This window comes from Engystomops pustulosus, chromosome 3, assembly GCF_040894005.1.
Source record: "Engystomops pustulosus chromosome 3, aEngPut4.maternal, whole genome shotgun sequence".
NCBI classification, from domain to species: Eukaryota; Metazoa; Chordata; class Amphibia; order Anura; family Leptodactylidae; genus Engystomops; species Engystomops pustulosus.
Genome location: NC_092413.1, coordinates 13,689,727 through 13,833,905, shown reverse-complemented (window position 1 = coordinate 13,833,905; position 144,179 = coordinate 13,689,727). Strand labels below are relative to the sequence as shown.

Sequence of the window (144,179 nt, the reverse complement as noted above, 5' to 3'; positions counted from 1 at the left end):
TTGTATTAAATTAAAGGGGCTTTCCAAACCTATAGATATTGATGACCTACCAAAGGAAAGGCCACCAATATGAGACTGAGGGGATCACATGAGTCAGGTTATGCTACTGCCTCCACTGATCCCATAATGTTAATCTATTCTATACATGGAAAACCCCTTTAAATTTCTGATTGATGTCAACGTGTTTTTTGGCAACTACGAGATCAGTAGACCCTTCACACTGACTTGTGCTCTGATGGAAACGAGAAAAATAATTGTGTCTACTCAAGCAACCCATTACAACTCCATACCTCCTAGCCAAGTTCTTAAAGGTAACATGGCACTAAGGGTCATTTTACCGACTTAATATTTATATAAGGAATAATATATTCCCTCTGTAAGATCTCTTACACTTTGACCCGTCTATTACATTGTAGCTTCCTGTTGACAGGATTTGCACCTACCTAAATAAATATCGAATTGTTTGCATTTAAAGGGGAAGTTCCCTTGTTAGCCTGAGATCCTGCATTGCAACTGGAGTTTCAAAAACAAAGTTCCCCCTTTAAATTCAAAAACGTAATGTTTACAAGACGACTATTGTGCAATATTTGCCCTTTAACCTCTTATGTATTCAGCAAGTCAAGTGACAGATTGCTTCAAGTCACCGTGTCTCCATGAAGTTAAGTTTTTTTGCTGTGGAATGCAAGTTTTTGGCAGATAGTGCAAAAAACAGCCAAAAAGTTTAGCCACAAAGAGAAGGGACATGCAAAGATATCAGAAACTTCCAGTCCTCCATTGCTTGCCTTGTATCTTTGAGTGCAAAGGTATAGGAATTTATGAAGTCATTAACCCTTGGTGACCCAAGATATGTATCGTGAAAAAAGTACCTAGTGAAGGTTATGTGTAAGATGTTACCGATTGTGCAACTGACGAAAGGTAGGTTCACTCTCCCTAGCTGTTAAGTCGGATACAACCTCTAAAGCATGGATCATCCATTTAAAGCTAACCATGAATTCTTCAACATTTTAAGATTCTGAGAAGACCCCCCCCCCCTCTCATAATAGAACCAACATAATGCAAATGAACCCAAATTCCCCACCAAAATAACCCTACAGGCACCTGCTAAGTCCTGGCTCTCCGATCCTTGAGTTCCTCCAGCTTGGTAAGGAGTGACATTCAGGCGATCATTGGAAGAGGCTTTGGGTTCTTCTGGTTTTTGTTGGCCTTTGCTCCCACATAAGAAGCGTATACAGCAACTATAGTCCTGGAAGACCAATAGGCCGATGATGTTCACTCCCAAACCGAGCGCACCAACTATCAACACCAATTCTGGATCATCAATCTTTTCGGGTTTGGCCAGTCTTAGGATAGAGTCCACCAAGATGGTGAAGCATAGAGCGGTGAGGAAGACAGCATTGCTCAGGGCACCCACCACTTCTGCCCGGGTGTACCCATAGGTTGCGTTGGGTCCTCTGCTGGTTCTTCTAGATACTCGAGAAGCTGTTATCCCAACGCACAAAGAGATCAGATCAGACAGCATATTGAAGGAGTCAGAGATCAAGGCGATGGAGTTGCCTAGGTAGCCACAAACCAGCTCTGCTACGAAGAAGATGACAGTGATGACCAACATGAAGATAAGCCGGCAGGTCTTCCCGGTATAGCGACCCATTCTTGCTCACCGGTGGTCCTTCCTATAAGCTCGATGATCTATGGTCTTCTTGTAGGGTCAGGTGTAGGGCCACTGTCAGCTCTTTTTATGGCTCAGCAATGGACTTGTTTTGTAGTACTTGGGGGCAGAGTGCATAAGGTGGCAAGTAACTGGTGGTGTATTAGCCAGCGTGAGAAGTCTTGTGCACACTAGAGCACCACCAACAAGGAGAACTCCACAAGTAGTAGAGAAAGATGCTGAGGTCCAAGACACCTGGTGTTGGATGGTGGAGTACCTGAAAGGTTGTTACAGTACTGGGGGTGCAATTAAGTTGTCGTAGCAGATGGCAGATGTCGTCTTCAGGGTTGGTGGTATCCTAGTTGGCGTAGAGCTAGTTCTGGTCAGTCCAGCTGATGAGGAAGATCTAGAGATGTTCTTTTGGTGCAGTGGTGCTGTTCTGCTCAGTGCAGCTGGACTGTCCTCCTGGTGCTATCGTTCCTTGGTAGAGGGACAAGGCTCCTGTGGCTGCACTTTATATTTGAGGCAGTGATAAGAGTAGTTGCTGTGTCAGGATTATCTCACCGCCCCAGCCTCGGCCGCTCCCATTTTCCAGCACGTACACAGAGTAATGTGACAGGCAGGACCTCCTCTGGTTACATCTCATTGTGTCATCTGCATAATGAGCCCTTAGCACGGATGGCAGTGATTCCTTGTGGGGCTACATGAATTGGCATCCTCAGAGCCTCCTGTGGCTGTATATTTTTAGATACTACAGTATATCTGGTGCTTTCCTGTTTTCTCAGAATCCTGCATGGCAAATCTGTTACAATCGGTCACCATAAGCCGCTACTACCCCTTATGCGAATATATAAGTGCAGCCTTATTCATTGTTTAATTCTTGTAGCTGTGACATGTATATTCCACATGTAACTACATATGAGTGATAGGTCTCCACAATATAAGATGTCCCCAAGCGGGAATAGATGACCATCTTATATTTATATGGACTTCCCAACTTCCCCTTTAAGGATTAGGCAGATGGGTTTGATGCCCAATCATTTGTTCAAGAGAAAATAAGCTTTTCCCTTCTGACTTTGACCAAGGGAGGAATTTACAACTATTTGTACTCTACTGTTAAAAAGTTACAAAAGTTTGCAACTTTCTGACATTTAAAGCCACACTTTGCAAAAAGTGAGTGGGCCATGGGCGGGGCCTAGGAAGAGTAGGTGTGGCACTTTCTGGTGTATCAGTTTTACTAAAAATTTAGCAACTTTCGGGGTCAAGTATAGTAGAAGTTTTTGTTGCATGTTAAAAAAAAAAAAGCGATGCAGCTATGTCTCCAGCAAAAAATCCAAATCAGCTTAGGAAATGCCTGGATATTTCATCCCTCTTTTCATTTACCAACATAGATTTCTTAAAAGAAGAGACACATTAGCTCCCATGTTAAATTTAGGGGGTTCCAAAAGGTTCAAGAAAAATCTAATTTTTGTTCTGAAAAACAGCGCCACTCATATCCATGGCTGCATGTGGTATTGCAGAGGAGACATTTGAATGTAGCAGAACTCAACGGCAATACCTAGTACAGCCATAAATAGGAGTGGGCTGTTTCAGAAAGGAGAAAAAAAGCAACATTGTTATTTACAACCTCTTTATGATGCCCATTTAGTGGCCCGAATTTTATAGAATTAACCCAAAAAGGTCAAACATTGTGTAATTTGTCACATTAGATGATTACATAGTGGAACGTTTATATAATATGCCACTAGGTAGTTATTAGGGTGTAGAGGACGCACCCTGTAATCAATGAGGAAGTATTAGGCAATCAGCTGGATTATGGATTATACTATAAATCTGTCTTCCTGGAAATTATCTGAAAAAATTGAAACTAAGATAATTAGGGGGGAATAAGGTCATCAGATTCAGGCAGCAGTAGTCAGTGACTAGTCACATCACCTCTTACCAGAGTCTAAGCTGCATCTGTGCACTATGCCATCTCATGTATGCAGTAGTATGCAGGAAGCTCCCCCTAGTGGTGGCTGCAGGTGGAAATTTCTCTACATTGCAAAGGTAAGTAGTGTTGGATTCATTTGGAATAGCTTAACCCCTTGTGACCAGTTTTCCATTGATGACTTTTCTCTGATAAGACGTTTAAAGTGGCAATACGGTTTCTACTTCTGTCGATCGGTCACATGGGATGTCTGCCTCTCAATCCCATTAAAGTGAATAGGACTTAGCTGCAATACCAAGCCCAACCACTATACTGTTCATGGTGCTGTACTTGGTTAGTAGTGAGGAGGCCATGCTGCTCATTTGAATGCTGTGTTCTCTGTAAACATCTGATATGTGGCGGGCCTCTGCCCACCCAATCTTAAAGGCCCTAAATATCTTTGTCCTGGAAAGCCCCTTGTATAGCAAGCCTCGGTAAGGAATTTGGGGCTTCTTAGAAAATTGTTTGGGTCATTACAGAAAAATTAACCTGCTCAGAATATTTGATCTAAAGATGACACCGTGATAAAATGATGGGGGGGAGGAGCAAAGTAAAAAAATAAGGACAGGAGAGCCCCTCCAGATGTGACAGGTGGGCACAGATAAGGAGAAAGTTTTCTTTATTAATGTAACTTTTAGCGAACATTGAAGAATCAGTCAATCATTTACATAAAAAAAAAATTTAGAGTTTTTTTAGATCCTCTACTGCCCCCCAGAGGTAGGAGGGTGGTACTGCAATCTGTTAAATCGTACATGCAAGGTGAAAGCATCATCTTCTATATCAACCAGTTTTCTCGAATCTGAATTCCCCTAACTGGTTGCCAAACTACAACTCCCAGCATGTACTAAGATCTGTACTTTCTTGGGTTGGTACAAAGTTCTCTATACCCCCCCTTCCCCGCAGAATGAGGGGTCCAGGATTCCATCCGCATTGTACAAACCTATTCAGGATGCATCGAATCCATCTTTCCGACAACGTACCTACCACAGAGGGACAGAGGGGGCCTGACACTGAACAACATAGAAATGTCTCCAAATGACCACCCCTTTAAGAAAACCATCCCCTTTCTGAGAATTTTACATTTTGTATAGAACCCTTCTTTGATAAGACCGGGCTCCCTTTAATGAAATTGATTGAAGGGGGGTTGTCTCAAAATGGCGTAAACTCCAGTCCTACCATTTACCTTCCTCACCAGAAGGAGCTTATCACATAAAGATTCCCGAAGCATTTGTATAAAGAGCTCCCCCTAGTGGTGGATTAATTAGCCAATTTTTTTATAACAACAATACTGTTAATAAAATGTTATGTAAAACTACAATTCCCATAAACCCTCAGTTTGCTAGGTATAATAGTTTACAATAAGTGGTGGGTTCCGTTATGTCATCTTACATCAGGGGTCTAGCTTTTTCTGCTGTGTCATCTCCATTAGTGACCAGTCACGTATGTCGCCTCTCATGACACAGCAGACCTCACACCTCAGCCCTTAATCACTGGTTCGGGCCCTGCCTCGGGCGGATTAGTTCCCGTGTTCTGATTAATATTATATGACATCTCATGTATATCAGTACAGCAAGATCTGAAGACAAGGATGATTACTACCCTATCAGATGGCCACATCTATAATACATGTGAAATAGAAGCCTCCATGTACACAGAGATGATGACTGTGCAGTTATCTGACCCTATCACACGCTTCTTTTTGAAATGTTTTGAAAACCTCTATAAAAACGGTGATATAGAAGTTACCCTCCTATGAGAAGTTACCCTCCTTTTATTCAATTGTAATTTGCCCGGTAACAGACTACGAACAAATGCTATGTAGTCTGATCCTCCCTTCACACTCCCATCCACTGACCCCCATAATTGTTACTAATAAGTAGGAGCTGGAGACATAGGAATAACACGTGAAGCATGGTTCAGACTACGTAGAGGTTGTTTGTAGTCTGTATCCATGGTGACACATAATAAATACATTGTTTACAAGAGTTCCATTTGATTTCTTGTGAATGCATTTCAGAGAAAAAATTAAAACAGTATTGATTGCAAAGACGGACATTGCCTTTGAGTTTTTTCAAAGCCCAATAACAGGGTAGGAGGCTAACCCAGGGGCGGGACTGAAAGGTTCTGATTTATACCAATGAAGAGCTAGTACATATTAACGTCTAAAACATACTTACGGTATGTCTATCTATGTGTATACTTGCCACAGCTAATTTTTCCACCAAATTTGGGTATGTCCCGAAAATAAAAGAGGGGGGGACTGATAAAATCCCATTGCAAAGTGGGCAGGCCGTCTTAGTTTAGGAGTAGGACTGAGAGGTCTATAAAGTGGGCAGGATGGGAATTATTTTGGGATTTGGGGACTTGGTTGCCCCTTGGACTTCTACTGCCTTTAAGCCATGGGTCCCTTGCACCTCTTAGAAGCAGGGTCCTATTATGTACAGAGCTCCCTGGGCGCGCGCCCCGGGGCCCCCACCGGTAGCAATGTTTGAGTTCTCTCTCTCTCTCTCTCTCTCTCTCTCTCTATATATATATATATATATATATATATATATATATATACACCCGGCTACATGTATGAACATTAATGCCCCTCATCGATGGCCCCCTTTGGGTAACGTTTGGGTGACACGCATAAATCCCACCTCTATTGTGCATCAATTTATACTTTTGCCAACATACTGTATATCCTACATTACAGTTCATATAAAATACAAGAGCTGCTCATAGAGTAAAAAGTTAAAACCCATGTTTCAATTCAAGGGGGGTGGGGGGGGGGAGGTTGCACAGATTAAGGTTCTGTGAAGAAGGACGATTGGGTCTGATATCAGCTCAGGCTAGAGACAAGTAAATAGGTTTATTGTTATTGCTCCTGGCCATGGGAGCTTGCACTCTATCTGAACATGTGACAAAAAATAACTGCAAACACCATAAAAGTGTCACCTAAGGATAATAATCTCCTCTACCTGCGCAAACACAAAACAGAAGAGACTGTGACTGGGGGCTGCAGAGGCGAACCTGAACGTCCGGGTGTTAACCTGGGACTGTTTCTTTAACCCCTTAATGACGGCGGTTTTTCTTGTTTTGAGACTTTTCTGTCACTAGTAGTTAGTTTAAAGGTGTTTTTGTTTTTTGGGGGGTTTTTTGCACAACCCAATACTAGCTGTGCACTACAACTCGAGGAGGGCAGCCGTATACTTATCCTTTATGTGATTTTTTTTTTTTTTTTGGTGCCATTCTTTAGTAGATGCGAACATATGGATACTGGCGAGGGACTTACATAAATAAGCCTAAAACCAAGCATACTGGTGCACAGCTGAGCTGGGGGTACGCAAAAGAACTTTTAAAAAAAATTGTGCCAAAGAGAGGGACAAAAAATTCAAAAAAAGGTATAAAGGACTCCATATATCTATTATCTATTTACTAGTAGGGCGCCACAGGGGTCAGTACTGGAAGATATCACATTACCAGTACCACAGGGGTCAGTACTGGAGCATATCACATTACCAGTACCACAGGGGTCAGTACTGGAGCATATCACATTACCAGTACCACAGGGGTCAGTACTGGAACATATCACATTACCAGTACCACAGGGGTCAGTACTGGAACATATCACATTACCAGTACCACAGGGGTCAGTACTGGAGCATATCACATTACCAGTACCACAGGGGTCAGTACTGGAACATATCACATTACCAGTACCACAGGGGTCAGTACTGGAGCATATCACATTACTAGTACCACAGGGGTCAGTACTGGAGCATATCACATTACTAGTACCACAGGGGTAAGTACTGGTGCATATCACATTACCAGTACCACAGGGGTCAGTACTGGAACATATCACATTACCAGTACCACAGGGGTCAGTACTGGAGCATATCACATTACCAGTACCACAGGGGTCAGTACTGGAGCATATCACATTACCAGTACCACGGGGGTAAGTACTGGAACATATCACATTACCCGAACCACAGGGGTCAGTACTGGAGCATATCACATTACCAGTACCACGGAGGCCAGTACTGGAACATATCACATTACCCGTACCACAGGGGTCAGTACTGGAGCATATGACATTACTAGTACCACAGGGGTCAGTACAGGAGCATATCACATTACCAGTACCACAGGGGTCAGTACTGGAGCATATCACATTACCAGTACCAAAGGGGTCAGTACTGCAGCATATCACATGACCAGTACCACAGGGGACAGTACTGGAGCATATCACATTACCAGTACCAAAGGGGTCAGTACTGGAACATATCACATTACCAGTACCACAGGGGTCAGTACTGGTGCATATCACATTACCAGTACCACAGGGGTCAGTACTGGAGCATATCGCATTACCAGTACCACAGGGGTCAGTACTGGAACATATCACATTACCAGTACCACAGGGGTCAGTACTGGAGCATATCACATTACCAGTACCACAGGGGTCAGTACTGGAACATATCACATTACTAGTACCACAGGGCTCAGTACTGGAGCATATCACATTACTAGTACCACAGGGGTCAGTACTGGAACATATCACATTACCAGTACCACAGGGGTCAGTACTGGAGCATATCACATTACCAGTACCACAGGGGTCAGTACTGGAACATATCACATTACCAGTACCACAGGGGTCAGTACTGGAACATATCACATTACCAGTACCACAGGGGTCAGTACTGGAACATATCACATTACCAGTACCACAGGGGTCAGTACTGGAGCATATCACATTACCAGTACCACAGGGGTCAGTACTGGAACATATCACATTACCCGTACCACAGGGGTCAGTACTGGAGCATATCACATTACCAGTACCACAGGGGTCAGTACTGGAGCATATCACATTACCAGTACCACAGGGGTCAGTACTGGAACATATCACATTACCAGTACCACAGGGGTCAGTACTGGAACATATCACATTACCAGTACCACAGGGGTCAGTACTGGAACATATCACATTACCAGTACCACAGGGGTCTGTACTGGAGCATATCACATTACTAGTACCACAGGGGTCAGTACTGGAACATATCACATTACCAGTACCACAGGGGTCAGTACTGGAACATATCACATTACCAGTACCACAGGGGTCAGTACTGGTGCATATCACATTACCAGTACCACAGGGGTCAGTACTGGTGCATATCACATTACCAGTACCACAGGGGTCAGTACTGGAACATATCACATTACCAGTACCACAGGGGTCAGTACTGGAACATATCACATTACCAGTACCACAGGGATCAGTACTGGAGCATATCACATTACCAGTACCACAGGGGTCAGTACTGGAACATATCACATTACCAGTACCACAGGGATCAGTACTGGAGCATATCACATTACCAGTACCACAGGGGTCAGTACTGGAGCATATCACATTACCAGTACCACAGGGGTCAGTACTGGAACATATCACATTACCAGTACCACAGGGGTCAGTACTGGAACATATCACATTACCAGTACCACAGGGGTCAGTACTGGAGCATATCACATTACTAGTACCACAGGGGTCAGTACTGGAGCATATCACATTACTAGTACCACAGGGGTCAGTACTGGAACATATCACATTACTACTACGACAGGGGTCAGTACTGGAACATATCACATTACTAGTACCACAGGGGTCAGTACAGGAGCATATCACATTACCAGTACCACAGGGGTCAGTACTGGAGCATACCACATTACCAGTACCACTGGGGTCAGTACTGGAACATATCACATTACTAGTACCACTGGGGTCAGTACTGGAACATATCACATTACCAGTACCACAGGGGTCAGTACTGGAGCATATCACATTACCAGTACCACAGGGGTCATTACTGGAGCATATCACATTACCAGTACCACAGGGGTCAGTACTGGAACATATCACATTACCAGTACCACAGGGGTCAGTACTGGAACATATCACATTACTAGTACCACAGGGCTCAGTACTGGAACATATCACATTACCTGTACCACAGGGGTCAGTACTGGAGCATATCACATTACCAGTACAACAGGGGTCAGTACTGGAGCATATCACATTACCAGTACCACAGGGGTCAGTACTGGAGCATAGCACATTACTAGTACCACAGGGGTCAGTACTGGAACATATCACATTACTAGTACCACAGGGGTCAGTACTGGAGCATATCACATTACTAGTACCACAGGGGTCAGTACTGGAGCATATCACATTACCAGTACCAAAGGTGTCAGTAATGGAGCATATCATATTACCAGTACCACAGGGGTCAGTACTGGAGCATACCACATTACCAGTACCACTGGGGTCAGTACTGGAACATATCACATTACCAGTACCACAGGGGTCAGTACTGGAGCATAGCACATTACTAGTACCACAGGGGTCAGTACTGGAGCATATCACATTACCAGTACCACAGGGGTCAGTACTGGAGCATATCACATTACCAGTACCACAGGGGTCAGTACTGGAGCATATCACATTACCAGTACCACAGGGGTCAGTACTGGAGCATATCACATTACTAGTAATAGTAGTTTAAGGAAAAAAATTAAGGTTCTGCACTTTGGGTGAGGAAACAAGTTTTACAATGACATGTTTCATTATAAAACATCACAATCAGTAAAACGGATAAGGACCTGGGAATATTGCCGGGCACTAAACCCTCTGTGCCAGGAAGCTGCTGCCAAGGAAAATAGTATCAAGGGACGTATCAGGAAATGGAGAGATGCTGAAGATAAGGACGGAGCATTATCACAGGTCAGATCACACATGGGGGTCATTTATCTTATTTTTCCCTTCCATGCGCTCTTTCTGCACCTCATTTATCTTTGTCATTTTGGCTTTTTGACATTAGGCCGAAATTTTAAAAAAGGCGCAATTTATCATCCATTATCTATCTCCTATCTATCTCCTATCTATCTATCTATCTATCTAATATCTATCTATCTATCTATCTAATATCTATCTATCTATCTCCTATCTATCTCATATCTATCTATCTCCTATCTATCTATCTATCTATCTCATATCTATCTCATATCTATCTATCTCATATCTATCTATCTATCTATCTCATATCTATCTATCTCATATCTATCTATCTATCTCATATCTATCTATCTATCTATCTATCTATCTCATATCTATCTATCTATCTATCTATCTATCTATCTATCTATCTATCTATCTCATATCTATCTATCTATCTATCTATCTATCTCTCTCTCATATCTATCTCTCTCATATCTATCTATCTATCTCATATCTATCTATCTCATATCTATCTATCTATCTCATATCTATCTATCTATCTCATATCTATCTATCTATCTATCTATCTATCTATCTATCTCATATCTATCTATCTATCTATCTATCTCCTATCTATCTATCTATCTATCTATCTATCTCATATCTATCTATCTATCTATCTATCTATCTATCTATCTATCTATCTATCTCATATCTATCTATCTATTTCAAATGCATCAATCTACTGTTCTCATATCTATCTATCTGAAAATTAGAAACTAGGCAGCACTCGAAAATAAAGTGAAAAATTCTTGACATTTTCGCCATAGCTGCATGGGTTAATAAATCAAGAAGTTTTCACTTTACTTTGCGGTGCTGATTTTTAATACTGGTCGACTTTAGACTTTATCCATAGACGGCGCTCACCTTGTCACTTTATGTGCAGTGCTGCTTATTTCCAATAAACCCAAGTAAGTGAGGGTGTTAAAGGGCATCTACCACCAGGACTGTATGCAAATGAGCCTGAGGGGCTCCAGGCTCCTTAGGTGTTAATGGAGCCTAGAGCCCCTCGAGCTCATTTGCATACAGTATTTTGTCCCGGTGGTATTTGTCCTTTAAGCCGTATGGTTCCTGGTCCGAACCATTAGTATCTAAGTCCACAGAAGAGGCAGTGCTCCAAAACTAAAAGCAAAAAAGTGTTGGTTTATTCCATGGCCGGATATGTTTTAGGAATAAACTTTGGAGTGTCACGTCTTCTCTATCCATCTATCTATTATATATTTCTATATTTATCTATCGCTACCCTTTTTTTTTTATAACTGGGGACTGGATTATTTTTTGTCATTTTCTAGACTTTAAATTATTCCGTCTCTGGAATATTCCAAAAACCTCAGAAGAACAACTAAATGTCAGACTGTGTTCACACCATGAACCGACATATGCATTTATAATCTCACCTAAACTTTTTGAGAATTTTAATAAAATATTAATCTTTCACAAAACAAATATCTCTTGATAGATAGGAGATCCTAATATTCTTTCTTACAAAGATATAAGATAGATGGGAGGTGGATTGTGGTGCTGGAAGTTTTTTATTTTTTTATTTGTTGGCCTGGAACCTTTTGGTCTTTGTCATAGCCCCCACCACCCCATGTATTCCTGCTGTGCTATGTTATTGTTATGTTATGTGATGGAAATGTATAGGAGATCGATGGATGGATAAATAGATATACAGGCAGTCCCCGGGTCACATACAAGATAGGTTCTGCAGGTTTGTTCTTAAGTTGAGTTTGTATGTAAGTCAAAACCGTATACTTTATTATTGTAACCCCAGTCAAAAATTTTTTGGTCTCTGTGACAATTGGATTTTAGAAATGTTGGATTGTCATAAGAACCAGGATTAACAATTAATCTTAATTACAGGCACCATTGATAACTGTTATAGCTGATTATGATAGCCTAGGGCAAAAGTACAGTAAATTACCAACATCCAGAGGTCCGTTTGTAACTAGGGGTTGTATGTAAGTCAGGTGTCCTTAAGTAGGAGACCGCCTGTATACGTGAAAGAAAGTCCAAGCAGCACAAACAAACAAAATCCACCCAAGAAAATAAGTTACAGGTGGTCTCCTACTTAAGTACACCTGACTTACAGACGACCCCTAGTTACAAACGGACCTCTGGATGTTGGTAATTACTGTACTTTAGTCTTAGGCTACAATAATCAGCTGTAACAGTTATCACAGGTGTCTGTAATGAAGCTTTATTACTAATCCTGGTTCTTATGACAATCCAACATTTTTAAAATCCAATTGTCACAGAGACCAAAAAATTTTTGTCTGGGATTACAATTATAAAATATACAGTTCCGACTTACATACAAATTCAACTTAAGACCAAACCTCCTCTTGTACGTAACCCGGGGACTGCCTGTATCTATCTGTCCACACTAATCAGTGGAAGTTTGTGAACCCTTTATGGCAGTTCCAGGTTGCAGATATTTTCCTCCAGGGATTCCCCATCCCCTCGGAATGTGCGGCCGGACGTGTGATAATCGGAGATTCCATCAGTCCTGCTCCGGGTCTTGGGGATTAGTTCGTGTACTTTAGAGCCATTTTATAGTTTAGAAGTTACCTTACAAATATGTGAACGATCCATGGCGGAGATAAGGGACGTACCAGTGACACCCTGTGCAGTAACATGTGGGGGAACATACTAGTGTATATTTAGCTTATAGGTATAAAACAATTCCATTATTCCATTGTGTGACAGTCCAGAAAAATATCTGGACTCTCAAAGCATCTGGATATAGAGATTTCCCCTTTATCCGTTTTTAGATTGGGATTTCAGAAGCTTCGCGTGTTTCCCTCATATTCCAAACCCTTTGAAGCAGAAGTCAGGTGTTTCGGAAAATTCTGTATATTCACAGTATATAAGTATTCCTTATAGGGAGGGGGGGGGGTCAAGTCATTTCAAGTTAAATTGGGAATTTAATAGGGACCCATGTTCTAACAATTGATAGGGGTCCCATCAGCTATATCAGACACATCCCCTATCCCAGGGGTGAACCATAACTCTGCTGCGGAGGCGAGCTATAGAATGGCGCCCCCTCTCCCCAATCCACTAATAATATATCAGGTTATTTTTTTTTAGTAAGTGGGTTCTACAAGCTGCGTCTGACACCCATGTGTCTTCAATTGTGAAGAGACATTATTTTTAAGTGGCAGGTCTTGCTATGTAGCAGATACCGGCACACATGATGCTGCCCCCCATCATGCTGCTAATGGTGCTGCCTGAGGTAAGAGGTTCAACTTGCATCATGGCTGCTACACCCCTGCGCTGAAATACACATTCTTCAGCACATGGATCACCGACTGGACTTAAACTTGTAGACTCCAGACCCCAGCACATGTAACCAAAGGTAGACCTAAACTTCTAAATCCCAGACCTCAACCTTCTTCACATAGAGTAGACTCAAAACTCTAGACCCCAAACCTTAGTATACAGATTATATTACATAGAAACCAGTGTAAACCCAAACTACTGGAGCCTAAAGTTTAATATCCAGCACATTGAACTCAATGTGGACCTAAATTCTAAGTACTCAGACCTTAGCACCAAGATTTTAGCACAGTGACCACAGACCTCAGCACCAAGACTTTAGCATACCAAAACCTAGAGCTAACCCAACCTTCAGGACCCCAGACCTCAGCACAACAAAACCTAGAGCTGAACCACCCTTCAGGACCCCAGACCTCAGCACCAAGACTTTAGCACACCAAAACCTAGAGCTGACCCAACCTTCAGGACTCCGGACCTCAGCACCAAGACTTGAGCACACCAAAACCTTAGAGTTCACCCACCCTCCAAGACCCCAGACCTCAGCACCAAGACCTTAGCACACCAAAACCTAGAGCTAACCCAACCTTCAGGACCCCAGGACTCAGCACCAAGACTTTACCACACCAAAACCTAGAGTTCACCCACCCCCCAAGACCCCAGACCTCAGCACCAAGACTTTAGGACACCAAAACCTAGAGTTGACCCACCCTTCAGGACCCCAGACCTCAGCACCAAGACTTTAGGACACCAAAACCTAGAGTTGACCCACCCTTCAGGACCCCATGCCTCAGCACCTCCTGGGGTCTAGTGAGTTACATTACATTTATATCATAGATAGCTATGATATAGAAGGATAGATAGTTACGACACTTGGCAGATCCACCATGCAGAAGCCACACAAACCCCACCACTGATTCATGACAATAATTAATTTCCAGTCTTACCTTTCTCCTCATCCTTCCCTTGACCGGACTTCGTAAAGAAGCAGCACTCCAGGAAGATGACATAGTTCAACAAATTAATGGCGAGGCCAACGACCCCGGCAATTAACACCAGCAGCGCGTTCTCCGTCTTCTCCGGCGAGACGAACCTCTTGAGGGCTTCAATGAGGATGCTGAACATGAGGGCAGTGGCAAAGACAGCGTTACCGAAAGCACCTACCGCGTCCGCTCTTAGGAAGCCGTAGGTGTTCCTCTGGTGCCATTGGACGCGGCTATACCGGATGCCCAATAGACCGATTATCATGGAAATGAGGTGGGAAAGGACGGCAAAGCCATCGGAGGAGAGGGACAGGGAGTTCCCTATGTAGCCGATCACTAGTTCTGCTATAAATAAGAAGAAGCTGACCACACACATGAAGATCAGGCGGCTGGTTCTTCCCGTGTACCGACCCATTGTGGGATAGTTACTGGGGCACTGGCTGAACTAGGAATGAGTAGCTCCGCTCTATGGCTAACAGCTACTTTATACGCTACGCCAATCACCATTTACAATCACCATTTATGGCGCTGTAAAAAAGTAACTTGTTTTTTAAAGGCCATTAAAGTGAAGGTGTATCATTACCTGAAGTAACTAGAGACGTGAGGGCTACTAGGCTCATCAACCGGGGCTCATGTATAACCTGGAGGTAAATGTATAGATATCACAATACTGGGTCCATAAAATAGGAAAAGTTTATAAGGCAACATAAACATAAAAAAATTATGGAATAGGACAAAACATTTTATATGTTAATGATCGGATGTCGGAAGGGAGGATGAAGATACAAGGATCCTCAGATTCTTCTATATTACACGCAATGAGGGGAAATCACGCAATAGTTAGTTCATGTTAAAAGTTTAAAGGTTGGGGTTGAAAAAATATATAATTACAGATTAAAAAGGTATTTATAATATAGAAATTCCATTATAGTATATAACTAAAAAAATCTTTACAATGCCTCTCTACCTGTGTGCTGTAGTATATATAGGATGTATAGGATAATTACAACTGCCAAGAACTAATGTTAAATTAACTACTATAATACTGCCCCCTGTGTACAAGAATATAACTACTATAATACTGCCCCCTATGTACAAGAATATAACTACTATAATACTGCCCCCTATGTACAGGAATATAACTACTATAATACTGCCCCCTATGTACAGGAATATAACTACTATAATACTGCCCCCTATGTACAAGAATATAACTACTATAATACTGCCCCCTATGTACAAGAATATAACTACTATAATACTGCCTCCTATGTACAGGAATATAACTACTATAATACTGCCCCCTATGTACAAGAATATAACTACTATAATACTGCCCCCTATGTACAAGAATATAACTACTATAATACTGCCCCCTATGTACAATAATATAACTACTATAATACTGCTCCCTATGTACAGGAATATAACTACTATAATACTGCCCCCTATGTACAGGAATATAACTACTATAATACTGCCCCCTATGTACAAGAATATAACTACTATAATACTGCCCCCTATGTACAAGAATATAACTACTATAATACTGCCCCTGTGTACAAGAATATAACTACTATATTACTGCCCCCTATGTACAGGAATATAACTACTATAATACTGCCCCCTATGTACAAGAATATAACTACTATAATACTGCCCCCTATGTACAGGAATATAACTACTATAATACTGCCCCCTATGTACAAGAATATAACTACTATAATACTGCCTCCTATGTACAAGAATATAACTACTATAATACTGCCCCCTATGTACAAGAATATAACTACTATAATACTGCCCCTATGTACAAGAATATAACTACTATAATACTGCCCCCTATGTACAAGAATATAACTGCTATACTACTGCCTCCTATGTACAAGAATATAACTACTATAATACTGCCCCCTATGTACAAGAATATAACTACTATAATACTGCCCCCTATGTACAGGAATATAACTACTATAATACTGCCCCCTATGTACAAGAATATAACTACTATAATACTGCCCCCTATGTACAAGAAAATAACTACTATAATACTGTCCCCTATGTACAGGAATATAACTACTATAATACTGCCCCTATGTACAAGAATATAACTACTATAATACTGCCTCCTATGTACAAGAATATAACTACTATAATACTGCCCCCTATGTACAAGAATATAACTACTATAATACTGCCCCCTATGTACAAGAATATAACTACTATAATACTGCCCCCTATGTACAGGAATATAACTACTATAATACTGCCCCCTATGTACAGGAATATAACTACTATAATACTGCCCCCTATGTACAGGAATATAACTACTATAATACTGCCCCCTATGTACAGGAATATAACTACTATAATACTGCCCCCTATGTACAAGAATATAACTACTATAATACTGCCCCCTATGTACAGGAATATAACTACTATAATACTGCCCCCTATGTACAAGAATATAACTACTATAATACTGCCCCCTATGTACATGAATATAACTACTATAATACTGCCCCTATGTACAAGAATATAACTACTATAATACTGCCCCCTATGTACAAGAATATAACTACTATAATACTGCCCCCTATGTACAAGAATATAACTACTATAATACTGCCCCCTATGTACAAGAATATAACTACTATAATACTGCCCCCTATGTACAAGAATATAACTACTATAATACTGCCCCCTATGTACAAGAATATAACTACTATAATACTGCCCCCTATGTACAGGAATATAACTACTATAATACTGCCCCCTATGTGCAAGTATATAACTACTATAATACTGCTCCCTATGTACAAGACCATAACTACTATAATACTGCCCCCTATGTACAGGAATATAACTACTATAATACTGCCCCCTATGTACAAGAATATAACTACTATAATACTGCTCCCTATGTACAAGACCATAACTACTATAATACTGCCCCCTATGTACAGGAATATAACTACTATAATACTGCCCCCTATGTACAAGTATATAACTACTATAATACTGCTCCCTATGTACAGGAATATAACTACTATAATACTGCCCCCTATGTACAAGAATATAACTACTATAATACTGCCTCCTATGTACAAGAATATAACTACTATAATACTGCTCCCCTATGTACAAGAATATAACTACTATAATACTGCCCTCTATGTACAGGAATATAACTACTATAATACTGCCCCCTATGTACAGGAATATAACTACTATAATACTGCCCCCTATGTACAGGAATATAACTACTATAACATTGCCCGTTATGTACAGAATATAACGACGAAAATACTGTACTTTATGTATGAGAATGCAATAATTTTTGCTGTTTTTAGAAAGACGAAGAGGAAAAAACACATGTAACAGTTCTGTTACAGTGAATTTGTGAGATGGGAGATAAGATAAGGATGAGATTGCTGAGTGAATGATCCTGGGATAATGTTGCAGTCAGTGTAATAACATAATTATACTTATTTATGGTAAATAGACATTTATAACATCCAGGATGATAGAGGTGAGAGCAGATCGGAACACACGCAACTATGGTTAAAGGGAACCTGTCACCAGGTTTTAACCCAATTAACTCCCATCCCAGCCTCCTCAGGTAGGGAAATCTCACCCGTTTACCTATAAAAAAAAAAAATCTCCTTCAATGTCAAATGCAAATTTGCAGAAAAAGGTCATTATTAGAGGCTTTATGGAGAGCGTCACTTCTGACTCCTCTATCTTTGGACATACAGGCAATTAAAAACATATTTGGGAATGCAAGCTGGAGGTAAAGATCCAATTCCTGACAGATGTCTTCAATGGCTATGGACACATATGTGCCCGAAAAGAAAAAACAATGACTGTAAGTGGTGCTAGTTTCCTGTAGTAAAAAAAGATGTACTTAAAGAGGACCTGTCCGTGCAAAAAAAATTGCTATCTATTTATAAATCAGAATTTCCAAATTGCAGCTTTTCTTTGGATGTTGGACATTCCCATGCACCAATCACATGCTGTCTTCCTATATCTCACATACACCAGCACAGTTCCTACTCTGTTGGGCTAATCCTAGGAGAACAGTGCTTTAGGAGACCGAGCTGTCTGCTGTGATAGCAGGGGGAGGGCATGGCTGATTGAGGGAAGCAACAGGACTAGCAGTCTGCTGTGAGACAGGAGGAGATAAGCAGCAGGACTTGCTGAGCTGTCTCCTGCAAGATGAGAGGAGGTATGGCTGGGGAAGGTAAGTAGCAAGACTTGCGGGGTCAGACTGAGCCTTCTGCTGTGAGACACAAGGGGCATACCTTAGCAGCTGTACATGCTTTATCAGAGTGAGCTGTGAGACGAGAAGGGGCAATTCTAGGAGAGGGAAGCCAGATGGCTTGCTGGATAACACTGAGCTGTCTGCTGTGAGATGGGAGGTGTGGCTTGGGGAGGGTAGTCAGATGACTTGCTGGATAACACTGAGCTGTCCGCTGTGAGATGGGAGGAGGTGTGGCTTGGGTAGGTAGCAGGGTGGCTTGCTGGATAAGACTGAGCTGTCTGCTGTGAGATGGGAGGAGGTGTGGCTTGGGGAGGGTAGCCAGATGACTTGCTGGATAAGACTGAGCTGTCTGCTGTGAGATGGGAGGAGGTGTGGCTTGGGGACAGTAGCAGGGAGGCTTGCTGGATAAGACTGAGCTGTCTGCTGTGAGATGGGAGGAGGTGTGGCTTGGGGACAGTAGCAGGGAGGCTTGCTGGATAAGACTGAGCTGTCTGCTGTGAGATGGGAGGAGGTGTGGCTTGGGGAGAGTAGCAGGGAGGCTTGCTGGATAAGACTGAGCTGTCTGCTGTGAGATGGGAGGAGGTGTGGCTTGGGGAGGGTAGCCAGATGACTTGTTGGATAAGACTGAGCTGTCTGCTGTGAGATGGGAGGAGGTGTGGCTTGGGGAGAGTAGCAGGGAGGCTTGCCGGATAAGACTGAGCTGTCTGCTGTGAGATGGGAGGTGTGGCTTGGGGAGGGTAGCCAGGTGACTTGCTGGATAAGACTGAGCTGTCTGCTGTGAGATGGGAGGATGTGTGGCTTGGGGAGGGTAGCAGGGAGGCTTGTTGGTTAAGACTGAGCTGTCTGCTGTGAGCTCAGCTGGAGATGAGCAGCAGGACTCGCTTTAGCTTGTTCAGTGGCTGGTTTTTGAGGCGATAGAGAGAAATAACTCTCGGTACCTTACTCAGATGTCTTTTAGTGACAGATGAGCGAGGGAGCTGTGCAGTGTATAGCAACCATGAAAACAGTTTTACACAAAGGATAGGAATATAATACATTGCTAAAGGTAAGATGGTTTATACTTAAATATAATAGAAAAGAAAGCAAAAATGTACCTAGCCAATTGCGTAACAATGGTTTAAACAAAAACGTTATATGCAATTCCCCGTTTTAGAACAAACAGAACAATTCCCATATTGTGCTGCTTGGCTTCTGCTTCCCAGAGTTATGGCATTTTCTGTTTTGCAGCTACTTATCAGAAATCTTCCTCTGCAGCAGTGAAGTGGGCGGAAACTAATCTCTTACTGTTTTTGCCCTGACACTAAGCCAAATTGAGGCTGCCCACAGTTCCCATGAAGCCTTGTGTTCTCTCAAGTAGTTCAGCAGTAAATCCAGTGAGCTGTGCATAGTGTACTTTGAGTGATACAGCAATTCCATCACACAGAGAAGCATGGAATAAGTAGAAGAAACCAGCATTCAGTTACATTAAGTGCACAGTCTGTGCCATGTGAGCACGAAGAGTTTACAGCTTCCCAGCTGTGTAGATAGTGTCCAGAAAGTGGGGAGGGGGCTGCAGAGAAGTGTATAACACAGCTTGAGGTGCAAAAATCAATAAAGTTCTGCTTTGGGTTGAATGGATAGGGAACAGGGTAGATCTTCTACCTCACTATTCTGTCAAGGTAGAACCCCTCAAGTCTGGAATGGTGGGAGAAGTAATGGGATACCCAAGTTGATTGAAGGCAATTGTACAATCATAACATTTCCTGTCAGAATTTATAAGGATTCAGAACACTTGCGAAAATCAGGGAGAGATCAGCCTCAGACTGCAAACAGACCCCTCTCCTTGACATCACCCGGTGGTAAGAGCAAAAACCCACTGGGCTTAAAATTGGTGCCCCCTCATTTTCACATGAGATGAGTCAAGTTTAGTGGTTGCAAGGGGAGTTTCAGTTCAATCCCCCCTATCTTCTGGTTCTATAGCACTTAGAAACATGCTGCTGATGTCATATTTAAGATAACAACCTCATCTTTCAAATTCCACCAATTTATGGTACTGGGATCTACAGAACTGATCAGGCAGGACAGTTGGGAAAAATCTTTATCTGCAGCTCACATTTCCAACTATGTTTTTAGCTGCCTCCATTTTTGGTTTTGCGTACAGCAGAGTGCGCTCCAAACATGGCAAGTGTCTGCTGTAGTATATACAAAGCAATTTTCAACATCCTTTGCATAAACTAGCAGTACACGAATACTGCATCTTTTACAAGGAAATTGTGCATTCTGTTTTTCCAACCAGAGGATCATGAGGTGTCAGTAGTCTGCAGAGAGGAGTCACAGCAGCTAGGTCTCCAAGTATAGGATAACTGAGGTGTCAGTTTACATAGTAGTCTGCAGAAAGGGGAGGGGGTGTGTGTCACAGCAGCTAGGTCTCCAACCATAGGATAAGTTAGGTGTCAGTTTACATAGTAGTCTGCAGAAAGGGGAGGGGGTGTGTGTCACAGCAGCTTGGTCTCCAACCAAAGGATAACTGGGGGTGCCAGTTTACATAGAAGCCAGCAGAAAGGGGAGGGGGTGTGTGTCACAGCAGCTAGGTCTCCACCCAAAGGATAACTGAGGTGTCAGTTTACGTAGTCTGCAGAAAGGGGAGGGGGTGTGTGTCACAGCAGCTAGGTCCCCACCCAAAGGATAACTGAGGTGTCAGTTTACGTAGCAGTCTGCAGAGAGGGGAGGGGGAAAGAGAAGCATTTCGGTTTCCACACAGAGGATTGCAAATTTTCAGTGATGAAGGCTGCTAGAAAATGAAGATGACCAGGATAAGAAGACAATTACCACCTCACAGTGCAGCCCTCTCTTCAAAGTCCTCCTTCTTTTCACTGAGGCACAGGATAGCGAGTAGATTGAGGACTTGGCTGTACATGTCCAGTAAGTTACGTTGTTTACTTCTGCCGATTGAGTCCCTTTAATAGCACCTCTGTGCCCCCCCTCCCCCCACACTGATAGATCCTGCGGATCGATAAATGATAAGGAATTGATGACACAACAACAGAGTCCATTGTAGCTTTTATTATCAGGGGTGTATTCAGAAAATCTGTGTGCAGAGATCTCACTCACCCCCCGTCCCCCACACAGGATGGATCCTAAAATCTGTACTGAGGTTTACATTGGGTAATAAAAATAAAGAGCTTAATAAAAGGGGTCCGGGTCCTAGTAGCTGCGGCCAAACAGGGTGTAATACTTGGCGGGGTTCTTCTCACATACACACTTGGCTCCGGCCTGCAGCTCCTTCAGGGGTTTGAATGGGATACACAGACTCTTGGCTCCCATGGATGGGGCCCCGGGCTCCAGGTCCTGGTCCCTGTACACACAGAACAGCATGAGTGACTACGTCATGTGGGATCAACATTCTGTATACTAAGGAGGGTTCTAGTAGGGAGACCCCCTACACCAATATATACCCTATATACAGTGTAAATAACTCAGCTGCTACAGCTCCTATTAATCAGTGCTCAGGCATGTAAACAAAGAATCACGTAGAGTCTGCAGACCTCACAAAACTAAGTAGCAGGACTGCTGAATCATGTGATGAACGTTCAGGAATCATTATTAAGGTAGTAGGAACATGGGCAACTATTGTAAAAGAGTGGACAACCCCTTTAAAAGGGATAGATGTCTGATCACTGTGGATCCAACTGAACGGGGGAGGGACTACAAATCTGATCAAGCCCCCACTGGTTTAGTAAATAGGGTGTCATGTGTGAATGGAGCGGATCATCACACATACTTTATTTAATCTCAGTGAGATCTCCGACAATGCGCCACTACTCAGCTTTCTATGGCAGGGATAAATAAAGCATGTGCAACCAGCCTGTCCATACCCGCAGGATTACATGGGTCCCGGTACAAAGACCCTCCCCGATCAGTGATCAGGTTGCAGGAACATGTAGGTGCACCCACCTGGCTGTGGTCTTCTTAATCCAGTCTTCACAGTCAATCTCTCCGCAGAACGGGATCTGTACAATCTGGAAGGGTCGAGACAATGATTGTGAATAAATTGGTGCACGAGATGGCGGTCTACCATGTATGACGGCTAATCAAGAAGATCACGGGTACATGTGTAAAAGGGGTTAAAGAATCTACAGCGCCCCCTGTAGTAGAGGCATCAGGTAGAAAGTTACAGGGGTAACATATAGATCACACCGGGATATTGCGGATCCTGACTTGGAAATTTCCACCAAGCCCCCGGGTCTGTCCCCATGCCGTGAGAGGTGCACGTCGCTGTACTACACAGGACGCAATGTAATCTAATTATACGCCATAAAGATTGGGCGCAGTGCACACTATGGCTTCCTGTTGATGTCTCTTTATCTCTTCATCCGATCAGCCTTGAAGCTCTCCCCCAGTTATCAGTGAGGATCTAGAAGGAACATGTTATCACGTCTTATCTCTGGGCAAATCTATTCTTCAGCCATTTTCGGAAGGATGGACAGAATGTGGAGAAGAGGGGAGCGGAGCAACTAAGGGGGGCAACCGCAGGGTGACCCCCTGGATACACACTGAGGTCTCTGCTATCATGTACCAGTATCTGTCAGCAGGTGTGACCCTGGAGACTGCAGCCAGGTCTTGATATTGCCCCCCCGAGAGACGGGTAATCAGACCTTTCTGTATGTTATTAGCAGCAGGACTGTGAAATATGGATTTATATTCTGGGATTGTACTGGCGGGGGGAGGGGTGTCCTCACACTGCTGTGCTCTGTGCCCTCTGCAGCTTGATGTTCCAGGCTTGTAGCTTCTCCAAAGGCACTTGTGGCGTGTCCTCACACTACTATGCTCTGTGCAGACGGTTATTGTCCCTGGAGAGACGAGTAACTGGACCTTTCTGTATGTTGTTAGTAGCAGCAAGACTGTGATATATAGATTTGTATTCCATGATCACAGCTTCTCGAAGTACATGGCAGGTGTATCCTCAGCAGCTCTAAGGAAATCTATCATCAAAATCCATCCTGATAAACCAGGGACAATACTCATAGATCCAGGCACTGAGACTGTGGTATCTTCTTATATTTGTAATCCATGGCGTCCGTCCTTCCAAAGTCAACTTTTAAAATTATGATAAGGAGACAGAAGGGCTCTTGGAGCGTTACCAGAGCCCCTGCATATTGACAGGCTGTTACACCGTCTCCCCATCCCTCTGCGGCAGAGGAAGTTTCAGGACATAGTGGGACGGGGAAGTGCTTCTGCACAGTGTAACAGTCTGTGAAGCTGAAGCACAGAGGGGAGCTGAAGACACCCTCAGAAGCCATTCAGGCACATTTGCATAATATCAAAAGCTTATTTTAGAAGGAAGAAGATTACCACAGTCACAGTGCTTGCATCTATGAGCAAGTGTCCCTGGTTTATCATGATGGGTTTTGATGGAAAAGGTCCTTTAAGTTTCCGCACACAGTTTGGCGCATTTACCCAGGTCAGAGGTCACCCCCGAATTGCATCCACTCTTATCAAGTCTTCAGTAAGATAAAGGTTGATGGTAAGTGATGACGGAGGAGATAGTGATAATCCCAAAGGCATCGCCCACTGATAAGACTATGGGGTTGGCAGATTGGAAGGGGGGGTGTGTGTGTTGCTGATCACTTGATTGACACTTCCGGGTGCCTGTATTGATGAGGAAAGGGGGGGTGGGGTCACATACACCGATGCCCCCTCTATTGCACCCATATGACATATACACAGGGGTTTTCTCTATTATAAGATCAAAAGGATCACAACTTATCCGTAACTTCAAAATCTACTACAGTCACATACAAAGCTGCACCGACTGCAGTGCACTGCAGGAGAGAAGACATCACCGGCAGCTTTGGAGGTGACTAGAGGATGTATTTACTTACTCTCCCTGTATCAAGCTGTCTCTGAAAGTCTTCCATTGTGTCGGCCACCACCATGTGAGTCGTGAGATCGCCGAGGGCCCTGCAGGAGAAGGAGAGGATGAGCGTTCCCATCAGCATAGCGCCACCACAGGCCATGGCGGTGTTATGACATGCGGCTGCCGTCTCACCTGTTGTAGAGATTCCTATGGATTTCCTCCAGGAGATCCTTCAGCCTAGTCTCGGCCTGACTCTCGGGGATGGTCAGCTTCTCTCCGGTGTCGCGTCTGACAGCTACAAACTGCTGACTCTTCATGTCTCTGGGCCCCACTTCTAGCCGGATGGGGACCCCCTGTAAGGCAAAGCAGGAGATGCTTATAGACAAGTGGGTGTGGTGTTGCAACAGTACCAGAAAGGGCTCATACAGGGCGATTCGGGACTCGTTTGGTGTGTGTATCACCGCGACAGTCCCCATTATCTAACACCGGAGAGAGCCATGACACAGGTCAGAGGTCACCACAGTCAATGACACCTATTCCCGAATAAATGGGAACTCATCCAAAAAATAATAATAAAAACGTTAAAGATATATAATAAAATCATGTAACGATAATGTCGTGCGAAGCCGACTGATAACCAACACTTGGCAGGGTGACACGTGCGATGAACCCGCTGACACCACCCGCAAGATATCCCTCTCCTCATCCCCTGCTCCGAGACACGGAATTTTTAACGTTATTTTTCCATTGACGTCACATTCCAGAAGTTCGTGTGGGACGTGACACCACACACAAAGAGCATTTTTGGGTTTTGAAAGATAAAAATAATAATTCTGCAACTTTTCGGGGTAGTTTTACTTTTGGCAGAATTCGCAAAAACAAAATCTTATACTATTGGTTGACGGGATTAGGGAAAGATTGTTTATTTTTTAGGTTGTGCTATGATTTTAGGTTTTGAATGATAAAGTTTTTAATAAAATTGTGTGGCAACGGCAGCATACAAGAGGTTAAACCTCCTGGATCGGCAGCAGTGACCGGCTATGTGTAACACACAGCATTTCCCCGATGATTGCGAGGATAGAGCGGCAGTATCCTCGCAAATTGAGAGAGATTTATTAGAAGTTTTTGAGTGCAGAACCGTTCTAGTTAACCATTGCAGCCAATCAGAGCTCGGCTTTCATTTGGCCACAGCTGTTTATAAAATTAAAGCTGAGCTCTGATTGGTTTTCATGGGCAACTAGAACAGTTTTACTTCAGAAACTTGATGTCTGAGGTAAAATTGTTCCAGTTACCCCTCAGACATGAAGTTTCTGAGGTAAAACTGTATGTCCTGAGGGGGAACTGGAATAATTTTACCTCAGACATTAAGTTCCTGAGGTAAAACGGTTAAAGTTGCCCATGGAAACCAATCAGAGCTCAGCTTTAATTTTATAAACCGCTATGGGCAAATGAAATATGAGCTCTGATTGGTTTTCACGGGCAAGTAGAACAGTTGTGCTCTAAGAGACTTGTGATAAATCTCCCCCATTGTCTATCCCTTCATGGGGGTTGGACAGCTTCATACATCACTGAGCACAAAATGGTTATAGAACATGGAAACGGATTTACTGAGACACACAAATATTCCCCAATTAGTACAGTATAGACAGGACAGGAAGGTCCATAAACCCCCGGCTGAATCATTAACCCGCCAGCATTTACCATGTAATCAGTCACACATAAAGTGCAAGCTATTGCTGTTTTCTAAAAAAAATATGATGTTTTAAAATTTACTATTATGACACCCGATTACAATCCGGATGAGGAAATGACAATAAAAGTGCAATAATAATCCTGTGTCTAATGAGCCCTCATAGTCTATAGACCTCAGGGATTGGGAGGTCAGCGTCAGGTAACTCACCTTCAGCTCCCAGTGGTTAAATTTCCATCCAGGGGAGTAGTTGTCACGTAGATCAGTCCGTGCCCGGATGTTCACCCCCAGGAGGCGCTTGAAATACTGATTACATTTCTGGAGGAGAGCGTCGCGGTCTTCTTCTGAGAGCGAATTTGTGATGCCGCATGGAATTACAATGATCTAAAAAAATAAATAAAATTGTAATCCTTACGAAATGTATTTTTTTAAAAAAACCACCAATACAGATCTCCTCTGCATAGGAATCGAGATCAAACAAGTAATACAATTGTGTCTTCCTGCAGTCGCCACTTTTGTGATTTTGTAGGGTACTCACTTGTGGCAACGCTGCCAAGTATTTCACCACTTAATCATCGCTGTAAAAAGCCTAAACGATGGTCATTCAGGGTACTACTTCTGATGAGACAGACGCCTTTCTACTGCACATCAGAAGATTTCAGATACCGGGTCCTGCTGGTGCCAGAGCTGGGCTGTGTTATCACATTCCAAACCCCAACAAGCCGGATCGGAAAAGCTCCAATCCTGGGTGTTTAACCCCTTTGACAACTGCAGTCAAACATGTACCGTGGTGCCTAAGTGGGTGCAGCCAGAGCTACCTCTGCCACCCATCGGCACCCCGCAGCCAGATACCTGGACTATTACTGGAAGGAAAATCTGAGTAGTGCAGTACATTACAAAGTATAGCAAACGCTCTCATGCGAGTGTCCTAACATATTAAATGTAAAAAAAAAAAAAAAAAAAAAAAAAAAAAAAAAAAAAAACACACACATGCCAAAAACAAAATTTCCTGCCCCTTTACTAAAAGAAAAAAAAAAAAAATTTAATAAACATACACATGTAGCACCACACCTGTACCAACCCAGGCCACAAAACTATAATAGTATTTATACCAAACTACAAACAAAAAAAATGTATACACAAAAAATATTATTACCGTAATTGCAATAAAAAAACCTTCATGAACTCTTAGGGTTTACAGATAAAATCTACAGGTCTTTCAGCAAAAAATAAGCACTCACACAGACAAATTGACAAAAACTTTTTAAAAAATTACCACACTTGGAAGGTGCCAATGCAAAAAGACATCCCCCACCCCCCAAAAAAAATATCCTATTATACAAAAGAGGGTCATTTAAAAACCCTATAAATTTGATATCACTGTAAGCATATTAACCTCCAGAAAAAAAAAAGTTTTTATGTTATTTAGGTTCGATGAAGTCAGAAATTTTTTATGAGGAAACGTCATATTCACATTTATTTATTTTATTTTTTTTAACTGCGCAAAAAGGGTTATTAAGAAGTTCACCCGTAGGAGAAATAAAACCCAAAATTGTGCCATTGTGCCATCCCGGAAAAAAACAAGACCCCGTAAAGCTATGACCGGAAAAAAAAAAAAGGTTATATCCTGTAGAGCAGAGGTCCCCAACCGCCGGTCCGCGGACCAGGACCGGGCCGTTGGAGTTCACCAGCCGGTCCGCGCAGGGGCGGCACCGGCCAGCACTGAGCTCCCGCACCGGACGGAACCACGTTGCAGCCCTGTGTCCGGCACCTTGCTCCGCGACGCTGCCAACACCTTGCGCCCACCCCCCGACGCCGCCGGCACCTTACAACGGCCTCCAGGCTCTCGGCTCCCCTTTCCCCCTGCCCCCGCTCAAGCTCCAGGCTCCTTTCCCGCTCCCTCCGCTAACATCCTCCCTGCTCCCGGCTCTCCGCTCCCCCCGGCTCCCGGCTCTCCGCTCCCCCCGGCTCCCGGCTCTCCGCTCCCCCCGGCTCCCGGCTCTCCGCTCCCCCCGGCTCCCGGCTCTCCGCTCCCCCCGGTTCCCGGCTCTCCGCTCCCCCCGGTTCCCGGCTCTCCGCTCCCCCCGGTTCCCGGCTCTCCGCTCCCCCCGGTTCCCGGCTCTCCGCTCCCCCCGGTTCCCGGCTCTCCGCTCCCCCCGGTTCCCGGCTCTCCGCTCCCCCCGGTTCCCGGCTCTCCGCTCCCCCCGGTTCCCGGCTCTCCGCTCCCCCCGGTTCCCGGCTCTCCGCTCCCCCCGGTTCCCGGCTCTCCGCTCCCCCCGGTTCCCGGCTCTCCGCTCCCTCCGGTTCCCGGCTCTCCGCTCCCTCCGGTTCCCGGCTCTCCGCTCCCTCCGGTTCCCGGCTCTCCGCTCCCTCCGGTTCCCGGCTCTCCGCTCCCTCCGGTTCCCGGCTCTCCGCTCCCTCCGGTTCCCGGCTCTCCGCTCCCTCCGGTTCCCGGCTCTCCGCTCCCTCCGGTTCCCGGCTCTCCGCTCCCTCCGGTTCCCGGCTCTCCGCTCCCTCCGGTTCCCGGCTCTCCGCTCCCTCCGGTTCCCGGCTCTCCGCTCCCTCCGGTTCCCGGCTCTCCGCTCCCTCCGGTTCCCGGCTCTCCGCTCCCTCCGGTTCCCGGCTCTCCGCTCCCTCCGGTTCCCGGCTCTCCGCTCCCTCCGGTTCCCGGCTCTCCGCTCCCTCCGGTTCCCGGCTCTCCGCTCCCTCCGGTTCCCGGCTCTCCGCTCCCTCCGGTTCCCGGCTCTCCGCTCCCTCCGGTTCCCGGCTCTCCGCTCCCCCCGGTTCCCGGCTCTCCGCTCCCCCCGGTTCCCGGCTCTCCGCTCCCCCCGGTTCCCGGCTCTCCGCTCCCCCCGGTTCCCGGCTCTCCGCTCCCTCCGGTTCCCGGCTCTCCGCTCCCTCCGGTTCCCGGCTCTCCGCTCCCTCCGGTTCCCGGCTCTCCGCTCCCTCCGGTTCCCGGCTCTCCGCTCCCTCCGGTTCCCGGCTCTCCGCTCCCTCCGGTTCCCGGCTCTCCGCTCCCTCCGGTTCCCGGCTCTCCGCTCCCTCCGGTTCCCGGCTCTCCGCTCCCTCCGGTTCCCGGCTCTCCGCTCCCTCCGGTTCCCGGCTCTCCGCTCCCTCCGGTTCCCGGCTCTCCGCTCCCTCCGGTTCCCGGCTCTCAGCTCCCTCCGCCAACCCGCTCGCGGTTCTCGGCTCTTTACCTACCCGCTTACGGCTCTCTGCTCCTGGCTCCCCTTCCACTCCCGTCTCAACCCCCCCTCCAGGCTCTCGGCTCCCCCTGCCAACGCTTAAGCTCCAGGCTCCCTAGCCTCCCGGCTCTCAAGACCTACCCGCTCCCGGCTACCTCACCGCGCCACCACCGCTGCAGAGAGGGAAGGTTACTTTATCTTTGCATATATATGTGTAATATGTGTATATATGTGTAATATGTGTATATATGTGTAAATATATGTAATCTGTGTATGTATGTGTATATGCTGTATCTACTGTTTGTTTATGTGTATATATGCTGTATGTATATGCAGCATTTGTGATATTTATCAGGGCTGTACTCGGTATGCATTTTATACTACTTGGCGGTACGTTGTATCTATTTTATACTACATGGCGGTATTCTGTATGCATTTTATACTACATGGCGGTATTCTGTATGCATTTTATACTACATGGCGGTATTCTGTATGCATTTTATACTACATGGCGGTATTCTGTATGCATTTTATACTACATGGCGGTATTCTGCATGCATTTTATACTACATGGTGATACGCTGTATGCATTTTATACTACATGGCGATACGCTGTATGCATTTTATACTACATGGCGATACGCTGCATGCATTTTATACTACATGGCGATACGCTGTATGCATTTTGCATTGCTTTATTTTTACACCAAACCAATATGATGGATCTGGTCCGGACACTCCCTGATATCTTATATTATAAGCTCCACCCCTCCATAACCCCACCCCATATGACCAAAGCCCCGCCCCCACCGGGCCATGGAAAACTGGTCTAGCTTAGAGCCGGTCCCTGGTGCAAAAAAGGTTGGGGACCTCTGCTGTAGAGGACATGGCACTAAAATTAAATACATTAAAAAAAAAAAAATTAGAAATGGCCTGGGCAGTAACGTGGAAAACAGGTGTGGAAATAAATGGTTAAGAAAACCCGTCCTCATAAAACAAGGTCCTCTAGACAAGTGGTTGCCCCCAATCTTTGCCAAAAGTCCTAAATTTCCTTGTATGGTCGTGGTTTACAGTAACCCCCATTATGTTTTGAATGTGTTCTGCATAGGCAGCCAGTAAGGGAATGTTTACGTGGCTGATTTTGGCCCCGCCCATCGATTTGCACATGTGACCACTGCTTCCGTGGGTAAAACGGAGCAAAATGTATGGATTCCTCTGAAGTAGGGGGCATGCAGGGGTCCATCCCGTCTAGGACTAGAACTTTATATTACTAATGTTGGTCTATGTAGTATGGTGACCCGTGACTCACCTGGACACACGCGACCCGTGGGGGCAGCACCAGCCCCATGTTGTCTCCGTGAACCATGGTCATGACCCCGATCGTCCTGGTGGTCAGACCCCACGAGTTCTGGAAGGCGTACTGCTTTTCACCAGGTTTTTTAGGATCTTCAAATGTGATCTCAAACATTTTTGAGAAATTCTGCCCGAGATGATGTGACGTTGCACCCTGGAGGAAAAACACCAGAGAGGAAGTGAGGACTGGGACTCTGCATATCCCTGAGGAGCGGATCGGTCCTACAGAACCTCAGGACCGGAGCAGCGCATGTTGGAGCTATATAAAAACGAACACAGACCTGAATAGCGCGGCCGCTGGCGGATATAAAGGCCTCAACCGTGGTCGTGTAGTCGCCTCCGGCAAACTTCTCCTTCTCAGTCTTCCTTCCTTTTACTACAGGAATCGCCAAGAGCTCCTCATAGACCCGGGCGTAGAAATCCAGAATCTGCAGGACCTGGAGGAAACATCCGTGCAAAATCACTACAACAGACAATGTGTCTATATATCTTTATAGTACCAAAAAAAAAAAGAAAAGAAAACATGGCTCTGCTACAACCACAACCCCCACCCACAGCTCACATACAGCTCTTCTGCAACCAATCATTCATACATACACACATACAGCTCTGCTGCAACAAACCATTCATACACACACACAGCTCTGCTACAACCACAACCCCCACCCACAGCTCACATACAGCTCTTCTGCAACCAATCATTCATACATACATACATACAGCTCTGCTGCAACAAACCATTCATACACACACACAGCTCTGCTACAACCACAACCCCCACCCACAGCTCACATACAGCTCTGCTGCAACCAACCATTCATACAAACATACATACATACATACACACAGCTCTGCTGCAACAAACCATTCATACACACACACAGCTCTGCTACAACCACAACCCCCACCCACAGCTCACATACAGCTCTGCTGCAACCAACCAACCAACCAACCATTCATACATACATACATACACACAGCTCTGCAGCAACCAACCATTCATACACACACAGCTCTACTATAACCAACCATTCATACACACACAGCTCTACTATAACCAACCATTCATACACACACAGCTCTACTATAACCAACAATTCATACACACACAGCTCTACTATAACCAACCATTCATACACACACAGCTCTACTATAACCAACCATTCATACACACACAGCTCTACTATAACCAACCATTCATACACACACAGCTCTACTATAACCAACCATTCATACACACACAGCTCTACTATAACCAACCATTCATACACACACAGCTCTACTACAACCAACCATTCATACACACACAGCTCTACTACAACCAACCATTCATACACACACAGCTCTACTACAACCATTCATACACCTCTTGCCACATTCACTTTCAGCACTGCCTCATCCACTCACTCACACAGGTGTTCATACTAAGTCCCAGTAGAACTTCTTCTCTGGCCCCATCCCCCGATTCTGTCCAGACCGACTATTGGCAGCATGAAAGGTTTTAAGGACCTTGCAGTAATGCAGGAAACATGTGATCAGTCACATGCTTGAGACATCACTCTAGGTTCAGCAGGATATACACCGGAATGGCCGGGAGAGGGAGAGCGGTGCAGAGGCTGTATCCTCTTAGAGATCAGATGAAATGCTTTGTCAGCGCTTCACCCAATCTCCATTACAGCAGTGCTGTCTCCTCCTGATCTTTACACCACAAGACGCGGATACCTTTTAGCAAGATTGTGGTCATATAGTCGAAAAATCAGTTTTTCTAAAGAACAAAATATTATATTTTCTATCTTCTGAGAGACAGAACAAATTTAAAAATCAAGTAGCAGTGTGGGGGGCTTCTTTCTTGCAGGACAGGTAGAGGGTTTTTTTTTTTTTTTTTTATAAAAATGGGGGGTGGGGGGGGATACAGTAAAAATCACTTTTTTTTCCAGTAAAATTGTGACAAATGCAAATATAATTTTAGAAATGTACTTTAATTTATTTTTATTATTCCTTTCAATTTTTGAAGAATTTTTTTTTGGTAATGAAACTTTCTCACTAGGGGACTTGATATTGCTTCAGAATATTTGATTTAATATTTAGATGAACAATTAAAGGAACATTACAGTGACAGCTAATCCATTGAATAATACATGGTGCAGGGCCTGAGGGGAGGAGCAGGACTCAAGTTTTAATTCGATGAAACCTCTGTGACTGGAGCGTTCCTTTAAGCACCCAACCCTCATGGTCCTCTATGATCCTTCGAGTCCCTGCATCCTCATGAGACTACATCTCTGTATCACATACATCGTCGTTCTAATACGGAGCGTTAAGGAGGGACTTGTAGCCAAAATTTAGCAAGGGGCGCCAAATCTTTCACACATTTAGGGGGAGATTTATCAGAAGTGTCAGAGAAAGACAGTTCTGGTTGCTCATGGAAACCAATCAGAGCTCAGCTTTCATTTTCCTGCAGCCGTTTATAAAATTAAAGCTGAGCTCTGACAGTTTTACCTCAGAAACTTGATGCCTGAGGGGGAACTGGAACAATTTTACCTCAGACATCAAGTTTCTGGTTGACTAGAACATTCTCGCCCTCAGACACTTCTGAGAAATCTCCCCATTAGGCTACATTCACACTGCTGCATGGGGGACGTATATAAGGCCGATATACGTCCCCCATAGACGGAAATGGGCGCACAATGTCCTATCTTTTCAGGGCATACAGTGCCCTGTGCCATATATTCCTATGAAGAGGGGCAGGGGTGAGCAGCGCTCACCTCCTCTCCCCGCGCGCTGTCGTGTGCCCGCCGTACTACGGTACGTCGGGCAACGGCAGTGTGCATGTAGCCTTAGTGGGTGTTCAGACTAGATATTATACAGTAATGCGATGTGATACGAAAACCCCAAACCTAAGGTTTAGTTTCTTACATCTATGAAGTAAGAAACTAAAAAAAGTGACTTTATAGAAACTTCCCACAAAGGAAAAAAGTTGTATTTATTTATAGCCCTGATGCGACCGAAAAAAAATAACGTAATGTGACATCTGCAGCAAATAATAAAGAGACCCCTTGTGTTTCAGAACTTGGACAAAACTCCATTGACATGACCCCATAGGAATGAGCGAGGCCGGGGTGAAGTCAGGACACTTGGCACAAAGAGCAAGGATCAAGACGACAGGTAAGTGGCGGGGGCCATGGAGAAATACTGCTATCTGCTGGACAACGGGAGACACTACACTCACCGGTACCAAGTGTAGAGGGAGCCCTAGTCATCATATAGCAACTTATATGCAAGTTTTCACTCAGATTCTCACATTTTCCCTGCGGAAAGTAAATTCCTAAAAAAAAAAAAAAATCCCTTTAAAAAGGGAACCTGTCACCAGGAATTCCCTCACTAAACTAGCAGACAGTTTACCTATAACAAATCTCCCCCAAAGTCAGATAAATATGACTCTTCTACCCTCATTTTCACATGAGATGAGTCAAGTTTAGTGGTTGCTGGAGTATTGTCACTTCAGAAGCCCCAATCTTCTGTTATATAGCACCTAGAAACAGGCTGCTGGTGTCATATTCAAGCTAAGAATCTCATCTTAGCTTGTGGTTCTGTGAGCTCCCACACAGGCAGTTACAAAAATATTTCCAACTATAAAAATAATAATAATGTTACAGTACAAACATAGTTATATGGAACTATAGGAGTAAGGCCCCTGCTCCCAGGAGCTTACAGTCTATGAGATGCCTTTAGTTGCATCTCCTGTTCTATAGATCCCAAAGTCATGAGCCTGAGGCGATCTGAGAGATGTGAACCTTATCCTTAATATGACACCAGCAGGACATTTCATGGTGCTATAGAACAGAAGCTAGGAGCTTCTGTAGTGACACTAGCCTTGCAACCACTAAACTTGACTCATCTCACGTGAAAATGAGATAAGAGTAATTTTTGCTTGACTTTGGAGGAGATTTCCCATAAAATGGGGAATTCTAGAAAGGACATTTTATCCACTAGATTAGGGGACTAGTAGTTTAAAGGGGTGAAACCTGGTGACAGGTTCCCTTTAAAGGTCTCACTCGCCCTGGTCCCTTATACCGCACGGGAAATCCTCAAAATCCAAAACCAATGACTTATTCCAGGGTTGCATTTTCCCAGCTGGGCTAGAAGTGTTAAATTGGTCCCAGCTGGGCCGGAACAGGCATCAGCCGAAGCACTGGAACAGGAGGGCCGCAGCAATGCCAATGTTTCAGCACCCCCCCTCCCCCTTTAATCTACCCCAAGCAGATGACCCCCACAATGCATCAGCCTGGGGTGTATCCCAGAGGTTCCCGCGATCAGCATTGCTTATGGCACCGATGCGGTGCAGCAGCAGTGATCAGAGGTTCCTCTGGTCTCCACCATCAGGGTGAGGCCGCAGCAATGTATATTAGCATTGGTTTGCTTCTGATGACGACATGTGGGCACGGACTTACCTCCTCTGCAGCCTCCTCATACGTAGCAAAAGCCGTGTGTCCCTCCTGCCAAAGGAACTCGCGGGTGCGGAGGAAGGGCTGCGGATGCTTGAACTCCCACCTCTGCAATATAACAAGATGGTTATATGTACCCCCCCTAGAGTAATAGGACCCCCCCCCCAACCACAAGTAGATGAGGTCACAGGTCATCTGTACCTACCACAACATTGCACCACTGGTTCAGCTTTATCGGGAGGTCACGATGCGACTGCACCCACTTGGCGTAAGCCGGATACATCACTGGACGATAAAGAGAAGGTTATCGATGTAATATTTCTAATAACAGGAGCCGAATATTTAAGGCTGGGGGCAGACGAGGCGGGGATCACGGCATCAAAAATCTGCAGTATGGAATCGAGATGCTGCAGCTTTGTGTATGCAGCACGTGCATGGGAATTGTATAAATCACAGCGGGTTAGACTGCAGCAATTACATAATATCCAATGACCTCCGCCTAAGAGATGGACTACTGGGATGTAGCCGAAATTTAACGTACAACCAGCAGCTAGAGGTAATTTACGTGTCATTGTAATAATTGGGCACGTGCTGTATAAGGTTTACAAAAGGGTCGTAGAAGGTTTTTACAGTCGGAAATGCAATCTCAAATCAGCTGCTGTCACTAGTCAACGCCTGAAGAACTGAGAACGAAGCAGACAGCGCCGCTCTTAGTGTAGTGGGCAGACCAGGTTACGGCAGATCAGTTCCCATCCACCTGAATAAAAGCTGTAGTGATGCGGTTCAACCACTACACAGCGAATGGCGCTGTCGGCTTCCCGCTCAATTCTCTGTGTATTGACTGCTGAGGACAGCTGATCTCTGCGAGACCCCCCCCCCCCCAACCATCTGATATTGATTAAGTATAGCTCATCAATATCTTTCACCAATTCAGATGACCCCAAGAGTTCATCCTTAAAGGAGCACAGTACAATTATTTTCTTTGGTGCTTTACCAGTTTCACTTGTGGGCCTCACAGCGATTGGTTCTGCCAGCTCCGTCTTCCCTGATCTGGTGACCCACGCTACCTAATGAAGATCATAAATACAGAACATTGATTAATAATAATTAACCTAGAGGGTAGCAAGGAGCCTCATGGATGGCCCGGGCCCTTTGTATTAGGGGGATTATTACCCTAATAAGGGGATAAGAACCTCCAAGAAATGTCCATATCAAGAAACCCAGTTATAGGATCTTCCCATTTCTATATACACCGGCCCAGGGAGTGTAACCATGGGCCCCGGGGAGTGTAACCATGGGCCCCGGGGAGTGCAACCATGGGCCCCGGGGAGTGCAACCATGGGCCCCGGGGAGTGCAACCATGGGCCCCGGGGAGTGCAACCATGGGCCCCGGGGAGTGCAACCATGGGCCCCGGGGAGTGCAACCATGGGCCCCGGGGAGTGCAACCATGGGCCCCGGGGAGTGCAACCATGGGCCCCGGGGAGTGCAACCATGGGCCCCGGGGAGTGCAACCATGGGCCCCGGGGAGTGCAACCATGGGCCCCGGGGAGTGCAACCATGGGCCCCGGGGAGTGCAACCATGGGCCCCGGGGAGTGCAACCATGGGCCCCGGGGAGTGCAACCATGGGCCCCGGGGAGTGCAACCATGGGCCCCGGGGAGTGCAACCATGGGCCCCGGGGAGTGCAACCATGGGCCCCGGGGAGTGCAACCATGGGCCCCGGGGAGTGCAACCATGGGCCCCGGGGAGTGCAACCATGGGCCCCGGGGAGTGCAACCATGGGCCCCGGGGAGTGCAACCATGGGCCCCGGGGAGTGCAACCATGGGCCCCGGGGAGTGCAACCATGGGCCCCGGGGAGTGCAACCATGGGCCCCGGGGAGTGCAACCATGGGCCCCGGGGAGTGCAACCATGGGCCCCGGGGAGTGCAACCATGGGCCCCGGGGAGTGCAACCATGGGCCCCGGGGAGTGCAACCATGGGCCCCGGGGAGTGCAACCATGGGCCCCGGGGAGTGCAACCATGGGCCCCGGGGAGTGCAACCATGGGCCCCGGGGAGTGCAACCATGGGCCCCGGGGAGTGCAACCATGGGCCCCGGGGAGTGCAACCATGGGCCCCGGGGAGTGCAACCATGGGCCCCGGGGAGTGCAACCATGGGCCCCGGGGAGTGCAACCATGGGCCCCGGGGAGTGCAACCATGGGCCCCGGGGAGTGTAACCATGGGCCCCGGGGAGTGTAACTATTGGCCCCGGGGAGTGTAACTATTGGCCCTCGCCCTTCGATATAACAAACCTCTGGGGCGAAGTCAGCGATGTGAGTCTTCTCCTTCTCCAGCGCAGCCTGAGACACGAACATTGGGAAGTAGCAGTTCTCCACCCCCAGCTTCTTGATCTCGCCATCGAAGAAATCTTTAATGGATTCCCAGATGGCGAAGGCCCACGGCCGCAGCACGTAGCACCCGCTGACATCGTAATACTCAATCATCTCCGACTTTGTGATCACCTGCAAGACACCGAGGGCAATGTGAACAGAGGCGTATACACATCTATACCCTCACCAGCTCTATTACTGGAGCACCAGTCTGACACGGCGCCGGTCCGATTACCTGTGAGTACCAGTCAGCGAGGTTCTCCTCTTTCTTTGCTTCCAGTCCCAACCTAAACATTACACAAGCCAAAAATTAAACAAAAAATAGAATGTGGACATTAAAACCCTCATCCTACACTAAAGTTAGGGGTCACCTGCCAACCTTCCAGGGGTAGAGGGGGGGCAGGCTGGGTAATCCGCATTCTGGAAAGGTGAGGGGATGGAGATCAGGCCGGGTACCCCCCCGGTCGATAGGTGGTGGGGTGTCAGGTTGGGAACCTCCCACCTTGCCAATAGGTGAGAAGGCCGAGGTCAGACTGGGTATCCCCTGCCTTCCAGATAATTGAGGAGGCCGAGGTCAGGCTGGGTATTCCCTGCCTTCCGGATAGGTGAGGGGGGTGAGGTCAGACTGGGTATCCCCAATTCCCGGAGGGGGGGGGTGAGGTAGGTTGGGATTCCCCTGCCTTCCGGATAGGGGGTGAGGTAGGTTGGGTATCCCCCGCCTTCCGGATAGGTGAGGGGGGTGAGGTAGGTTGGGTATCCCCCGCCTTCCGGATAGGTGAGGGGGGTGAGTTCAGGTTGGGTATCCCCCGCCTTCCGGATAGGTGAGGGGGGTGAGGTAGGTTGGGTATCCCCCGCCTTCCGGATAGGGGGGGGGGGGTGAGGTAGGTTGGGTATCCCCCGCCTTCCGGATAGGGGCGGGGGGGTGAGGTAGGTTGGGTATCCCCCGCCTTCCGGATAGGTGAGGGGGGTGAGGTAGGTTGGGTATCCCCCGCCTTCCGGATAGGTGAGGGGGGTGAGTTCAGGTTGGGTAAGCCCCGCCTTGCGGATAGGTGAGGGGGGTGAGGTCAGGTTGGGTATCCCCCGCCTTCCGGATAGGTGAGGGGGCCGAGGTCAGGCTGGGTATTCCCCGTCTGCCGGATAGGTTAGGGGTTGAGGTCAGGCTGGGTATCCCCTGTCTGCCGGATAGGTGAGGGAGGTGAGGGGGGTGAGGTCAGGCCGGGTATCCACACTTTCCGCATAGGTGAGGGGTGAACAGGCTGGGGAGGGGGTGAGGGAGGGGGAGGGGGGCAGGCCGGGTACCCCCACCTTTTAATATCTACAACACGGAGAACCTCCAGTAACTGTCACATATCTACATCTGTAGGAAGTGTAGGGAGCAGGGAAGTCCTGCCGTACCTGGTCTGTTTCTTAGGTCCCTCGCCAGTTCCTGCAGCGTTCCCTCCATCTTTCTTCTTCTGGCCGTCTCCCTGTTTCGGCTGCTTGTTCTGTTTTTCAGATTTATTTTCCTTCTCCTTTTGCTTCTTGTCCTCTTTAGGTTTCTGATCCTGAGACGCGGCTGCGGTCACCGCTTTAGTCTCAGTCTGCCCCTGGCTTACAGCGAGCGCATGTACCGAGTCAAGAAGTTCCTTCACCGCAGCATCAACCTTATCCTAGAGATAAACAATGTAATCAAATCTCCAAGAGCACAAGGAACGTGAAGCGTCGAAGAATAAAAACACACCGTCTGCTACAGACACTGAATTGTTTAAATTCTTCTAAAATTCTGGCTCATATCCGCTGTCACTAGGGGGAGCTCACTAGGTGCAACGCATACATGTATGCAGGAAGCTCCCGAGCTCCCTCTAGTGGTGGCCATAACTCAATTATTTCACTGTAATCCATATCCAGCCACTGAAAAGAAGGGCATAGTAACCAAAGGATCATATAGATCTCATATAGGTTAATGGATAACAATTGAATTTGTTTACCTTGGGAGCGTTCTCGCTCTTCAGTTTTCGGACTTCTTCTCCTTGCTTGGCGACCTTATTAAACAGATCTTCAGAAGACAGGGAGACATTTTCCGGAGCTTTTGCAGGTTGGGTCGACGCTGGGGTCGCAGGTGGCTGTCCCGGCTTGTACTCCTGTCCGGTCTTCTCTTTGTATGCGGCTTTGAGTGACAGCAGGGATTTTACAGCCTCGTCCACCTTATCCTTCAAGATGGAAAAGATTGTGTGTTATCAGACTCTCAAAAAAAATCATTTTCTGCTTAAAAAAAACAACTATAATTTTGTTTCTACAGTTCCTAAACAGAATGAGTTTCCACGGTAACAGACTACAACCAAGTCCTGTGTAGTCTGATACTGCGATTATACTCTTTTGCCTGAACAATCGCTTCTGCTGGTACAGGGTCTGCCCAAAAGTCAACCAAACGAAGCATAAAAATACTTTACCTTAGGGGCCTTTTCAGATTTGAGTTTGCGGACCAGCTCCCCTTGCTCGGCCACCCTGTGGTATAGGCTGGTGGTGTCGCTGGCTGCGGGGGCTGCTGGACTAGGGGCCGGGGCCGGTGTAGTAGAAGCCGGAGGGGGGCACCCGGGCTTGTATTCCTGCCCTGTTTGCTTCTTATATTCAGCTTTTAAATTCAAGAGGCTTTTCACTGCGGCATCTACCTCCTCCTACATACAGATAAGAAGCATTAAATATCATCCATATCATAGGATAAAGCTTTATTATTGAGGCCTAATCACACATCACATCAGTCATTACTAGAAATATCCAAGACCTATCCATATAGAGGGGCTTCTAATCACCCCTGAAAACTATATTCCCCCATTTCCACCCCAAAAAAATCACCAATTTCTTAGTTACTCTAAATCTCTATTTGTTTTTCCCCCTGGAAAGTGTTGATCTATGTCATTATGAATGGCTGCTGAGCAGTGTCACATGACCCATCTGTGTCTCTGCTTCGCTTACACAGCCCCCTGGATCACATTACAACCAATCAGTCCCCTTTCCCCTCTAGCAACTTTAAGAATAGTCCCTAAAAGTACTAAAGTCAATCTCCTTCACCTTCTAGTAGATATATAGTCCCTAAAGCACTAAAGTCAGTCTTTTTCCCCCTCTAGGGAGTATATCTACAGCTACTAGAGTACTAAAGTCAGTCTCCTTCCGCTTCTAGTAGATATGCAGTTCATAAAGCACTAAAGTCAGTCTCCTTCCCCCTCTAGTAGCTGTAGATATAGTGCCTAGAGTACTAAAGTCAGTCTACTTCCCCTTCTAGAGACTATATCTACAGCTTCTAGAGTACTAAAGTCAGTCTCCTTCTCCTTCTAGGGACTATATCTACAGCTTCTAGAGTACTAAAGTCAGTCTCTTTCCCCTTGTAGAAGATATGTAGTTCATAAAGCACCAAAGTCAGTCTCCTTCCCCTTCTAGTAGATAAATAGTCCCTAGAACACTAAAGTCAGTCTCCTTCCCCCTCTAGTAGATATATAGTCCCTAATGCACTGACGTCAGTCTCCTTTCCCCTCTGGTAGATATATAGTCCTTAGAAGTGATGATGGATGCTGCCCCCACAATGCACACGTGTAACAGAAGCATGGCGGGCTATAGCAGTGTCCTACCTTGGCAGCCTTCTTGCTCTTCAGCTGTCGGACCACCTCTCCTTGCTCGGCTACCTTGTTGTATAATGCTGTGGTATCAGAGCTCTGGGGACTGGAGGCAGGAGGTGGGGGGCTGATGACCTGAGCTACAGGGGTGCTGGCGGCTGGAGATACAGGGGGGCTGGCGACCTGAGCTACAGGGGGGGTACCGGCCTTGTACTCCTGTCCCGTCACTTCTTTATATTGTGTTTTCAGCTCTAGGAGAGTTTTCACGGCGGCTTCTACCTGAGGCTACAGAGCAGAGAACGGAAGGAGCGGCAGAGGAAACAGAGAGGACGTACAAGAAAGTTAAAGGCATAGAAAATAAAACATAGCAATAATTAAGAAACCCAGAGAATTCTGCTGCACATGTGGAGTCACCCTTAAAGGGTAGGTGTACATAAAGCTGCACATGTAGAGTCACCCTTAAAGGGTAGGTGTACATAAAGCTGCACATGTAAGTAGAATCTGCAAGACAAGCAGGAAGTTTCTAAGCAGTTTTTCTGGTAAAGGGATAAAAGCAGAGTGGAAAAAAGGGCTGCACACGCAGGAGAGGCGGCAAGCGTCTGACTGCTGGGACCCCCAATCAATTTCGGGACTGGAAATCCCTTAAAATTCCCTTATAATAAATTGAACAGGGCATTTTAGGGGACAGCTAGTTATCCACAATCCTATGGATAGGTGAGAAGTGTCTACTATGGCACAACCCCTTTAACACATATGTAACCACACCTTCCTCTCAGGACTGTAGGAAAGCTGAGTGATAAGATCTCTGCTATCTGTAAACTAAGAACATGCAAGCATTTTTCTCTTACCTTTGGGGCTTTCCCGGCCTTTAGTTTTCGGACCACTTCCCCTTGTTCGGACACTCGGTCATGCGCAGCTTTGGCATCACCACCAGCAGTGGCTGCTGCCGGGCAGACGGGGGCGCTCTGTGCAGTGGCGGCAGCTGTGCAGACGGGGGCGCTGTGTGCTGGAGGATTGCCCGGTTTATAGTCCTGACCCGTTGCCTGTTTATATTCTACTTTTAGAGACAGAAGTACTTTGACCGCCGCGTCGACTTCAGTTTTTTCGGCTTTCTTGGTTTTGAGATCCCGGACGAGGTCTCCCTGAGCGGTGACTTTGTTGTAGAGAGTGATGGGGTCTGTTGAGGAGGTGGCGGCGGGAGAGGCTGGGGCAGGGGCATCTTTTACTGGAGCTGCTGTGGGTTTTGCCTTAGTCTATTAAGCAAAAAAAAAAAAAAAAAGGGACAATTCTGACACTGCCCGCATTCTCCACCATATTCTGCATCCGGGCGCTCAATACACAGGAAATACTGCTCAGCCAATCACTGACAGGCAGCCGTCCACTGTGATTGGCTGAGCAGACGTATGTGTAAGGAGGGACGTAAAAAAACAAAGGATTTAAAAATGATGCAAATAAGCCAGAGGGGCTCCAGGCTCCAATAAATCCTTTGGAGCCTTGAGCCCTTCATGTTAATTTGCATAATTTTATAAGCCTTTAAAAAATAAATAAAATAACAGAGAATAAGCAGCTAAAAGGAGAGCAGGTCCTTCCAGGAGGGGGGGGGGCACACACCAGTATCTCAGTGCTTGGTTTATAACCCTTCATCCTGGTGATAGATGTCCTTTAATGGAGTGTTGTAAATTTCAGAGCACGGATATCACATATCGTCAGCACTCTCATAGATGGTGAATAGAAGTGCAGGACATACCAGAACAATGTGCTCTGAAATATACAACACTCCCTTAATATTCAACGGAGCAGCAGTATGAACGCTCAACCTGCAACTCCATCACTTACAGAAAGTGAAACCGTTGTTTTTTGTGGGGCGTCCCAATAGTCTGATCCCCCTCAAACCTGATTGTTATCCCATCAAACACAAAGCACAGTCTGTTTGAAGAGAGGATGATCACTGCTTACCATGTACAGAGCCACACATTACATAGTGGCTGTAACTGGTACTGCAGCTCAGCAAACCACAAGCCAAAACTGGGGGTAGGGTTGCAAAGTGTCAAATCCCCCACACAGATTTGACGGATCATAAGAGAAAAAAAAAATTATACTCCTTTAAAAGAAAATCTACCATGAAAATCCATCCTGATAAACCAGGGACATTACTCATAGATCCAGGCACCGGAACTGTGATATCTTCTTATATTTGTTATCTATGGTCTCCTTCTTTCTAACATCAACTTTTATTATTATGCTAATGAGCCTGAAGGGCTACGCAACACCTCTGTGATCTGGCTTTAAATGCTGTTACACTGTCTCACCTTCCCCCCTGATGCAGGAAGTACTCACAGCAAAAGTGCTGGGGGAGCAGGGGGAGGGTAAGAAAGTGTAACAGCCTGTGAAGACAGATCACAAAGGTGTTGGGTATCCGCTCAGGCTCATAATTTCAAAAGTTGATTTTAGAAGGGGCGGAGGCCATGGATAACAAATATAAGAAGATACCGCAGTCCCGGTCCCTGGATCTATGAGTAAGTGCCCCCGATTCATCAGGATGGATTTTAAATGGTAGATTTCCTTATAGGTTATATTTCCAATTTTTTCGTTACCTCTTTCTTGACATTGGAAGTTTTTGTCTTCTCCTTGGAGCCAGAGGTCGGCATCTCCTTGGTGTGACCATCTGGGATGTAGATCAGGACACACGGCGCCTCCTTACAGCTGTTGGGGCTGGGAAAAGCCAAAAAAAAGACGAGTCAAGAGACTGAAGGAGAAGATTTCAAGACCCAATAGTGGAAATCCTGCTCCATCATTACTCCAGATCCGTCTCCTACCTGATTGGCTCGTACGTCTCGTCGCAGATATAAAAGCCCCTCCGCTGCAGCTGGATGATGTCGCCCTTCTTCAGGGTCTTCAGACAGGGGTCTCCCAGCATCACCTCTTCTTGCTGGAGGAAAACCAAATATTGTCAGCAAAACACAAAAATCACAGCGAATTTCTAGCGCCATTATTGCGTCTCTCCCGGCGGCGCACCTTGCTGCTCCGGTTGACGTACTGCTTGAAGTCTTCCTCTTTCCCCAGGACGGGTTTTGTGATCAGATGATCGTAGTTGACACAAACTGTTGGGGTTAATGTAGCTTGCGGGGTGTCGGCCAGCCACGTTATCTTGGTGGTTTTCTTGTAGTCCTTGTTCTCCAGGTTGAGCTGGGCGTCTAGTGATGTTATCTTCCCGCTGGAGTCTCTGCCGATGAGAAAACATAGGGACATCGTTTAGATTACAGTAACCAAAATAATAATAATATACTAAGTATCCAATGTGTGTCTCCATGGCAACAGACTACAAACAACCCCAGCGTAGTCTGTAGTCAAGATCCTGATCATCTGTACCCTAATAATTTGGTAGGTTAGTAATATATTGCCATCCATCTGCCACACAGGGCCCACACACGCTACACAGGGCCCACACACGCTACACAGGGCCCACACACGCTACACAGGGCCCACACACGCTACACAGGGCCCACACACGCTACACAGGGCCCACACACGCTACACAGGGCCCACACACGCTACACAGGGCCCACACACGCTACACAGGGCCCACACACGCTACACAGGGCCCACACACGCTACACAGGGCCCACACACGCTACACAGGGCCCACACACGCTACACAGGGCCCACACACGCTACACAGGGCCCACACACGCTACACAGGGCCCACACACGCTACACAGGGCCCACACACGCTACACAGGGCCCACACACGCTACACAGGGCCCACACACGCTACACAGGGCCCACACACGCTACACAGGGCCCACACACGCTACACAGGGCCCACAGTGTGTTCCACTCAATTAACATAAGTTTCCAGAAACAATTCAAAGTAGTGAAGTTGGAGCTGTGTCTTTAAAGGGGGATGTTCACTTTCAGCAAATAATTGATATTGTTGGTGTATTAAAAAGTTCTACGATATGCTGTTTGTATCAATCTCTCACTGTTTTCTAGATCTCCGCTTGCTGTCATTCAACAGGAAGCTTCATTGTATACTTGTGGATAAAGAACTAGCTATATTCCCGGTCATGTAATGTCACACAGGTGCATGGCTTGTTATATCCCTGGTCATGTGATGTCACACAGGTGCACAGCTCGTTATATCCCTGGTCATGTGATGTCACACAGGTGCTCGGCTCGTTATATCCCTGGTCATGTGATGTCACACAGGTGCTCGGCTCGTTATATCCCTGGTCATGTGATGTCACACAGGTGCACGGCTCGTTATATCCCTGGTCATGTCATGTCACACAGGTGCACGGCTCGTTATATCCCTGGTCATGTGATGTCACACAGGTGCAGGGCTTGTTATATATCCCTGGGCATGTGATGTCACACAGGTGCACGGCTCGTTATGTCAGAGTAACCAGAGCTGTGTGATAGGAGTCATTCACCTGTGTGACATCACATGGCCAGGGACCAATGTTTATCCACAGGAAGCAAACAATGAAGCTGCCTGAATAACCGCATGTAGAAATGTAGAAAACGGTGACAAATTGATATAGAAAGTATGTCAGAAAATTGTAATCCTTTGTATTACACAAACAATATCAATTACTTGCTGAAAGTGGACAACCCCTTTAAGCTCCTTCAAATAGTGTAACAGGATTAAAAAAAAAACCATGGCCGCTCCATAGCTGTACATTAGTGCCTGTTATTGCAGCTCTGTGCCATCACTTTTACAAAGTTGAGCTGCAATACCAGACACATCCTGAGGACGCATGTGGCGCCATTTCTAGAAAAATAAATGCCCCCCCCCCCTTAATTTCTTACCGGTGGATTTTGGTGATGTTGAGATTACCCCAGTTGATGAAGGTGACCATCTCTCCCTCAGACAGCGTTTCAGCATCTGCTCCTTCTATAAGGACGCGTGGACCGTACCATACGGATTTCATACCAACCTCTGCATTCTGCGGAAAAGCAGTAACATTTTTTTACATTTTTAGCGCCACACCCGTTTACAGGCCGTATGCGGTACTGCAGCTCACACCTGGCCAAACACAATATTCTGCAAGCAAACAGATCCAGAATGGAATAATATGTACCGACGCTGACACACTGTAACAAACCATCAGCGTGGGATAGATTTTTTTTCTTTTGTCTGATGCATGTAGCTCACATAGCATTACCTAGACGCCACGGTAACAAACCCTCAGCAGTAAGTAAGAAGTATTGGGTACTGCAGAGTTTCAGCTTCTAGAAGTAGCATCCATTTTATCATCCGCTGCCAGCAAGCAGAGATCTTAGGAATTGAAACGTTCTATTAAAATGGAAACTTTCCAATCAGGAATCTAAAAATTCCAAATAGTAGAATGAGTCTGAAGACATGACCCATCCCTAACCCCAAATTATTATCTGCAGAAGCTGCCCCCCCATTGGTTTAACAGAAATTTACCATCCATCCTGATAAACCAGGGGCATTACCCATAGATCCAGGCACCGGGACTGTGATAATCTTCCTACACGTGTTACCTGTGGCCTCCTTCCTTCTAAAATCAAGTATTAATTATTCTGATGAGCCAGAAGGAGAGATTTTACCAAAGCCCCCTCTGTTCTGCAGTTTCACAGGCTGTTACACTGTGCAGAAGCACTCCCCTCCCCCCTCCCACTGTGTGTTGAAATTTCCTCTGCTGCAGTGAGATCACATCACAAAGAGAAGGGGGGGGGGGGGGGGGGTTGGTTGAGGGGGAGACAGTGTAACAGCCCGTGAAGCTTCAGCACTGAGGGGTTCTGGTAATTCGCATTCTGGCTCATTAGCATAATCTTAAAAGTTGATGAGTGAAGGAAGAACAATAAATATCAGAAGATTACTACAGTCCCGGTGCCTGGTTCTATAAGTAAGTGTCTCTGGTTTATCAGGATGGATTTTGATGGTAGATTTCCTTTAAATTGTGGGTATCATGTAATACATCACTTGCCCTGCGGAGGCGCTGCAGGGAAACAAAACACTTCCTGGTAAGGTATAACCATATATTAAAGGGGTTTGTTTTCCCACAAACTAAAGTTAGGTCCTATCCACGGGATCGGTGATCAGTGGGGATGTCAGTGCTGAGACCCCCACAGATCCTTCGGACCCTTCGCCGCTCCTCAGACTAATGGAGTAGGTGGCAGCGCATGACCATTCTGCTCCATTAATCTCTATGGAGCTGACAAAAATTGCTGAGCGCGGCGCTCACCGATCTCCGCCAGCTCCATAGAGATTAATGGAGCAGAACGGTCATGCGCTGCCACCTACTGCATTAGTCTGAGGAGCGACGAAGGGTCCTCGTTTTCCCGATCTGTGGGGGTCTCAGCACCGACACCCCCACTGATCACCGATCTCGTGGATAGGGCCCAACTTTCATTAGTGGGAATCCCCTATAAAGCGGATAACTGAGGTTCCTAGAGGACGACACTTTCTGATCCGGCTATGGACTAGCCCCCCCCCCTTCTTACTAGCAGCGGAGAACCCCTTTAAATATAATGAGAATGCATAGAGACCTTAGGGTGCTTGGCGACTTCGGTGACTCCTTCTTGGGCTCCTGGGATGTTCACGGGAACGACTTGGCTCTTCAGCAAAGCGTTGTACCGGGGGGCCACGGGGTCAATGACCTGGCGGAGGGAAGCACAGGAGCCGGTGAGGGGGGCGACAGCTACCAGACGTCTCATGTATGAAGATGGACACTCACTGGTCTGGAGGACTCAGGACTGAAGTGTGAGCAGAGGAAGGTCACCGACCCCCCTATCACTACCACTAAGATGTGGTATGATACACACCTGGGGGACACTAGAGATCAGGACGTTACTTGTCCCCCCCCCCCCCCGTGTGACCGCAGAGAGTGCATGCGGTAAGCTACGGAAATATTGGGGGTCCTGCAATAAGGTCCAAGGGGTCTACACGATAGGGGATAAGAGTCTGATCACTCGCGACCACTGGGACCCCCAACAATCACGAAAATGGGGGTCCGTAAGTGCCTCTGGGTGCAGCATGTGAATGGTGGGCACAACCTTCACAGTTCTCATCGCTGGGACCCCCCAGGTGTTGCACCTCCAGTCATCAGACGCTTATAATTGGAAAACCCCTTTAAAGTTATAATATCATCATCAAAATGTATAAAATTTAGCAATAAATCACTCGTCTAGTGTGAGTACACGAGGGGTAGCGCTATACCTGGACATTACAGGACTTGGATTCTGCATTGTTTAACATTTTTTTCTGGGGGCTGTAGACTAGCCGCTATGATGTCCCCCTATACACTGCACACAGAAAGACTCTCTGCTCCATGGCTCTCTTACACTCCATGGAATGACATATGGAATTTGGAAAAGTACTGACTCATACGGATACAAATAAAGCACTTGGGGCGAGATAGAAACTTACTCTTATCTGCAGCAGCTTCTCTCTGTGCCTGTGTCTCTTACTCACTCCTCCCCCCCCCTCCCCTCTCTGGAGACTTCTCACAGGTCCTTAGCGTTCCCCCCCCCCCCCCGCTTGCTGCTCACCCTTCCGTCCAGACTCGAGACCAGATCGTGGAATCGGTAAATGTAGTGACTAAGGACGAGCACGAGCTACGAGGGCACATGCTGAACAAGCAGAGGCCAGGCCAGATCATATCAGTATGAGGTCAGGCACAAAGAAAGAAGAGGCGGAGCAGGGCCTGGCTGGATACAAGTCTATAACGATGGACTCATCAAGTGTTACATACTACAGAACTAGGAGATGTATTAAAGGGAACCTGTCAGCAGGCGTGACCATTCAGACTGCAGCCAATGTTATGTACAGTCCCTGGAGAGATTTGTAACTAGACCTTTCTGTACGTTGTTAGTAGCAGCAGGACTGTGATATATGGATTTATGTTCCAGGATATACTGAGGCGTGTCCTCACACTGCTGTGCTCTGTCCTCTCTGCAGTCAGTGTTAGGTATTGTCCCTGGAAAGATGCGTTATCATACCTTTGATTATGCTGTTAGTAGCTGCAGTACTTTGAAATATAGATTTATATTCCAGAATTGGAGCCTCACCAGGTGCACTGGGGCTTGTCCTCACACTGCTGTGCGCTCTCTGCAGACGGTGTTAACTATTGACCTTGGAGGGATTTGTAATCGGACCTTTGTGTATGTTAGTAGCAGGACTGCGAAATATGGATTTAGCCTCTCCAGGTCCACTGGGGGTGTGCCCTCACACTGCTGTGCTCTGTGCAGCCAGTGTTCGGTATTGTCCCTGAAGAGCGGGGTGATCATACATTTTTGTGTGTGTTGTTAGGAGCAAAAAGACTGTGAAATAGGCATTTATAATACAGGTTTGTACTGGGTGCCGCGTCCTCACACTGCTGTGCTCAACCACCCCTTTCCTCTGCTCAGAGTCCTGGTTAATACACAAGCGGTAGAAGCGGTGTTGGCGATTCTCAATGCAGAGCGATAAGAGCACAGCAGTGCGAGGACCTGCCCACTGCACAATCCTATATATCCATATATCACAGTTCTGCTGCTACTAACCATATACACAAAGGTCTGATTACACATCTCTCCAGGGACAATACCCAGACTGGCTGCAGTCTGTATGGTCACACTTGCTGACAGGTTCCCTCCAGGTATAATCTATAGTGACAGATCCAGCCAGCCCCTGAGCAGAACACAATCACAAACCCCTGGACTGAGCAGAATTCACAATATCGGGGGTCCGATACGGGGGCACTGGAGCGAGTAATAGGCTAGAAAATTAGGGGTTGAAAAAAAAAAAAAAACTCTGTACGGGACCAACCAAATTCTTGTAGCTTGGAAATTGTGGGAGAAGCGATTACGGACTGAGGAATTCACTGGAGACAAGGTGCATTCACTGCGGCTATGCTGTGAGGAGCCTACGGGTGCACCCAGGCCAAGAGCACCCGCAGCCACATCCAGGTACGAGCACTGGGGACCTGCACGGATTATCAACATTAAAAGGGGAAGTGGGTGATCTCAGGGATACTCAGGATCCATCAACAGCAGCTGGTTATACTCAGTGAATGTATAACCGGCTGCTGCTGATGGATCCTATAATGGACTAAGCAGCTTTAGGCACTGGACTAGAGCCATATAGCCATAAGCAAAAACCCATTATATAGTGGCCAGCAGTCAGGGGTGGAATTGACATTTTTTGGGACAAACATATTGCATAGTTGTGCTTGGTCATAGGATAAGGAGCAGAGAAGGGTCATAGGATAAGGAGAAGAGTCATTTGTTACCCAAGATGGTACAAGATTTCAGATTGCAGGAAATTGTCACTTCAGACGGCCCCATCTTCAGTTCTATAGTTCCTGGAATTATGCTGCTGGTGCCATATTAAAGAGAAGAATCTGATCTTTCAGATAACATCAGGCTTATGATTCTGTGATCTACATGCAGTTAAAAAAAAATTAAACTCCTGCCATTATATAACTGCCTGTATCTTTGGTTGTGTAGCTTGCAGAACCAAAAGCCAGATGTGATCTGAAAGATGAGATTTGTATCTTTAATACAACACCAGCAGCATGTTTCCAGAAGCTATGGAACTGGAGATAGAACGTCTGAAGTGCCACTGTCTTTAACTTGACTTTTAGGCAAAATATGACTCTTCTCTGCTCATTTTCACATATCTTTGGAGGAATTTATTTTTGTAGATAAAATGGTGAAATGTCACATTCAAAGAAAAAATTCTAAAAAGGACATTTCATGCCTGACCCGAGGGGGCTGTTAGTTTAGTGGGGTAAGTGCTGGTGACAGGTTCCCTTTACTCCATGGACTTCCCTTGTACCTCAGTGAATGCACCTTTTCTATCCTACATGTATCAGGAGCCAGAGCTGCGGCAATGCGGTGATGTGATTGTGTTAATTTTTTTGTTACATTTTTATATATTTTTGGTTAAACCTGCAGAATGATGGAGTAAGCAATGTGCGCTTACACAACTGTCAGCTATGCGCCAAAGGCCGAAAGAAAACCAAAATCACAGAGTAAATGAGAAATAGATAAGCGTCGGGTAATACCTTCTTACAGATAGCTCGCAGCTTGGAAGCAGAAAAATGAAATGCAGAGTTTACTGACAGATCCGTTCCCACAAGTCAACGTTTGGTTGGGAGGGGGCGAGTCAATGGGGGTCATAAAGACATTCGGGATATCGAGAGGTCTGTGTATTATTGAGCCTGCAGGACAGGGGACCACCATGTACTGCAGACTACAGGTCAGTAGGGGGCGCTCTGATGGACATTACACACCGCAAGGAGACACCGTTTACCTTCTTGTTAAAGGCCCAGATCTTGTCCCACTCCATGTTCACCACCGATCGGGAAGATCCCTGCGAGCGAGAGCACAGAAATGTAAGAGAGAGGACAGGACCCCAAAAATACACCCCCCTAAACTATAAGTAACTGCAGCTGTTTAACGCTTCAAATGCCACATTTAAACTTTGGCAACCCTCCCGGGGACCGCTCCCCGCCAGGCAACCCTCCCGGGGACCGCTCCCCGCCAGGCAACCCTCCCGGGGACCGCTCCCCGCCAGGCAACCCTCCCGGGGACCGCTCCCCGCCAGGCAACCCTCCCGGGGACCGCTCCCCGCCAGGCAACCCTCCCGGGGACCGCTCCCCGCCAGGCAACCTCCTGTGACATCACATACTACAGCCCACAGCGGCGGCGCCCAAGCGCAGTGACGTTCCCTTCTTGCACAGACCTGGGCAGCTATGAATTGTTTCAGCCCCTCCACGGTCATCCCTCTTCTAAGAACGCCTCGCACTGTAGGGAACCGGGGGTCGTCCCTGTAACGAAAATATTAAGAGAAATATTACTGTGTATATGGTACAGACACAGCAGGTGCAGTGTTAGGAAATACTGTGGATCAGTAAAAAGTAATCCATCTTAGAGGACAGCGTTTTTTCTCCACCTACTCTCATCATCCTCCCACCTTATCCGTTACCTCTGCTCAATTCCATCTTGCTAGCAAGACAGATAGTATGTCACAGAGGTGTCAGATTACATAGAAGTCTATAGAGAGGGGAGGGAGAAGCTGTGAGTCACAGCAGCTAGGTCTCCAACCAACAGCACTGACAACTGTGTCACTGCTTCAACAGGTAACAAATGTGGTAAAAAAAAAAAAAAAAAAAAAAAAATCAACATAAATGGGAGCAATAAAAATTTAAAATCTGCTTTGTGTAACTATAGAAATCACCAGCCTGAAGTCACAATGCCAGGGAGCAGCCAGAGAGGTGTAAAGCACGTTGTTGTGACTATACCCATAGTTTTAGGATAGCAGACAAGGCGTTTCGGTCAGGGGGTTCACTTAGTTTATATTTTGGACTTACCAGCCGTCCACAAGCCCCTCGTTGACGAACCAGGTGAGCTTCCTCTTGGACAGGACGGTGTTGTTGAGGTTCAGCCGGCTGTACTCCCAGATGTACGGTTTCCTGATCCCCAAGGCTTCGATGATCCAGTAGAACTGCTCGTCGCGGTCGTGATATTCTGTGGTTCTCAGCGCATGCGTGACTCCTTCTATACTGTCCACTATCGGGCAGGCAAAGTCGTAAGTGGGGTAAATGCTGAAAAAGGGAAACCACAACAAAACATTTGCAATTAGGGAACATCCCAAGTAATGTCGGCGCCGATGGTGGGGTCAGAACTTGGATCCACTCACTTGTATTTGCTTCCGGTCCGTGGATGTGGCTGGGTCTTGCAGCGGAATAATGTGGGGTCTCGCATGCACCCGTTGTTGGAGTTCATGTCTATTTTAGCCCGGAGGCAGCAGGTCTGGCCGTACGCTGAGCCCTTCTTCATCTCTTCCCACATCTGCTGGTTCTTCTCCACCGCTGTAAGAGGAAAGAAGCTCCAGCTTACACCAAACACTCACAATATAACATGAGAATATAATGAACGTGGGACCACCAAGTGACAGTGCTGAGCATGCATGTCCATAGCTCATCCCCATAGAGGTGAATGTGACAGTGCTGAGCATGCATGTCCATAGCTCATCCCCATAGAGGTGAATGTGACGGTGCTGAGCATGCATGTCCATAGCTCATCCCCATAGAGGTGAATGTGACGAGCATGCATGTCCATAGCTCATCCCCATAGAGGTGAATATGATGGTGCTGAGCATGCATGTCCCCTGCTCATCCCCATAGAGGTGAATGTGATGAGCATGCATGTCCATAGCTCATCCCCATAGAGGTGAATGTGATGGTGCTGAGCATGCATGTCCATTGCTCATCCCCATAGAGGTGGGTGTGATGGTGCTGAGCATGCAGGTCCATTGCTCATCCCCATAGAGGTGGGTGTGATGGTGCTGAGCATGCAGGTACATAGCTCATCCCCATAGAGGTGGGTGTGATGAGCATGCATGTCCATAGCTCATCCCCATAGAGGTGAATGTGATGGTGGAGAGCATGCATGTCCTCTGCTCATCCCCATAGAGGTGAAAATGATGGTGGAGAGCATGCATGTCCTCTGCTCATCCCCATAGAGGTGGGTGTGATGAGCATGCATGTCCTCTGCTTGTCCCCATAGAGGTGGGTGTGATGAGCATGCATGTCCTCTGCTTGTCCCCATAGAGGTGGGTGTGATGAGCATGCATGTCCTCTGCTTGTCCCCATAGAGGTGGGTGTGATGAGCATGCATGTCCTCTGCTTGTCCCCATAGAGGTGGGTGTGATGAGCATGCATGTCCTCTGCTTGTCCCCATAGAGGTGGGTGTGATGAGCATGCATGTCCTCTGCTTGTCCCCATAGAGGTGGGTGTGATGAGCATGCATGTCCTCTGCTTGTCCCCATAGAGGTGGGTGTGATGAGCATGCATGTCCTCTGCTTGTCCCCATAGAGGTGGGTGTGATGAGCATGCATGTCCTCTGCTTGTCCCCATAGAGGTGGGTGTGATGAACATGCATGTCCTCTGCTTGTCCCCATAGAGGTGGGTGTGATGAGCATGCATGTCCTCTGCTTGTCCCCATAGAGGTGGGTGTGATGAGCATGCATGTCCTCTGCTTGTCCCCATAGAGGTGGGTGTGATGAGCATGCATGTCCTCTGCTTGTCCCCATAGAGGTGGGTGTGATGAGCATGCATGTCCTCTGCTTGTCCCCATAGAGGTGGGTGTGATGAGCATGCATGTCCATAGCTCATCCCCAGAGGTGAATGTGATGGTGCTGAGCATGCATGTCCATAGTTCATCCCCATTGAGGTGAATGTGACGGAGGTGAGCATGCATGTCCACAGCTCATCCCCAATAAATCCCAGAGGGGACACGCACACACGCATGCTTTTAGGTCTATAATCTGCTCACTGAGTACAAAGTAGTCTATGGAGAGGGGGGGGGGTCACAGCAGCTCGGTCTGACACTGACATATAACATGTATTGAATATGGTGAAAATTAAGATAAATTGATGAAGAATCAGTGTGCTTCTTACGGTTGCTGCGGTGCTTGGATGCGACCCTCTGCTCGCGCTCAGCCTTCATCTGCTCGGCCGGGGTATCATCCACGTAAGCCTTTCCCTCCCGGATAAGTTTCTCAGCGTATTGGATAATTTTCTCAAAGTGATCGGACGTGTAGGTGAACTGGTCGGGTTTGATCTGAAGCAACGTGACGTCTTCCAAAATAACCTGAGGACGAGAGCAAGAAACACAGGAGTTAACCCCTTCCAACCAATGCCCCCTTTCCGTTTTTTTCGCTCCCCTCTTCTAAAAATCCATAACTTTTTTTTTTTTGCATTTGTAGCGAAATTGACAAAATAAACGCATTTGCGCCATTTTCTAGTGCGCTTTGATTTTATTCTCTGGGTAGATAGATCTTTTTTTGGGGGGTTTCATTTGGTTTCATCTATTTTTGAAACCCTAAAACCTTTTATACAAGTAAAAATTTTCGCCGTATCATGATGCTAATAACTTTTTCACACTTTCATGTGCGGAGATACGTACGGTGTCATTTTTGCGGGACGTGAAGTTGTTTTTATTTCGACCGTCGTTTGGACTGCACAGACTTTTGATCAACTTTTATTTCAAATGTTTAGGAGTTGAAAAATGCCCAAAAAAACGTACCGGTTTGGAAATTTGGGGGCTATTTTACATTACGGGGGATGACAGATGGGAATAACAGTTAAAATATTTTGCTAGATCAGGATTTTGGGGACGCAGCGATACCCAACATGTTTATGGGGTTGTTTATTTATGTATCAGGGAGTGATTTGCACTGTCCTAATTATTTTTTTTTTTTTTTTAACTGTAGTTATAGACCCCCTAGGGTACTTTAACCCGAGGGAGTCTGATCACTCTTGCCATCTATTGCAATATTAATTGTGCTGCAGTAGATGGCAGTATTGGATGGGGATTGTCATGGGATGTAATACACAGGCCATGACAGATCCCTTTTATTGACAGGCCCTGGAGTCTCAAGGGGTTAATGGAGAGACACTGACCGCACAGGTTACAACATCGAATACATGACTGTGAGCATGGATCCTAGGCCCCGGGCAATGCCTGTAATGCAATCCCCAGTCTCAGTGATCTCAGGTGAATGAGGCTGAGATACAATACCAAGCGTTGCCACTGTACAACATACGGCGCTGTGCTCAGTAATGAGTGAAGAAGCCCAAGTTCCTATTGATCATGAATACAGGTCCTTTAAATAGTAGTAGATCCATTAGACACTACAGACAAGAGACTCTCATTTACCTTTTCAAAGTCTTCCTTCTCCTTCTCAGGGTTGGTGTCATCAAACCTCATGATGAGCTTCCCCTTGAAGGTCACCTGGTAATGCTGATTGAGAAGGGCGGCCTTGGCGTGCCCGATGTGCAGGTACCTGCGGACATAATCCTATGATATTATACTGCACTTCCCCAGAGGGTTAAAGGGGTCATCTTATGAGGACATTCCCTTTAACATCCTTGACAATGCTACTAACTGAATCCTCCCCCCACCAGGGACAATAGTCACGTCTACAAGGACTTACCCACTGGCCTCAGGAGGGAACCGGACCACAACTTTTCCCACTTCTGCCCCCGGGAGCTCAACAAACTTTCCTACATCTTGTTTCTTCTCCGGAGGCTAAAAGAGAAATATAGAAAGTTCAAAAAATGCAGATTTGTCCACAACCCCTGCAGCCAATCCGGGGCTTAATCCACATTAAAGATTATTAATAACTATTAACCCTTTCAATCCGTCACCCTTCCCTGGGTTCACTTACAGACGCAGAGGGTGCATGTACTTCAGCAGACTGTCAGCTGGTGGGAGGAACATTTCATACAATTATATCTCCAGACTCAGGTCTGGCGTTAGGAAAATCTTCCCAGGATTGTGTTTCCAATCTTCTCAAACATGGCACTTAGAAACACAGTTCTGGTGCCCTTTTTTTTTTTGCTTAAAGCACTGTTCTAGTTTGTAGTTGCCCAGAAATATCCACTATTAAACAGTAACCATCAGATCTGCATATTTCTGACTGCAAATTGAACAGATCTCAGGTTCTTTGCTATCAAGAAACACAATCGGTGCCGTTATAAAATGACACCAGAACTGTGTTCCTAGGTGCCACGGTTCATAAGTTGTAGCTGTTTGAATTGGGCCCTTGCCATGATGCCTATACACATGCCATCTACAAATAGAGCGTATATAAGCCGTGAGTGGGTTAATAGGGTGAAACTAAGAGGAGGTGTAATCCTGCATATCCACTTACCGCTGCTACACTGAGCTTTCCCCGGAACGGGACTGCGGGCTCCAGGAACGTGAACCAGCGCCGGACATTGACAGAATCTTTGTTCTGCTTCAATTGTTCCTGCCATGAAGCGCTGACTGTAGGGGGAAAGGAAAATACATCACATCGGGGTCTATAATAATACAGAACGCAGGGGGAGGAGCACATGACAACCCCTTTAAGAGAAATTCAACCAATCAGGACTCTCAGAAGTGTCACAACCCATGTTGGTCATCACACAACTTTCCTATCCATGTGCAGGATATGAAACTTTTCGAGGGGGGGGGGTAGACCTGACTGAGCCCGACCCTAGACTCGGGGGTCACACCTGCACTCTCAGCACTAGGCCAAGGACTGGATCAGTGGTCACTGGCCCAATGCACCGGATATCCTCACATCCAGGAACCACTAGTACTGTACTGGAAACAAGGAGCCATTGCTAGAGACCCCGACTGGTTTCTCCAAGAATCAGGAAACCCCTTTAACCCAGGGATTGGCTCTACAACTTGTAGTCAGCCCCTAGGGTCCATCAGAACCAAAAGCAACAGAGAGACTGAGAAGTGAAACCTCACTACATAAGAGAATATGGGGTGAATTTGTCATAGTTGTCACTATTGATTGCTAGGGTGTAATGCCCACTTCACCCATAGGTGGCGCTGCAGGGAAATCCAACACTGCTGTTCCTTCTGATGACCTCTGATCGCTGAGGGGGTCACACAATCGGTAATCATCTCATCATCAGACCCTCGTATGGAGCATTATACCTGCCAAGGCGGAGAAGACGCTGATGTCAGCCAGGGTCAGAGCGTCTCCTACCAGGTAGGTCCGGAGGGACAGCGAGTGGTTCAGCTCCTGGAGGGCGGCGGCGAACGACGACTTATCCAGCAGCCGCGTCTGACCGAACTCCACCCAGTGATTGATCTACAGAAAGACAAAAAAAAGTTATCAAAATGTGTCCCCTCTCCCTCCAGAACCATCTACCCGGGGGCTTTCCTCTGTTATCCCTCCTAAAAACTCTACTAATAAACTGACAACTGGGCGTTACTCCGAGAGGGCGTGTCTGACACTGTCCAATCACTGTATAAGGACACACCCACAGGGGAACAATAACATCCGGGCATTATGAATAATCAGGGGTAATAACAGGGGAGCAAGAATATAATAAGACAAATATAAGGAATAAAGGGAAGGGGGGGGGGTCTGGATATACAATCAAGAGATTTATGGGGTAAGTCTCAAATTTTACAGTCCCCCTGACAAAAGTTGAGTGTTTTTTTTTATTTTTAACTTTTTTTTTTTACTGTAGATTTGCCATGTGAAAATTCCTCTTCTAAAGTTACCCCTATAGGTACATAGGAGGGCACAGTGATGGGTCATATCCGCAGTCCCAGGTCATAGGTCAGCTGTCAAGGGCAGGCTCCGTAGTTTTGCTATACTATATATACGTAGTAGTAGGAGGAGGCTGTGCACACTGGGGGCTCGGAGGGGATCTGGATGGAACAGCTGAGGAGACGTGGCAGCTGCTCCACTATAAATATCCTCCAGGAAGATCCAGCCAAAAACATGGAAAGCCTCGCTATACACACACCGCGCCACGTGGAATCATCTCCCCCAAAGAGCAGTGTTTGAAAGAACCTTAAAAGGGGACCATACACCCTTAACCCCTTCCCGCCGCAGCCCTTTTTCGATTTTGAGTTTTCATTTTTCACTCCCCACATTCAAAAATCTTTTTTATTTTTCCATGTACAGAGCTGTGTGACGGCTTATTTTCTGCGCAACAAATTACACTTCAAAATGGTGGTATTTAATATTCCAGGCCGTGTACTGGGAAAAAATTCCAAATGCAGTGAAATTGGTAAAAAAAATGCATTTGTGGCGTTTTCTTGTGGGCTCGTATCTTACGGATTTCCCTGTGCGCCCCAAATGACATGTCTACTTTATTCTTTGGGTCGGTACGATTACGGGGATAATATATTTGTATAGGTTTTATAATGTTTTCATTTTAAAAAATGAAAACCTCCTGTACAAAATTTTTTGGGGGGGATTTTGCCATCTTCTGGCGCTTAGAACTTTTTCATACTTTGGTGTACAGAGCTGTGGGTGGTGTCATTTTTTGCGGATTTTGTGACGTTTACAATGTTATCATTTTAAGGACTTCACTTTTTATAGAATTTTTTTTTTTTTTAAATGGCAAAAAAGTGCCATTTTCGACTTTGGGCGCGATTTTCCGTTACGGGGTTAAACGCAGTGAAAAACCGTTATCATATTTTGATAGATCGGACATTTTCGGACGCGGCGATACCTAATGTGTTTATGATTTTTACTGTTTATTTATATTTAGATCAGTTCTAGGGAAAGGGGGGTGATTTGAATTTTTAGGGTTTTTTTATTATAATTTTTTTATTTTAACTTTTATTTTTACTATTTTTCAGACTCCCTAGGGTACTTTAACCCTAGGGTGTCTGTACGATTCTGTCATATACTGCCATACTACAGTATGGCAGTATATGGGGATTTTACTACTCATACATTACCATGTGCTGACAGCACATTGTAATGAACGCGTTAACCCGAAGTGAGACCCGAAGCTACCATGGGCGACGGATCGCCGCTCCCCGATGACGTCACGGGGAGCGACGATCCACAGAAAGATGGCAGCGCCCGCGGCACCGATCGCGGGTGTTACTGGTAAGCCTTTGCTGCAATATACGTAAACCGAAACACTGGCGAGAAAGATTATCAGGATTTCACACTGCATCTTGATCTCCGCTTATTGCTCTTTACGTTGCTCTCAATCCCATGATGCCTCAGCACAGCATCACATAGCTGGGGGAGCACTGTGATTGTCATCTATATTCTCTACGGAGATACCCATCACGGGCTGAGCCCTCTCTACACGAGTCAGGTGTTTGCTACATATTGCAGCAAAAACCCACCAGTAACACCTGCAATCGGTGCTGGCATCCATCGTAGGTGTTAAATCCTTAACTGCCGCCCGAGAAAAACCCTAGGCCACCACCATATTGGCTTTGATCGTCTCACCCTGCGGCATCATTGGGGAGCGACGATCAGTTGCCATGACGGCCCGGAGTATTTATAAGCTTCCAGGACCCAACATTGCTGCAGATCTGTAACAGTGTGACACTGTCACACCATTACAGATCTATAACATATTCTCCCGATACTGCAATACAGTAGAATTGCAGTATATGGTGGGAGCAATCAGACTCCCTAGGGTTATAATAACCTGGGGGAGGGTTACAAAGTTATAAAAAAAATAAATAAAAAAAAATTAAAAAAAAACCTAAAAAAACTTAAAATGACTCCCATTTCCCTCTAAATGATATAAAAATAAAATCCAGAATATATTAGATCGTGATGAGACAATACCTCTCAAAATATACATCTCTGTGATCGGACCGACCCAAAGAATAAAAGAGACGCGTCATTTGGGGCGCACAGCAAAAGCCGTAAAAACCTGGAGCCGACAATAAAAAAAAAAAAAAAAAAAAAAAGGCAAAAATACGGTTTTCCACCAATTTCCCCACATTTGGAATTTTATCTTCGCTTCCCAGGACACGGCATGGAATAAATATAGTCACTGCAAAGTACAATTTGTTGGGCAAAAAACAAGCCCTCGCACAGCTCTGTACAGGGGAAACAGTAACAATTATAGATTTTAGGGGGAAATAAAATGGAAACACAAAATCAAAAAAATGGTTAAGCCGTTAAAGGGATCAAAAAAAGTAACAATATTGAATCTTTCCAGCCCTGGACAATGTATATAATACAACTAGACGTCTGTCCGTACCTCTGTCTGCTCCAGGAGATTGGAGCCGAGCAGTCCGGCCTCCGGAGAGAGTCGGGCCAGGTACCGGATGATGGAGTTCACATCAGTAAAAGAGACGTCTCTGCACAAGACATAAAGGGATAAAACACATGAAGTTACAGGATTTTATTATTTTTAAGACACAAGTCACTGAACAGTGGAGCATTTATGGGTTATCTAGGGGCAGCCTCCACCTCATGAGGTCTATGAATCCTCCAGCATTTCTTTCCATTATCTGTCCCTCTGCTGGGGAAGGAGGGAGAGCAGGACTCCCCGGCCGTCCCTCTGCTGGGGAAGGAGGGAGGAGGGAGAGCAGGACTCCCCGGCTGTCCCTCTGCTGGGGAAGAGGGGAGGGAGGAGGGAGAGCAGGACTCCCCGGCCGTCCCTCTGCTGGGGAAGGAGGGGGGAGGGAGAGCAGGACTCCCCGGCCGTCCCTCTGCTGGGGAAGGAGGGAGGAGGGAGAGCAGGACTCCCCGGCCGTCCCTCTGCTGGGGAAGAGGGGAGGGAGGAGGGAGAGCAGGACTCCCCGGCCGTCCCTCTGCTGGGGAAGAGGGGAGGGAGGAGGGAGAGCAGGACTCCCCGGCCGTCCCTCTGCTGGGGAAGAGGGGAGGGAGGAGGGAGAGCAGGACTCCCTGGCCGTCCCTCTGCTGGGGAAGGGGGGGGGGGGGGAGGAGGAGGGAGAGCAGGACTCCCTGGCCGTCCCTCTGCTGGGGAAGGGGGGGGGGGGGGAGGGAGAGCAGGACTCCCCGGCCGTCCCTCTGCTGGGGAAGAGGGGAGGGAGGAAGGAGAGCAGGACTCCCCGGCCGTCCCTCTGCTGGGGAAGGGGGGGAGGAGGAAGGAGAGCAGGACTCCCCGGCCGTCCCTCTGCTGGGGAAGGGGGGGAGGAGGAAGGAGAGCAGGACTCCCTGGCCGTCCCTCTGCTGGGGAAGGGGGGGAGGAGGAAGGAGAGCAGGACTCCCTGGCCGTCCCTCTGCTGGGGAAGGGGGGGGGGAGGAGGAGGGAGAGCAGGACTCCCCGGCCGTCCCTCTGCTGGGGAAGGGGGGGGGGGGGGGGGAGGAGGGAGAGCAGGACTCCCCGGCCGTCCCTCTGCTGGGGCAGGGGGGGGGGGGGAGGGAGAGCAGGACTCCCCGGCCGTCCCTCTGCTGGGGAAGGGGGGGAGGAGGAAGGAGAGCAGGACTCCCTGGCCGTCCCTCTGCTGGGGAAGGGGGGGGGAGGAGGAGGGAGAGCAGGACTCCCCGGCCGTCCCTCTGCTGGGGAAGGGGGGGGGGGAGAGCAGGACTCCCCGGCCGTCCCTCTGCTGGGGAAGGGGACACATTCACAACCACATGTAAACGATGACCAAATCAACGCAGAACACCAAAAAAAAAAAAAAAAAAATCTGTAAAACAAGAACTCACTCTGACACTCGCAGGACGGTGTCTTTTCCATCCTCCACATTGATCGCAACTTTGCCTTTAAGATGTTGCACAGTCCACAATACGGCTGAAAAACAGAAAGAGGACATTAGAGGAAAACACATTTAATGGGAGCAAAAACAACTCACGTCAGAAGTTTGGAAAAACGGGATGAGACTACAGTAGCAGAAAAAATATAGTCCTTTTTGTCTCCATGGTAACAGACTACAAAGAAACTCTTCTCTTGTAGTCACATAAGTCTGTTCTAATAAGAAAAATTGTTACATCCAATAACACAACAATCTGCACCGATAACAACCAAACCATAGAACCAGGTCATAAAAGAAGAATTACAGAACGAGGAGGAATGAAAGCAACGCGCCCCGGGGCAGGGATCGCCACCGCTCTACGGAAGAAAGGAGCTCAACAATACAGGGAGGGAAGCCGACTAAAGAAATATCTGCTGCATCAAGTCATTGCACCAACCGGATAGGTCACCCCCCCACCACCTATGGTGCCAATCATTCCAGCCTTTGGGTCTCAGCATCTTCTACCTCAGGTCCTAGAGGTCTCGTCCTCATTGATTTAGTTCTTCCATGTCCTAACACAAAAGTGACCTCTCCGTGGAGTCTAGAAGAACCGCTGTCGGCCATTACCGCACATATATAGACACCACCACCGACTTGTTCACCTTGATGTTGCTTACTCTTGGACAACGGTAATTAAATGGATATTCCGGGATTTGCAGATTGATGCCTTCTCCTTAGGAAAAGCAATCAATACCAGATCAGCCAAACGAAGGCTCATGCGCAGCACCAGAACATTACATATAGGACGTGTGGTCCTGTTCGTCACTCCCCTCCCCCCCCCCCCAACTATCTGACCTCAATATAAAGATCCTGGAATACCCATATCATTATGGGTGAAGAACTTCTCCAGTAGCCCCTCTACAACTTTCAACTTCCAAATGGACAGCCAGCCAATCCACTGCCACCTTAGTGGTCATGTGACATTCACCGAGGCCAGGGATTGGCTGAGTGATCAAATTCACAAAGTAAGTGACGACATCACGACAATGAGCCTCAAGGTGCACGAGTTGCCTGTAATAATGTGCCCGAAGCTTTATGTACTTGCAAAACAGGTTTTTCTAGTATAAACCCAAAAACCTCAATGAGATCCAGTCTCACTGTCATCTATAATTCTTATAATCTAACGAAGACAAATCTAAAAAAATTGAGTAATTTTGTTCTAGAAAGATCACGACTACTGGGATTGGCCCACGATAAGACTATAAATCCCTATAACCACACACCCCGACTATACATATACATCAGAGGGCTCCACCCGACTATACATATACATCAGAGGGCTCCACCCGACTGTACATATACATCAGAGGGCTCCCGGGATCTGTAATTGAAGGGTAGGGGCCTTTAATAACATAGGGACAGGATCCAAAACCCAACATATGGAGCATCACCAACAGCGTGGATCCAGAAGAAGACAGAACCTCCATCAGGAATCATCTGTCCATAGCCGGATATCAGAGGCGATTGTCTCAGCTGTCACAGGCAGATTGTACGTGTTTTGTGTATACAGCTTCTATGCAAACCTATACGTTTCTACGGGGACAGACCAGCGCGGTGACACCCGATCCCACGGTCACACTCCCTTCCATGTGTTCCCCAACTCTTAATAACCTACATTCTTAGCAGGTGGCCAAAAAACACTTACGATATGACGGAGGTCTGACTACGCAGACTTTGTAGTCTGTCACCATGGAAACAGAACTCTACATCAAATCACAGAACTATAGTCAGTTTGAATTAATTTTATTTGAAAAACTTGCTTTTTTATTATTTTTTTTAAAGGACATCTACCACCAGGATAAAGAATTGTAAACCAAGCACACAGAAACACTGATGAGTGCCCCCACTGGCAGGTTCTGCTTTTCTTTTAGCTTCTTAGGACCTTATTTTTACAAGAAAAAGGTTTCACACATTATGCAAATGAGCCTCTGGGCTCCAGACAGATGTCAATGGAGCTGGGAGCCCAGAAGGCTCATCTGCATAATTTTTAAAACCTCTTTTTCTTAAAAACAAAGGCAAAGGCATACGAAGCAACAAGAAGAGCAGATCCTGCCAGTGGGGGCGCAAACCAGTATGTCAGTGTGCTTGGTTTACAATCCTTCATCCTGGTGGTAGATTTCCTTTAATCTAGAGCGATAAAACTTTACAACGTTCAGTCAATCTACGGAAGGAAGGGAAAGCACGAACCAAACCGGAAGACGCTAAATGCCGATCCGTCAGGAGTTGTCAAATATTTGTGCTGCTAAATGCCCCCCATCATACATCTGCTGCGACTACTGACGGTCTATGACTCAGTACCATACGGCAGACACCGGCCGCTTACAGGAATCCATTAGCGTCTGGGCTTTATTTTAAGATTACACGAAGAAATCCATTATTCATCGGCCTTCGATCAATGTTTGTAGAGGGAAAAAAGTAAGGATGACGGTAATATTGGATTACTGAGCCGGAAGGGGAAGATGTGAGGGGCTATTCCCCTGGCTTTCTGCTGCCCCTTCACAACAAGCTTATATTTAAAAGACACAAAACTTAGGATGACACCCTCCTCATGTGATCGCTTCTGCTCCCCTGATTAATTTGGTGTTGGTTTTTTCAAAATCCACCCACCGGTTCACAAGATACGGCCCCCGGAAGTTTATCTATGAATTCGCGGTTACTAGGAAAGACACGCCCCCAGAAAAAAGTTACCTCCCCCATCCCCAGTAAGCGCTAATTCACACACACACTTCCAGGGGCCGTATCTTATGAACTGGTGGGTGGCTTTGGAAAAAACGGACACCAAATTGATCAGCGATTACATGAGATTATTTACAATTTTTTACTGAAGTGAACGGGACAAGGTTACAAGACCTTCCGAAAAACAGAGTGTCTAGCAACCCCGGTCACGTGTGTGACCTCAGAACCCCCTCATTCACAGGTTTGGCAGATGTCTCCAGGACAGTCTCTCACGATCTACAAGAAGATGCTCCTTAAAGGGGTTGTCCAGGTTTTAGAAAACATGGTTGCTTTCTTCTTAAAGGACATTGCCACCAGGATAAAGAATTGTAAACCAAGCAAGCACACTGACATACTGGTGAGTGCCCCCTCTGGTAGGTTCTTAGGACCTTATTTTTACAAGAAAAGGTATGCAAATGAGCCCCAGGGGCTCCAGACTCTATAGATGTCAATGGAGCTTGGAGCCCCGAAGGCTCACCTGCATACTTTTTAAAACCTCTTTTTCTTAAAAACAAAGGCATACGAAGCTACAAGAAGAGCAGATCCTGCCAGAGGGGGCGCAAACCAGTATGTCAGTGCGTTTGGTTTACAATCCTTCATCCTGGGGGTAGATTTCCTTTAAAAACAGTCCCACACCTGAACTTTGGTAGCGTGTGGTATTGTAACTCAGCTCCATTCATTTCTATACAGCTGAGGTGCAATACCAGCACGAACCGTTGTCAGGAGTGGCGCTGTCTTAGAAAGAAAGCTGCCATGTTTTTCAACCACTGGACAATCCCTTTAAATCTTCTGCATAGCACAACACCTGCAACCCTTGCAGCAATCATTTAGATTAGAGGGGAGTTTTTGGCGCTACACAGGAACTTGAGTGTAAGGCTGCGTTCACATGTCGCGTTCATGTTGCGTTTTGAAACCCGGCACCATTTCCATTGCCTTTAAGAAACGCAACGTTACCTCCTCGGGTGATCACAGGTGGAGCCTTTACACAGTATTTCATAACGCAATGCAAACGTTATGTATGACCACGGCCTGAGGGACCACCCAGGAAACACTTGTTGGACTAAAATCTGATCCTCCATGCTTCTAGCACTACTCATCATGCTCAGTGCAAATATTAACAAAATTACATTAAAAATAACTAATTTTTCGCTTGATTTGATGAAACAGGTGTCTCACGAATGGAGTCAGTGCCAGAATACGGAGCTCTCGGATAGGAAGGAGGGGGTCACTACAGACAGACATAACACACAAGGACAAACTGGGACTCAAAATTTGTGTATATGTCTTCACTGCAGAACTAGTGACACTGATGTGCTCTGTAGTGTGGTCCTGCGTAACTCTCATCCTGCGGGGAAGATCCAATTAGAGGAGCCCTGATGGAGCCCATTAATACCCAAAAATGTTCGATCCTTGACTGAGATGATCGCACAGCCCCACCCGCATCCCCCCAAAATCACCCGAGCCCCGCCGTATCCCCAAAATCACCCGAGCCCCGCCGTATCCCCAAAATCACCCGAGCCCCGCCGTATCCCCAAAATCACCCGAGCCCCGCCGTATCCCCAAAAATCACACGAGCCCCGCCGTATCCCCAAAAATCACACGAGCCCCGCCGTATCCCCAAAAATCACACGAGCCCCGCCGTATCCCCAAAAATCACACGAGCCCCGCCGTATCCCCAAAAATCACACGAGCCCCGCCGTATCCCCAAAAATCACACGAGCCCCGCCGTATCCCCAAATTACATGACTGACAGCTCTCATTATGGATGTAAGGCCTGAATATAAGGAAGGAGGAGGATCATGGGTTGTCAGCCTGATGCAACCTCCTGTAAGGAGCCTATGACAACAGGGCGGGGCCACATCTCCCTGTATTACAAGGGGGCGTCATCAGTAACAGGCAACCTCCATGTATACGGCCCACGTCATTGTTGGCTCATTGCTCCGGACCCCCTTCTATAACATCTTATGTGTATGGTACAGCGCCATATACACAGGCAGCACAATTTAGATCTATATACCACACAGGCCCCAATTGGGCCCAAACACTGGCAGCCAAAATACTCCAAATCTCAGAAATACTCAAATTCTGCAAAGACCAGACCACCCCGTGGTCAGTTCACGTCAATATCAAACGTCTTAAAATGCTTAGAGAAAAGCTTAGAAAATTCATAATTTTTTTTCTTAAATGAAAGAGAAAAACAAGAATAGGAAAAACAAAAAGACCAAAAAAAAAAAAAATCAATGGAAAAAAAAAAAAATCAAAAAATTTGAAAAAGTAAAAAAAAAATGAAATAAATTAAAATCTTACAAAAAACAAAACAAAAAAAAACAAGATTTTTCCTGATTTTATTACGTATGGATACAGTTTGGCTCAGGTTATTTCAGGGCACTCGGCCCTCGTTGTAGTTTATCAATGTAAATAGTGTCCAGGGTGAATGGCCGAGCGCCAGGCCATGCTGGGACCTGTAGTGCCACAACTATAGCGCTTGCCGTGGGCTCAGATATACAAAATATTCACGTACTACAACTCCCAGCGTAATAAGACGCTACACCGATGAGATTGGTAGTCCCTCAGGATTAGTATAGATATTATGTATATACTATGGAACAATCCAGGCTGGGACTTGTAGTGCACAGCATCATCTCTGATGTATAAAACGTGGATAACTACTAGGACCCGCATAACATAGAGCAATGCATGCTGGGATAGCACAGTACCAGAGAAAACAAGGAACTACAAATCCCAGCATGCACTGGGCACCGGGTTGATGACATAGCATGCAATAGTATGACAGCTGTGCGAGCCACAGACCGGCAGCCCCCAATGCGCATGCGACAACCACACACACTACCCGGGAACTACAACTCCCAGCATGCAACGCCCGGCAGAGTATGACAGGGCACGCTGGGACTTGTAGTTCTCCGCAGCATGTGCCACAGATTGGTGATTATAAAGAGTAATAATAAGTGTAAGGCCGGGAGGTGAGCGCCCCCTGGCTGCTGCCCTCACCCAGTGGAGGACTCGGGCTGCTGGACACGGTCAGGCTGAGCGCCATCCTTTCTCTCCCACTCCTGATCTGGAGCCCAGGGGCTTCTGCCACGAAGCTGCCGACTGAATGAGAAAGAGAGAAGGCGCTTCCGCCGCTCACATGCTCAGCGCTGCCCTCAGCCGGCCCACAACATCGCCACACTTCCGGCGGCGCCATTTCCAGTATGGGCAAATGTTCCAATAGCCGCCATCTTTGATTCGGTACAGGCATCTGTTGGGGGCCTAAACCAATCAGATCCGAGCTTGTATTTTACCAACTGTATTTCGGATATGAAAGCTGAAACGCGATAGGTTAATAATGGCTGTCGCGCTAAGCTTTGATTTCCACTAATTTGTAGTTTACTATGGTGATTTTCACCAAATGTCATGACAAGAGCCTGATTTGGATATTTCCCCCCATCACTATATAAAATGTGCAATTTTATTAACATTTATCAACATTGTTCTGGTTGTCCATGGCCTAGACCCTGATGACTTCATATTGAAGGAATGTGGAGGAATGTTTGGTGGGAGAACCCCTTTAAGCTGCCCCCAGGTTGTCCTATAGTAGATATTTTTACCCGCCACAGTATAGAAAATAACATCATCACATTGCTTTGCTATTATCTCTGTACACTGAGCTATAGGTGTATGTTGTTAGTAGCAGCAGGACTTGGAAATCTGGATTTATATTCCATGATTGTAGCTGGACTCGGAGTACGGAGCGGGTTTGTCCTCACACTGTGTTCTTCTCTGCATTCAAGCTGCTTCCAGGCCTTCCCGTCTGCTGTTAGATGGAACCGGAAATCTGTCATTGCTCTTACTCAGAACAGAAGGGAAGAGCTGGGCTGTGTTTTTTTTTTTTAAGAGATCCCACACAAGACTGCACAGGAGTTCTCCAAGTCCAGCTACAATCCTGGAATATGAATATATGTATCATAGTCCAGCTGCTACAAACAACATACACAAAGGTCTGATTAAACTTCTCTCAAGGGGCAATAATGGGGCACATTTACTAAGGGTCCGAATCGCGTTTATCCGCTTGGTTTTCCTAATTTTACTGCTTTGCGCCGAATTTCCCCAGGTTTTTGGCGCAAGCGATCGGATTGTGTCGCATCGACGCTAGCTTGCATGCAACGAAAACCGGGGGGGGGCGTGGCCGTCAGATTCGGAAAAATCGCGCTATTTAAAAAAAAAAAAAAAGTGTCGCTTGACACACACTTACATGCACCAAGAATAGGATGGTGAACTCCGGCGAACCTAGGCATACCTCGGCGCAGCAGCGACACCTGGTGGACATCGGGCGCATGACCTTAGTGAATCGCCGGAAGACCCGAATCCTCGTCAGAGAACGCGCCGCTGGATCGCGACAGGACCGGGTAAGTAAATGAGCCCCAATATCTAGCTCTGTATGGGCAAATCTTCTGATAGGTGCCCTTAAAAGCAGAGAGGACAGAGCACAGCAGTGTGGCATCCGAGTCATTACTGGACTCATCACTGGCCTCAGCGGTGACTACCATAGCACATGCACATCCCAGCAGTAGATTTGGCAGTGCTGTATTACAATGAGATGTCGATGAGCTCTTCATTGTATATAATGTAGATGTGACATTGAGGTGACACAGCGAGGCACAGCACCCGTCAGCACACCACTTTCTGTAGGATTTCATTATACAATGCACCAAAATAGCTTAAGCGCTACAGGGATGCATCCTACATAACCAGTATATTTGGATATCATATATTGTATGTAGAATTATTCAAAATGATTGTCCCATACTGATACTTTATGGTATATCATTAGGACAAGTCATTGTGATGGTCCAACATCTACATCATCTACCTGTTATAAGTGGAATGTGAGAATCTGTAGCAGACAGTACTGCAGTATTTAGACCATTGGACTAGAAAGTCAATTACTAATGTCCTAATAAGAAGTTCAGGACTTTATTTTAATGTTATAAACCTACCACGATTAGGGGGATGCTCCGGCCACGTCACCCGAGCACCACAGGGAGATCCGTATTTTCATTTATGCACTATAGAGCAGCTGACGGGCAGGACCGCTAGTGAATAAATTATCAGACTAGGTGCTCCGCTGACATAGTGGAAGTGCCCCAGACCTTATTAGCATAATTTTTATAACTCTTTATTGTCACAATAGCAGCGCACAGATACAGGGCTTTTTTACTATGAGAACTGTTAATCTGTGGAATAGCCGAGCTCAGGCGCTGGGCACAGCAGGGACAGCAGAGAGCTTCAAGAAGGGTCTAGATGCCTTTTTACACCTAAATAACATTGATGGTTATGTTATATAGAATTGTTTCCCCTAAATCCCTTCCTCATCCAATCCCTTCCCTTCCTTGGTTGAACTTGATGGTTTTTTCAACCATATAAACTATGATAAGTCCTGAGGACACATCTATTATCAGGAAAGTGATAATAGATGTCATTTAATGTGAGGATGATAAATCTATAGATAGGAGACGATAGATAGGATCAAAAAGATGATTGATTGATTGATTGATAGATAAATAAATGTGAGATAGAAGGATGATAGATGGATAGAAGTTGAATAGATACAGAGGTCGCACTAACATTTTTCCAGAAGGGTAATAATACTCCTCTCACCATTTTTGAGGAGTATTTTTAGGCGAGGAGGAGTATGAAATTTTCAGTAATGCATATAAATAAATACTGCCTGCAATCATTCATTTATGCATGAATATGATTGCAGCCAGTGTTTTGTGTGCTTAAATAGCCAATTGAGACAATTGTATTAATTTCACATCATGCATTAAATAATGGGGCAAAAGCTCTTTCCTTTTGTCTCCTTAAATTATTTCAACCTACCAGACCATGGCTGACACCCCAGTCCCTCATCCAGACCATGGCTGACACCCCAGCACCCCTGTCCAGACCTTGGCTGACACCCCAGATCCTCCCCCCTATCCAGACCTCATCTGACACCCCAGATACCCCATGTCTAGACCTCAGCAGACACCCCAGAAGCTCCTTGCAACTAGCTGTGACTGTGATTGGCCAGGGATGGCCATATCCTCCAAAAATCATTATGGTCTCAGAAACTGACTGAAAGTAGTAAGCCACTATCACCTAAAATGTAAGGCTGCTTTTACACATTGAATACATGATATATGCCCCTCCATGTATAACCCTGCCTGGGCATCAGGCTGCTGCAGGTGTTACACTGATGTGATTACTCACTATGGAGTCAGACCCCAGGTCCCTGGTTGATCTGTTGTCACCTTGTCCTCTGGTACAGCCCCAGCCTTTCATATCTGCCACAACTATCACACAGACATCGGCATGGGGAGTGGGCGTGGCTTCCGGTAGCTCCGCCCATTGTGACCCGGCTACAGAGAAACAACATCAGGTCAAGGAGGGGCTGTGTCCCGCTGCTGCACTGCTCGGGGTCACACACAGAACAGGTCACCTGCACCTCCATAATAACTCCACAATATTTCCACAGCAGCAGCTGTGCGGGGGCCGAGCTGTCAGGACGGCAGGACACAGCACAACTGCTGCTGCTCAGCTCCTTAGTCTCCCCAGTCACAGGGAAAAGTCAGTGTGTGTTTAGACGCATGGGGGGCTTTTCAAAGAGTAATACTGCATTTGGAAGCGTCTATGACGCTTGTGGAGGGGTTAATGCGATCTCTGAATAGATAGATAAATAGATAGATAGATAGATAGATAGAACAACTAACCACAAATTAGTTATTCGATTTTTATTTATTGGTCCATTGGAAAAAAAGTTACATAAAACTGTGTAAAAATGTAACCCTGCATTGCTGGTTTGGAAACTGTTAAAGGGGTTTATTTGGAAATAAAATATTGATGATTGATCCTCAGGATTGGTGATCCATAATAATTTGGTGGAGGTCTGACCTATCAGCTGTTTGTAAAGGCTGCATCATTCACACTAGCACTGCGATATATATTTAGCGTCTGCCAGGCACAGCGCCGTACAACGTATAGTGGACGTGCTTGGTATTGCAACTCGGTTCCATTTACTCAAATAGGACTGAGCTGCAGACAAGCCAAAAATGTAAGCACCGATTTAAGCATCTGAGAATTGGTTGCGAGACTGATCCGATAACGATGAGCAATTCTGAGGAGAGCTCTTCAATGTTTTATTCCCGAAAAAAAAAAAATCCCTTCAACTACAAATATTCTCTGATCCAATCTTGGAATCAGAGTCCTTGATTAGACCCTATAGCCACTGTCTGTGACCCAAGACTCTCCAAATTACAAATCTACAACTGGAAGATCACTTGGCAAACCTAGGACAGCAGTCCCCAACCTGTCAAGACATGCTGGGAGTTGTAGTCCTGCAACAACTGAAGAGTCACAGAACGCAGCCAGTGAGCTAAGACTTTGTAGGAGACGCGTCATCTGATCAGCGGTGACGCGTCTACAGGTGGTGGAGACACGGCATGTTCACATTTAGGGCACCAGGGCTTGCTTGACAGATTCGGGGACCCGGGAGGCGTAGTAGTTGAAATTGCGCAGAGCTGCCAGGACCCCGGCGGAGTTCATGTGCTTCACATCTTTGTGGTATTCGAAGGAGTTGCCGTGGATATCGGTGAGTTTACCTAGGAAATACATAATTATAATATTGATGAGGAAGGAATTATCTCATTCTATACCCAGATAACGTCACACCTCGAGCAGTAACATTTTATGGATTTAGAAGATACATTTTTTTTGAGTTATTTTGCTACATTTTTGAAAGTTTTATACTATCCGGGAAACTTTTTGTTAGTCTTTACTGAAAAGGTCAAACCCGTAAACCAGCGCCACCCCTACTAATACAGATACACGTCGTAACAGTGTATTGGGCCGGATTCACACTTACATCTGAAATATGACCACACCGTCAAAATCACGCGCAACATTTACAATGCTTTTATGTACAAAATGTTAACACAATGGAAATGCAGTGTTAATCCATTGTAAACATCACTGAATTCTGTTTACTATGCGTTAACAAACGCAATGTGTAACCGTGGCATCAACGGGGGCAGAATGATGCTGTGCTTACAACTAATACCCCAGGGCCAGGGGCAGAGGTGGGGAGAATAGAACCATACTTACCCCGCACTGGCTCCCGGTTCCCGTGTCACTGCAGTACTTCCGTTTTTCCGCAATATGTCTGGCCACAAAGTTCTGGGAGGTCCAAGAATGAGTGGCCTCCCTGGTCCATAGGACATCACTGCAGTTGACCTTCCTTTGTTGTCCTCAGGTCCAAGGGGACACTCATTGGCCGAACAGGTCAAGTGAGCCCACTGGAACTTCGGGCTTGGTGCCGAAAACCAGGAATACCGGAGTGATATGGGAGCCGGAGCAAGGCGAGTTTATATTCAATGCCCGCAAACCCTATGGATCTCTAATGTGTTTAGGGGACTCCATACTCTCCAGCAATGGTATTGGATTGGATAGGGATCGGACCGCTGGATATCCACTACTTGCATGTAGGGTGTTATTAGACCACAAGGTCTCCCTATCCCAAGGGTCAGCGCTTCCTTACCTCCTACCGCGTGCAGGATCGCCTCCGGAGCGCACGTATCCCACTTTTTGCATCCAGGACTGGCAAACACATAGGCGGAGGCCTGACCTTCAATCAGCTGAATGATCTGAAACAGATAGTAATTCATCCAACACATGAAAAGCTCCATGAATTATGTTTTTTTTTTTAAAAAACATTCTACTTCTAAGAGCTGGGTGAAGCCATGCACAACCGCACTGCTTATAGACAGTAATGTAATATATATACATATACACATACAGGCAGTCCCCGGGTTACATACAAGATAGGGTCCATAGGTTAGTTGAATTTGTATGTAAGTCGAAACTGTATATTTTATAATTGTAGATCCAGACAAAAAAAAAAAAAATAGAATTTTCCCCAGTGACAATTGGAGTTTCAAACAGACAGACAACCCCTAGTTACAGACAGACCCCTCTGACCTCTCTGGATGTTACTACAGTCCCAGGTTGCAATGACCAGCTGTAAGGTGTCTGTAATGAAGCTTTATTGATAATACTTGGTCCCAAAAAATTTTGAAACTCCAAAATGTCACTGGGGCAAAAAAAAAATTTTTGTCTGGAACTACGATTATTAAATATACAGTTTCGACTTACATACAAATTCAACTTAAGAACAAACCTATGGAACCTATCTTGTACATAACCCGGGGACGGCCTGTATTTTTGATCTGCTGGTCTCTATTTTTTGAATAAGTCTTAGTGACTCACCTTATTCCCGGCGCCCCCCACGCGCACTACTTTCTCGGGGTTGATGGCGGCGATACAGTCGTTCACCAGCTTACTGCTGTGCGATCGGGTCGTGGTGACTATGTGCTGACCTTCAGGGACTTCCTTCAGCTCAAAACCAAATGCTCCGATGCCCAGGACACCCCATATAGTCCTGCCCAGGACGGCACTGTCACCAGCCTGAAATGATAGGACAAGTTTTACAATAAGAGACATATTAGAAAGAGACGAGTAATGTACTGGTGCAGCATCTGTATATAGTAGTGGTATGGTCTGGGGTCTATAATATAATAGGTCTGGTCATATGAGAAAAGTCTATATAAAGTGGCGTTTAATCAGGGGTCTTTGTATAGGAGCCGTCTGATCTGGAACCTGGATATAGGGGAGTCTCATAACCATGTACTAAGGTATTGGTGGCTACAGGGGTTTATAGTTTGGTATTTGTATAGAGCAATGGTTCTCAACCTTTCTAATGCTGTCACCGCGCAATACAGTTCCTCATGTTGAGGCGACCCCTGTGTTTTGGTCGTTCGACCCCCGCCAGGGTCGCGACCCACAGGTTGGGAACCAACCACTGGTATAGAGCAAAGATTTACTCAGGACACAGAGGGGATCTAGATTGTGGTGTGTATACATGGGGGTCTGGAGAAAGTGGTGGTTTTATCTTAGGTCCATATATAGGGGTCCTATCTGAGGTTGGTATACAGGAGTGGGGTCTGTAAATAACAATGGCTTGATCTGGGGTTTCTATAATGGGTGGTTGGTATAAAGGAGTGGGGTCAGCGGCCTGTATATACCAGTGGTCTGATCTGGGGTCATATAAAGGGTTGGTATACAGGAGTGGGGTCTATATGCCAGTGGTCTGATCTGGGGTTGTATAAAAGGGGGTTGGAATACAGGAGTGGGGTCTGTATATGCCAGTGGTCTGATCTGGGGTTGTATAAAGGGGGGTTTGGTTTACAGGAGTTGGATCCTTGGTCTGTATATACCAGTGGTCTGATCTGGGGTTTGTATATAGGGGGGTTGGTATACAGAAGTGGGGTCAGTAGTGTGTATATACCAGTGATCTGATCTGGGGTTGTATAAAAGGGGGTTGGTATATAGTGGTGGGGGCTGTATATATCAGTGGTCTTATCTCGGGTTTGTATATAGGGGGTTGGTATATACCAGTGGTCTGATCTGGGGTTGTATAAAAGGGGGTTAGTATACAGTGGTGGGGTCTGTATATACCAGTGGTCTGATCTGGGGTTGTATAAAAGGGGGTTGGAATACAGGAGTGGGGTCTATATGCCAGTGGTCTGATCGGGGGTTGTATAAAGGGGGGTTTGGTTTACAGGAGTTGGGTCCTTGGTCTGTATAGAACAGTGGTCTGATCAGGGGGTTGCACATAGGTTGGGGGGGGGGGGGGGTTGGTCTATATATACCAGTGGTCTGATTTGGGGTTGTATGTAGGGAGGGGGGGTTGGTATATAGGAGTGCCGTCTGTATATAACAAGCATCTGGTCTGAGGGGTTATACAGGGGTCCTCTATATAGGACAGGCCTGATCATTCCATTGTGGTATGGGGGGGGGGGTCTGTAATGGTGGGGTCTTTTTTATTATTGTGTGTGGCACACTACAGGAGGATATTCTCACCCATTCATAGACAGGATATTTTCCCTACAAATACACTTGACCCCATATCTGAGAAGACGAGCTGCGGGCCCTGCCCTGTGCGGCGCTGATAAGTCAGTGATGGAGAAGACCTCAGGGGCCCCACTAACCTAACATGGGACTTATCATAGCAGACAGTCTACCAGGCACAGGCAAACTACAACTCCCAGCAGGCCCGGACCCCCAGAGCACAAGGGTTACCTGGTAATTATAATAGGGCTGGTTAATGACCCCGGCAATCGCTTTCCCTTCGTAGGCAATCCCAATGAGAACAGTCACATGATCCAGGAGGCCTAAAGACAAAAAAGTTCAGCAGCTCAGTCACATTTCCTATAGATCCGAGTCTCAGGAATCCACAAAATTCTACAAATTCATCGGAGACAATTACTGATATTAGACGAGATCTTTGCTACAGCTACAATATATCCACCTCGTTTGTTACAATGTATCAGTAGAATACAATGTAATCTCCTTTTATTGAAGAATATTATTCTTACATCCGGTATTTTACTATACAATTCAAAGTCTAGAATCCAAAATAAAGTTTTTGGTCAATTTTCTGGACCTTCATCAGAAACTGGAATATGAACAACACAAATACATGATCAATGATCAATAATTCTATACATGGAAAGTTACAATGTATCAGTCCGGTCCAATACAATTCCTAGGCTGGATATAAATGTAACGAAACCTCAGCTGTAATATGTACTGCGGTAGCTCTAGATGCTGGTAAGAATTGTATACACTGTGACTATGGTAATCTTCTTATATTTGTCATCCATGGCCTCCTCCATTCTAAAAATCATTTTTTATTATCATGTATAAATTATGCTAATGAACCTGAAGGACTGCTTACCAGACCCCCCCTCTATGCTGTAGCTTCACAGGCCGTAAGCCTGTCTCCCCCGCCACTTCCCCCCTCCCTCAGCACACATTCAAAGGAAGGAGGTGGGGCGCGTTCTCCTGCACAGTGTAACAGCCTGTGAAGCTACAGCATAGCTGGGCTCTGGCAAAACCCCCAGTGTTAGCATAATTTTTAAAGTTGTAAAATCAAGTAGTAAAACCAACCTTCTGTGTATTCCTTAGTGCCATCCAGGGGGTCCACCCACACCACCAACTAGAAGAGAACATACAGATATAAGTGATTCAAATGTAGGGTTTGGAAATTCCAGCATCATAGTAAGTGGCTCAGTGTTGGTACAAGAGTTATAAACTATATCATTTGGCACAACCTAAATGAACCCGGCTCGCTGCATGGTGGGAAGAAATCTATATTTTCAGATATTAACCCTTTCTCCCATGCTCTGGTATGGCCGCTACATTGATGACGTCATCATTGGCTGATGTATAGGCAATACCTGATAATAATAATCATAACAATAATACAATTATTCATAAGGGTTGCTTTTCACTTATTCATGGCATCCAGATGAAACTTCCCTTCATCTTAAACTTATGGCAGATAATGCACAGGACATTGCTCAGACGTCTACCTTTTGTAAATCTACGATCTCGCATGGTCACTCTTGCCATCCTCCTCATACCATTATAGAAATCAAAATCAAGCATGATAAAATCAACTTTTATAATTATGCTAATGAGCCTGAAGTGCTCAGTGGGTGTTACCAGAGCCCCTCCCATCCACCGCCCCCACTGCTATAGCTTCACCGGCTGTTACACTGTGCTGGGGCACTTCCCCTCCTTCCCTTTTTTGTTTTAAGAGGATTAGAGGTACCGACCTTTACATTTCCAACAACCTAAATGATAAACATGTGCGCTGACTGACCACCGGGACAAGGCTTCTACCGTAAGAATTACTGATGGATGCTAGACGGCCCTACTTGCTCGTTAGGTTCTCTATGGGATGGCGCTGTTTTTGATTAGGTTTGGAACAACCAAATAAATTACTTTGTAAAAATATGCAAATGAGTCACAGACACCCAGCTGTTTACAAGTCTTGCGCATGCGCTGGCAGACAGCTAGGTGACGTCACGCGGAGTCTGCGGGTGAGCGGGCGGGATATAAAGAGTGGGGGTGTGCATAAAATAGGAGATGGCGGAGCCAACAGGCCTCAGACTCATTTGAATATTTTTAGAAAGTCATTTCTATGAGAATCTGGCTGTTCTAAACCTACTGTAATTAAAAACAGCGCCATCCCCTAGGGAACGAGCAAGTAGGGCAGTTACCATTCATCAGCAAATCTGATGGTAGGTGTCCTTTAAATAACAAAATTCCATCTACCTGCAGCCACCACTAGGGGGAGCTAATTTTTTTAAAATGCATACTGTGCAGTAAGATCTCCCCCTAGTGGTGACTACTGGCAGCCAGAGCAGAGGATTTGTACTAGAAATCCAGCGCAGATATTCCCTTTGTCATCATGATGTGTAACAATGTCAGTGAGTTCAGCACCGTGATAATAAAATCAATTTCTGTATATCCTTTATCACGGCTTATCTGGAGGAAGCCACATTCTATAGATTGGTCTACAGTGGCAGGTGATGTTTAACCCCTTCAGACACTTTACTTAGTCATCCATTACTTATCTTATTACCTATTATCATACATCTTGTACTCAAGGACAATGAAATGAAGATAATGATTGTATCAGGTGATATAAAATCTGATCAATACATACAGTGATATTTAGGATGAGTTTTACTCATGGCAGTAATGTTTCAATACCAATTGTTTTTTGCCTACCCCCGCGCTCCTTTAAAGGACATCTACCACCAGGATGAAGGATTGTAAACCAAGCACACTAATATACTGGTGTGTGCACCCTCTGGCAGGATTTGCTATTCACTTAGCTTTTTATGCCCTGGCTTTCACAAAAAAAGGGCTTTAAAAATTATGCAAATGAGTCTGAGGCTCCATAGGTGTTAATGGAGCCCCTTAGGCTAATTTGCATAATTTTAATTACTTTTTTTTCCCTTTAAAACCAGGACATAAGAAGCTTAAAGAAGAGCAGATCCTGCCAGAGGATGCACACATCAGTATGTCAGTGTGCTTGGTTTACAATCCTTCATCCTGGTGGTAGATTTCCTTTAAGGGAACAGATAAGTCTATTGGCCCTAGCATGTCTTAGGGGAGGATATTTCCATTGCTTGGCTTAGGTTGGATCTCAGCGCACATAACTTTACAAGGACAAGGACAAAATAGTGAACTAGAAGACTCTCAAACTTCATCCACAAAAAAACTTTTCAGATAACAATCACATTTGTATATAGAGGGGATAGTGATCCTTAAAGGGATGGTACCAAGTTTGCATGTTATTTTATGTGGATGGGGGATAACCAGATCTGTGAGTGTCCTAATGCTGGGACGCCCCACCAATAATGAGAACGGGATCCCCATTGATCCAGAAAATGAGATGTGATTGATAGGTTGAGCATGCAGCCGGCCAGCCCATTCATTACTATGGGGGTGTTGGAAATTGTCAGAAGGGATAGTCTCATCATCTAATGTATAAAGCTACAATGTGAGGATCATAGGGAGCGGCAGGTTACCTCTTCTTCTTTGATGCTGCTGTACTGCGATGGAAACGCGGCCTTCAGGATTTCTTCATACTCTCCTGTCTCGATCAGATCCTCAGATACTTCTTCTGAAGGCAAATCCTGTGTGGGAGAAGACAGCAAAAGCCTTCATCTGCAAACTTCATCCATCTATTATCAAATTCAAGCATGATAAACCAAGGGCGCTTACTCATAGTTAAGAGAGCCCCTCCATGATGTAGCTTCACAGGCTGTTACACTGTGGAGGAACACTTCCCCGAAGGCAGAGGGAGGGGAGAGTGCCGAGGGATCAGGGGGAGGGGAAACAGTGTAATATCCTGTGAAGCTACAGCGTGGAGGCATTCTGTCATCTCCCCCAGAGCCCTTCTGGCTCATAAGCATCATTGTTAAACTTGATTTTAGAAGGAAGGAGGCCATGGATAACACATATAAGAAGATACCACAGTCGCGGTGCCTGGATCTATGAGTAATGTCCCTGGTTTATCAGGATGGATTTTCATGGTAGATTTCCTTAAGTTGGTGGCTTTAGCAAAAAAATAATCAGCTAAGCTGCAGGGACCTCACCTCTTCTCCTATGATGGTTAATTTGGGAAACTTTCTTGCCAGAGAGGCGCAGATACTTTGCTGCACCAGGCGATCAGCTGCCGTCTGTAGGTCATTGGCGCCAGTCTGGAATACAGAGGTAATGGATGCACTTCATTAGAGTCATTAGTAAAAAAAAAAAAATTAAAAAACACTTGTGTAACTTATCCCAAATTTATAGGCAACGAAAATTGCCTCTCTTGTCTAAATGCTCCAGATCAGCAAATTGGCAAACATCTGCTTTTATAGAAGTGGTCACACTTGCTGATGATCAAGTAAGTAAAAGAACACTCCAGTTTTTTTGGTCTCCCATATTGTACTTACCCTGGGAAAGTTTTGGGGTATTCTGTGACATCCTGTGTCCTACCGGCTTCCATTACTGTATGCACTCCCATATCAGCGGTAAGAGGGAGGTGCTAAGGTCATCGGCACTCCTCCCCCAGCCACTGATATGGGAGTGGTTATGTTACAGGGGGTGTGCATACATTAATGACTGCACAGCCATCTGCATCCACTAGAAGCCTGCAGGAAACGGGACATCACAGGAAGTGTGCCATAATTCAATGTATAAAATGTTCCTTTAAGGACCTTTGATATGTACAAATGTTATCGCTTCTTCCTTTACCTTCTCCACTATGCCCAGGTCTCCGCCGCTCATGATCTTTCTGACGATCGTTCCGGATTTATCTGCCACAGTGTGCGCCGTGGCCACCAACCTCGCTAGCAGGATCGGAGCTGACGACATGGTGAACGCTGTCAGTGGGGGAGGGGGAATGCATGGGATACAATGGTTAGTGGCTATAACAGCAGCAAAACAATGTCAGTTATACAGAATGGACTGAGTCATCCAATCTACGGGAATGAGTGGGGAGTAGTCATCACCAGAGACGGACACGTGTTCTTCATCTGTAGGAGTCCACATAGAAGTTGATGTGTAATCCCCCTCGAAACACTCTATAGCTAAGAACACAATAGGGCAACGCTCGGTCTAGGACCACTTATACAGGGGTCTCTCTCATCTGGGAATAATGATGGGGACCCTTGATGACTAGGGCTGGCATTTCACCCCCTGTGCATAATGAGAATGGGGCCCTAAAACCCTAATTAATAGTGAATTACTCCAATCTTCCAAGCTCTCCTAGTGTGAACCCAGCCCTACACTGCAGCAACCTGAAGGTTATTGACATGGATTGTAATCTGCAGGTCGCATTGTTTGCCTTCACCTTTACTCCCGGTTTATAAGATAGAACCTGAGTCATGGATTGTGCAACTCAGACAATGAATAAAGAGACAAAGGAAATGAATACGACTTTATAGAATGATGAAATATGATTTATATTCATACACTTCATATACAGTGTAAGGTGAAGTCAGTCCATGCTTCAGATACAAGTCTGTATACTGTATGTTGTAGGAACCGGTGATACTGACCCCATATAAACCTAATTTCCATATCATACATTCTATTCTATGGTCCCATTATCTTGAGTGCTGCAGAAATACTTTTTTAACCTTGGGCCAGGTCTGTGCCTTGCCTTATTTCTATCTCTGAACCCCTTGGGCAGTTCATTAGACCTTGTGATTCTCATGTGCTCTGATATGCAATATGAGGTCTTATACAGACAAGTCTGAGGGGCACATTTACTTAGAAAGGCGGAAACTTCACTAAAAGTGCTCTTTGCGTGTATAATGCTGGGTTCGACACATTCATTAAGAACGTGCGCCAGAAATCATGAATCTGTCGCTTCCCTGCACTGGCCTGACAGAGTTCACCAACTGTTTTTGTGGTGCTCCTTTAACATATGGCATGCAAAACTATTTGCATGTTAAATACCGAGCACCGGCACGCCTCCTTTGTGCGCCGACAATTTCATATACAAGACACAGAGGGTGGGGCTTGCCCTGCTAATGCATCCAATCTCTTAATTGTACCGGAGATTTTAATAATTTTATAAAAAGGGATTGCTGGGACACCCCCATCCCCATGTCAACTAAGCCCCCCCCCAAACACTGACCCTAAAATCCTCCCGATATCGGTCAATATTCTGTCGCCCCCTCTTTTGGATCTTCTTCCTATCATTAAGAAGAATACAATATGCACAGGAACGGGTACAGATCCCCAAAATGGGAAGCTCCCACAGCCGCCATACAGATGAATGGAGACCTGTGCTCACACGTATGGTCACATGTTTCCATTCATTCCCTGTTCCCATCTCACAAGTAAAACTGGGGCTTTGGAAATAGTTTGGGGTCCTATAGGTGATCCTGTAGATACAATACATGTCATATGATGGATATAAACTTATAATACCCTGATCAGTGGACTAGTAAAAAAAAAATAAAAAATGAGTGGGTGTCTATGAACTGTGATCCCCCCTATCCTTCCCGGGAAAGAGGCGCTGCAGCAAAGACAATGAAACCTCCTTCTGAGATGAATCATAAAAAAATCTATTGAGTTCTAAGGCACCGTGTCACCCAGGCATGGCAGGGCACCCATAGCCTCACAGATCTAAGACCGTGCCCAAGATATAGAAGCCCCAAATAACCCAGGAGGTTCAGAGGTGACCCCTGCTCAGGGAGGACGGCCCCATGAATACAACGTCTTTGAAAGTTTAGATTAATATACATTCAGATTTACTTAGGCCTTCTGGACCAAAGCCACAGGTATCTGCATATGTATCAGCGTATCTGTAGCCCTGTATATGCATCTGTGCACCCATATATCTGTATGTATCCGTATCTGCATCTCTATATATGGATCTTTAGGTTTGTGTATATATCTATATGTATCTGTGTGTATGTGTATGTATCTGTATATGTATCTGTGTATCCATATATCTATAAGCATCTTTATATCCAAATCTCCGTGTATGTATCGCTTTAAATCTGTATATCCAAACATATCTATATGCATCCATATCTGTGTATATCTATCTACTATCTGTATACATACCTGAATATCTAGCTGTATGTGTATGTCTGTATATATATCAGTATATCCATATGTATCTGTATCTTTTTCTCTGTATATGTATCTGCTCTCTGTTTATATACCTGTATATCTATATGTATCCATATATGTGTCTGTGTATCCGTATCTGTTCTACAGAATCTGTTATATTACAGAACACGACAGATATTTGCACTTCTACAACTTTATCCCATAAGTCTTTATAGGAATCCACTTACCTGCCCTGCGGACGCTGCACAGAGTGGTGACTGTCAGTAAGTGCAGAGGTCTGCAGAGCATTTCTCCCTGGGTGCTATGTACTTCCTATGTCAGCCGTCTTCCTCCTGGGTCCTAGAGGCATCAGATTTGCTGACTCATGTGTAAATCCTATTGATGGTCGCAGGTATCTGAGGTCACTGCACAGATATAATCATATAATGACCAGTAATATCAGTACTACAATCCTCACTGATTATTCCCTGAACACGTTATATATCAGGAATGAGCATTACATCTAAAATGTGCAATAAAAATTCATCAACTTTTTCTACCAGGTTTTATTTAGCCACTGTATAAATCATTAATATGATCTTCCAGCTTTCCCAAAGTCCTGAACGGAAAGTTTTTCAGTTCCTGCAGAAGTACAAGTACAAGAATGTATTATAGTTCCTTGATTTGCTCACCCAGCTTTCCTAATCCCCCGAAAATAAAAGCCTATCAATTCTTGCAGAGGTACAGCAGTTGGGGATCAATAAATTTACCAAGCATTCCCAGATTCCTGAATGGCAAGCCTGCCGATTCTACTGAGGCACATGTGCAGGGAAAATATAATAGTTAAATAATACATTAGCCCAGCTTTCCCATACTCCTGCATAGGAAATTTGTCAATTGTGGAAGATGAGTAGCTCAGTATGGTCACTCAGCTTACCCAGATTCGTGAACTGAATTCGAAGTCTGTCTATTCTACTGAGGTACAAGAGGAGGGGATATATAATAGTTAAACAACCGTGATCCAACTTTCCCAGACTCCTAAATGCCCCTTCTTAAAGTCAATGAATAGTATCACCCAACTTTCTCAACGTCCTGAAATCTGGCAGAGGTATAGGAGTAGGTGATAGATCATGGTTAGTAAATAAGGCCACCTACCTTTCATAGACTCCGAATCTCTAACTTTGCTACTTTTAGCTAGGGAATAAGATCAAGGGATCAGCATGGTGATCCAGCTTACCCAGACTCCTGAATGGCAGGCCATCCAGAGACAAAGCAGCAATGGGTATAAGATGGTATACAATGTGGTGACACAGATTTACTGGACTACTCAATAGTATTCACCTAGCAGAGGGGAAGAAGCAGAGGATGTATTATAGATAATACAGTCACTCAGCTTTACCAGGCCCCTGAACAACAAGCCTGTCAGAGAAAAAAAAGTGATGTATTTTTTAGATTCTGCAGGATTGTGCATCACATTTTGACGTATTTTTGGTCACTGAGTCCTAGTCTGAGTTTGAGCTAGAAATCGCATCAAATAACAGCACCTGGGATATGTCACTGTGCAGACTGGTGAAAACCTGCAATATTAAAACCGCATGCGACTTTAACTTCTGCTAAAGGCTGACACAGAACAAGGATACCCCGGACAGGCGGACACTCCTTGTGTACGTGAAGATGTCCCTGCAGTGATCCCTCAATGTCACGGCTCAGGCTGACAGAGCGCGCGCAGGAGGTTTGGTCCACGGCGGCCGCCGTCCTGTCTCCTTTCGCTCGCCGTAGTTGCTGTCAGGACCATGTTGGGCGCCTTCCTCCGCTGCCGGCTGCCCCGGACCCGCTATGTGTGGAGGGGGAGAGCCGCCTCCGGCCTCAGCAGCAATGACAGCCCCGGCCAGAGGAACAAGTACCGGGACACCGTGCTCCTCCCGCACACAGACTTCCCCATCCGCCGCAGCCCCGAGGACACCGGCGCCACCGAGCTGCGGCTGCAAGAGGTCAGGGGTCAATGGGACAAGGATAGTGGGCACCGGGGTACAGACAGGGACAGTGATAGCAGGGGATGAGGGGGCACACAGAAGACACAGGGGTAGTCATAGGACTAGGACAGTAGTACAAGGGTGCAGAGGGTCACACAGGTGCAGCCTGGAGGGGTCACATAGGTACAGCCAGGAGGGGACAGTGAGTGCAGAGGGGCACACAGCTACAGCCGGGAGGGGGTAGTGGGTGCAGGGGGGCACACACTAAAGCCGGGTGGGTGCAGGGGGGCACACAGTTACAGCCGGGTGGGGACAGTGGGTGCAGGGGGGCACACACTACAGCCGGGTGGGGACAGTGGGTGCAGGGGGGCACATAGCTACAGCCGAGAGGGGACAGTGGGTGCAGGGGGCACACAGGTGCAGTCAGAAGGGGACAGTAGGCACAGGGGTGCAAAAGGGCACATGGGTACAGCCAGGAGGGGAAAGGGGTGGAAGGGTAGTAGGGGCCACTGTGTCATAGAGAGTAGTAGGGGGCACTGGTACAGGGAGAGTAGCCAGGGTTCTGTGGTGGGGAGGGTTGTAGAAGGTGCTGTGTCGGAAAGAGTAGTAGGGGCATTGGTACGTGGAGGGTAGTAGTGAGCACCTTGTGTGCCCCACCGGCCCGGGGCTACAGGGTCAGGGAGACAGTGTTGAGCTTTTTTCCTTTTTGTAATTATAGTATTTTTTTAAAATCTTTCTCACAGGAGACAAACTTCTCACAGCTTTATAATTGGCAAAAAGCGAGAAAAACAAAGAAGGAATTCAGTCTACACGATGGTCCCCCCTACGCAAACGGAGACCCCCATGTTGGACATGCGCTGAATAAAGTAAGAGCTTCACTGGTTTTATCTGACGTCGCCTCCATCAGTCACAGCACAGTCTCATCCAAGGGAATAGGGCTGAGCTGCAGTACTGCGCACAACCACTAGGCCATGTGCACCTGCTACTTGCTCATCCCTATTCAGATGAAAAGCTCCGACTATCAGTTACAGAAAGTTCTGCCATAGACCCGCAGCTTTCTTACACCCAGTAACATATGTATTGGGTGCTGTGCGTTTGCTTCCCTTCTGCTTCGTGATGATCGCACTTCACATACTCTCATATTTTACAGATTCTGAAGGACATCACAAATCGTTTCCATGTCATGAGGGGCTACAAAGTCAGCTACGTGCCAGGGTGGGATTGCCACGGGCTGCCCATAGAACTCCGGGCCCTGGCCGAAAATGGAGACAAATCTGACAGCCTCTCCCCAATGGAGATACGAAACAGAGGTATGAGAAGTGGGGAGTAAGGGGGGCTCCTATATATCAGGTCAACTTCAAATACTTAAAGGGGTTCCTCAAGAACTAAACATTAATAGAGTTGTCCAGCACTCGGAGTTTGAATCAGACAGCTCCACTCTCTGAGTAGTGGCTATACTGGGGTACTGCAGCTCAGATCATGCTTAGATAAAGAGCTGTGCTGCTGCTAGACAATAGATGAAGCTGTCTGCTCCCGGCTCTGTTTGAGCAGCTGATCGTGAGATATCAGCTATTGATCCGATATTGATGACCTATACTAAGGATAAGTCGCCAATATCATAAGCCGAAAAATTTTACTTATACTTTGGAAACGCAGGAGGTTACATTAACAGGGCTGCACATGTAGATGAGCGGTCCATGCACTTATTAGTGAGCATTTGCATTGACCAGATCTGTATCTTCTCCTCTGCTTGCCCCTCCAGCCAGGGCGTATGCAGAGAAGGCTATCGAGAAGCAGAAGTCGTCCTTCATCCGCTGGGGGGTGATGGCGGACTGGGACAGCTGTTACTACACGTATGATAAGAAGTACGAGGCAAAGCAGCTCGATGTATTCTTCAAGATGCACGAGAAGGTAACGCAGCAGACTTCATGTTACTGCCGAATATGTGGCTTTTGGGCTGATTTATGGACCTCTTTGTGGTTTGTGCTGCAGTGGGAGGCACTAAAAGGGTTAATAGGGTTAATCTGGGGTTCAGCGGGTTACTCGCCTCTCCAGGGTTCAACCGGATGCTGTACATTGCTTTGTGTTTAGTTCCTGTACTGATCTTATAGTGGAGTACAAGGAGAATATAGAGGGGATTGTGCAGCTGCACAGTTCTCTTTAGGACTCGGTGATTTGGGAATGCTATGTGCAATGTAAGGGAGAGCTCAGGGAGTCTATAAAGGAGCAGATTCTCCTTAAAGGGGTTGTCTGGGATGGGAATTTTATTGGCCTCAGGAACTTCTATCTACCTCTAGTTCAGTGGGGGGAGCCATGCTGCTTATGTATATTTAAAAGAGGCGTGGTTTTCCTTAAAATCCTGAAAACCGTATTTGCATATTTTCTATGTATTTGATATCAGTTTTTGACATTCTTTTCGTAGGGTCACATATACCAGGATTACAGGCCTGTGTTTTGGTCACCATCAACAAGGTAGGAAATATACCGGAAGAAAGAACAGAGTCGTATTCAGATGCTAATAACTTTACTGTGGCCTATTGTGAACTAAAAGGTTAAAATCCTTTCAAGCAGTAGCATCACATGATGTAGCAGTATATACTCCAGAGCTGCTCTTCCTACAGTGTCTGGAGGTTGTATGTCTAGTCACAGATGTGTTCCTGCGAGACTGTGTATGTATTCAGTGATGTGATGTGTCCTGGTATAATATATATATATCTTCTCCTCTGTGTTCTTTGTCTTTCCACATCTTCTAGAACAGCCCTGGCTGAGGCCGAGCTAGAATACAACCAGCAACATGTCAGCCGATCCATTTTCGTAAAATTTCCACTTCAGAAACCTCCTCCCAAACTCAATTCTGCTATCGGTAATGTACTCTGAAATAATATACATAGGGGGCAGTATTATAGTAGTTATATTCCTGTACATAGGGAGCAGTATTATAGTAGTTATATTCTTGTACATAGGGGGCAGTATTATAGTACTTATATTCTTGTACATAGGGGGCAGTATTATAGTAGTTATATTCTTGTACATAGGGGGCAGTATTATAGTAGTTATATTCTTGTACATAGGGGGCAGTATTATAGTACTTATATTCTTGTACATAGGGGGCAGTATTATAGTAGTTATATTCTTGTACATAGGGGGCAGTATTATAGTAGTTATATTCTTGTACATAGGGGGCAGTATTATAGTAGTTATATTCTTGTACATAGGGGGCAGTATTATAGTAGTTATATTCTTGTACATAGGGGGCAGTATTATAGTAGTTATATTCTTGTACATAGGGGGCAGTATTATAGTAGTTATATTCCTGTACATAGGGGGCAGTATTATAGTAGTTATATTCTTGTACATAGGGGGCAGTATTATAGTAGTTATAGTCTTGCACATAGGGGGCAGTATTATAGTAGTTATATTCCTGTACATAGGGGGCAGTATTATAGTAGTTATATTCTTGTACATAGGGGGCAGTATTATAGTAGTTATATTCCTGTACATAGGGGGCAGTATTATAGTAGTTATATTCCTGTACATAGGGGGCAGTATTATAGTAGTTATATTCCTGTACATAGGGGGAAGTATTATAGTAGTTATATTCTTGTACATAGGGGGCAGTATTATAGTAGTTATATTCTTGTACATAGGGGGCAGTATTATAGTAGTTATATTCTTGTACATAGGGGGCAGTATTATAGTAGTTATATTCTTGTACATAGGGGGCAGTATTATAGTAGTTATATTCTTCTACATAGGGGGCAGTATTATAGTAGTTATATTCCTGTACATAGGGGGCAGTATTATAGTAGTTATATTCCTGTACATAGGGGGCAGTATTATAGTAGTTATATTCCTGTACATAGGGGGCAGTATTATAGTAGTTATATTCCTGTACATAGGGGGCAGTATTATAGTAGTTATATTCTTGTACATAGGGGGCAGTATTATAGTAGTTATATTCTTGTACATAGGGGCAGTATTATAGTAGTTATATTCTTGTACATAGGGGGCAGTATTATAGTAGTTATATTCTTGTACATAGTGGGCAGTATTATAGTAGTTATATTCTTGTACATAGGGGGCAGTATTATAGTAGTTATATTCTTGTACATAGGGGGCAGTATTATAGTAGTTATATTCTTGTACATAGGGGGCAGTATTATAGTAGTTATATTCTTGTACATAGGAGGCAGTATTATAGTAGTTATATCCCTGTACATAGGGGGCAGTATTATAGTAGTTATATTCTTGTACATAGGGGCAGTATTATAGTAGTTATATTCTTGTACATAGGGGGCAGTATTATAGTAGTTATATTCTTGTACATAGGGGGCAGTATTATAGTAGTTATATTCTTGTACATAGGGGGCAGTATTATAGTAGTTATATTCTTCTACATAGGGGGCAGTATTATAGTAGTTATATTCTTGTACATAGGAGGCAGTATTATAGTAGTTATATTCTTGTACATAGGAGGCAGTATTATAGTAGTTATATTCTTGTACATAGGGGGGCAGTATTATAGTAGTTATATTCTTGTACATAGGGGGCAGTATTATAGTAGTTATATTCTTGTACATAGGGGGCAGTACTATAGTAGTTATATTCTTGTACATAGGGGGGCAGTACTATAGTAGTTATATTCCTGTACATAGGGGGTAGTATTATAGTAGTTATATTCCTGTACATAGGGGGCAGTATTATAGTAGTTATATTCCTGTACATAGGGGGCAGTACTATAGTAGTTATATTCTTGTACATAGGGGGGCAGTATTATAGTAGTTATATTCTTGTACATAGGGGGCAGTATTATAGTAGTTATATTCTTGTACATAGGGGGCAGTATTATAGTAGTTATATTCTTGTACATAGGGGCAGTATTATAGTAGTTATATTCTTGTACATAGGGGGCAGTATTATAGTAGTTATATCCCTGTACATAGGGGGCAGTATTATAGTAGTTATATCCCTGTACATAGGGGGCAGTATTATAGTAGTTATATTCTTGTACATAGGGGGCAGTAGTATAGTAGTTATATCCCTGTACATAGGGGGCAGTATTATAGTAGTTATATTCTTGTACATAGGGGCAGTATTATAGTAGTTATATTCTTGTACATAGGGGGCAGTATTATAGTAGTTATATTCTTGTACATAGGGGGCAGTATTATAGTAGTTATATTCTTGTACATAGGGGCAGTATTATAGTAGTTATATTCCTGTACATAGGGGGCAGTATTATAGTAGTTATATTCCTGTACATAGGGGGCAGTATTATAGTAGTTATGTTCTTGTACATAGGGGGCAGTATTATAGTAGTTATGTTCTTGTACATAGGGGGCAGTATTATAGTAGTTATATTCTTGTACATAGGGGGCAGTATTATAGTAGTTATATTCCTGTACATAGGGGGCAGTATTATAGTAGTTATATTCTTGTACATAGGGGGCAGTATTATAGTAGTTATATTCTTGTACATAGGGGGCAGTATTATAGTAGGTATATTCTTGTACATAGGGGGCAGTATTATAATAGTTATATTCCTGTACATAGGGGGCAGTATTACTTTAGCTGTTAATACAGTCCATAATTATTATTTTTCATATGCAGATGGCTCCGGCACTGTCAGCGCTCTCATTTGGACTACGCAGCCGTGGACCATTCCAGCCAATCAGGCGATCTGCTACATGCCAGATACTACGTATGTTCCCTGAAATATATTTATGCTGCAGTTATTTTTGTGCAGTGCTGTATTACACACACATAAGCAGCACATTGAGAGGAGACAGCTGCTGCGGGGACGGGCTAAACTGAGCAGGATAGCAAAACTTCCCGACATACAGCCCGTAATAAAAGTAATAGGCAATGCTGCATCCTACATCACAAGAGCTATTGATTTGTGATTTAAACTAGTTGTAGGTACAATATTGGGGATGCCAGCTTTATGCCATCTGTATGTTACTGCAATGGCCCTTGCGGCTGCAGTTAAAACCTAGAGCTCTAGGTCAGGACTTTTTGTGCTCCGGCCCTATAGTTGCGCATGTTTTGCCTCTATAGGGAGAATGTCATTGTCACAGAGGAATACGACTCTGCAGCAGCTTCTCTCCCTCAGATTATTGAGCGCATATATAGCCATAACATCCAGAATTCTTACCATCCACTATGTGATATGCAGGTACTCCATCGCGAAGTGCGGATCCTCCGGAGAGCTCTATATCCTGGCTGCCGATTGTGTGGAGTCCACTGCACAGTCCCTGGGGACCAAGTTTGAGGTCATTCAAACATTTAAAGGTGACTTTTAATTGCTGTGTATCAGGACAAGATTGTGGAATCCTCAATGTATCTTACAATCTAGAATATACAGAATCCACTTACATTGAAATTGCATTGAACTTCTTGACAAACTTTGCATAATTCACTCTTCCTGTGTACACAAGAGACATTATTTCTGAGTATTTTATGACTTCTCTGGCTCCAACTCTCAAATGTTTCAGAGATGAAGGCTGGAGACTAAATGCTATTATATCTCCCATATTCTGCACACAGAAAGTATAGGAGATTCTGCTCCATCATACTCTCTCACTCAGCATCAGTAGGGTCATAGAGGACTTTATAGAGAAGTACTGAAGGGAATAAATCACAAGGGGTGAGATAGAAACTTACCATTGTCTCCAGTAGCCTCTCTCTGAGCTGTGTTTCTCCTGGCTCACCCCTCCCCCTCCCTTCTCTGAAGACTTCAGCGTTAACATGACATGACAATCTGTCTTCCTCTAGATATAGACTTTGTGTCAGTTCAGGAGGAGGAGGAAAAGAGACTGATAGTGGCATTTTTTCTAATGATACAATAAAAAGTATTTTTTAAAAAAATCTATAAAATTATTGAAACCAGCGGTACCCTACACACCGTATTGACTTATAATGGGTCCCAGGTAGGGAGCAAATAGATTTATATATATCATTGATGTTTTCTACTTCGATTATCCAGGATCTGATCTGGAGGGCGGCGTCTGTGATCACCCTACTATCCCCGGGCGCACCTCTCCCCTCCTTGCTGCCAACCACGTCACTATGGGCAAAGGGACCGGCCTTGTGCACACCGCTCCTGCACATGGCATCGAAGACTACGGCGTGGCCTCTCATCACAAGTTACCTGTGGTCAGTAAATATTAGACATCTATAATATATATACACAGGCAGTCCCCGACTTAACGACCCCTAGTTACAGACGGACCCTTCTGCCCCCTGAAGCTCTCTAGAAGCATTACTATAGTCCCAGGCTGCAATGATCAGCTGTAAGTGTCTGTAATGAGGCTTTATTGATAATCCTTGGTCCAATAACAACAAAAAATGTTGAAACTCCAATTGTCACTGGGGCAAAAAAATTTTTTTTCTGGATCTACAATCATAAAATATACAATTTCAACTTGCATACAAACCTAATAACAAACCTAAGGACCCTATCTTGTACGTAACCCGGGGACTTCCAATATATATATTTACACTGCTGATCTCTGCTCTACCCCGGGTCTGCATGGGTGCCAGAGGTGATAATCGGAACCCCCTCTGTGGGCACCCAAGCTATCACCCCAGCACAGAATTCACAAGGCAGGACTCCTGCATCCTCCTGCAGTCCAAAACAGCCCAAGTTGTGCCACGCTCAGCACTATTTTGCTGCTACACATCCTCGGCTGTATGGGGCTACTGGATGAGCACGGATGAGTGGAGAGAACAGGATTATCATTGGAGCTCCTCCGCCACACCCCACAGACTACAGATGACATTGAAGGGAAGCTGACATAATTTTTCCACTTTCACTGTATTGGCGTCCTCACGACACCAATACGATTGAAAGCTGTTATAGAGCAGGGATCAGTAAATGACTCCTTACATTGCCAGTTTGGCACTATGCAATAAATAAACCGGTTTTGGTTGTAGTGTGGGCACACCGTCTCTTACAAGTTCCCCATCGCTGCTATAGGAGAATAGCGTCGGCCCTCTACTTATATTTTTGATTGTGTCTTGAAGGATTGTCTAGTGGACGAAGCCGGACGCTTTACTGCTGGAGCGGGAGCCGACCTGGAAAGTAAAGTGGTGCTGGAAGATGGAAATGAGGCCGGTATGTAATCATAGACGGGACCTAAATGTCCGGTGTATAATTCGACAGGACATGACGTCCTTATTTAAATGTGGTTAAAGGGGTTTTGTTGCTTTGCTGAAAAGTGTCGTCGGCGCTGCAGCAGGGGCAACGGAATAAATGTTACTTACCTTTATCTAATTCCTTGTTCCTGCGGCACAGCCCTCCGGAAATCTGAGACTCCCTCCTGGGCCGGAACATGTGGACTACATGACTGCTGCGGGAGCAGTTTAGCCACAATGGTTACGCGATAACCAATACTTCCAGCCTGGGACCGGAGGCTGGGAGCAAGATCTGGAAGACCCTTCAAGGGTTTTCCAAGAATATAAGGTTGGGGGTAAGAAAAAATAAAAGAACATATACTTATGGTTCCCACTTCCGGTTTTGAGCTTTTTGCCCGATAGGAATTTCTGGGGGAGTCATAGACTTTCAGTACTGTCCCCTGGTCCAAGGAGGTCACTCATCTGATGATGTGGGATCCCGGGACCCCCCAGAACTTCCAGTCGTGCACAAGGCCCACAAGTGGAGGGATACAACAGCTGGTGTGCAGAATTTTTTTTTTACCCCAGCCCCGACTCTCCATGTTTTTATTTTTTTTGTCTGATGTTCTTGTAGTGGATTTCCCTTATTATCTAGTAACACCTTGTGCCTAGACTACAAGAGGATGGGGCATATGGAATCAATCTGCCCAATTCTCATCTGTCCCGAGTAGATTGTAGAAAATAAAGGGGATTTGTGGTCCATCAGGTTCATCATCATCAAAATGTGATCATCGATGTTTACAACTTTGATCCAGAACCACCTATTGTTCTGGACGCCTCTGGGCCCCACGACCTGACCCCAAATTTTTCCTCCATAGTGTAGTGGGTGAAGATTTTCTCTTTGGAGATAAGTTATTGGAGAGACTGTTACCACATGGTTACTGATGACCCCTATGTAAGGTTTGCTGTGTCTTGTAGTCATACAGATGTTACTGGGTACCAAGAATCTGATGAAGGAGGAGAGCTTTGTGCACAGTTATCCGTATGACTGGAGGACCAAGAAGCCGATCATCATCCGCGCCAGTAAGCAGTGGTTTGTGAACACGGCTAACGTCAAGGACAAAGCTCAGGTAATGGTGGACACAGACTCTAAGGACATTGATCACCCGTCATGTATAACCAATGACTGCAGAAGGTTGTCACCTCTGATCATAGACAGTGCAGCCATCTTACCACTGAACTTAAAGGGAAACTGTCACCAAGTTTTACCCCACTAATCTACCGGCGCCCTCAGGTAAGGTATGAATTCCCTCTTTTTATGTGAAATCTCACCCATTTACCTATTAAAAAAAAACAAACTCCCCCCAAGTCATGTGACAATGAGCAGAGAAGAGTCAGATTTATCTGAGATGAGTCAAGTTTAGTGGTTGTAGGGGAAGTGTCACTTTTCAAGCCCCTATCTTTTGTTCTAGAGCACCTAATATGCTGGTGTCATGTTAAAGGTAAGAATCTCATCTTTCAGATACCATCAAGCTTATGGCTCTCCTTTTACAGAACTGGACGTACAGGCAGTTAAAATATAGCCGGGAACTCAATCTTTATCTGCCGATCGCATTTCTAACTATGTATTCACTGGTTCTGTAGCTCACAAAGACATACGCCTGTTGTGATGGGAAGATGAGATTCTTGTCTCTTAATATGACACCAGCAGCATGTTTGGAGGCACCATAGAAACAAAGATAGGGGCTTCTGTAAGGACACAAGCATAAAACTTGACTCATCTTGTGTGAAAATGAGACGAGAAGAGTCATATTTTCCTAACTTTTCTTTGGGTAAATTGGTGAAATCTCACATAAAAGAGAAGGTTCTAGAAAGGAAATTTCATCCCCTACCCTACCTAATTTTATTTATTTTCTTCTGCCTCCACCCTTGGGATTTTCCTAGTAAGGGGAAATGTTATTACTCAGGTGTTTATTCATTTATTTTTGGGAATTACAGGGTAACGGCAGAATACTAGGCTGTTAGAATAGATGGTGTAAAGTTTTATTAGAGTACATGAAGAATACAAGTTATCAGAGATGCAAAAACAGGGCCCCACCAGATCATGGTTTGTGCTGTTATTGTAACTTGGCTCACTAGAGATACATGGAGCGGAGTTGCAATACCACCCACTACCCATGATCAGGTGTGGTGCTGTTTCTGGAAGAAAGCAGCCATGTTATTCAACCTATGGACAATCCCTTTAAGAGCCTTGGGCTCTGCGTCCATTGCATTGAATGTTGATCCTTTATTCACAGGAAGTTCTGAAAAAAGTGAAGTTCACCCCGGCGTCGGCTGCCAGCAGGATGACAGAGATGCTGGATCGCCGCACCTACTGGTGTATATCACGGCAGCGCAGCTGGGGGGTCCCTATCCCTGTCTTCTATCATAAGGAGACCCGAGACGCCCTCATCAACAGGTACAGGAATCTGTTTTATGTTCCAGATCTGAGCAGATTGTACAAAGTGTCCTATCTGCAGGCAGCATGTTATAGAGCAGGAGGAGCTGAGCAGATTGTACATAGTGTCCTATCTGCAGGCAGCATGTTATAGAGCAGGAGGAGCTGAGCAGATTGTACATAGTGTTTTATCTGAAGGCAGCATGTTATAGAGCAGGAGGAGCTGAGCAGATTGTACATAGTGTCCTATCTGCAGGCAGCATGTTATAGAGCAGGAGGAGCTGAACAGATTGTACTTGGTGTCCTATCTTCAGGCAGTATGTTATAGAGCAGGAGGAGCTGAACAGATTGTACCTAGTGTCCTATCTGCAGGCAGCATGTTATAGAGCAGGAGGAGCTGAGCAGATTGTACATGGTGTCCTATCTGCAGGCAGCATGTTATAGAGCAGGAGGTGATGAGCAGGTTGTACATAGTGTCCTATCTGCAGGCAGCATGTTATAGAGCAGGAGGAGCTGAACATATTGTACTTGGTGCCCTATCTTCAGGCAGTATGTTACAGAGCAGGAGGAGCTGAACAGATTGTACCTAGTGTCCTATCTGCAGGCAGCATGTTATAGAGCAGGAGGAGCTGAACAAATTGTACCTAGTGTCCTATCTGCAGGCAGCATGTTATAGAGCAGGAGGAGCTGAGCAGATTGTACATAGTGTCCTATCTACAGGCAGCATGTTATAGAGCAGGAGGAGCTGAGCAGATTGTACATAGTGTCCTATCCGCAGGCCATTGGATTTGATGTTGGATTCCTGTTGTATATGATGTAATTAGGGATCAGGATACTCACAGATGGGTGGCTGTCCATTATTATGTATCTTATATATAGCTGCAATGTAAGAGAATTGAGATTTAGGACAAGACTTATTTCGGATGGTCCGGATCCCTCCTGTGTTACACGTTCGCTGCTTATGTGACTTGTATATTGTCTCTTCCTCCTCATGAATGCGGTGACGTCCGGGTGCTGACTTGCTTTGTGTCTCCAGTGGAAGCAAAACCTTCTACAAACATAAGTAATGTGTGAGGGGTGAAGGTTGTGCTCGCTGGGGATCGTCAGTCACCTGATTGTAGTTTATAGGGTCCGTGATGATTTGCGCTTTACCCTACAGGACATTACACGTGTATACTGTAATAATCCAGCAGGTGCCAGACTACAGATATGTCTGACGGACATGTGAGAATAGTCATAGAAGGGGGGATCAAGTGTAACAAGCAACAAATGGGACGTAACCCCTTCATTCCCAATGTCCTATTTCGCATTTCCATTTTTTTGCTCCCTTTTTTCAATGTCCGGAGCTGTATGAGGGCTTGTTTTTTCTGCATTACAAACTCTACTTCACTGTGACGATATTTAAGGGACATCTACCACCAGGATGAAGAACTTATGCAAATGAGCCTGTGGGGCTCCAGGCTTCATAGGGGTTAATGGAGCCTGGAGCCCCTCGGGCTCATTTGCATACAGTCTTTCATCCTAGTGGTAGATGTCTTTTTGAGTTGTGTAAGGTGTCATGTTTTTGTCAGAGGAGCTGATGTTTTCGTTTCTGCCATCATGGAGACTTTTGGTCATATTTGCAAAAGTTGCAAAAAATGTGTACTGTATTTTTAAGCCCCTTAGGGTACTTGAACCCTAGGGGGCCTGATCCACTTATACCATATACACTATGACGATGTGACCTACCATTACGTCATGTGTCATTGTGTTAGTATCATTAAGGGGTAACCCTCCCCCTTCTAAACACAAAAATGGATAACTGCTGGAAGGTGTCCAGGGGTCCTGCTGGGTTATGATAGAGAGTGATAAGAGATCTGACTATTGGGACCCCCGCCAATCACCTGATGGACTCCTCTGTATTAGTAAAACCCCTTTAAATCTTACACTAGGAGCAATTATCATGTCCTCCTCCCTCATTGGCCTCCTTGAATTTGCTGCCATCCTTACTCCAAACCTCCAGATCTATAGGGAAGTCTAGTGTCCCGCTCAGAGGATTGAATAATACATAAACCACTTACAATGAGATTCTTTCAATTTCGATTTTTTCCATTTGAAATCAATATTCATCGTCATTAAGAAGAAGAGAAATGTCCTGCACACGGCGCCTCCCCTGGTGGTTATAAGGAACTGCAACAATCTGTGACACGCCTGATGTATAAGTAAAAGGGATCTTGGGAAACCCCTTTAAACTAACCATAGGCGACTGAAAACTGATATGCAAATATATGCTAATTGATATGCAAAGATGATAAATTATGTAATTACTTACAAAATTATTCTGGGAGTTCTACATTAAATGCTTCTGAGTAGAGTAAATATTGGAGCACAGTTTTGGGGTGCAGCGCTGCTTTGTAGTTTGGGAAGCAGCAGAAAAAGTTTTGTTTCCTTGTTTTGTGCCTTAAAGGGAGGGTGGAAGCTACAAATGACCTCAGGAAGAAACATCACAGCCCCTTACGGTCACCTCTCCCCTAGTGATCTTGTATGGGGATGAACCAGGAACCTTTCTTCATGTGATCACAGCTCATGCTTGATGCTAGTGTCCCCTTTTCACCCAGTGATCTTCAAAGTTTGGGTTTTAGGTATATAGAATATTTTTCTACATGTTAACATCTACCATCAAGATCAATCCATCCTGATAAACAAGGGACACCGTGTGGTAATCTTCTTATCTGTTATCCATGGTCTTCTTCCTTCTAAAACCAACGTTTAAAATTATGGTAATGATGGAGAAGGCCTCTGGGGGTGTTACCAGAAGCCCTCCGTGCTGCAGCTTCCCTCTCCGTGCCCCCCCCCCCTCTCCCTGCCCGATAAAATCTCACGCAGCAGGAAGGGGGAAGTACTTCCTGCACAGTGCAATTGGCTGTGAAGCTACAGCACAGGGGGGCTCCGGTAACAGCCCCCAGGAGCCCTATAGGCTCATTAGCATGTTAAGAAAAGTTGATTTTTGAAGGAAGGAGGCCTTGCTATGGAATTTGATGGCGCTATATAAATAAAGATTATTATTATTTTGGATAACCAATATAAAAAGATTACCACAGTCACAGTGCCTGGATCTAGGAGTAAGTGTCCCTGGTTTATCATGCTTGGTTTTGATGGTAGATTCCCTTCTTGTCAACAATACGTTGTTCCTAAAAATCCCCCTTCTGTGGACCCTGGCCATCAGATCTTATTTGCGGGGAAACCTGGCAGTAAGTATGTGGTTTTCCTACAGCTCCACCACTGGTGAAATGAAGGCATTACACAATGTCCATCCAAATCAATGGGTTGTCCATGTAATACCATGTAACAGGTCCTCCAGTGGAAGAGACGCTCTTTATAGCCATTCTGTTCTCTGGTGAAGAGATCCTGAGCAGAAGACTTCTTTATCAATGTAAATCCCCCTAGTAGAACATATACCCCCTAAAAAGTATCCCTAAAAGGGAGACCGATCCGATATCAAGATGGCGTTTATTCAGACAATTCTTATTTACAACAAATAAACAATTTTTTAAAATAATTATAGCAAAAGTAAAATACAATACTTAATTCCGATTTACAATGGACCCGCCACCTCTTTACCTTGTAGCGCTGGGGCAGTAATCAGAATTTTGGCCTACAGAAATGACAGACACATTAGAATCCAAAGCGGCTGTCAATTCATAGGTCATCTTCCTGGTTACCTGATAGATAACAGCACTATTACTTTTTTGTAATGTGGACTGTGACCTGACTACGACTACGCCCTCAGTGTCTGTCCAGAAGTTAGTAAGACGCCCAGAATTCTGCTGCTGTCCCGGTGGCGTCCTCCTGGTATGGCGACCAGCAAGTGCCCATCAAAAGTAACAGCATCTCCACTGGAATCGCGAGCAGTCCACATGGAGTTGCTGTTACACCTGATACACACTACAGTCCTCTCCCCCTGCCGGATCGCGTCGCCTTTGTCCTGCTTATGGACGCACCTGTAAAACAAGATCAATGGAGAACACCTCAGATCACATGTCCAACACACCCTGCGCGCCGGAAAGGGTTAAGAACGACAAATATACACCGCCAACACCCTGTCTCGGGGAAATGGAAACCACCTCGGGTCTGTTTGCGGTAGACAAAGGGTTAAGCGGCTGCCTTCTTATGTGTTTAACCCCTGGCTTGCTGCACTGAATTCAGAGCCTCAGATACTAAAATACATGAGGGACAGGGATACATCAATGCAGAATTGTATCAGAATAGAATGGCTGATAACAGGGGGCAATAGCTTGTATGCAGCTGAGGAGGAAAGACGGGTAAGAGATTGAGTTTTTAAGCTGTAACAGGGCTGGATTTTTGTTCTAAAGCGGCAGATAACAGAGAGTATTAGACAACAACAGCTAATAGGGAGACGTACATGCAGTCGGGAGCTTTGCCGGTCCCCGGCCACCTACCTGAGTCAGCAGAGGAGCGAGCGGCGCTGCATTCCTGTCTCGACACTGAACACCAGGAACTGTTTCTGTTCTGGTTATCGCTTAGCAATGGTGATCATCGATATCCCAGTGATTGGCTGCTGTCACGGAAGCTCTGAGACGGCACATTGACACGGAAACCCCTGGCTGCGAGGCTTATATATGCTCAGGGCAAAGTTTTACAAGGGCCCTTATCACCGTCTCCTCCATGGACTCTGATACCGGGGAGAGGAGCTGGCAGATCTCTGCTCGATAAGTTCCAGGAAAGGATTTCTAGAATCTTGGGGGTTTTTTTTTCCTTTTTGCGCCTTCCATTATTTTTTTTTTTCTTGTTCTTTAATTGAAGGCTGGCTACAGAAACGAGCGTTAATAATTCAGGACATGAAGTATAAGGGCTGCATTAGATCGGAGCGGGATCTCCATTACGGTTAGGGGTGGGGGATCCGTGCCATAGCATGTAGCAAAGGTTTCCAGATTTATTAGTATAGCAGCCATAATATTAAAACCTCTTTCCCTCTGACCCTTCAAGGCACGGACTCCACAGGACGTCAGTAGGAGTCCAATATATCTTGCATCATCTTGATCCATGAGGAGCTATTGGATCAGATTGATCATTTTCAGATTGATTATCCTTCTGAATGGTCACTGCCAATAGGGGGCAGTGCTGCCATGATTGGGAAGGGGGGGTACCTGGACTATGTGTCACACGGTAACCTCTATGTGATCCCAGTGTGCATAGTTTCCAGCAGAACATTACCCAGAATGTACCCTAAGTTTTGCCACCCAATATGCTAATTAGCACTCCCTACTGTCAGGTGGGTGGAGCCACACTGTGTCTGCTCCAGTCTAGGACCGCCCACCTGACAATATATATAGCATTCTGGGTGCAGAAGTAACTACAGAGATTGCCCAAGAACGTTGCAGGAAAGAGAAAAGTCTCCACCCGCGCCGGAATAAATGGAACGTCACCTATGCAAGGGGTGGGGGAATGCGATGACAGCTCCTCTATAGGGAAAGACAAATGTCGGTCAACTACAACCTGTAAAATGATGAACCTGTTTGTGCACTTAAACGTGCAAGAATGTAGTGTAGGGTCTGTTACTGGAAGTTTTGTAATACACCATAATGTATGTGTATGGGAATATGTATACACCTATATAGATATACACAGTCTACACCCATATTATACGACTATATAAAGTATATATTTACATATTATAAATCTATATAGCTATACATATATATATATATAGAGATAGATAGATAGATAGATATAGTTATACACAGTATATACGTGTATATTTATGCACACTACACACATTAAACAACTATATATAGTTACACAACTATTATACACATACATATGCACACTACACACATTAAACAATTATATATATATAAACGCCTATTATACACTTATATATAGCTATATACAAATATTACACACATTTTCTTTATCTATATAGATATACACAGTGTATATACACACATTATAGACCTATATATAGATATACACTTTTTATAAACACATATAATACTGGTTAATGATTACTGGTTCACAAACATTTCTCCAGGTATGAGACACCTGAGAAGAATTGCAAGACATTGCAGGAGACAGTCCGAGGTGATAAGGATGGAGATGGTCCTGTTAATGGTTAATGCAGGCGGAGCGGAGAGTTACTGGGAGTCACTAGACTGTGATTTCCTGACTCTTTTATGACAACAGAAACCGAATATATTACCACAGACGTACAGAAAGCTGAGGCGGCCATGATGCCAGTGTGAGCAGGGAATGAGGGGAAGATATGGACCCGCACTCATTTCCCCATTGTAGGGGCTTCAGTAGAAATAATTGGGATGGATCTATGAATGGACTTTATTTATTACAGGATGTTTATGTGGGGGTTCTCTACAGATAATTTCCTCACATCAGACATCCCCATGGGGGTCACAATCTAATATCACAGGCTCAATTTTTATCATCTTTTGCTAGGCCTCATGCAGGAGCAACAGTGATGCCCATAGCAACCAATTAGATGCTTTCTTTCATTTTACAATGGACTCTGGCAACATAAAACCTGGAATCTGATTGGTTGCTATGAGCCGCACAAACACTTGTACTTGCCAGATACTTGGATTTGAGAAAAAAATGTGTACTGTTTTTAATTATTACAGGCAGTCCCCGGGTTACATACAAGATAGGTTCTGTAGGTTTGTTCTTAAGTTGAGTTTGTATGTAAGTCGGAATCGTATACTTTATTATTGTAACCCCAGTCAAAAATTTTTTGGTCTCTGTGATAATTGGATTTTAAAAATGTTGGATTGTCATAAGAACCAGGATAACAATAAATCTTCATTACAGACGCCTGTGATAGCTGTTACAGCTGATTATTGTAGCCTAAGGCTAAAGTACGGTAACTTACCAAGATCCAGAGGTCCGTTTGTAACTAGGGGTCGTATGTAAGTCAGGTGTTCTTAAGTAGGGGACCGCCTGTATTGTTGTAGGCCAATATAGATTAACATTGACAACAAACACTGATCCGCGCCTATAACACTTTAACATTGGCAATAAAATTTGCCCTGTTTCTGACCATATGTGTCACATTCACTTTTGATTAAAATGTAAGTCCTAAACTGCTTAGTAAATGGAGGTAAAAGTGCTTTTTTCTTTAAAAGGGTCATTCTAGGCACCTTGTTTCTACCCTGTCCCTTCCCAAACTTAATGATGGGGGAAAGGTGTCTGATTGGTAGGATTTTGGCATGTGGACCCCCAAACGATCACAAGAATGGGGGGCTAAAATTCCCACACTGAAGAGAACCAGTTTGTACATCCTCCATCGATTTCTATGTGACCTCCAAGGACTGTCCCGCACCTTTATAATAGTGAATAAAGCGCTGATCAAGCATGTACATCTTTGCCCATCTTGTTCTTTTGATTACTGGGGGTCACAGCAGTCGCCCCCTTGAAAAATCAGACTCTCATCCCTTAACTTGTAAACGTTCATACAGGCAAAACCCCTGTAAGGCGTCAGACTATGAGTATTACTATAATTTTTACTGTGGCTCCTAGTAATCCTGCCAGTAGATTATTTTATATATTGGGTTTCTTGATCTGACAATTTTGCAAAAACCCATTAAAATAAATGAGATTTGTAGCAGCAACATGGCAGCATCACCTCCACACACGATGCGAGGGATCAGACGTGACATGGAGTAATCCCTTTATGACGGGGTCAGCTAATATTTGTGAGTCATACCTGGTGGCTGGAAGAGAACCTTTGACAGATCAAGGGACACACTTCTAAATATCTACAGATAGCACAAAGCAAACAGCAGCACAGGCCCCGCAGGTGAGGGTCTGGGGGGAAGGGTCACTAGGGGTAGAACAACTGTACACGAAAAAGGTGCAAAATCCACACCTATAACGGGGTCATTCACTGACCACCCAGACGTGCATGTGATCTTAAAGGGATGACTTCTTCCAGACATCTCTGGAGGCGACTTCTCTTTTCCCCCCATACACAGAAGATGAGCACCCAATGGCTCGGACTGTATCACTTATACCTACTATATCTGACCGTTCAGCTCTAACTTCTTCCTGTCTTCCTCCTTGCAGGCACACGGTGGGTCATATCATTAAACTGGTGGAGCAGCATGGCAGCGACGTGTGGTGGACACATCCCATAGAGGAACTGCTTCCTAAATCCGTGCTAGAACAGGTACAACTACAGCACCGCACTGGTATACCGATGTACAAGTGTTCCCTGGGTGCACTCACCTTAACCTGGATATCCCTTTTACTTTGACCCTAAGAAGGACATGGGATCCCACCGAACATGAACATATAGACAATGCTTGTATCTATAATGTCTCCTCGTGTCTTCCTCCCAGGCTAGCAAAGGTGCCAGTGCGCTGGATTATGAGCCGGGGCGAGATGTTCTGGACATCTGGTTTGACAGTGGAACATCGTGGGCCCACGTTTTGGACGGTATGAGCCCCCTAAAGAAATAATTTGATTGCCAGCACCCCAGATATATTGTATTATCATGTGTCTGTGGTCTCCAACCCCTCCAAAACCACCTTATATGGACATGTGTTTGGACAATTATGAAGCGATGGTCTTCTGCTAGGACATGTCCGCACTTTTTGATTTGGTGGGGGCACCCTGAAAATGAAGGGAACGCAGCACTGATTTGTTCCTAGTACTTGGCCATGCATCACCCTGCACAGGGCGCAGATGTGTTTAAGGACTGTCTTCTCTTCATTCTCAGGGTGGTTGGAGACCCCCAGAGCTTAGACCCTCACCTTGGTATCAGTCGGGAGTCTCTTTCAGTTACTGGGGAACCTACCCTTTATAACTTATTCCTTATTCTGCAGATATGAATTAGGTTACTATTATATATATATATTTGTAGGAAAGAGGCAGCACTCCAAAGTACGTGGAAAAGGGTGAAGCGTTTATTCCATGTGCAACGTTTTGGCGTTGTGGCACGCCTTTTTCAAGCATGAAGTGCAATGTGCATGTCCAAACATTTAAGGACCAAGCAGGTAGCTGATTGGTCAAGGTACATAGTGACAATAAATATGATACACAATACAAATCAATACATATTTAAAAAAGATACATTGGGTATTGATATAAGCAATAGTAAGTACTATTGCTTATATCAATACCCAATGTATCTTGGGATGCACATGGAATAAAAGCTTCACCCTTTTCCACGTACTTTGGAGTGCTGCCTCTTTCCTACAAATATCTTGACGGACCCCAGCCAAGGGTCCTACGGCTGCTGCACCCTCGCCTGCCTGTGCTGCATCAGACTCTCCTTCTTTTATATGTATAGTATAATGTATATGTGTGTGTGTGTATTTATTTAGGGGCGACCCTTGAAGACACCTGATCAGTGGGAGTACCAGAAGGTGGTCCCATATATATTCATCCTATAGACCTCTTTGTATGGGTTCTTTCCCTATACAGGGAAGAATCTATACAGAGTCATTATTATGACTGGGGTTCTGGAAGCCGATCGGTGAGAGCAGCTGGAGTCTCCATCTTGGGAGCAATGGAGGACCCAGTTTGGGGGGGGGGGGGGTCTCTGTGTCATCGGAAAGGTCCAGACATATAAAGTAGAAGCCTTAATGGCTGTGACCCCGCTTAGTATCCTGGACTGCCCGCTGATCGGATTCAGAGCAAACATTGTTATGTTATTTGCTTAATTTTTAACAGGGCAATTGGTGCTTTATGACTCCCGTATCTGATGACATGTTACCCGTGATATAAACAGCCGGGAGAGATCACTCCAGATTTCCTGTTCCTCTGTGGGACTTGTACATGTTTACAGGGGGAGGAAAAGATATGTAATGTTCTAATATACTAACATGGATTTCAAGATCTCTGCTTGCTGTGAGCCAGTGTGAACATTCATTAAAGAGAATCATGTGGTCGGTGTGACCATACAGACTGCAGCCAGTGTTACGTATTGTCCCCGGAAAGATGTGTAATCAGACCTCACACTGCTGTGCTCTGTGCTCTATGCAGCCAGTGTTGGGTATTATCTCTGGAGAGATGTGTAATCAGACCTCACACTGCTGTGCTCTGTGCTCTCTGCAGCCAGTGTTACGTATTGTCCCCGGAAAGATGTGTAATCAGACCTCACACTGCTGTGCTCTGTGCTCTATGCAGCCAGTGTTGGGTATTATCTCTGGAGAGATGTGTAATCAGACCTCACACTGCTGTGTTCTGTGCTCTCTGCAGCCAGTGTTTCGTATTGTCCCCGGAAAGATGCGTAATCAGACCTCACACTGCTGTGCTCTGTGCTCTCTGCAGCCAGTGTTATGTATTGTCCCTGGAGAGATGAGTAATCAGACCTCACACTGCTGTGCTCTGTGCTCTCTGCAGCCAGTGTTGGGTATTATCTCTGGAGAGATGTGTAATCAGACCTCTGTGTATGTTGTTAGTAGCTGCAGGACTGTGAAATATGGATTGTACTGGGGTTGTGCCCTCACACTGCTGTGCACCATAGCCCCTGCACAGTAAAAGCTGTATCACCCAGTCGCCTTCGATTCACATTGTGATTTTGTTCTATGTAGATGCAGAGCAGAGAGCTGACGTGTACATGGAGGGGAAGGACCAGCTCGGAGGATGGTTCCAGTCCTCGTTACTCACCAGCGTGGCCTCTAGGAATAAAGCTCCTTACAAGTGAGTCAGACAACAGGAGGCGCCGCCATATTGGTCAGCAACCAACAACATGGCCGCACTTCCAATGACATTCCACTCAATCGTCACAACCCTCCACAGCAGAAATCATAACGCAGCCCGTTACAGGGTTTTGCCAAGTTTATAGCCTTATCCCTTATGACAGGATATGAAGACGTCCTGGGTTAATGGAGTAGACACTCTTCAGTCTCACCCTTGCCCGTGGCCTGTATATAAGGGATAACTTGTTAAATTGCAATGATAAAGGGTTTATCCACAAAAGGTGAGGTTCTAGAAGCAAGTCATCACAGGGGTGATGAAAAAAATTTCGTCCAAAATCATGAGACGATGAGCAGAGAACAGTCATATTTTAACTGAGGTGAGTCAGGTTTAGTGGCCGACGGGGTTGTGTCACTTCAGAAGCCCCTATCTTCTGTTCTGTAGCACCTACAAAGATGCTGCTGGAGTCTTATTTAAAGATAAGAATTTCATCTTTCAAGTCCCATCAGGTTTGTGGGTCAGGCCCATTTCTTTTAATCCCTGTATCTCTGGCTCTATAGCACACAGAACTATAGTGTGTGTGTATATGTATAGGTAGATATGTGCGCTGCAGGTATATGTCAGGATCCTCTATCCCCCCCATGTACACTGCGTTACTGATCCCTATACTGACCTTGTTGTATGGAAACTATAGGTCCTTCTATATCTCCCTCACTAAGCAACTATCAGCGCCTGCACTGCAGAGGCCGGTACTAATCTGTATACCTGCGGCCCGACCTTTGCCCTCTGCTCCGGCCCGCCATGTTTATATTGGGGCGCCGCAATTACTGAAAGATCACAATTGGTTCTCCAATAAAAGTCTATTACCTGGAAGTCCTGGGAACAGATAAGGACATGAGCTCATTGTGTAAAGAGGTGGGGGGGGGGATGGAGCCTTCATACGTCCTGCATGATGCATGTACCCAAAATAGTCCCAGTCAGTTTGTATTTATATGCAGGTTATTGACCCGATGTAGAAGGGGAGGGGCCGTGACTGTGGATGCAAAAGGGGAGGGGCCGTGACTGTGGATGCAAAAGGGGAGGAGCCGTGACTGTGGATGCAAAAGGGGAGGGGCCGTGACTGTGGATGCAAAAGGGGAGGAGCCGTGACTGTGGATGCAAAAGGGGAGGGGCCGTGACTGTGGATGCAAAAGGGGAGGGGCCGTGACTGTGGATGCAAAAGGGGAGGGGCCGTGACTGTGGATGCAAAAGGGGAGGGGCCGTGACTGTGGATGCAAAAGGGGAGGGGCCGTGACTGTGGATGCAAAAGGGGAGGGGCCGTGACTGTGGATGCAAAAGGGGAGGGGCCGTGACTGTGGATGCAAAAGGGGAGGGGCCGTGACTGTGGATGCAAAAGGGGAGGGGCCGTGACTGTGGATGCAAAAGGGGAGGGGCCGTGACTGTGGATGCAAAAGGGGAGGGGCCGTGACTGTGGATGCAAAAGGGGAGGGGCCGTGACTGTGGATGCAAAAGGGGAGGGGCCGTGACTGTGGGCAGAAGGGGAGGAGCCGTGACTGGGCGCAGAAGGGGAGGGGCCGTGACTGGGCGCAGAAGGGGAGGAGCCGTGACTGGGCGCAGAAGGGGAGGAGCCGTGACTGGGCGCAGAAGGGGAGGAGCCGTGACTGGGCGCAGAAGGGGAGGAGCCGTGACTGGGCGCAGAAGGGGAGGAGCCGTGACTGGGCGCAGAAGGGGAGGAGACATGACTGTGGGTGCACCCAGTTATCTTTGAACTATGCTTTACACTGTAGCCCCATTACCCAGCTCCGCCTCCCCTGCACCGAGAAGATCATTTGCATAAAGAAAGAAACAGAACTTTTCCACAAATACCATAAAGGATAAATGTAGGATCTGCAGAACTTCTTGTATCCACGGTACAGCCGCCATTTACAGCCCTCAGGCTTCCAAAACTGCAACCAGGACCTGAGCGTGTGAACGCGGCCTTACTCACCTCCCTGCATTTACCTCTCAGGAACGTGGTTGTCCACGGCTTTACCTTATCTGAGAAAGGAGAGAAGATGTCCAAGTCTCTGGGGAATGTGGTGGACCCCGACGTGATCATCAACGGGGGAAAGGTAAGAAGCTTCTCTCTAATAGGATGAGGGGTTAATGTCAGGATGTCTCAGATGTGGGTAGTATCTCCAGGCCCTATATAGAGGTAAGGTTATTGCAGCTCAGCTCCCATTTATTTAGATGTAACGGAGCAGCATAATCCGGAGCGGCTACTACTAGTGGATCTGGGGGTGCTGGTCCCACTAATCTCATACTGAAGGCCCATCTCCACCACTAGGGGGTGCTCTGAAGCTTACTGTATGATCCTTGTACATTGAAATCCAGTATGCAGTCACCTCACAGGCTCCATCTAGTGGACACAGAATCATATTATTGCTAATATTGCTGAAAATTTTTTCAGTAAGTTCATCTAATGTTAAAGCCTCAGCATAAACGGGCAACATCTTCCCCATATATTTACATTACATTATCGCCTCACATCCCATATAACTTACTGGATTAGAATATAGAGGATATATTTATATACAGGCAGTCCCCTACTTAAGAACACCCGACTTACATACGACCCCTAGTTACAAACGGACTAGGATGTCGGTAATTACTGTACATTAATCCTACGCTACAATAAATAGCTATAACAGTGATCACAGGCGTCTGTAATGAAGATTTAGTGTTACTCCTGGTTCTTATAACAACCCAACATGTTTAAAATCCAATTGTCACAGAGACCAAAAAAAATTCTGTCTGGGGTCACAATTATAAAGTATACGGTTCCGACTTACATACAAATGTAACTGTAACTGGGGGTCGTCTGTAAGTCAGGTGTCCTTAAGTAGGGGACCGCCTGTACTGGATTAGAATATAGCGGATATATATATACTGGATTACAATATAGCGGATATCTCTCTGTGCTCTAGGATAAAGTGAAGGATCCGGCCTACGGGGCGGACGTCTTGCGTTGGTGGGTGGCGGAGTCCAATGTCTTTACAGAAGTGATGATCGGCCCCACAGTCCTGACCTCTGCCCGGGAGGACATCAATAAGGTGAGACCCCTGCACCCTCACCCTGGAAGTGTCCAAGATCTTACTGTATACAGTATACACATTACATCGAGTCCATCCATTAGTAAGAAGGGGGCCCGCATTGTTATCCCATATGATGTGGATTGGGGGTAACAGTAAAACTTGGTACAACCCCTTTAAGCATGACCCCCTCATAGCCTGTTCATGGGAAGTAGGAGAAGGGTCAACGTTATCATGATGGCAGGTGTAGTTTTTACAGCTCATACAGAGCAGTGCTGATGCACCCGTCATTCCTTACCTGATGTTTTATCATCCTGCAGTTGCGGAATACGGTGCGATTCATGCTGAGTAACTTGTACGGATTCAACCCCGAGACCGACTCCATCCCTGGACCCGAAATGTATATTATTGACCAGTATATGCTCCATCTGCTGCAGGACTACGCCAGCAAGGTAACCAGGGGGCGCCCCAGTACAGGCTGAGGCGCCCCAGTACAGGCTGAGGCGCCCCAGTACAGGCTGAGGCGCCCCAGTACAGGATGAGGCGCCCCAGTGCAGGATGAGGCGCCCCAGTGCAGGATGAGGCGCCCCAGTACAGGATGAGGCGCCCCAGTACAGGATGAGGCGCCCCAGTACAGGCTGAGGCGCCCCAGTACAGGCTGAGGCGCCCCAGTACAGGCTGAGGCGCCCCAGTACAGGCTGAGGCGCCCCAGTACAGGCTGAGGCGCCCCAGTACAGGCTGAGGCGCCCCAGTACAGGATGAGGCGCCCCAGTACAGGATGAGGCGCCCCAGTACAGGCTGAGGCGCCCCAGTACAGGCTGAGGCGCCCCAGTACAGGCTGAGGCGCCCCAGTACAGGCTGAGGCGCCCCAGTACAGGCTGAGGCGCCCCAGTGCTGGATGAGGCGCCCCAGTGCTGGATGAGGCGCCCCAGTGCAGGATGAGGCGCCCCAGTACAGGATGAGGCGCCCCAGTACAGGATGAGGCGCCCCAGTGCTGGATGAGGCGCCCCAGTGCTGGATGAGGCGCCCCAGTGCTGGATGAGGCGCCCCAGTGCTGGATGAGGCGCCCCAGTGCTGGATGAGGCGCCCCAGTGCTGGATGAGGCGCCCCAGTGCTGGATGAGGCGCCCCAGTGCTGGATGAGGCGCCCCAGTACAGGATGAGGCGCCCCAGTACAGGATGAGGCGCCCCAGTGCTGGATGAGGCGCCCCAGTGCTGGATGAGGCGCCCCAGTGCTGGATGAGGCGCCCCAGTACAGGATGAGGCGCCCCAGTGCTGGATGAGGCGCCCCAGTGCTGGATGAGGCGCCCCAGTGCTGGATGAGGCGCCCCAGTGCTGGATGAGGCGCCCCAGTGCTGGATGAGGCGCCCCAGTGCTGGATGAGGCGCCCCAGTGCTGGATGAGGCGCCCCAGTGCTGGATGAGGCGCCCCAGTGCTGGATGAGGCGCCCCAGTGCTGGATGAGGCGCCCCAGTGCAGGCTGAGGCGCCCCAGTGCAGGATGAGGCGCCCCAGTGCAGGATGAGGCGCCCCAGTGCAGGATGAGGCGCCCCAGTGCAGGATGAGGCGCCCCAGTGCTGGATGAGGCGCCCCAGTACAGGCTGAGGCGCCCCAGTACAGGATGAGGCGCCCCAGTACAGGATGAGGCGCCCCAGTACAGGATGAGGCGCCCCAGTACAGGATGAGGCGCCCCAGTGCTGGATGAGGCGCCCCAGTACAGGATGAGGCGCCCCAGTACAGGATGAGGCGTCCCAGTGCTGGATGAGGCGCCCCAGTGCTGGATGAGGCGCCCCAGTACAGGCTGAGGCGCCCCAGTACAGGCTGAGGCGCCCCAGTCCAGGATGAGGCGCCCCAGCTCTCCGGAGCAGATGAGGAGGGAGAGCTGGGATGCAGATTCCCTGTATTCCTTTATATGTAGTGTTCCTGTAAGAGGATATACAGTATATACCAGACGTGTTCTGTATGTATGATGATTGGACAGTCCTGCAGTGCGACCCTTGTCCCCCTCTAGGTCACTGAGGCCTATAAGAACTATGAGTTTGGGAAGGTCGTCCGTATGCTGGAGGCGCTGGTCACCAGAGACCTGTCCAGCTTCTACTTCAGCATCATCAAAGACAGGTAAGTCGTGTCCATTCATCTCAGTCCCGTCCTGTATATTATGACGTCTAACACTAGGGGGCGCTGCTGACCCTCCATATGCTGATAGGCTTTACTGCGAGGAAGAGAAGGACCCAAAGAGACGCTCCTGTCAGACGGCGCTGGCCGAGACCCTGGACATTGTAGTTCGCTCATTCGCACCGATTCTTCCTCACCTGGCGGAAGAAGTGTTCCAGTATCTGCCGTATAGAAAAGGTATGGAAAGAGGATCCCTTTAAGTAGCATACAGACTGCAGCCGCTGTTCTACATTGTCCTTGGGTAGATGTGTGATCAGACCTTTTTGTGTATGTTTGTAGCAGCAGGATTGTGAAATACGGATTTTTATTCCTGGATTGCATTGAGTTAATCCTCACACTGCTGTGCTCTGTGCTCTCTACAGCCAGTGTTAGGTGGAGAGAAGTGTAATTAGACCTTTGTGTATGTTTTTAGTAGCAGCAGGACTGTGAAATAAATGGATTTATATTTCAGGTTTGTAGCTTCTCCAAGTGTGCTGGAAGTTTGTCTTCACACTGCTGTGCTCTGTGCTCTCTGCATCTAGTGTTTGGTATTGTCCCTGGAGGGATGTGTAAATCAAACCTTAGATTAGCTACAATCATGAAACAAAGTAACCAAAGTGTGCTGGAGCGATGTCCTCACACTGCTGTGCTCTGTGCAGCCTGCATTAGATATGTTAACTGTATAGTAGTTTGCACCATTTTTGCTTATCTTTTATTTGAAAAACAACTTTGTGTAAGCGCCCTCACACTGCTGTGCTCTGGGCTCTCTGCAGCCAGTGTTGGATACTGTCTCCGGTGAGATGAGTAATCATTCCTGTATGTTTTTAGTAGCAGTAGGACCATGGCATATAGATTTTTTTTCCCATGATTGTATCTTCTCTAAGTGCACTGGGGGGTGCGCTCACACTTCTGTGCTCTGTGCTCTCTGCAGCCAGTGTTTGGTATTGTCCCTAGAGAGAAGTTTATGTGATAAAATGATGTTCGGCAACTTTTTGGGTTAACAGGGTTAATATTCCTTCTGCCTGCAGCTGCCACTAGGGGGAGCTCTCTGCATGTATATGTATAAGGGCTCCCCCTAGTGGTGGCTCCAGGCAGAGACAATGTGATATATTGTGTATTTCCTCTTTAGATCTGCTCTGTAAAGCCTCATGTTATGTCCTGTCCCCTGATGGATTGTTGCATTGATCGTTTTGCTTCTTCCCCTTAGAGGGTGACAGTGTTTTCCGGAGCGGATGGTTTGTGCCGAATACAGTCTGGAAGAAGCCGGGATTGGTGGAAGCCGTGGAGGCGGCGTGTTCCATGAGGGATCTCTTCCTGGGGGCAATACCGGGCAAGAACTCTGTGGAGTATGAGCTGAGCATCGTCATCGAGCCCGGCCTGCTGTTCGAGTTAATGGAGGTGAGAGGCGTCCAATGCTACAGAACATAATGGTGCAGACACTACAACTCCCAGCATGCATCTGTCAGCCTGGGCTTACTGGGAACTGAAGTTGGACAAGAGTTTGGTACTGGATCGGAAATGTCTGCGGAATCCGTCTTGTTAAACAATACGGACTAGATTCACATATAAATAAGATTATTACTACATCTATGGAGAGGAGGAGCCTCTGCTGCTGCTAGGAAGTTTCTATCTCACCCCAGCTGCTTTATTCCCATCAGTAATGTCTTGTATCAGTGGTGATACGACACAGCAGTGTTATGAGCACCTCAATCCTCCCCGTGCTGCTACAGATATCGGTCGTATACGTGTCTTGAGGACACCAATACAGTTTAAAGTAGGAGGAGAAATCTGGATCATCACTGTAGCTTCTCTCTAGGTCCCCTGGGGCAGGAGCTCCAATGATAATCCAGCTCTGCGGTCCCAGGACTTCGGGAGGGGGGAAATCTTTTATCAGAATCCATCCTGATAACCCAGGGACATTACTCATAGCTCCAGGCACCGGGACTGTGGTATCTTCTTATATGTGCTATCTATGGTCTTCTTCCTTCTAACATCAACTTATAATGATGCTAATGAGCCTGAAGGGCTCCTGGGGGTGTTACCAGAGCTCCTCTGTGCTAAAGCTTCACAGGCTATTAGCACTTCCCTTCTTCCATTTTGTGATTACAGCAGGGAGGGGAGACAGTTTAACAGCCTGTGAAGCTACAGCATTTGGATAATTTTAAAAGTTGATTTTTAGAAGGAGGGAGGCCATGGATAACACATACCAGAAGATACCACAGTCCTGGTGCCTGGATCTATGAGTAATGTCCCTGGTTTATCAGGATGGATTTTGATGGGAGATTTCTCTGGGGTAAGTGAATTGGTCTGGCATATGCTGTGCTGGGTGATGGCGCGGGTGCCACTGGTTAGGGTGCCACCGCTGTCCTATACGATCCTGCTGATGAGTGTGTGATGGAGGGATGACAGCAGTGTATGGGAGACCTGATCGCAGCCAGTCCCCAGCCGCCACATGATGAGCAGAACTACATGTACATCTGTGTATCAGACCCTACAGGTGGAGGAGAGGTCCTGCACGTCCCAGCTGAACGAGTTACTGATGGCCTCACAGACCAGTCTGCTGACAGACGTACCAGTGGATCTCCCTGCAGGGGCCACAGTCCTTAAAGGGTCCTTCCTCATCAACCTGGAAGGTAAGTGCTCTCCCCCTGTGATAATAGTATCTCTTATGAGCGGCAGATGGTGTCAGTGTAACCCTTTATCTTCCAGGCGGTGACATCTGCGAGGAGGAGACGTATAAAGTCGTCATACAGCCGAGCACCAAAGAGCGTTGCCCCCGCTGCAGGAAGTATACGGCCGAGTCAGCGCTCACCCCCTGCCCCCGCTGCCTGGAAGCCATGGCTGGGAGGTGGAGTCAGTAACTGAGTGCTGCCCCCTGCAGGCGCCATCATTGTACAGATGCATATACTAAGTATGTGCTGCTATTATGTGGTCTCATGTGATTGTGGGAAATTGGGGTCAGGTTCCAGGATTGTGGGTGTGTCCTCACACTGCTGTGCACTTGGCTCTCTGCATTGCATAGCTCCTCCCCCTGGATATAAGGGCAGTCTCTAAGAGCACAGCAGTGTGAGCATGTATACACTCGAGCTACAAATATGGAATAGGAGTCCATGCTAAAAACACATGAGCGCCCCCTGGAGCAGGGGCAGAAGCCTCCATTGTATATTTTATATATAGTCAGATAATCTATGAGTGCAGCTCCGGGATGGAGAGAAATAATAAAGGGTTTTTTTTTCTTTTTATGGATAAATTCTTTGATGCATTGCTTCCATTTATCACACCACGTTCAGCCCCTGTGGTCACATGACTGGAGGAGGAGCGGCCACTTACATTCAGCTGCCAAGTACAGTCCTCGTTTATATTCCCTCCTCCCATCTGAGTGTGACCTCACCGGTCACCTGACTACAAGAAGCGGGTCATTACAATGTAACCAGCTGAGCAGTCATGTGACTGATTATCTGACAGTGGGAGGAGCAAACACATGATGTCATATCCTGTGACCCGGTGATGCTGCTCCTTGCATCACATAACCAAGGATTATACTGAAGAAACCTGGGTCGACATTACCGGAGTTTAGCTTCTCCAATTGTACCAGAGGCCGGTCCTCACACTGCTGTGCTCTCTGCAGCCAGTGTTAGATGTTGTCCCTGGTGAGATGTGTAATCTTTGTGTGTATATGTTTAGTAGCAGCAGGACTGTGAACTTTGGATTTCTATTTCAGGATTTCCTGCGGGGCTGGTGTTTGGTATTGTCCCTGGTTATCTGTGTAATCATATCGCTGTGTATGTTGTTAGTAGCAGCAGGACTGTGAAATATGGATTAGTATTCCAGGATTGTAACTTCTCCCAAAGAGACCAGAGGAGAGTCCCTGTTCCCCTCTCCATATCTACTGTAGTATTCAACCAAAAGGAAGGGCTGTGGAGCACTTCAATGTACAGAGCTCAGGACACAGAAGTGTGAGGACAGGCCAACATGTATCCATCTATCACAGTCCTGCTGCTACGAACAACAAAGGTATGATGACACTTCTCTCCAGGGACAATACTAAACTCTGGCTGCACAGAGCACAGCAGTGTGAGGACACTCCCCAGTACAATCCTGGAATGTAAATCCATATGTCACAGCTCTGCTGCTACTAACAACCAACATTCACAAAGGTCTGATTATACCTCTCTCTCCAGGGAAAATACATGACACTGGCTGTATCCTGTATGGTCCCAGCTGCTGATGGGTTCCCTCTGAAGTGTAAGCTCACCCAGTATGTGTAATGGGAGGGGTAGAGGTTCTCCTTTAAATAATGTGACCCCCACCAGGTGCCATACGACCTCTCACACAGAGCAGTAACGTGCGTCCATCACACCAGGGACTCGCATCCCGTTAAAATAGCGGCTGTTTATTTGTTGCGTCTTAGTGTCAGCGATGCAGTTTAATGGTTTAGAAGACGAGTGTTCCCCTTGTAGTAATCCCTGGGGGTCCGCTCAGAGGCTGCACTACAGGGCGGGGGGCCCCCACATTGTCTATGGCTGCTAGTAAGAGCACTTGTAGGATTGTAGGTTCAGGACTAGACGCTTCCTATATACAGACGGGAAGAGGAGGGATTGTGGGTAATCGGTATAAATAATGGGGGCGGGGTCTCCATGTAACATTTGCATATACAGTGATTGCATTAATAATGGCAGGTATAGGGGGGGTCACAGTATGGACATGGCGTCCACCGCTTCTATCAGGTTCAGGGCGAGGCTGTACTGGCCGTGGTTCTCGGGCATCAGCTCCACCACCCTGTCCACCAGCTTGGCCGTGGTGGGGATTGGCACGTCTGTGTTCTGCAGATCCTGGGGGTCCTGGGAGAGATCACATTGGGAATGATTTAGGTTTGACCTGTGGTTATAATTAAACAATTTAAAGGGGAAGTCGCCAGGACTCACCATGGCCTTGATCCAGGTGCAGAGAGTTGGGGGCAGCCGGGCCAGCAGCTCCATGCCCTCCTTAGTCTGGGTGTGTAGTAACGCGTGCGACATCCTCTGCCCGGTGAGAACCAGCAGCTGAGACGCCAACACCTCCTTATCCACCACCTGAAGGATGGCCTGAGAACAGGAGCACAAGACAACAATGCAGAGAAAGAGAACCTGGCAGCGGGCGGGGGATGTAATGTCCTTCCTAGAATTCCCTGATTTATGTGACATCTCACCCGTTTACCCATAAAAAAAAAAAGTCTTCTCCAAAGTCATCAGCAGAGAAGAGTCATATTTTACCTGAGAGGAGTCAAATTTAGTGGTTGCAGGAGTAGTGTCTAATAAGCCCCCAACTTCTGTTCTGTAGCACCTAGAAACATGCTGCTGCTGTGGTACTAAAGATAAGAAACATCTTCCAGATCACAGCAGGCTCATGGCTTTGTGAGCTACAGGACTGGAAATACAGGCAGATTAAGACATAAGGGGGGAGATTTATCACAAGTGTCTGAGAGCAGAACTGTTCTAGATGCTTATGGCAACCAATCAGAGCTTAGCTTTCATTTTTTAAACTGAATTGAAAGCAGAGCTCTGATTGGTTGCCAATGGGAAACTACAATAGTTCTGCTCTGACACTGCTGCTAAATGTCACCCATAGGCAGGAAATGGACCTTTATCTGCAGATCACATTTCCAACTATAATTTCCTATATTATTTATATTTCCTATACTAATGTTCAGTTCCGAACCACAAGCCAGATGTGATCTGAAAGAGGACTTCCTTATCTTTACTATGACAACAGCAACATGATTATAGGTGCTATAGAACAGAAGATGGGGGACACCTGAAGTGCAGCCTAAAAACTTGACTCATCTCATGTGAAAATGAGGTGAGAAGAGTCATATTTCCCTGTCTTTGGAGGAGATTTTTTTATAGGTAAAATGTAGATGATTTCACATAATTTGAGGAATCTAGATAGGACATTTCATCCACCATCTGTGGGAGGAGCTAGTTTCATGGGGTAAAACCTGGTGCAGGTTCTCTTTAACGTGTGTCCCTTCTGGTAATACATGATGGATGACAGCTGCTGCCTCCTCTAGGATGGATACATACATACATACCCGACCTCTGTTACAGACAACCATGTGATCCCCGATCCCTCTGCAGACCCTGCCCTGTCTGCTCTGGGGAAACCCTAAAGCTGCTGGGAATGGGGGCAGCATGTGCTCCGTACCCCAATCATCTCTAGGTGGTATCGGGGGGCTGTACTATCCTACATAATCCCATAGAGATGAATGGAGCAGTAATGTGGCTCTGGACCTGCTGGGGGCGCTGTTCTGGTCTGAGTGGCCAGACCCCCCCCAGGTGATTATATACTTGATGTACCTTGACCCCCTATTATAGGCGACCTCTCACCTCCTCTGCGATGTTATCGAAGCCGTAGTTGTACAGCTCGCACACGTAATGGCGCTGCACCGTGTCCTCGTTGACTTGCAGTTGCGGCGCCAGCTCCACAGCGAGGATCGGCCAATCCACCGGCCTCCGCTCCGCGTCTGCTGCCGCCTCCTCCGGCCTCACCGTGATCTGCGACTGGAACTGGGCCTGGACGGCGGCGCTGATCATCTTCATTAGAAACTGGGGAGACACAAGACACGTCCTGATACATCAGTATTACAGGGAAGGGGCAGGGGCCACCCTCCAGGGACCTACCTGCTGGCGGAGGCTGACGATACTGGGGTCCATGTCCCCGCTGGGAAGCAGCTGGATGGAGGTGAGATCTTTGAAGAAGGCGTTCTTACCCTGGAATAAGAAGAAACATGGAGGAGACCCCCGATTATACCCCAAGCCACTGAGGGGCCACACATTGTATCACTAAACATTCCACGTCTCAGCACCAGAACCACAATAGAATTAAACTAGGCTGCGCTGGCAGGTCCACAGTTCCATAGAGCACTCTTCAACAACGATGGGGGAGAAAAGTGACCAAAATTTAATTTTTAGACCCACTGCCACCTGAACAGCAGCTTCTGAGTTCAGAACTTGAGTTTTTAACCTGCCAGGACAAACCCAATACACCAGCCCAGTGTTATCTGACTGGACCAGACTGGGACAACTCCTACTGGTACATGCAGAACCGCTCCAGTCAATGACAATGGTGGGAGCTGTAGTGCCCGCCAGGATTAGTAGAATGAATGGTGGCTCCGCAGAACTGGACAGGCATAGCTGGTGTCCTCTGTTGGGCCTATGGGACGGCTGCAGGTAAGTCATCAGTAAGTCGGGCTCACCTTACTGTCAAAGAGGGCGAGAGGTTTCACAGACTTGAGGGAGAGGCTTGTGATGGAGAACATGATGGCGCACAGCACAAAGTGATGCTCCACCAGCGGGTAATGGATGTGCTTCTGCTCCAGCGCCAGCTCCACTATAGAGCTAGGACCCTCCACCGACATCCAGGGGTCCTCCACCTCCAGCAGCGGCTGAGACATCTCCTCACTGCTCACGTCAGCCTGGAGACACGAGAGACGGGGAGGAGAAGACACAAGAAACAGAGGAGTTATGGGGGAGAAGCGAGACACATGGTGGAGAAGAAGACGGCAGATCACTACTACACCAGAGACTGTCTATGAGACTGTGACTTACCTCCATCATTGTCTGCAGGAGCTCGTAACAACACCCCAGGAAGGTGGTGATGGAGGTGTCGCTCATCCCCACGTCCTGTACAGGAGGAGGAGACAGTCATGACACGTGCGAGAGCTGGACCTATAGACCACGGCTGCTATACGTGGCGCCCGCTGTACTTACCCGTCTACACAGCCGATCCTTTGGTGATTTCCCAACCTAAGACAAGAACAGAATGAGATAAAAGAGGTTACCCAGGGTCACCTATAGCTGTAGGTAAGTCATGGGATCTTATATTACATGCAGCCATATTGTCTCTGTGCTCCCTGATACGACACGGGGAGGAGCGGCGCTCACCTTGTCCATGAGATAAGCGGCGGCAGAGAAACGCTTAATAATAAACGTATTCCACATCATCAGCGACAGCCCTGAAATACCAGAGAAGAGGAGAAGGACACATTTACCAGAAGATCTTATATCTCCATGTATTATCTGCACTGGGAGCCTATAGGGAGTGGATATACAATAGAGAATAGATTGCAAGCTCTTGTGATCAGGGCCCTCGCTCCTATTGTTCTGTAAGACGTGTACAGCGCTGCGGAATATGATGGTGCTATAGAAATAACCATTGATTATGGATGATACAAGAGGCAGTGTGTATGAAGAGCCATTACTCTGCCCCCTGGTGGTGACCTGTGACATTGCACTCACCAAACTGCACGTGAGCGTTTCCGATGTTCTTCAGGTGATCCACGGAGCGGACGAGGAAATGCGCCTCCTACAGGGAGATCAGAGATGGTGGTGGTAACGTATGTGCAGACACTATGTATTGCCCCCCGCAGTGTACAGGATGTGGCATTACCTCCGGATCCTTGTTCCATTGCACCATGTATTCCCAGCAGCAGTGAGCGAGCAGCACGTCCAGGTCCAGACTACACGGGAAATGCTGGTACACGGCCCGGAGCAGCTCCAGCACTGAGGACAAGCAATGGACACTGTGACCTCTATCCTACTATAGTGGAGCAGAGGCTGATGTGTTATTTCGGTCACCTTGATGTTCCTCCTTAGCGTCTTCAGACTGTGACGCCTCCAGGACGGCCACCACCGCCATGCTGCTGTCCCCCGGCTCCTGCGCCCGGTGCTCCTCCGCGTCCCTCCTCTCCCGCGCCAGCTTTAATAACCCAGGGCAGATGTCCTGCTTAAAAACCCACTTGGCCACGGTGTCCGCTACGCCCCCTGCAGGCGGTGACATGACAGTGAGGGGGATAATACACAGTGTGACGGTACAGCAGCTCTGTACAGGAGCTCCTCACCTTTGCCGCCTTCCAGAAGCTTCTTCACGGAGAGTTTCCCGAGCGGCTCCACCTGCAGGGAGGATATTTTGGACGTCTTCTTTAACCCCTTACAGTGCAGAAGGGTCTGGAGGATGAGACAGTCTTCCAGCTGCTTCAGTAACAGCTTCCAGTACTCGGTGTCTAAGGAGAGCGCCTCCCAGGAGTCAGTCATGGACTCGCCCTCATCCTCCTGCAATGATTTGGGAAGCTGGGAGAAGATCTGATGTCAGGTCAATGGGAACAACAGCAGAGCGGCTACAACAACTCAACCAACTCTAAACCATTAAAGGGATTGTCCAGGATGATCAATTCCCTGTACTTACCCTCGTTATAAAATATAGCATGACACAACTCAGAATGCTTCAGATAAATGCGAGTGACCCGAGCCAAGGAGAGGGGGGGGGGCCAGCGAGGCCGAGGCAAGCCAAGGAGAGGGGAGCGAGCGACCCTGAGCCAAGCCAAGGAGAGGGGAGCGAGCGACCCTGAGCCAAGCCAAGGAGAGGGGAGCGAGCGACCCTGAGCCAAGCCAAGGAGAGGGGAGCGAGCGACCCTGAGCCAAGCCAAGGAGAGGGGAGCGAGCGACCCTGAGCCAAGCCAAGGAGAGGGGAGCGAGCGACCCTGAGCCAAGCCAAGGAGAGGGGAGCGAGCGACCCTGAGCCAAGCCAAGGAGAGGGGAGCGAGCGACCCTGAGCCAAGCCAAGGAGAGGGGAGCGAGCGACCCTGAGCCAAGCCAAGGAGAGGGGAGCGAGCGACCCGAGCCAAGCCAAGGAGAGGGGAGCGAGCGACCCTGAGCCAAGCCAAGGAGAGGGGAGCGAGCGACCCCAGCCAAGCCAAGGAGAGGGGAGCGAGCGACCCCAGCCAAGCCAAGGAGAGGGGAGCGAGCGACCTCAGCCAAGCCAAGGAGAGGGGAGCGAGCGACCCGAGCCAAGCCAAGGAGAGGGGAGCGAGCGACCCTGAGCCAAGCCAAGGAGAGGGGAGCGAGCGACCCTGAGCCAAGCCAAGGAGAGGGGAGCGAGCGACCCGAGCCAAGCCAAGGAGAGGGGAGCGAGCGACCCTGAGCCAAGCCAAGGAGAGGGGAGCGAGCGACCCTGAGCCAAGCCAAGGAGAGGGGAGCGAGCGACCCTGAGCCAAGCCAAGGAGAGGGGAGCGAGCGACCCTGAGCCAAGCCAAGGAGAGGGGAGCGAGCGACCCTGAGCCAAGCCAAGGAGACGGGAGCGAGCGACCCTGAGCCAAGCCAAGGAGAGGGGAGCGAGCGACCCTGAGCCAAGCCAAGGAGAGGGGAGCGAGCGACCCTGAGCCAAGCCAAGGAGAGGGGAGCGAGCGACCCTGAGCCAAGCCAAGGAGAGGGGAGCGAGCGACCCGAGCCAAGCCAAGGAGAGGGGAGCGAGCGACCCGAGCCAAGCCAAGAAGTGGGAGTAAGCAAGCGACCCCGACCAAGCCAAGTGCTCCTGTTATACATTAGCACCTGCTGCGGGACACAATACTGGATAATCCTGGACATCTCCTTTTAAAACTTTAGAAAGCCTTAAAGAGATATTCCGTTACTAAGAAAACTTATGTTCAATATTCTAGACCAAATCTTCAAAGATGGGAAGACTATAGAAAATATTGCTGATAAATGTTGGACACTTCCACCAGACGCCGGGCACTTACCTTCTTCTCGGCCAGGGCGCTTGTAATATTTGAAGCCACTGAATGCCCAACGTGGGCCGACAATAGGGCAGCTCCGTTGCTGGTTGACTGTATGCATGCAGTTCTCATCTGCTGCCACCAGGGGGAGACAGACTGCAGGTCCCAGGTTTCATCTATGGCCACTGAATGGAGAGGACATGAAAGTTATTGTGATGTCTGATGGTGGAGGGTCCAGGCTGAGTATTGGGGATTCCTGCCATGTTTGGGGGCCGGGACGTAATCCTGCAGCACCAGCCCCAGTTACTCATTACTGTCCATGATTCCTCGTCTGCACCCGCCCCAGGTAAGTAGCCGCCGGGCACCCACCTTTCATGTCGCTCAGTCTGGACAACATGTTATGGAGACAAGACAACGACTGTGGGTTTTCCAGGATCTCCTTCTCCTTCCAGAGCCAGACCTTGAGAAGCAGAGACTGCGACAAGAAGAGACTAGTGAGTGGGACTGAGCTGTAATACTAGACACGGCCACTACTAATAGCAGGGCGCTGTGCTGCATGCACCGATGTACACCATTTGAGTGCACAGTACAATGGACCAGGGGGTTACTACAATTAGATACAAACAGCACCACAACTAGCCCCATAGCCGAGGTCCAGTGAAGTTATCCCACTTGCAGCCTAAGGACAGGGGTGGCGCTGTTTTCTTACAATTGTGTCTAACTTTAAAGGGGTTGGTCCATCAGTAGGTGTCTGACGGAGCAAAACCTTTAATCTCGGTACATCCCCTTTAATGTTTTTTTTTTTTAGCTGCTCTGGATCCTACCAGTAGCGGCTGCGGGCCCAGTCCTGCCTTCTCCAGGGTCTCGCACATCTCCGAAGTGGAACATTCACCGAGTAGACACTTCCAAAAAAAGAAGCTTCCTGCGCAAAATACAATGAATCATCATCACACGGCGTCAGCCGCTGTTCACACTGCATAATATCGTGTACACGGAAATCCTGCACAGTATACAGAGAGGAGACGAGATACATACACAAGGAGAAGATTACATATAACCCTAGGGACAGGACCTAACACTGGCTGCAGAGAGCACAGAGCACTGCAGTGTGAGGACATGTCCCCAGTACAATCCTGGAATATAAGTTCATATATCACAGCGCTGCTGCTACTAACAGCATACACAAAGGTCTGATTACACATGACTCCAGGGACAATACATGACACTGGCTGGATCTGCTCACCTAATGCAATATATTCCTCCTCACTTATCTTCTTCACGCTCACAGCGTCCGGCTCACACTGCAGATACTCCAGGAACGCTCGGACCGGCAGCGCTCCAGGTTCATCGTCAGCAAAGCGGACCCCGGTCCTGGTGTGCTCCTGCTTGTAGCTCCGGATCAGAGCCTGTAGTCGCTGTAGCTCATCCTCCTCCAGCCTCAGCAGCAGGGCCAGCTCCTGGAGGAGAGAGCAAGGGGTCAGCGCTGGCCAATAGACTGTTATAGAGCAGTGGACAACCAGACCGGGATACAGGGGAGGTGAGCCAGGAGTAGGCAGAGGATACAATAGTGTAGGCAGGGTATAACAGGAGGGATAGAGTATGAGGCCCCAGCTGCCATGACAGTCGGTCCCCCTCCCATGGGTGCATCCTCTGCACTTGTCCATTGCCGGGCACTTACTTTAGTTGAAGGTGAGGCTTCGGTTTCCACCGCTGAAGAGTTAATTTTCTGCACAGATTCGTAGAGGTGAAGAAGTTTCAGTTTGTCTTCACAAAACCCGAGTAGACCCTCATCCACAAACTCCACCTCTAACAAGAGATGTACACATGTTAGTAGGGGGGTCAGTGTGTGGGCGCTTCTACATAAGACAGAGGGTCAGAATATAGGGAGGTTATAGGGGGGGGGGGGGGGGGTGTTCTGTACAGGTCCGATCACTTAGGCTCCAGGGTATGGACCCAGTTACCTTGGCTCCGGAGCGAGTCCAGCAGGGTCTGTGTGATGCTGGTGAGGCAGGGCAGGGGGACGCGCTCGCTGGACAGGATTCTCTCCAAAGCCTGAGGACAGACAATGCAATACATGAACGTTATCTTATATACCGTAATGCAAAGCTCCCTGGGAGAAAGGAGGATCTACCTGTTTCTTAGTGGCAGGATATTTAATATCCAAGAGAATCTCCTTGGCTTCTGTCTCCAAGCGCTCTACAATATAAAGTATACACAGAAAATATCAAATCATGTGAGGAGTATATTTTTTGGATTCATTTAGGGTTCAAGTTTCATTTTTGCAATAAATCTAAGTACTGAGTTGCATATCATTTATATACCATGCTCAACCAATCTGTATGCAGTGAGCTCCCCCTGGTGGTGGCTTTATAATCTGTATGCAATTAGCTCCCTCTACTGGTGGCTGCTGTTAGGCCGTATTTAATCATTTACTGAAGTGGTCCATGGAAAAGACAATAAGTGTCTGATCACCGGGGATCCAAATGCGGATTATGAGAACAGTGACTCCGAGTAAATGGAGCTCCGGTACACAAGCCTTGCGCTACATTCATTTCTATGGGATGGCAGGAGACCTCACAAGTGCTGGTTAGCCATGAGGGCCAAGACATGTGACACTTTTATCCCGTCTACGGTGGATACAACCCCCTAACTCAGGGAGGTAACTTGAGGGGGTGCAGAGGATGTGATCGCAACTGGGCCCTGGAGGCTTAGGGGCCCATAAGGTGTCACTTTACCATATGAGAAGACTATAAAATTACCTGGCACAGACTTCATCTTCACGTTACACCACTGCCCCAGCTATAAGGCGATGTAACGTAGCTGCAGATCTTTGTATACCATTAAGCACCACAGACCGTTAGGTAGGTAGAAAAGAACTCTACTTACCGTGATTGGGGACTTTGGCTTTCAATAATGTAGACAACTTCTTTACCAGGTGCAGATCTTTTGCTCGCTCACATTTCTTATCACTGGAAATTACACACAGAGTATATAAAAAATATATACATACACACACAATGTATATACATGTACAGAGGTGAATAAGTCATCAGTAAGTGATTGGTGAGGGTCTATCGTGAGGACCCTGCACTGATCAGATGTATTGGAAGCCTCTCTGGGCCTCCCGATGCTGCAGATATACAATGGAGGGAGCCCAGGATTTGTGATGAAGGGTCCCAGCGTTACACCCCACTGATCCACATTATGGTTAATTAGATTGTGAGCCCCATGGGGACAGGGACAGATGTGACAAGCTCTATGCAGCGTTGCGTATATAAAGGAATTATTATTATTAATCTGATTGTGGATTGGAGATGCACAGACTACCATCATTCTGTGCTGTGTATGAGCTATTAGAGGGGTGCTCCATGGCCATCTTGCTAGTTAGCAGTCACATGGCCACTTACCTTAGAGCCAGATGGAAGGGGATGTTGACCGTCCTCACATTCCCGGACACTGGATCTATCAGACAGATCTGGTAGGTCTGTGGCTGCCAGCCTTGGCTTGTCACGTTGTTTAAACCCATGATCTTATACCCGGGGTACAGCAGCCTGGAGGAGAAGGAAGCCGTCAGTATAACTGTATAATCCCACAGATTATGCAGCGTCACTCACTGAGCTCATGGTCAGGGGATACATCAGACCACGTCCAGGCCTCACCTGCAGTGTTTCCCCACATTGAAAGCCCCTACGCGGGGTCCTTGCTGAGTGCTCCAGACCTCCAGGATCCCGCGTCTGGGGGCGTAAATGACCAGGAATTGGGCGACTCTGGATGGCCCCTGTGTACCGCCAAAGGGAGAGAAATGTCCCCTCTCAGATTCCCTCTCGTGCAGGTCCTCCACTATCTGCATCCATCCCACCTGGGCATCTCGATAACCTGAAACCCACCGAAAAGGTAAGACGCTATGACATCATCACCAAGCGCCACACGGTATATTGTCTCTATGATTCTTACCCTTCCACATGCGCACGGCCATTCCTCTCCCTACATCCAGCAGAATGACTCTCCCAAAGTCATCGGTCACAGCGGCGAGGGTGTTACAAGGGGACAGACTGATGCTCTCCCCGTGACGCCGGGAATCCGGGAGGCCAAACCTGAAAACAGAAGCAGAGAGAGAGAAGCTTTAATAGTCGCATCTACAGACATGAAGTGTTGTCTGCGAGACGGCACAGGACCCCCATTATAAACCAGAGTTTATAGAGGGCGGAAGAGAAAAGAGCAGCCGCCCCCTATACCTAATGACCAGACTCTGTATACAGGACATTACTATTCCAGGGAATCCAACATCCATTACCTGCAACACCTAATAATGGGAAGATGCGTCCGGTGTAACTAGAAAGTGCTCCACTCACACATCCCAAAGCACTTACCGATACTTTACTTACTTTACCTTACTTACTATAGGTAAAACTAACTCAGACCCCAAACCAAACTTTTAATTTACTTCAGAGCCCAAAGATTTATGGATCTTATCTTGGGGGTGAATTAATTTAAGGAATTAAGTCTGGAGTTTCCTACAAGTTAGACCCTGGATCAAACATTTAAACTAAAATCAGAGGACAGACCAGACTCCTCAAATAATGTCAGACCCCAGACTACTCCTCTAAAGGAATTCAGCACCCCAAAGCAAACCCTTAAATTAAACTAGAGCCCAGAATTATTTAAGCACTCAAAAACAGACACTTTGGGATCTTGTCTGGTATTTGAATCTGGGGTCTCTTATAAATCGGACCCTAAACTAAAATTAGACCTCAGACCTCAGAGTTATTGTGGTCCAACTAAATCCCAAAATTATTACAAAACTCCTAATTCTAACACCTAAACTAAAATCAGTTCACATATCCCCAAGTTATTATTGTCCCCGATCTACGGTAATTATTTCTGGACCCAAGACCAAACTCATAAATCCATCCAGCTTCCTAATATAAGCCGAGCCCCTGACCAAACATCTAAATGTGAATCACTGACCTGGACCCCTAAATTTAATTCTGACCACAGTCTACACTTTTGAATAAATTCACACCCCAAACAAAACCCTAAATCATATATATATGTATATATATTACACATATATATACACAGTACACATGACGAGAGCCTGGTATGATCAGTTATGTAGTGGCTTGGGGTCTGTGGTTTTGGTGCCCAGTAAAAGCAGTAATTGCTGCTGAGCCTATGGTTACGTCACAGGGCTCCTCACATTTAAAGCCGCAGTGCAGCCCCAGACTCAGGGCCATCGGGGGTAATAATGCTGGCAGAGGGTGCCATCCTCCCTGTAGGTAAGAGGTAGTTACCGGACAGCGAGGGGGGTTGCAGGCTCAACCTTAGGTTTCTGCTTCTGCTGCGGTTCTTCCTCGTGTTTGCTCTTCCAGCCCAGCCAGCCACTATGATACAGAGAGGAGCAGATCACACAGCTGTATGATAGAATATACTCCTATCCATATAAGAAATGTATAGCAACGTACCTGGCGGCACTAAAGAGGGCAGAGGTCAATTTACTGGCAACGGCGAGTGCCACGTGGGATAATAATGGCTGCGTGCTGCCCTGGAGAGAAAGACGTGCAACACAATAAGCAAAAACATCCAAAAAGTGACATAAAATGAGGCCCTGGAGCCCGAACCCCACTGACCTCCAGGGCAAAAAAGAAGCCAGTGAACGGGTTGGAGCCCACAGTAATATACTGGGACATGGTGGGAGGGCTGCTCTTTATGGCGGCGTTAAAGCCTCCCAAAACGGAGGCGGTCCTCATCTGATCAAATGGGGAGAGCGCCATGACACCTGGAGAGACAGAACGGAGACTTATGTACAAGATCGAAACGCAGAGGACGTGGCCCATGAGGACTGAACTACTCACCGACGCTGACGTGATCCACTATGGTGTCCACGTCCTGCAGACCCCACTTCTTATAGGCCAGAGGAGGGGGCTGCACGTTCTCATTGCCCGAAGCAGCAGCTGCTCAAACCAGAAGGAGATAAAAAGTGAGGAATGAGATTTTAGAATCATCCAACAATATTAGGAACAGAAATCAAGGTAAATTAGAAGTTGTCTTTTCACCTGTCCACACAGAACACTTTATTAGAGACCCCCCCCCCCCCCACCCCATCTAGGAACAGGCTGCACCTCCTCTGAAGACAACACAGGAGGACTTCATTCTGGTATAGACCCCCACAAGTCAGCCATGTTCTGAACGCCCCGTCTCGCTGCTCCCATTCCCTCCAGAGGCCCGTGTCACCCTGTTTCTCTCCAGAGGCCCGTCTCGCAGCTCCCATTCCCTCCAGAGGCCCGTCTCGCTGCTCCCATTCCCTCCAGAGACCCGTGTCGCCCTGTTTCTCTCCAGAGATCCGTGTCGCCCTGTTTCTCTCCAGAGACCCGTGTCGCCCCGTTTCTCTCCAGAGACCCGTGTCGCCCCGTTTCTCTCCAGAGACCCGTGTCGCCCCGTTTCTCTCCAGAGACCCGTGTCGCCCCGTTTCTCTCCAGAGACCCGTGTCGCCCCGTTTCTCTCCAGAGACCCGTGTCGCCCCGTTTCTCTCCAGAGACCCGTGTCGCCCCGTTTCTCTCCAGAGACCCGTGTCGCCCCGTTTCTCTCCAGAGACCCGTGTCGCCCCGTTTCTCTCCAGAGACCCGTGTCGCCCCGTTTCTCTCCAGAGACCCGTGTCGCCCCGTTTCTCTCCAGAGACCCGTGTCGCCCCGTTTCTCTCCAGAGACCCGTGTCGCCCCGTTTCTCTCCAGAGACCCGTGTCGCCCCGTTTCTCTCCAGAGACCCGTGTCGCCCCGTTTCTCTCCAGAGACCCGTGTCGCCCCGTTTCTCTCCAGAGACCCGTGTCGCCCCGTTTCTCTCCAGAGACCCGTGTCGCCCCGTTTCTCTCCAGAGACCCGTGTCGCCCCGTTTCTCTCCAGAGACCCGTGTCGCCCCGTTTCTCTCCAGAGACCCGTGTCGCCCCGTTTCTCTCCAGAGACCCGTGTCGCCCCGTTTCTCTCCAGAGACCCGTGTCGCCCCGTTTCTCTCCAGAGACCCGTGTCGCCCCGTTTCTCTCCAGAGACCCGTGTCGCCCCGTTTCTCTCCAGAGACCCGTGTCGCCCCGTTTCTCTCCAGAGACCCGTGTCGCCCCGTTTCTCTCCAGAGACCCGTGTCGCCCCGTTTCTCTCCAGAGACCCGTGTCGCCCCGTTTCTCTCCAGAGACCCGTGTCGCCCCGTTTCTCTCCAGAGACCCGTGTCGCCCCGTTTCTCTCCAGAGACCCGTGTCGCCCCGTTTCTCTCCAGAGACCCGTGTCGCCCCGTTTCTCTCCAGAGACCCGTGTCGCCCCGTTTCTCTCCAGAGACCCGTGTCGCCCCGTTTCTCTCCAGAGACCCGTGTCGCCCGGTTTCTCTCCAGAGACCCGTGTCGCCCTGTTTCTCTCCAGAGACCCGTGTCGCCCTGTTTCTCTCCAGAGACCCGTGTCGCCCTGTTTCTCTCCAGAGACCCGTGTCGCCCTGTTTCTCTCCAGAGACCCGTGTCGCCCTGTTTCTCTCCAGAGACCCGTGTCGCCCTGTTTCTCTCCAGAGACCCGTGTCGCCCTGTTTCTCTCCAGAGACCCGTGTCGCCCTGTTTCTCTCCAGGGATCCGTGTCGCCCTGTTTCTCTCCAGAGACCCGTGTCGCCCTGTTTCTCTCCAGAGATCCGTGTCGCCCTGTTTCTCTCCAGAGATCCGTGTCGCCCTGTTTCTCTCCAGAGATCCGTGTCGCCCTGTTTCTCTCCAGAGATCCGTGTCGCCCTGTTTCTCTCCAGAGATCCGTGTCGCCCTGTTTCTCTCCAGATTCCCATCTCTAGTCTGAGACCTCCATTTATTTTTGGGTCCAGTCTTGGTTTGGAATTCTGGTATTTGGATAAATTTACATGTTTGGAATTTGGGCCTCAGCATGGATGGTGGCAACAGGTGGGAGCCCCCTTAGCTGCACGATCCACCATGGCCCAGGATCCATTGGGCTATAATATCAGCAAAATACGGAGCCTGTACAACAGATCCTGCAGAAGAAGCCTCCATTACTGCAGAGCATCACTGCCGAGCAGCAGATGATACAGACGACACCCCCCCCCCTCTCGCTTCTACAAGCCGTCTGCTACTTTATACACAAAATCCCACATTATGTACAAGTGAGAACCCCGAGCGATTCCAGCAGGGGGTCTGCATTGTAGGGGGTCAGAACAAAAACCCACTACTAAATAATGAGATGTTCTGCAGAATCTTCCACCCACACAGATACACGGACGTCATGGTAACGCTCCTACAAACGGATGGACTCTGCGATAGGGTCACGGAGAACGTCTAGAAGAATTTACTCATCGTAAAGTGGTCAGGCGTCTGCATGACGAGTCGTCGTTATCATTTCTACAGATGCAGCAGAGCCGAATTGGTTACTTAACCGTTTCATGATCAGTCAGTGTAAGAAACTGTAATATTGACCCATTCTCCACCATTGTGCCCGGTACACTTCTTTCACCAAAAGTGCACCCCTGGTGGAGTAGGGGGTTTATTGCATTATTCTTTTAGTGGCTAATGATATGATATCTTATAAGATGGTGCAGCTGTAACTTTAGGACAGAGACGTTCACTCTATGATCAGGCAGAGCGATTTAGGATCGCTCTGCCCATCGTAATATGATGGTGAAGCTGTAACCATACGACAGGGCAGTTTTCTCTATGCTCTCTATGATCGTAAAGTGGACAGGGCTCAAAATACCTGTGATGGTTACGGAATCTGAGACACTCGGCCACACTGCTGCCCACAACAGAGGGAACAATGCCCTCTAGGACGTGTAGATTTGTATCACACTCACCTCGTGCTACTTGGTTGCGACAAGCCCTGAGCGACTGAAAAAGGCTGAAGCCATCGATTGTCACGACGGCGGACGGATACAAGATGCTCATCTCTTCATGCTGGAGGAGGGAAGGAGGGAAACGGTAAAGAGAGAAAACCAGAGATAATGACTGACGCTTCACAAATGACTTTTGCTTTTATGTGTTTCCATAACGCTGATGCTAATCTGTACTGCTGCTGGAGGTCTCTGGACAGAATTAGTCTCCTTCCCCATCTGGCAGCTGAATATATCGCCCCTTCTGAGTTTACTCTGCTGAAGTGGTCTTCTCTAGATTTGAAATATACTGCAAAGGTTCCGCTCCTTCCCTGATGAGCAGGACAAGCCGATCCCTGCCCTACCGCTGTCTCCATTAAAGGTAATCTACATCGATCAAAATCGATCATGATAAAGGAGGGGACGCTTACTCATAGATCCAGTCACCATGACTCTGGTATCTTCTTATATCTGTTATCCATGGCCTCCTTCCTTCTAAAATCAACTTTTATAATCATGCTAATGAGTCTGAAGGGCTCTGGGGGCATTACTGGAGCCCCTATTTGCTGTAGATTTACAGGCTTTTACAGAGAGCAGAGGGGAAAGGCAGACAAACAGTGTAACAGCCTTTGAAGCTGCAACATGGAGGGTCTCTGGTAACACCCCCAGGAGCCTTTCTGGCGGATTAGCATGATTTTAAAAGTTGATTTTAGAAGGATGAAGGCAATGGATGACAAATATAAGAAGATTATCACAGTCACAGTACCTGGATTTATGAGTAAGTTCCCCCGGGTTTATCATGATGGATTTTGATGGTAATTTCCTTTAAGTGGAATAAAGTTAGCGAAAGAGCAGAGTTTTATTCTACATAACACTCATAGAAAAAAAATCAGTCTGCATCCATTGAAGTGTATTGATGAGAAGTGGTGAAGAAGTTACCTGCTCGGTGACTCCCGGGTGTCGGGGAATCTCGTAGGTCCTGCACTTCAGCTGGAGGATGGGGTCTTCGTTTAAAAGCTGAGCCAAAAGCAACACCCCGCTCTGAGGAAGCAAACACAATGGGGTCATCGATGAGAGACACCAGACAGGGATATACCTGCTAGATACAGCATGGGAAGCGTTATGGTATAAATTCCCTGCAGTAGTCAACATCTCTGCTTGCAGTCATTAGTCAGTGGATGCAAATCTACCCTGGTCATTTGATGGACACATAGCTCTGATAGCTGGGTCCTGAATGTCCATTTCAAGTCTGGGAACAGTATGGTTCCTATACAAGATGTATATTAGTGTAAGACATATGATATAACTCACCTCCGTGTAGAACCGCACGTATCCTGATGTGAAGCCTATGACGATACACGTCCAGTCCGGCCTCCCGGTAGAGCTCCTATATAATGAGGACATATACACAGAAGGTCAAGTATACACCAGCATGTATGAGAGGCACAATAGCCGAGGTCAGAGACTCACACATCGGCTACAAGGTAATAATATGAACATTTTGCAAGATGTGGTCTGATCAATGCGCATACTGGTCCGACCAGATCCCACAATGCAAAGCTCTGAGATTTGCAGAACTCAACCCAGTGGAGCAGCGGCAGTACAGAGCGATTTGGTGTGGATGGTTCAGTCAGTGAGTTATTAGCTATACACAAGGTCAGCTCATAGACCCGAGCAATGCTAGTGTGAACGTGTCCCAAGAGGCTGCAATCATCAAGACATTGCACAAAACTGAGGACACCTGCAGCAAACGTAATACCACGTCACACGTGCCACGTAACTTTGTCCTGACTCTATGCCGTCAGCTTTTAGATAAGGACTTTGTATTGGTCCTTGGCTCTAGGACAGGTCCGAGGACCAGCTGCACCGCCCTGTGATGTGTCACACGCTGGAATACGAAAATTACCTCTTCTGGCTCGCTAGCGGGATGCACAGGGCGCTGCTGATGAACTCACTGCAAGGAAAGAATAACCCAGGATTAGACAAGATATACATGAAAACCCATCGTTAAAAACACCTAAACCTTTAAACTATTATAAAGAGAAGTGGGTGACATAGTGGGGGGCTCAGCCTCTCCCCACTCGTACGCCTTAGCCAGAGCAATGGCCCAATGTAGATGTAGACATCCTTGCTCTGGGAGGCCGGTCATGACAGTGTTTATTAAAGGGGTTGTCCCAAGTTTACAAATTACCCTGTTTCACAGTATAAGGGATAAGAAGGTGATTGGCGAGGGCCTGACAGCTGGGGATCCCCAGGAATCGCGAGGGCGGGACCCCCGGCGATCGCGAGGGCGGGACCCCCGGCGATCGCGAGGGCGGGACCCCCGGCGATCGCGAGGGCGGGACCCTCCCTGATAATCTTGTAAATAGGGGATACCTTATCAACCAAAGTGTAACCTTCATTGGGGGGGATATGAGGGACAACCACATTAGTTCTTGTACGTCAATGCAGTCAACGATATGACTATTTTACACTATACAGAAGTCCTAGATGACCCCGCTGCCTCTATTCCATACATGTATCTAGGAGCAGAGAAGTAATTAAAGGGATATTGCGGCACGGGGCCTGTTTGCAGCTCAGCCCTATTCGAGCGAATGGGGCTGAGCTGCAATACCAAGCACATCCAGTATGTAGCGTACGGCGCTGTGCTCAGTGGGAAGAGCAGAGGCCAAACTGCTTGTCCTAAAAGCGGAAAACATATTACATATTACATAATCCATCAGCAGCAGCTTCAACATCAATCTAAAGGCCCCACATACTTGTCTTCCACGTTGAGGGGGCCGCTCCAGACCACCTCGTACTGCATCTCCTCCCGCCCTTTGCCGTCCGCTTTCCATTTCGCTGTGAAATCAAATCAATAGAGAAGAAGGATTTCAGATTACATCGATAAGATAGAAGGAAGAAGACAACGAGGAGGCGAGATTTACTTACGCGCTAAGAATACGGCTTTCTGCTCGTGGGCGATCACCATCAGATCGTTCGTGGGCGACAGGGACAAGACGCAGTCCTGCAGCCAATAGACGGAAGGAGCTTTGCTGGAGATTTCTTCTTCTGCCTGCGCCGTATACAGAGACATAAAGGATCAGGATCTGATCTAGTGCATCTAGTCATCTGCTGGTGCTCCCTGCCCCCCAGTATTTCTCTATGATGTCCATTACGATCCTGGATCTGGACCCTCCATGCAGCAGGACCCCTGCGATCCTAAAAGCATGGAGGACCATAGATGATAATATTTATTTATATAGCGCCAGCAAACTACAGAAGAGATTCTGGAGATCATATACAAATACAATAAGACATTACAGAGTCATACCAGTCACATGGGGGCACGGGAGTCAGGGTCCTGCTATACATTAGCCCATGTAACAGCATCAGCCTTACCGGAGCCTCTTTACTCTCATTCTCTTCCCAGGAGCCCCAGTCTTCAGCTTCCCAACTGGAAAAATTCTCTGGATAAAAAGAAAAATTAAAAATTAAACAAACATTCTCCATGTATCCAAAGCAAATCATTCACAACATAGCGAAAGGAAATATACCAGGGACATTACTCATAGATCCAGGCACCGGGACTGTGGTAATCTTCTTATATTTGTTATCAATGGCCTCCTTCCTTCTAATAGCAACTTTTATAATTATGCTAATTAGCCTGAAGGGCTCGGGGGGGGGGGGGCGTTACCAGGGATCCTCCATGCTGCAGCTACACAGTGACTACCCCTGCGCCCTACTACCCACAGCCCTCTGCCTGCTGTAATCTCACACAGCGGGAGGGGGGGGGGAAGTGGCCTTGTGCTGTGTAACAAATCTACAGTGGATCTCATTAGCATAATTATACAAGTTGCTTTTAGAAGGGATGAGGCTACAGATGACAAATATAGGAAGATTACTACCGTCACGGTGCCTGGATCTATGACTTAGTGCCCCGGGTTTATCAGGATGGATTTGGATGCTTGACTAGACTTATGTCTATTATTCCCCAATATCTGTCATTTGGGGAAAGAGTTGAGACCGCCCCATACACATATCACCGCCATAATCTGTAGCTTTGGATCTACCATGCTTATTTTGCTTGCAAACTTAGACTCATTCCAATGGTTGTAAAAAACTTGCTAGTAGATCTGTGCGTCTCCACGGCAACAGACTACGTATGATCTAGATGTAGTCTGATCCTGCGGGACACTTTCTTCTACCAATGGATGCTGGGATGTGTGACAGCAGGCATAGACTCCACACGCGGATTACTCACCTCACTCCTCACGTGCAGCATGACGCATCCACCACCCGTCTGTACGCAGCTCTGCTGCCTTTCTCCCAAGGACACAGACGTGCGGCCGTGGCTATATGGTTAGAGGGCGCATCATTATGTCCGTCACCCCCCAGAGAAGGACATTATACATTGCTACAAATGAGTGGAGAGGAGGCTGCGGAGCGCGTGGGTGACCTGCCCTGCGTATACAGACCCCGCAGACTCATCGCCCTTTATAAGGGGGCACAGAGGGTCCCCATTCACTGACTCGCATCATTGCCGGAGACCAAGCACCTGGGAACGTGGTAACGGGTGTGCACCAAATACTACCTGAGATTAACCCTTTCTCACCCTTCCTGAAGTCCCAGAACTTTAGTGAACAATCAGCCTATACAGGCGGTCCCCTATTTAAGAACACACAACTTACAGACGACCCCTAGTTACAAAGGACCTCTGGATGTTGGTAATTATTGTACTTTAGTCCTAGGCTACAATAATCAGCTATAACAGTTATCACAGGCGTCTGTAATGAAGATTTAGTGTTACTCCTGGTTCTTATGACAATCCAACATTTTCAAAATCCAATTGTCACAGAGACCAAAAAAATTGGTCTATAAAACATACAGTTCCGACTTACATACAGATTCAACTTAAGAACAAACCTACAGAACCTATCCTGTACGTAACCCGGGGACCGCCTATACATACAAACTAGAAATCCAATATATAAAATAATACAGCACAACATTTTAGACCCTCGCCGAGGCTTCTGAAGACGCTCAAGTTGTAAATGTAGACAAAATATTTGTAATAATTATTTATTTTGAGGACTAGAAAATGCGGGTCCTTGCTTTCATAGAAGCGCTGTTAAGGGGGTTCATTGGAAAACCCCAGATCTGGGGAAGCGGCCCTCCCATTCTCGCTGGATTATCCTATACAATCCTGTCAAACGCAGGTTATATGTACCTCACACATTTTTTTTTTTGTCTCCATGGAAACAGACTACAAAACAAGCCCCGTGTAGTCTGATCTTCTAAACATCGAGATGAATCGCAGCATAAATCACACAGTACATTGTAAGATGGATATTCTGCAAGAAGGGCTCTTCATGGGTTAAAATTGTGGATGAGAATCATCTTTCGTCTGCAAGAGTAGTGAGGGCGGGGGTCTCAATTGCCCAATTTCTCCTGAGACATGTGCAAGTGCTCTGTAACCCAGCGCTGCCCTAAACGTGGGCACAGGATGAGTTCACACGTGGCTGCGTTCGGACACCCGCATTTCTCTTCAATGCTGGAAGTGTAAGCAGCTGGGAAAATGTTAAACACAGCTGCTTACACTTCCAGCAATGACGAAAGGAAAAGCAGCGGAACGCAGGGTAACATGAAATACGCCAAGTGTGAACGCATCCTCAAATGTTGCCCGCGCTGAATAGGGCAGCGCTGGGTTAGAGAGCCCCTGCAGATGTCCGGCTTCCACTGTGTCATCACTTACTGTAGGTGATCGTAGCAAAGATCAGGGACTAACCGGGCGATTTGTAGGCTTAATTCTGATCTCACCCATCAGGAGATACGGCCATATTGTCCCTGCGGCCATGTCTCACCTGCTCCCGTACACACAATGCAGCGTTCATCTCACCAACCTGATCCCAACCCAGCACCTCCAATGGTCAGTGCACCCCCCTTCCTCCTCCCAGGAGTGCTGAGGGCAATCACCGGCCTCAATGGTCAGTGCACCCTTCCCTTCCTCCTCCCAGGAGTGCTGAGGGCAATCACCGGCCTCAATAGTCAGTGCACCCTTCCCTTCCCTTCCTCCTGTCAAGAGGAGGATCCCAGGAGTGCTGAGGGCAATCACCGGCCTCAATGGTCACAGAAGATGCAGGAACGGTATATCAGCGGCAATCTTTACCATTCTCGCTCTTGAGGCCAGTGATCTGAAGTCCAGTACATAGAAAGAGGGGGCTACATGAATGTTACCGGAGAACGGAGGGAGGGAGGTAAGTAGCCCTTTCTCTTACCATCTCTCTGTGGTCCAAGGAGGTAAATTAGACCCTCAGATGTAAATCTTACAGGATGGAGACCTTGGTGAACCACAATTGTCCAACTTGTACCAAAACCCTTTAGTCGTAAGTGTGACCCACATCTGGACAAGACCATTATTTGTGACCCCAACCCCGTATCTGCATTATAGCCTAATGGATACCATCCAATGTATAGATGTATACAGGACAAACAACAGAAAACATTGTGTTGGTGGGGAACATCCATGACTCAAGGTTGTGTGGTTGTTCGGCAAACCCAATATGGCGGCTTCTGGATGGTCATGTGACATCTCCCCCCCCCCCCTTCTCCTGTAGCTTCAGTATTAGCGCAGTATATCACGTAGCGCCATGTGTTATATAGTGGCTGCTTCCCATTGTCAATCAACTTATAAACTAAATATTGCACCTGCCCTTTAAGAGCGCAGAGCAAATGATCCGCAGGACTGAACGCCCGGCAGCGCCGCTACATCCAATCCGTGACATTTTCATTATGAGTCACCGCCATCCCGACGTCACAGACCTGAGGAGAGAGAGGATCTGCCATCTGCTGAATGGAAAGCGGCAGAGACTCGGATCAGCAGGAACATGACGAGGGGCCTACAGGACAGCCCCCTGCACCGCAGGACAGTGCCCCCCCCCCCCCCCACCACAGGACAAACCCCTGTACCCCACCGCAGGACAGTGCCCCCCCACCACCACCAGCACAGGACAGTGCCCCCCCACCACCACCAGCACAGGACAGCCCTGTGCCCCACCGCAGGACAGTGCCCCCTGTGCCCCACCGCAGGACAGTGCCCCCTGTGCCCCGCCGCAGGACAGTGCCCCCTGTGCCCCGCCGCAGGACAGTGCCCCCTGTGCCCCACCGCAGGACAGTGCCCCCTGTGCCCCACCGCAGGACAGTGCCCCCTGTGCCCCACCGCAGGACAGTGCCCCCTGTGCCCCACCGCAGGACAGTGCCCCCTGTGCCCCACCGCAGGACAGTGCCCCCTGTGCCCCACCGCAGGACAGTGCCCTCTGTGCCCCACCGCAGGACAGTGCCCCCTGTGCCCCACCGCAGGACAGTGCCCTCTGTGCCCCACCGCAGGACAGTGCCCCCTGTGCCCCACCGCAGGACATTGCCCCCTGTGCCCCACCGCAGGACAGTGCCCCCTGTGCCCCACCGCAGGACAATGCCCCCTGTGCCCCACCGCAGGACAGTGCCCCCTGTGCCCCACCGCAGGACAGTGCCCCCTGTGCCCCACCACAGGACCGCCGCACCCCATCACCCTGAATTAAAACAACAATAAAGTGATCCCCTATGCACATGGTTAGAGATAACTTAAGGCCGGGACCCCCACCGATCACAAGAATGGGGTCACATCCCTCCCAATGGATGCAGCATGTGCACCACCACCCCAATTATCCACTTATGATTTTGGTAAGGACCCTCGTTGATCATTATGTTACCCCCAATCCACACACATTGGGACAGTACATAACACTGGCTGCAGTCTGTATGGTCACACCTGCTGACAGGTTCCCTATAAGCAGAACATGCCCATCTTTGAACGCTAAAAATAATGGGGGAGGTTTGTCACGCGCAGGCGACCTCTAGCTTCCATTCAATGACAGCAAGCAGAGATCTTAAATCATTGAAGAATTGATAAAAATCTACACTCCTCCAGGCTCGCTGCAGGACGCTGAATGGAAGCCGACTACCCAGAAGGAGGCAGGACGTGCCAACGACACCCACACCAGCCAGATCCTGCCAAGGCAGGCACAGGCGGCCCAGCACATGACTGCAATATCACACAAGAATCCTTCCAGAATATAGCATGACTATAAGACCCGCAGCAGTAGGGGGCGCTCTAATAACAGAGCATCCTTCTATCTTTACAATAGACCTAGAATGTAATCAATGTGATAATCAGGACCCCACAGATCAGACGCTGCCAGTTACACACAGCTCCCTGCAGTGTCTCATAGATATGGATGGGAAACCGCTGCAGAGGAGGGAGTCTAAGAGGAAGCAGCCAGTATAAGGGGGGTGCGGCGCAGGGTATCCGAGAGGAAGCAGCCAGTATAAGGGGGGGTACGGCGCAGGGTATCCGAGAGGAAGCAGCCAGTATAAGGGGGGTGCGACGCAGGGTGTCTAAGAGGAAGCAGCCAGTATTAAGGGGGGTGCGGCGCAGGGTATCTGAGAGGAAGCAGCCAGTATAAGGGGGGGTGGGGCGCAGGGTATCCGAGAGGAAGCAGCCAGTATAAGGGGGGGTACGGCGCAGGGTATCCGAGAGGAAGCAGCCAGTATAAGGGGGGTGCGACGCAGGGTGTCTAAGAGGAAGCAGCCAGTATTAAGGGGGGGTGCGGCGCAGGGTATCTGAGAGGAAGCAGCCAGTATAAGGGGGGGTGGGGCGCAGGGTATCCGAGAGGAAGCAGCCAGTATAAGGGGGGGTGCGGCGCAGGGTATCCGAGAGGAAGCAGCCAGTATAAGGGGGGGGGGTGGCGCAGGGTATCCGAGAGGAAGCAGCCAGTATAAGGGGGGTACGACGCAGGGTATCCGAGAGGAAGCAGCCAGTATAAGGGGGGGGGGGGGGGTGGCGCAGGGTATCCGAGAGGAAGCAGCCAGTATAAGGGGGGTGCGGCGCAGGGTATCCGAGAGGTGGCAGCCAGTATAAGGGGGGTGCGGCGCAGGGTATCCGAGAGGAAGCAGCCAGTATAAGGGGGGGTGCGGCGCAGGGTATCCGAGAGGAAGCAGCCAGTATAAGGGGGGTTGCGGCGCAGGGTATCCGAGAGGAAGCAGCCAGTATAAGGGGGGGTGCGGCGCAGGGTATCCGAGAGGAAGCAGCCAGTATAAGGGGGGGTGCGGCGCAGGGTATCCGAGAGGAAGCAGCCAGTATAAGGGGGGGTGCGGCGCAGGGTATCCGAGAGGAAGCAGCCAGTATAAGGGGGGGTGCGGCGCAGGGTATCCGAGAGGAAGCAGCCAGTATAAGGGGGGGTGCGGCGCAGGGTATCCGAGAGGAAGCAGCCAGTATAAGGGGGGGTGGCGCAGGGTATCCGAGAGGAAGCAGCCAGTATAAGGGGGGGTGGCGCAGGGTATCCGAGAGGAAGCAGCCAGTATAAGGGGGGGTACGGCGCAGGGTATCCGAGAGGAAGCAGCCAGTATAAGGGGGGTGCGGCGCAGGGTATCCGAGAGGAAGCAGCCAGTATAAGGGGGGGTACGGCGCAGGGTAGCTAAGAGGAGACGAGAATAAACGGGGGTATATGCACATTATACACATACAAATGGTACTTGCGCAGTATACACACATATATACGGTACATGCGCAGTATACACACATATGTACGGTACATGCGCAGTATACACACATATGTACGGTACATGCGCAGTATACACACATATGTACGGTACATGCGCAGTATACACACATATGTACGGTACATGCGCAGTATACACACATATGTACGGTACATGCGCAGTATACACACATATGTACGGTACATGCGGAGTATACACACATATGTACGGTACATGCGGAGTATACACACATATGTACGGTACATGCGGAGTATACACACATATGTACGGTACATGCGGAGTATACACACATATGTACGGTACATGCGGAGTATACACACATATGTACGGTACATGCGGAGTATACACACATATGTACGGTACATGCGCAGTATACACACATATGTACGGTACATGCGCAGTATACACACATATGTACGGTACATGCGCAGTATACACACATATGTACGGTACATGCGCAGTATACACACATATGTACGGTACATGCGCAGTATACACACATATGTACGGTACATGCGCAGTATACACACATATGTACGGTACATGCGCAGTATACACACATATGTACGGTACATGCGCAGTATACACACATATGTACGGTACATGCGCAGTATACACACATATGTACGGTACATGCGCAGTATACACACATATGTACGGTACATGCGCAGTATACACACATATGTACGGTACATGCGCAGTATACACACATATGTACGGTACATGCGCAGTATACACACATATGTACGGTACATGCGGAGTATACACACATATGTACGGTACATGCGGAGTATACACACATATGTACGGTACATGCGGAGTATACACACATATGTACGGTACATGCGGAGTATACACACATATGTACGGTACATGCGGAGTATACACACATATGTACGGTACATGCGGAGTATACACACATATGTACGGTACATGCGGAGTATACACACATATGTACGGTACATGCGGAGTATACACACATATGTACGGTACATGCGGAGTATACACACATATGTACGGTACATGCGGAGTATACACACATATGTACGGTACATGCGGAGTATACACACATATGTACGGTACATGCGGAGTATACACACATATGTACGGTACATGCGGAGTATACACACATATGTACGGTACATGCGGAGTATACACACATATGTACGGTACATGCGGAGTATACACACATATGTACGGTACATGCGGAGTATACACACATATGTACGGTACATGCGGAGTATACACACATATGTACGGTACATGCGGAGTATACACACATATGTACGGTACATGCGGAGTATACACACATATGTACGGTACATGCGGAGTATACACACATATGTACGGTACATGCGGAGTATACACACATATGTACGGTACATGCGGAGTATACACACATATGTACGGTACATGCGGAGTATACACACATATGTACGGTACATGCGGAGTATACACACATATGTACGGTACATGCGGAGTATACACACATATGTACGGTACATGCGGAGTATACACACATATGTACGGTACATGCGGAGTATACACACATATGTACGGTACATGCGGAGTATACACACATATGTACGGTACATGCGGAGTATACACACATATGTACGGTACATGCGGAGTATACACACATATGTACGGTACATGCGGAGTATACACACATATGTACGGTACATGCGGAGTATACACACATATGTACGGTACATGCGGAGTATACACACATATGTACGGTACATGCGGAGTATACACACATATGTACGGTACATGCGGAGTATACACACATATGTACGGTACATGCGGAGTATACACACATATGTACGGTACATGCGGAGTATACACACATATGTACGGTACATGCGGAGTATACACACATATGTACGGTACATGCGGAGTATACACACATATGTACGGTACATGCGGAGTATACACACATATGTACGGTACATGCGGAGTATACACACATATGTACGGTACATGCGGAGTATACACACATATGTACGGTACATGCGGAGTATACACACATATGTACGGTACATGCGGAGTATACACACATATGTACGGTACATGCGGAGTATACACACATATGTACGGTACATGCGGAGTATACACATATGTACGGTACATGCGGAGTATACACATATGTACGGTACATGCGGAGTATACACATATGTACGGTACATGCGGAGTATACACATATGTACGGTACATGCGGAGTATACACATATGTACGGTACATGCGGAGTATACACATATGTACGGTACATGCGGAGTATACACATATGTACGGTACATGCGGAGTATACACATATGTACGGTACATGCGGAGTATACACATATGTACGGTACATGCGGAGTATACACATGTACGGTACATGCGAAGTATACACATATGTACGGTACATGCGAAGTATACACATATGTACGGTACATGCGAAGTATACACATATGTACGGTACATGCGGAGTATACACATATGTACGGTACATGCGGAGTATACACATATGTACGGTACATGCGAAGTATACACATATGTACGGTACATGCGAAGTATACACATATGTACGGTACATGCGGAGTATACACATATGTACGGTACATGCGGAGTATACACATATGTACGGTACATGCGGAGTATACACATATGTACGGTACATGCGAAGTATACACATATGTACGGTACATGCGAAGTATACACATATGTACGGTACATGCGAAGTATACACATATGTACGGTACATGCGGAGTATACACATATGTACACAGGGCAGTATATACACACATATATATATATATATATATATACGGTACATGGAACAGTATACACATAAATACAGCGCAGTATACACATATGTACGGTACATAGCGCAGTATACACATATATACAGCGCAGTATACACATATGTACGGTACATAGCGCAGTATACACATATATACAGCGCAGTATACACATATATACGGTACATGGCGCAGTATACACATATGTACGGTAACGGTATGTCCCCCTCCCGCACTGACCCGGGCTCCTCTTCTCCTCCCTGAGTTGGGGGAACAGGAAGTCCCGGACCGGCCTGATGTCCTGGAAGCGGCAGAACTCCAGCAGGGTGCAGGCCATGTTGGTTCCGCTGGGGTTCGCCTCCTGTCAGCTCCCGACACCGGCTCCCGTCACCCTCCTCCAGCTGCGGAGCGGCTACACCGGAAGTGCGTCATCCTGGTGAGTTGTCAGTGAGAGCGCTCAGGAGAGAGCTGCGCATGCGCCAAACTCCCTCCCCGATTCTTTACCTTCTGCAGCTATTCCATTACCATGGCGACTGAGGCGTGTCACATGATATCGGAGATTACCGCCTCCTCCGCCATCTTACTCTCTGGCAAAATTGCCAATAGATAAACATTTTCATTTTCAAATGCAGGAATGTGGTCACGTGGTTGTCGCTCCAAGTAAAAAAAAAAGAAAAAGAAAAAGCAAAACTTATTACATGCCCTGTGCGGCAATACTCTGTGTATGGGGCACAATTCCAGATCTAACTATTATCAGGACAGGAAGAGGGGCAAACGTTGTGCAACAGGACAAGGGAAATTACCACTTTTAAGCCACACCCTTTCTTCCACCACTAACCCCGCCCCATAGTATGTCTACTGTGTATGAAACCCCCTCCCCCCCAAAAGT

The 144,179-nt window shown here is 47.0% G+C and overlaps 5 protein-coding genes and 1 long non-coding RNA gene across 10 annotated transcripts in view; 1 reads left to right on the top strand and 5 right to left on the bottom strand.

Moving 5' to 3' along the window:
* The window catches only part of SLC30A10 (solute carrier family 30 member 10), an 11,177-nt gene extending 8,983 nt beyond the window's left edge, over positions 1 to 2,194 (bottom strand). Inside the window, exon 1 of the mRNA XM_072140107.1 lies at positions 1,099 to 2,194. Coding sequence (XP_071996208.1) covers positions 1,099 to 1,648 — 550 coding nt within the window. The 5' untranslated portion in view covers positions 1,649 to 2,194. The remainder of the gene's footprint in view (positions 1 to 1,098) is intronic.
* A 19,808-nt stretch (positions 2,195 to 22,002) lies between these two features.
* On the bottom strand, positions 22,003 to 68,401 carry EPRS1 (glutamyl-prolyl-tRNA synthetase 1). 3 transcript variants are annotated; one of them, XM_072140104.1, is made up of 35 exons: positions 68,168 to 68,401; positions 62,358 to 62,442; positions 60,943 to 61,042; positions 57,896 to 58,052; positions 57,114 to 57,229; positions 56,394 to 56,488; positions 56,117 to 56,243; positions 54,856 to 55,048; positions 53,094 to 53,265; positions 52,765 to 52,998; positions 52,137 to 52,221; positions 51,705 to 51,764; positions 51,457 to 51,477; positions 47,957 to 48,067; positions 46,250 to 46,386; positions 44,453 to 44,660; positions 44,254 to 44,366; positions 44,032 to 44,149; positions 42,286 to 42,690; positions 41,453 to 41,722; positions 40,280 to 40,504; positions 39,818 to 40,039; positions 39,246 to 39,499; positions 38,086 to 38,137; positions 37,773 to 37,982; positions 36,476 to 36,548; positions 35,687 to 35,766; positions 35,488 to 35,589; positions 31,321 to 31,476; positions 30,996 to 31,193; positions 26,712 to 26,885; positions 25,004 to 25,164; positions 24,837 to 24,915; positions 22,909 to 22,973; positions 22,003 to 22,309 (listed from the first exon to the last, which is right to left on the bottom strand). In XM_072140104.1, the coding sequence occupies exons 1-35, from the start codon at positions 68,361 to 68,363 to the stop codon at positions 22,159 to 22,161; spliced, it is 5,205 nt and encodes a 1,734-aa protein (XP_071996205.1). In that variant the 5' UTR covers positions 68,364 to 68,401; the 3' UTR covers positions 22,003 to 22,158. The 3 variants fall into 3 exon arrangements, with proteins under 3 accessions (XP_071996205.1, XP_071996207.1, XP_071996206.1); XM_072140106.1 differs by lacking the exon at positions 41,453 to 41,722; XM_072140105.1 differs by lacking the exon at positions 51,457 to 51,477.
* A 3,515-nt stretch (positions 68,402 to 71,916) lies between these two features.
* On the bottom strand, positions 71,917 to 84,943 carry BPNT1 (3'(2'), 5'-bisphosphate nucleotidase 1). Of its 2 annotated transcripts, none has more exons than XM_072140102.1 (10): positions 84,811 to 84,943; positions 83,419 to 83,595; positions 80,855 to 80,982; positions 80,212 to 80,316; positions 79,642 to 79,749; positions 77,204 to 77,252; positions 76,334 to 76,425; positions 74,462 to 74,659; positions 73,734 to 73,839; positions 71,917 to 72,798 (listed from the first exon to the last, which is right to left on the bottom strand). In XM_072140102.1, the coding sequence occupies exons 2-10, from the start codon at positions 83,477 to 83,479 to the stop codon at positions 72,650 to 72,652; spliced, it is 996 nt and encodes a 331-aa protein (XP_071996203.1). In that variant the 5' UTR covers positions 83,480 to 83,595; positions 84,811 to 84,943; the 3' UTR covers positions 71,917 to 72,649. The 2 variants fall into 2 exon arrangements, with proteins under 2 accessions (XP_071996203.1, XP_071996202.1); XM_072140101.1 differs by having other exon boundaries at positions 84,715 to 84,855.
* A 20-nt stretch (positions 84,944 to 84,963) lies between these two features.
* Positions 84,964 to 114,818, top strand: IARS2 (isoleucyl-tRNA synthetase 2, mitochondrial). The gene is made up of 23 exons (XM_072140100.1): positions 84,964 to 85,161; positions 85,887 to 86,009; positions 86,294 to 86,453; positions 86,906 to 87,054; positions 87,566 to 87,615; positions 87,897 to 88,006; positions 90,754 to 90,844; positions 91,319 to 91,434; positions 92,129 to 92,298; positions 93,169 to 93,259; positions 94,237 to 94,388; positions 95,556 to 95,716; positions 103,769 to 103,871; positions 104,044 to 104,140; positions 106,243 to 106,351; positions 108,357 to 108,459; positions 109,315 to 109,440; positions 109,740 to 109,871; positions 111,428 to 111,534; positions 111,623 to 111,768; positions 112,778 to 112,968; positions 114,059 to 114,203; positions 114,280 to 114,818. The coding sequence occupies exons 1-23, from the start codon at positions 84,964 to 84,966 to the stop codon at positions 114,429 to 114,431; spliced, it is 2,982 nt and encodes a 993-aa protein (XP_071996201.1). The 3' UTR covers positions 114,432 to 114,818.
* LOC140120409 (uncharacterized) lies at positions 99,166 to 100,390 on the bottom strand. Its single transcript, XR_011853769.1, has 2 exons — positions 100,135 to 100,390; positions 99,166 to 99,675 (listed from the first exon to the last, which is right to left on the bottom strand). It is a non-coding gene; the product is annotated as an uncharacterized lncRNA (long non-coding RNA).
* Positions 114,819 to 115,942: 1,124 nt separating the features above from the next.
* Positions 115,943 to 143,763, bottom strand: RAB3GAP2 (RAB3 GTPase activating non-catalytic protein subunit 2). 2 transcript variants are annotated; one of them, XM_072140098.1, is made up of 35 exons: positions 143,531 to 143,763; positions 134,312 to 134,379; positions 133,862 to 133,985; positions 133,690 to 133,771; positions 132,837 to 132,884; positions 132,242 to 132,317; positions 131,870 to 131,971; positions 130,916 to 131,015; positions 127,954 to 128,052; positions 127,729 to 127,877; positions 127,564 to 127,643; positions 127,393 to 127,482; positions 126,053 to 126,192; positions 125,758 to 125,974; positions 125,506 to 125,649; positions 124,985 to 125,067; positions 124,230 to 124,294; positions 124,060 to 124,150; positions 123,777 to 123,904; positions 123,342 to 123,555; positions 122,923 to 123,020; positions 122,468 to 122,573; positions 122,123 to 122,283; positions 120,449 to 120,677; positions 120,186 to 120,371; positions 119,998 to 120,110; positions 119,847 to 119,913; positions 119,493 to 119,563; positions 119,319 to 119,354; positions 119,157 to 119,231; positions 118,805 to 119,023; positions 118,230 to 118,319; positions 117,936 to 118,154; positions 116,496 to 116,654; positions 115,943 to 116,411 (listed from the first exon to the last, which is right to left on the bottom strand). In XM_072140098.1, exons 1-35 carry the CDS (start codon positions 143,625 to 143,627, stop codon positions 116,262 to 116,264), a joined length of 4,176 nt encoding a protein of 1,391 aa, XP_071996199.1. In that variant the 5' UTR covers positions 143,628 to 143,763; the 3' UTR covers positions 115,943 to 116,261. The 2 variants fall into 2 exon arrangements, with proteins under 2 accessions (XP_071996199.1, XP_071996200.1); XM_072140099.1 differs by having other exon boundaries at positions 120,449 to 120,659.
* Between the last annotated feature and the right edge of the window lie 416 nt (positions 143,764 to 144,179).

Excerpts from the sequence above, each read along its gene's own strand:
- EPRS1 (XM_072140104.1), bottom strand. The coding sequence starts at position 68,363 with ATGGCGCCGCCGGAAGTGTGGCGATGTTGTGGGCCGGCTGAGGGCAGC. Across the intron at positions 62,443-68,167 it reads CAGCCCGAGTCCTCCACTGG|CCGTATTGTGGACTGTGCAA; the intron begins GTGAGGGCAGCA and ends TCTGTTTTTCAG. Across the intron at positions 38,138-39,245 it reads GGACCTAAGAAACAGACCAG|GTTGGGACTGGAAGCAAAGA; the intron begins GTACGGCAGGAC and ends TGTAATGTTTAG.
- BPNT1 (XM_072140102.1), bottom strand. The coding sequence starts at position 83,479 with ATGCTCTGCAGACCTCTGCACTTACTGACAGTCACCACTCTGTGCAGC. Across the intron at positions 77,253-79,641 it reads GCAGCATCAAAGAAGAAGAG|TTGGTGGTGTGGGTGGACCC; the intron begins GTAACCTGCCGC and ends GTTCTCTTCTAG. Across the intron at positions 76,426-77,203 it reads CACTAAGGAATACACAGAAG|GCCTCCTGGATCATGTGACT; the intron begins GTTGGTTTTACT and ends TTTTGTCTTTAG.
- IARS2 (XM_072140100.1), top strand. The coding sequence starts at position 84,964 with ATGTTGGGCGCCTTCCTCCGCTGCCGGCTGCCCCGGACCCGCTATGTG. Across the intron at positions 85,162-85,886 it reads CCGAGCTGCGGCTGCAAGAG|GAGACAAACTTCTCACAGCT; the intron begins GTCAGGGGTCAA and ends TCTTTCTCACAG. Across the intron at positions 86,454-86,905 it reads AATGGAGATACGAAACAGAG|CCAGGGCGTATGCAGAGAAG; the intron begins GTATGAGAAGTG and ends TTGCCCCTCCAG.
- RAB3GAP2 (XM_072140098.1), bottom strand. The coding sequence starts at position 143,627 with ATGGCCTGCACCCTGCTGGAGTTCTGCCGCTTCCAGGACATCAGGCCG. Across the intron at positions 132,885-133,689 it reads CCCCTCAACGTGGAAGACAA|TGAGTTCATCAGCAGCGCCC; the intron begins GTATGTGGGGCC and ends CTTTCCTTGCAG. Across the intron at positions 124,295-124,984 it reads AGCCAAAGTCCCCAATCACG|AGCGCTTGGAGACAGAAGCC; the intron begins GTAAGTAGAGTT and ends TTTATATTGTAG.